Raw genomic sequence first — 115,849 nt, 5'->3', positions numbered from 1 at the left:
CTGACCTTCCTTTGAGCAGATTGAGTTTCTGGAGCATCACATTTGCGGGGTCAATTAAACGCTCAAAATGGCCAGAAAAAGAGAACTTTCATCTGAAACTCAACACTCTATTCTTGTTCTTAGAAATGAAGGCTATTTCACAAAAATTTTTGGGTGACCCCAAACTTTTGAACGGTAGTGTATATATACTGTAAAAAAAAATATATATATACATATATATATTGTAAAAATAACTTAGTGTAAGCTTTGTGTTATTGGTGACTATGTGCATATTATTAATTATTACAGGGGTAAAAAAACAACAGTAAAATGTAAAAAAAAAATAGCAAACTTACAAAATGTATTTAGAAAAAGCAGAAATGTTGACGCTAATAACTAATAATATACTTCTTCACATGTAAAACAAAGCTGACCTTGACCTTTGCTGTGAAATATATTTAATGTCTCTCTTTCTCTTTAAACCTTAAACCTACTCAGTGGCCTAGTGGTTAGAGTGTCTGCCCTGAGATTGGTAGGTTGTGAGTTCAAAACCTCGGCCGAGTCATACCAAAGATTATAAAAATGGGACCCATTACCTCCCTGCTTGGCACTCAGCATCAAGGGTTGGAATTGGGGGTTAAATCACCAAAAATGATTCCCAGGCGCGGCACCGCTGCTGCCCACTGCTCCCCTCACCTCCCAGGGGGTGATAAAGGGGATGGGTCAAATGCAGAGGACAAATTTCACCACATCTACAATCATTGGTACTTTAACTTTAACTTAAAAAAAAAAAAAAATGTTATTAACAAAATATAACAATTTCAAAATGGCCCCCATACACTTTGACTTTTCAGTCTGCAACCTTTGGTGGAGAAAGTTTGGAGTTATTAGTATGAAATTGTCAGTTTTTTTTTCTCATGACATCACACTTTCTGTTCTTTTTTTTTACATTCTTACTGTTGTTTTTTTATCCAAAAATATGCTGCGGACCAAGAAAACTTGAACTGCTGGTCACACTTTGGACCCCCCTCTATTAACATGTTTTTTGTATGGTCAGATAATTTTGATGTTTAAAAAACATGCATTTTTTTCTGTGAACATTGAAAGAGCAAATGTTTAGTAAGAAGGATAAAGTACTTTATTGATGCATTATTTCCAGGCATAAATCGATGAGGCGGGCCAGATCTTGACCACTGGCCATGGGTTTGACACTTGTGGCTTACACAGTTTGTTTACGTGGGGAAAATAAATCGATAGAAAATGGACGGATGGAAAATATAATAGTGTCCTGTAAATTCACTTTGTGAAATTATGGCAAAAAAACGTCACAAGTGTGTGATGTTTGACATCATTTATTTTGATTAGTTACAAAACATAAATAGATCAAATAGTTGATTTTGTACAATTTACAGAAGGTCAATCACCTGCAACATATTTTGTAATTTTAGGATTTGGTTGGTTCTCAGTCATGCCTTAAAGGAACTCACTTAACTGTTTGCATCCATTTGTAAGTTTAATAAAGCCCTAGGAGCCTTTTTTTTTTTAACGTATTAACAGAAATAAAGATCAATAGTCCTAAAACGAGTCAGGGAAGACTCAAAGAGGTATTAGAATATAAGTCCCGTGGAGACAAGCATGAGAACCAGTCACTTTTAGGTTCATAAAACCTTATTCATTATGGGCAGTGTAATATTTTACAATTTACCATCCCCCTTTGAGAATACAAAAATAGTCTTTTTTTTTTTTTTAGAGAACATTTTGGTAACACGACGGCTTCTCCAGATCATGAAACATGACAATGAAGCTGTTTTGTACAGCTTGTGGTCAACATGTTAGTATCAGACATGACAGCAAAGGATCTGACCTTCTAGAATGAAACACATACAGTAAACCATTGTTGTATAATACATGATGTCAAAAGTAAATATTTCTACTTGACCATTCGTGTTCCATGGAAGAAGTTTTTACTGCAAACATGTTGGCTAAATCACGGTATATCGCTGCTTACTGTAACGCAGAAGTCAAATAGATGGATGTTTTTAATCTTTTGCAGGTTTCATTCAGCACAGTTCATTTTTTGACAGTTTGCGGTCAAGTAAACATCAAATCATCACAATGTATGTTTACTTAACTGGAAGAAAAGAAAAAAAAAAAAAGTGTTTTTTTCATTGTTTCAATTGGTTGAGTTTTTGAAAGAGTTACGATCCAAAAATGTAATCTAACGTGAATCCGTCACACATATATGTATAGAAAAACCTCTTGTACACACGGAAAAAATGCAGAGATTTCAAAAGGCAATATGGGCACACCCGGTTCATAATAACTTGGCAGTTGTTTTTCACTCTATTCCTAAGCACAACACCACAAGTTACACAGAGAAGACAAATAGTTTGGTCGTAAGGGATGACTTAATCACATACGTGGGCTGTGTTATATACTAGTGATGTTTATCTATGGTTGTGGTTCATCAGTGGTGTCGACCGGCACGACATCAACTGTTTTAATATTTGGGGCTGCCTTATTTAGCCACAGTGAAGAGTTCAAATGCCTTTGTGCAGGCATACTTATTAGTGCAATTGCTGTAATCACACAACTCCCAACATAAAAACAACTAAATAAACATGTCATGCACACACTATTGATAGCATAACAAAGTAATGTTTGGATGTCTATATCAGGGATCCCCAACCTTTTTCCCATCAGGGACCGGTTTAATTTATGCCAGGGGTCACCAACCTTTTTGAAACCAAGAGTTACTTCTTGGGTACTGATTAATGCGAAGGGCTACCAGTTTGATACACACTTACATAAATGGCCAGAAATAGCCACATTGCTCCATTTACCTTTAACTCTGTTATTATTAATAATTAATGATATTTACACTTAATTGAACGGTTTAAAAGAGGAGAAAACACGAAAAAAATGACAATTACATTTTGAAACATAGTTTATCTTCAATTTCGACTCTTTAAAATTCAAAATTCAACCGAAAAAAAGAAGAGAACAACTAGCTAATTCGAATCTTTTTGAAAAAATAAAAAAAATAATTTATGGAACATCATTAGTAATTTTTCCTGGTTAAGATTAATTTTAGAATTTTGATGACATGTTTTACATAGGTTAAAATCCAATCTGCACTTTGTTAGAATATATAACAAATTGGACCAAGCTATATTTCTAACAAAGACAAATCATTATTTCTTCTAGATTTTCTAGAGCAAAAATTTTAAAAGAAATTCAAAAGACTTTGAAATACGATTTAAATTTGATTCTACAGATTTTCTAGATTTGCCAGAATAATTTTTTTGAATTTTAATTATAATAAGTTTGAAGAAATATTTCACAAATATTCTTCGTCAAAAAAAACAGAAGCTAATTAAAATGTATTTATTATTCTTTACAATAAAAACATTTTTTTTTACATTGATTTAAATTGTCAGGAAAGAAGAGGAAGGAATTTAAAAGGTAAAAAGGTATATGTGTTTAAAAATCCTAAAATCATTTTTAGGGTTGTATTTTTTCCTCTAAAATTGTCTTTCTGAAAGTTATAAGAAGCAAAGTAAAAAAAAATTATGAATTTATTTAAACAAGTGAAGACCAAGTCTTTAAAATATTTTCTTGGATTTTCAGATTCTATTTGAGTTTTGTCTCTCTTAGAATTAAAAATGTCGGGCAAAGCGAGACCAGCTTGCTAGTAAATAAATACAATTTAAAAAATAGAGGCAGCTCACTGGTAAGTGCTGCTATTTGAGCTATTTCTAGAACAGGCCAGCGGGCTACTCATCTGGTTCTAACGGGCTACCTGGTGCCCGCGGGCACCGCGTTGGTGACCCCTGGTTTATGCATTATTGTCACGGACCGGCAGATAAAAACAGCAAAAAAAGAGGACTAAAAATGTGCCTTTGGCTACCATCTGACACATTAACATTTTATATGTCCATTAATGTTCATTGACCCATGTACTATAACAAAGGAGTTGTAATATACATCTATTAATAAGCTTATTGGTGTGTTTAGTGGGACAGGCAAAAGTTAAGTTGGAGAAAATGCAGAAGTTTATAAATGAATTATTGTTTCTGTGCGGCCCAGTAGCAAATGCGCCACAAACTGGTACCGGTCCTCAGACCGGTTGTTGTGGACCAGTGGTCTATATCAGTGGTCCCCAACCACCGGGCCGCGGCCCGGTACCGGTCCATGTACCAATTGGTACCACTGGTCTATATCATTGATGCTATCAGTGACCATTAGTGGTACGCTGTCTGCATCTAGTGGTAAGCCAAAGAATCAATAAATATTAAAAAATAGTTTTTGTTTATTTTTTGACTACAAAAAAACTAAACTAATGTTACAGTGGCCAATGTTAAATATTCTTCTTAAATAATACGTCTGCCTTGTTTTCAAGAGTATTTAGGCCTACTACGCTACCGTATTTAATATTGGTCGTTATGGTGGTACTTGAAGAGCCAAGTGTTTTCTGCAGTGGTACTTGGTGAAAAATGTTTGAGAGCCACTGGTCCATACATTCAGTCCCTCCAGGATGTCGCAATCGTGCCGATTCACGCAAATTTAACAACTTCCCCGCACATTTTGGCAAATCAGCGCATTTATTCTCCAATCAAATTTGCCTCTGACCAGCACTAAAATGCACACATCAACTATCGGATCAAAACTTGCGTTGGTTTCTGGTGTAGACGAAGCAGGAACAACAAACAACGTATAACGAAATATCAACTCTGATTTGCTCCCGCGTTTCAGCAGTGTTGCCAACTCTTCAGTAAGGGAAACAGCTAATGGCTGTTTCCCCTAAAAGGCGCTAGTAATCGATAGATGACGTCACCACCTCATTTGCATAATACATTGCAATGGATGCTGTAGGAGAGAGAAATAACATCTTAGGAAAGACAAAAAAAAAATACTCAAAAAAACGCTAAGTATGATTAGAACCGCTAATGAACTTTAAATTAAGATCTATTTGTCCTGCATTGTTCAATATTTAAGTATTACATTTGACCAAAAAACTGTATTGTTGTGACATTCACGGACAAACTGAATCTATTAGCTGGCTTGCTTCTTGGCATGAAATAGTACTTTGTAGTGATTTAAAATCAGCGTATCAGTGAATAAACATTTACATCTCCTCTGTAGACCTAGGCGGAAAAAGCAGCAGCTTTGCATTTGAGTATTTTATTTGCAGTCTGGACGCGAAAAGGCATCGCGTGTGACCTTGGGGAACATGCTTTTTTAGCTCTACCAAAATATGATGAAGCGTATGTAGCACTTGCTGCAATGAGGTGGCGACTTGTCCAGCGTGTACCCCGCCTTCCGCCCGAATGCAGCTGAGATGGGCTCCAGGGACAAGCGGTAGAAAATGGATGGATGGATGTAGCACTTGCCTTCACTGTAACCAGGGGGGAAGACGAGGAATGACTGGTGTGTTGTTTCCTTTAATGTTAATAAGCTTACAATGTAATGTAGAGGTATAGTTGTAACAGTTTTCATAAACCCATGATACTATTTATAGTCACGGAAGAGAGTGGAAGGGCCGCAAAATATTTTCTTCTTCCTGGGGGGGCGTATCAGAAAATATTTGAGAAGCACTGGTCTAACTGCAGCTGGGACTGCTCCGCGAGGCGACTCTAAAACCTGACCGCCTGTAGGGGAGGGATTCACGGCAGCACCCGCTCCTCGTAGAGGGCATTAATTGTGGAGGGATGCATGCTTTCATGTCTCCAAAACATCCAAAAAAGTATGCTCAATTTGTCGCTTGAAGCTGTTTACAAAAAAAGTCACCCAGAGGATTTGGAAAGTCGCCAGATTTAGCCACAAAGGAGCCAAGTTGGCAACACTGCATATCAGATTCATTTCTGGTTCCTTGCAACGGCATTTAGCCTTCTGGGTAATGTAGTATATAAACGATAAGCAACACACCGGTGTTACTTACTAGTTTATATGTATTTATAAACATATATATATTTAACATTTATTTATCCAGGGTAAGACAAGAACAGATTCTCATTTGCAATGCTAACCTAGCAAACAGACAGCTTTTACATGACGGAGATGCTTAAGTGTGATGATAATCTCTCATCGTCTCTCATTTGTCAACAAAAATGATCGCGATAGATTGCTCTCAGCAGTTCACAAAAGGTTATAACATGTGGGGAACAAAAATGCATGTTTAAGCGTAAAGCATTTTGGGGGGGTTTTCAGCGTAAAACATACATGGAGAATGTCTACTTGTGAACGACAGAACAGACACAATACCATAGCCCTTTCTGGTGTTTTGTTCTATAACTATGACTAATATAATCAGTTATAAATATTTAAAACAGTACAGTAATTTGACAACAAGCTCTGAGGATGTGTTTTACTGTCTACTTTTAAGTATGTGTGGAATAAAGTGAGTAAAACATCAATACAGTATTTGTTTTCCAATCTTTTTTGCAACCCTGTGCTTTTTGAGGTTAAAGTTACAGGAACATTTACAGTATTGACAAAAATTTCATAAAAACACAAGTTGATTCATTGTTATTGGAAAAAAAAAAGGAGCTTGAAAACATTACAACTTTCTGAAAACGATGCCGCAAATTCATGCTTTTTAGGCCGTAACAATCACAAACAAAGATGGCGAATCCTGGATGGACTGAATAATAATGGTGAGCTAATAATTTTTTTCCTCCACTGTGATAAAACAAAGGTAAGGCAATTGAGATTAAAAATAACTTATTGAATACAAAAAGCAGCTATTAGCACCTAAAGTAACATTAATAATGGTGTTATTGGAAGTGTACTGAGATTGTTCTTTTGGGTTCATTCGAGCTGGAGAAATCCTTCATCTTATGTTTTGGGAGTTGAAATGAAGTAATCAGATAGTTGTTTTAATGCTTCTTCTTGGCCCGGTCGAAGCAGCTTGTGCTGTGTTCAAAAGATCCTCAATGAGCTTCATCAATACAAAAATAGTTTATGACTAACAGACAATTCATTAGGATACATGCTGATCAATTCCAATGATCATTATTAATTGCACTTTTTAAATTGATAGTCCTTTCACCACGAGCGCTGACAAATTGAAACAAACGGAGAAGATATGAACACATCGTCAAAGCTCCGGTCTGACGGTGATGTTCTGAAGAGCAAAAGTTTGTCGGGGGATATGTAGTACAAATACTCAGGCACACAGACACAAACACACAGTACATACATACGTTAAAGAACTTGTACATCTCAAGACCCACACGGACCATTATTCACAAAGCTCAGGTGCTGCGTTCAATGTCGCCTACATGCCAGAATCAATCATTTCTCACAAACATTCCCTGCATTTCGTCATCACCTTCTTCATGCCCACGCACGTCTAATACTTCTCTTGCGGCTTTGTATTTACCTCGAGATTAGTTTCATTTTTTTCCCAGAGGAAGAGCGGAGGTGGGGGGCGTTGGGTGATTTTTGGCACTGGAAGGTAGAGCAGCTTTAGAACAGGAAGATGAGGAGCAACAGGTCGACGATGAGGAGGAACAGGAGCAAAGTGCACCCCCACTGGCAACGCTGCTATCTGCGGGTGCGGCGGGACCACCTTCCGGCGGCACTGACGCGGCAGTGGGTGCCGGAGAAATGGACTTTTGGGAAGGCAGTGGCGGTTGGCTTTGAGGTGACGAGCTGGGCAGCTGTGTGGACTGTACGGGATGTTGCTGTACGTGCTGCAAGGTCGTCTGCTGATGGTGTGAACCTGCCTGCATCTGTGGCACTTGAGCCGTGTGCGTTTGCAGCGCTTCGGGAAAGATAGACAGGCTGCCCCCACCTGTGCTGTGGGGAGGGGCGGCCACCGGCAAGCTGGCAGCAGCCGGAGTGGCCTGTGGATTTAGTGGTACCGATGGAAACCAACCCGGAGGAGCCACCTGTACAGGAAAAGTGATATTTTTACTCTCTGCAGCAGCTGTAAAAAAAGTAATTCTTATATTATAGTTCATCATGAAAGTATTCACGGCGCATCACGTTTTCCATATTGTGTTATGTTACAGCCAGTGGTGTGCCGTCAGGGCCAGCAAGGCCTTCTCTGATGGCCTAACGCAGGGGTCGGCAACCCAAAATGTTGAAAGAGCCATATTGGACCAAAAACACAAAAACAAATCTGTCTGGAGCCGCAAAAAATTAAAAGCCATATTACATACAGATAGTGTGTCATGAGATATAAATTGAATTAAGATGACTTAAAGGAAACCAAATGACCTCAAATATAGCTACAAATGAGGCATAATGATGCAATATGTACATATAGCTAGCCTAAATAGCATGTTAGCATCGATTAGCTAGCCTTAATGCAGTGACCAAATATGTCTGAATAGCACTCCACACAAGTCAATAACATCAACAAAACTCACCTTTGTGCCTTCACGCACAACGTTAACAGTGTGGTGGACAAAATGAGACAGAAAAAGAAGTGGCATAAAACACGTCCTAGAAAGTCGGAGAAAGTTATACATTTAAACAAACTGCGGTGAGTTCAAGGACCGCCAAAATTAGTCGGACAAAACGGCGCTCGCCAAATACTCGAATCAGTGAGGCATGTTTAATATAAACAGTGTGCTTTATAACAATTAGGGAGGTTTGTGTCATGTTTGTCCTCCTACAGAAACCATATTAAAACAAAAAATATATTTTTTCCCCTCATCTTTTTCCATTTTTCATACATTTTTGAAAAAGCTCCAGAGAGCCACTAGGGCGGCGCTAAAGAGCCGCATGCGGCTCTAGAGCCGCGGGTTGCCGACCCCTGGCCTAACGTAACCAGAAATCATGATCATAATTGAAGATAAAAAAATGTTTTAATTTACTTTCTCTTAATATCTAAAATGATTCATATTATGCTCGTTCCAGTGCTGTTGTTTTTAGTTATAGTTTTTATCCAATCAGAATTCAGCTATCTTATGTTGCCATGCAGTACCAAATCTGCCAGAGGCCTTCAGAATCAACAATGCAGGCGTCTGTGCACTGTAAGTGAACGGGGACATACAGTTGATAGACCAGACCTGGGCATTCTGCGGCCCGCGGGCCGCATCCGGCCCTTTGTGCGTCCCTGTCCGGCCCGCGTGAGGCCAATTATAAATTACAAAATACATTTTAAAAAGTATCTATGTCGAGTGTGCAATACAACGGTGCTGCTTTTGTTTTGAAAATCGTTATTTGTATTACTTCCGTGTGGACGTATGCGTGTGCGTGATTGTGAGTGAATGTGAACAGCTGCAATTACAAAATAAAGTTGAAAAAACATCTATGTCGTGCGCGCAATACAACTGTGCTGCTTTTATTTTGAAAAGTATTATTTATGGGCGTGCGTCCGTGTGTAACCTGCGAGTGAAGGTGCACATGCAGCGACAAGTGATGCACGGTTTACACCCGAGACGCTAAAAAGAGAAAAGTTGATGAGGAATGCCGTGTTTTCAACAAGACATGAACTGCAAAGCAACGTTCCCTCTAAGGTGCGTGCCTGCGCAATTGCGCACTGCTCAAGCGTCCGCTGCGCGCAGCAAGTATATGCCGCGCACCAAATCAAATCCCATCTGAATTCTAAACAAAATAAACATATTTATTCTATGGAATTTTGCAATGCAACTTTGAGTGACAGTGACAACAAGCGGCCCTAAGTGTGTTCGTCAACACCGTTCAATTGAACACCGTTCAATTATTGTAACGTCTATCGAGATGCTTCGAGGACAGGAATTATATCGATCACTTTATTTAGCAAAACTGTTTATATTCGGACATAACCACACCAAAAACATGAGTAAAACAATTCTATCTCGAAAAACTAGTCATTTTCTGCCGTACAAACCAGGCCAAAACCAACTTGTCATCTGTCACCAACACGCATAGCACTAAACCACTGGTGCGTTTATGGCCACACAAAAAGTCGGACAACTCAAACACCACACAAAGTTACACTATGACTCCTCAGTCATACGTGTGCTTATTTTACTGTAATTTATTATTAATGTTAATTTATTTATATTAGTCATGGAATGCTGTTACACACACTATGTTGAAGTATTACTATTATTATTAATTATTATTATTATTATTATTTATCTTACGGTATATATCAAAAATAATATTGAGCAAAATGTAATTGAAATATTGTCGATGTGGCCCTCCAGCAGTGCTCGGGTAGCTCATGCGGCCCCCGGTAAAAATTAATTGCCCACCCCTGTGATAGACAGTTGCAATGGCTAATCAGATCACGAGTTGTTGTCAGTAAGGCCTTCTAGATGGCCTCACGATGAACATGACATTTACGCGTCCTGTGATTGGTTACTCATCGGGACCGTTAGCGGATGAATTTGCGAACACAGAGTTGAGAGACAGTTGCGATAGCCAATCAGATCACAAGTTGTTGACAGTGGCTGTTCTGTTACAACTAAAAGTTGTAAACTCTTGTTGTTAAAGTGTGTCATGCTTGTCATTTAATTAACATCGTTACATGTGTATTTGTCGCCATCGTGTGGTCAGGGCAGTTAATATGTCTTTGAGAAGTGTGTACTTTGAATCAAACTTTATTGACCGGAAGTTGCATAAGCCAAGCAGAGTACGGTATATGTTTTAATTGCTGATGCGTTTTAATTGATTTTTAAATGCGCCAGAAAATAACCCGTTTTGTATACTGTTGATGGGATTCATTGGACAGTAGGGTGTAAATGTGTTCCTGTATAGTATTTCTCCAGCAATGATCATGTGGTGACATCAATTATGGTATTTTGAGAGGCAATCATTGAAGTCGGACATCACTGAAGGCCTAGGTGGGAAACGCACGGCCCACCACTGGTTACAGCCTTATTCCAAAATGGATTACATACATTTTTGTTCTCAAAATCCTACAGAAAATACCCCATCATGACAATGTGAAAAGTTGATTCTCTTATTCTTTGCACAGTTTAATTTGACCCCGTGTTGAGTGTGAACTGCATGAGGCAATCTCCGTGTGTTGGATGCAAAACTTTAAAGGTGATCGATGATGATTTTAATCCACACTGTAAAAAAATTACTGTTAAAAAGTACGGAAAGCAGTTGCTAAATAGCTACAGTAAAATACCATAAAATCAAAAATAGTACAGTGGATTCCTGCAAACCAAGAAACAGTAGATAACCTACATTACTATGGTTATAATATGTAGGAAATACATTAATTTATTGTGAAAATAATGAAAAATTGTAAAATGCATTTGCAAATGATGTAATATCACAAGCATGCAAACACTCTAAAATTTAAGGTAATATTTTGTCTGAATTAAAGATTTTGCAGATTGTACATTTAAATCTATAGCAACGGAAGGACTGTTAACCCATCCCATCCATCCATTTTCTACCGCTTGTCCCTAACCATTTAGCAAAATCATACCTTAATTTCTACAGAAAGAAGAAGCTAAATATATGGTATTTTGTAGGGCTGCGAATCTTTGGGTGTCCCACGATTCGATTCAATATCGATTCTTGGGGTCACGATTCGATTCAAAATCGATTTTTTTCGATTCAACGCGATTCTCGATTCAAAAACGATATTTTCCCGATTCAAAGCGATTCTCTATTCATTCAATACATAGGATTTCAGCAGGATCTACCCCAGTCTGCTGACATGCAAGCAGAGTAGTAGATTTTTGTAAAAAGCTTTCATAATTGTAAAGGACAATGTTTTATCAACTGATTGTAATAATGTAAATTTGTTTTAACTATTAAATGAACCAAAAGTATGACTTTATTTATCTTTGTGAAAATATTGGACACAGTGTGTTGTCAAGCTTATGAGATGCGATGCAAGTGTAAGCCACTGTGACACTATTGTTCATTTATTTTTATTTTTATAAATGTCTAATGATAATGTCAATGAGGGATTTTTAATCACTGCTATGTTGAAATTGTAACTAATATTGATACTGTTGTTGATAATATTCATTTTTGTTTCACTACTTTTGGTTTGTTCTGTGTCGTGTTTGTGTCTCCTCTCAATTGCTCTGTTTATTGCAGTTCTGAGTGTTGCTGGGTCGGGTTTGGTTTTGGAATTGGATTGCATTGTTATGGTATTGCTGGGTATTGTTTTGTTGGATTGATTAATTAAAATTTTTTTAAAAAAAAAATAAAAAAAAAATATATATATATATATACCGTAATTTCCGGACTATAAGCCGCACCAGCTAAATTTAGGGGAAAATACAGATTGCTCCATATATAAGCCGCACCCGACTATAAGCCGCAGGGTTTTGATGTGTAATTACCGTAGTATATAGGGGTTCCTGCTACCACGGAGGGGATTGTCGGGACAGAGATGACTGTTTGGGAACGCAAAGCGTCCCATTTATTAACAATAAATCTTTCAATCATTCAATCAAACTTTCACATCTTTGACATGGCGAACAGCATTCGTGCAGAGTACAAATAACACAACGGTGCAAAGTAATACAAAGTGCTCGCCTGTACGTTATCAAAATAACCAGCCTACCGGTATATGAAAAGTCAGTCTTTAATCATTGTGTCATCGTCTTCCTCCTGCGTACTAAAACCACCGAAATCCTCTTCGTCGGTGTCGGAGAAGAACAGGCCGTAAATAAGCCGCACCCTTGTATAAGCCGCAGGGACCAGAAAGAGGGGAAAAAGTAGCGGCTTATAGTCCGGAAATTACGGTATATATAAATTCTTAAAAATCAATTTTTTAAAAATGAGAATCGATTCTGAATCGCACAACGTGAGAATTGCGATTCAAATTCGAATCAATTTTTTCCCACACCCCTAATATATACATATAAAAAAAAAAAAATATATATATATATATATATATATATATATATATATTTAGGAGCTATGTTGTCCGGAGGCTTTACGCCCCCTGGTAGGGTCTCCCAAGACAAACTGGTCCTAGGTGAGGGATCAGACAAAGAGCAGCTGAAAGACCTCCATGAAAAATAAAAACAAAGGACCTAGATTTCCCTCGCCCGGACGCGGGTCACCGGGGCCCCCCTCTGGAGCCAGGCCTGGAGGTGGGGCACGATGACGAGCGCCTGGTGGCCGGGCCTGTCCCGGCCGGGCACAGCTCGAAGAGGCAACGTGGGTCCCCCCTCCAATGGGCTCACCACCCATAGCAGGGGTCAATGTGAGCTGGGCGGCAGCCAAAAGCAGGGCACTTGGCGGTCCGATCCTCGGCTACAGAAGCTAGCTCTTGGGACGTGGAACGTCACCTCGCTGGGGGGGAAAGAGCCTGAGCTAGTGCGCGAGGTGGAGAAGTTCCGGCTAGATATAGTCGGACTCACTTCGACGCACAGCAAGGGCTCTGGAACCAGTTCTCTCGAGAGGGGCTGGACTCTCTTCCACTCTGGCGTTGCCGGCAGTGAGAGGCGACGGGCTGGGGTGGCAATTCTTGTTGCCCCCCCGGCTCAGAGCCTGCATGTTGGAGTTCAACCCGGTGGACTAGAGGGTAGCTTCCCTCCGCTTTCGGGTGGGGGAACGGGTCCTGACTGTGGTTTGCGCTTACGCGCCGAGCCACAGCTCAGAGTACCCACCCTTTTTGGATTCACTCGAGAGAGTACTTGAGAGTGCACCCCCGGGTGATTCCCTCGTTCTACTGGGGGACTTCAACGCTCATGTTGGCAGCGACAGTGAAACCTGGAGAGGCGTGATTGGGAAGAATGGCCGCCCGGATCTGAACCCGAGCGGTGTTTTGTTATTTGGACTTTTGTGTCCGTCACAGATTATCCATAACGAACACCATGTTCAAATATAAGGGTGTCCATATGTGCACTTGGCACCAGGACACCCTAGGCCGCAGTTCCATGATCGACTAAGTAGTTGTGTCATCGGATTTGCGGCCTCATGTTTTGGACACTCGGGTGAAGAGAGGGGCGGAGCTGTCTACCGATCACCACCTGGTGGTGAGTTGGCTGCGATGGTGGGGGAGGATGCTGGACAGACCTGGCAGGCCCAAACGCATTGTAAGGGTTTGCTGGGAACGTCTGGCAGAGTCTCCTGTCAGAGAGAGTTTCAATTCCCACCTCCGGAAGAACTTTGAACATGTCACGAGGGAGGTGCTGGACATTGAGTCCGAATGGACCATGTTCCGCGCCTCTATTGTCGAGGTGGCTGATTGGAGCTGTGGCCGCAAGGTAGTTGGTGCCTGTCGTGGCGGTAATCCTAGAACCCGTTGGTGGACACCGGCGGTGAGGAATGCCGTCAAGCTGAAGAAGGAGTCTTATCGGGTTCTTTTGGCTCATAGGACTCCTGAGGCAGCGGACAGGTACCGACAGGCCAAGCGGTGTGCGGCTTCAGCGGTCGCAGAGGCAAAAACTCGGACATGGGAAGAGTTCGGGGAAGCCATGGAAAACGACTTCCGGACGGCTTCGAAGTGATTCTGGACCACCATCCGCCGCCTCAGGAAGGGAAAGCAGTGCACTATCAACACCGTGTATGGTGAGGATGGTGTTCTGCTGACTTCGACTGCGGATGTTGTGGATCGGTGGAGGGAATACTTCGAAGACCTCCTCAATCCCACCAACACGTCTTCCTATGAGGGAGCAGTGCCTGGGGAATCTGTGGTGGGCTCTCCTATTTCTGGGGCTGAGGTTGCTGAGAAAGTTAAAAAGCTCCTCGGTGGCAAGGCCCAGGGGGTGGATGAGATCCGCCCGGAGTTCCTTAAGGCTCTGGATGCTGTGGGGATGTCTTGGTTGACAAGACTCTGCAGCATCGCGTGGACATCGGGGGCGGTACCTCTGGATTGGCAGACCGGGGTGGTGGTTCCTCTCTTTAAGAAGGGGAACCGGAGGGTGTGTTCCAACTATCGTGGGATCACACTCCTCAGCCTTCCCGGTAAGGTCTATTCAGGTGTACTGGAGAGGAGGCTACGCCGGATAGTCGAACCTCGGATTCAGGAGGTACAGTGTGGTTTTCGTCCTGGTTGTGGAACTGTGGACCAGCTCTATACTCTCGGCAGGGTCCTTGAGGGTGCATGGGAGTTTACCCAACCAGTCTACATGTGCTTTGTGGACTTGGAGAAGGCATTCGACCGTGTCCCTCGGGAAGTCCTGTGGGGAGTGCTCAGAGAGTATGGGGTATCGGACTGTCTGATTGTGGCGGTCCGCTCCCTGTATGATCAGTGTCAGAGCTTGGTCCGCATTGCCGGCAGTAAGTCGGACACGTCTCCAGTGAGGGTTGGACTCCGCCAAGGCTGCCCTTTGTCACCGATTCTGTTCATAACTTTTATGGACAGAATTTCTAGGCGCAGTCAGGGCGTTGAGGGGATCTGGTTTGGTGGCTGCAGGATTAGGTCTCTGCTTTTTGCAGATGATGTGGTCCCGATGGCTTCATCTGGCCAGGATCTTCAGCTCTCACTGGATCGGTTCGCAGCTGAGTGTGAAGCGACGGGGATGAGAATCAGCACCTCCAAGTCCGAGTCCATGGTTCTCGCCCGGAAAAGGGTGGAGTGCCATCTCCGGGTTGCGGAGGAGACCCTGCCCCAAGTGGAGGAGTTCAAATACCTCGGAGTCTTGTTCACGAGTGAGGGAAGAGTGGATCGTGAGATCGACAGGCGGATCGGTGCGGCGTCTTCAGTAATGCGGACACTGTATCGATCCGTTGTGGTGAAGAAGGAGCTGAGCCGGAAGGCAAAGCTCTCAATTTACCGGTCGATCTACGTTCCCATCCTCACCTATGGTCATGAGCTTTGGGTTATGACCGAAAGGACAAGATCACGGGTACAAGCGGCCGAAATGAGTTTCCTCCGCCGGGTGGCGGGGCTCTCCCTTAGAGATAGGGTGAGAAGCTCTGCCATCCGGGAGGGGCTCAAAGTAAAGCCGCTGCTCCTCCACATCGAGAGGAGCCAGATGAGGTGGTTCAGGCATCTGGTCAGGATGCCACCCGAACGCCTCCCTAGGGAAGTGTTTAGGGCACGTCCGACCGGTAGGAGGCCACGGGGAAGACCCAGGACACGTTGGGAAGACTATGTCTCCCGGCTGGCCTGGGAACGCCTCGGGATCCCCCGGGAAGAGCTGGACGAAGTGGCTGGAGAGAGGGAAGTCTGGGCTTCCCTGCTTAGGCTGCTGCCCCCGCGACCCAACCTCGGATAAGCGGAAGAAGATGGATGGATGGATATATATATATATATATTTATATATATATATACAAACATATATATATAAATATATATACATACATACATACATACATACATACATACATACATACATACATATATATATATATATATATATATATATATATATATATATATATATATATATATATATATATACATACATATATATATATATATATATATATATATATATATACATATATATATATATATATATATATATATATATATATATATATATATATATATATATATATATATATATATATATATATATATATATATATATATATATATACCGGATATATATATATATATATATATATATATATATATATATATATATATATATATATATATATATATATACTGTATATATATATATATATATATATATATATATATATATATATATATACTGTATATATATATATGAAGTGTCTTCATATATATGTTTATGATTGGTTATGAAGTGTTTTCGTATATATGTCTATTATTGGATATTAGTTTCTTCATATATACGTGTATAGTTGGTTATGAGGTGTCTTCGTATATATGTCTGATTGGTTTTGAGGTGTCTTCATATATATAAATATAAATATATATATATATATATATATATATATATATATATATATATATATATATATATATATATATATATATATATATATATATATATATATATATATATATATGTCTATAATTGGTTATGAGGTGTCTTCGTATATACGTCTATGATTGGGTATTATTTTCTTTGCATATATGTCTATAGTTTGTTATATGGTGTCTTCGTATATATGTCTATGATTGTATTAGTTTCTTCGTTTATATGTCTATAGTTGGTTATTAGTGTCTTCGTATATATGTCTATGATTGGTATTAGTTTCTTCGTTTATATGTCTCTAGTTGGTTATTAGTGTCTTCGTATATATGTCTATGATTGTATTAGTTTCTTCGTTTATATGTCTCTAGTTGGTTATTAGTGTCTTCGTATATATGTCTATGATTGTATTAGTTTCTTCGTTTATATGTCTCTAGTTGGTTATTAGTGTCTTTGTATATATGTCTATGATTGGTATTAGTTTCTCCGTATATATGTCCATAGTTGGTTATTAGTGTCTTCGTATATATGTCTATGATTGGTATTAGTTTCTCCGTATATATGTCCATAGTTGGTTATGAGGTGTCTTCGTACATATGTCTGATTGGTTATGAGGTGTCTACGTATATATATGTCTATAATTGGTTATGAGGTGTCTTCGTATATATGTCTGATTGGTTATTAGTTTATTCGTATATATGTCCATGGTTGGTTAATAGTGTCTTCGTATACAGTATATTTCTATGGTTGGTTAAGAGGTGTCTTTGTATATACAGTATGTCTATAGTTGACACCTACTTTGTAGTGCTTTTTATTAACCACCAATGTCAAGTGTGAATTTCATTTACTTTATTACTTTACATTGTTATTAAGTCTTTCAGAACTAAATGGCAGGTTTTCATGACTCCATTTTTTGGGGCAACAATGTTTTGTAAAACAGATATTTAAAAAGAGTCAATGACAATTAGAAGTGCATGATGGTGTCCGTTTGTGGTACCTCAATTGGCTGGGTCCAGCCTTCCAACTCTTGCACCTGCTGAATCTGCTTGATCTGATTGAGAGAAGGCTTGGACAGGGTTTGGCTAATCGTCTCCTTTGTCCAATTATCAACCAGTTTGTGCAGTTCGTCAGTGAATGTGCTTTTCCTTGTAGGGCTTGGATCTGGCAAACAAACAAATACAATCAGCTGTGTCCATTTTGGCCACACAGAGCCTTACTGAAGCATAATCATCCATCTATGTTCATGATAAAAGCATTGAAATAAAAATATATTTAACCTGGAACAAACTTAAACTGGTACCTCTTTTAGTAGACAGTGAGGAGCGATGCTCTAAACTAAAATGAGGGGGAATTCCACTCTGCTCGGAACTCGAAAAAATACTGGACTGTTGGAATCCTGGACAAGAAGTACAAATAATAATTACAAAACCAGAAGACAAGAACATAAAGATGAATGTAAAATTACTTTACCACCATAAGTGACTCCATTGTTGTCCATGTGAGAGTGAGGTCGGGGCCGCAATTTAGTTTTAGCCGGCCTCGGCCTACGAGGTGAGAGGACTGGGGGCGCTGTGGGAAGAGCAGGTGTACGAGACAGGCAAGCAGGCAGACTTTGCCTCTGATCTTTTTGGGAGCGCAGCTGTCTGCACAGTTCTTGGAGCTCTTGGTTCTGCTGGGCCTGAAGCGACACCACTTCCTTGATGTGCCTGGAGATGTCCAGAAATGAAATGCACATTGAAGGAATCTTTCACCTGAGTACAATCCTTTCATTAAATAACACTATTTTTTTGTCATCTTATATACTTCTTTCACACAACAGACAATTAAACGATTTAATGTGCAATTCATTAGGTTATGGTTTCATGTGAAGATATCAAAAGTCAAACACAAACCCTAATAAATCACACATTTCATCGTTTGTAGTGTAAAACGTGCATATTAAATGACAAAATAATACAAGAGTGTTTCCCACACATTCATTTATTTGTGGCGGCCTGCCACGAAAAAATTACGTCTGCCACAAATAAAAAAAATATTTGTATTCTTTTATTTTTTGTCCTGTCCAGCTTCTCAGGCAAATCATATAGTTGATGTAGATGCCCATATAGGCTGTTCAGATTTACTTTACAAAAGAGAAGTGTAGGATACTTCTCTTGTTGCCTTATTTGTATTTGACCACTACTGTTTTCTGTTTATTTGTTACTGACTGTGGCAGGACACCTCTGCCTCTGTTTCACTTTATGTTGCTGGTAAATAATATGGTTGTAGTAGTAGGCTAAATTATTTAGTATGCATTAATTAAAGAGGCAGAGCTTTAAGAGACATTTTAGCTTTTATATTTTATAAGATATATTTTTTGTAAGAACCACAATTAATAAATATAAATGATAAATAAATAAATGGGTTATACTTGTATAGCGTTTTTCTACCTTCAAGGTACTCAAAGCGCTTTGACAGTATTTCCACATTCACCCATTCACACACACATTCACACACTGATGGCGGGAGCTGCCATGCAAGGCGCTAACCAGCAGCCATCAGGAGCAAGGGTGAAGTGTCTTGCCCAAGGACACAACGGACGTGACTAGGATGGTAGAAGGTGGGGATTGAACCCCAGTAACCAGCAACACTCCGATTGCTGACACGGCCAATCTACCAACTTCGCCACGCCGTCCCTATATTTAAATATATTTCAGTGAATAACATATTGTTCAGATCTGTATATAAATATGTACATAAAGTGTTGTAATTATATTGTAAAATGGATGAATGGATGGACGTTTAAAACAAAACTGTTATTAATTAGTAAGTATACATTTTTTGATCTTTTTTAGAGAAAATCATATCATTGTAGTAAATTATGCAAATTACTCGATGATGTCATGTTGACCACGCCCATAGCCACGCCCCCACCGCCACAGGTATCTTGGTAGTTTATGGGAAACACTGTACAACATATATTTTATACACACTCATGCAAACTATTTGCACTGTTATACACATTCAAATCACTTTGGCCCCATTCCCATCAGTCCAACATTTGGTAGATTCTCTTTACAAGTTGTGGGGTTGCAACTTATCCCGCCTTTGGTTAATTTGTTTTTTGAAATGTAAATTTGTTTCATGTAATGTCAAAGTGTTTTGCACTTCCGGCCACCATACTTACTTCTTTCTAAGCTTGTGCAGTTCTCTTCTCAAGTTGTCATCCTCCAACTCACTTTCATCATTATCGTCCTCACTGCTGCCCACTGGGGAGTAGCTATGCTCATGACATCGAGAAAGATGGGCCGTCCTTGGAGTCCTCTTGCTCTCATCTTTGTCAGCATCCTTCGTCCGAGACCGCCTCCTCTCCCTGATCACGACAGGAGGCACTGGGGAGCTGTGACTCTGGTTGTCTTCCTCCTGGGTCTCAGCCTTTGTTACAGAGAAGCGTCCAACTTTTCTGCGGGTGCTGCCGTGGACTGCTGATGTTGCATCTTTTGGGGGAGAGGACTGAGGCACTAGGGTCACCTGTAGAAAGCAGACATATTAGCCGTGTGTTCCTTGTCCAGACTGTCACACATTAGTACTGTCATTCCTCGTACTTGAAATCGTCCTCTGCGTGACTGTGATGGATGTAGGGTCACCTCTTTCTCCTCTTTGACCGACTGACTGATGGATCGTCCCTCTAATAACAAGACGGGTGTAAACAAAAAGGGGCGACGGGGAGTCAGAGACACACGCACAGAAACATAAATATGCAGAACACACATAAAATGAGGCAAACATCCAGAAACCACACACAGAGAAAACAAGTCCATGAAAGACGACATACAATTGCACACGGACAAACATGGAACAGAAATATACATTTGTGTTAAAATCCATCCACCGAGAGATTTGCTTATGGGTTGCATGCAGTTTTGTTGCTTTAGTATATTTACAATTACCAAAAAGACTGTATTGTCAGTAAAATGTGCATTACCATAATGCATTATTAAAAGCAATACTATAAAACTAAAAACAGATTTGTCCACTAAACATGATCTAAAGTCTTACTCCAACCATCATCCCATCTCACTGTATGTGTAAGTGTAAACAGAAAACTATAAGAAACCAGTAGCAAGCCAACCAGAATATGCAGCCCCTAAAATAAGACATATAGGGATGTAACGATTACCGTTATGATAAACCGCAGTAAAATTCCTGACAGTTAGTATTATCCTTTCAAATTTAAATTATCGTGAACCCTTGATTGATTACCGCACTTGGAAAAACTTGGATGATAATTCCTAATTCCTGGAGAAACTGCTAGCGCGTTTGGACTTTATTAGTTTTCAAATTTTCTGTATCATTTCCTTTCCAGCACTTTTATTTTTGTTTTTTCACTTCCTATTTTCTTCCGTCAATTGTCTGAGCGCTGGCTCCCTCACCTGTCCCTGGTTGGCAATCAGGATGTTTTTTATGCCAGCCCTGTCCTCTGGACTGGGTAGATTGTTTTGCTTTGTAGCTTCACACGTTGCTTTGCATTTTTTTCTTCCTACGCCTCTTTGAGCTTCGTGCCCTTCCCTACTGCACGTCTTTGTTTTTGTCATTAAAACCATTTTTACCTGCCGTCTCTGCATCCTGGGGTTACGACCAACACAACACCAAGCCACAACATGATGAAACATGACTACAATATACATTAACGTCTTACAAACAGCACCCATTTTGCCTTTATCATTAAGAAGCACACTTAAACTGTAACAAATGAAAACACATGAAGATGAACATATTTAAACACTCAAACACTGTAAAAAAAATCAATAGATTTCACAACAAAAAAATGGTAGCTCAGTCACCGGAATTTTACCGTAAAATTAACAGAGATTTTTTTTCACCAAATGACTACTGTATATGGAAAAACTTGTTTTTACAGTGCATTATTTTGATTTGAAAAAGTGTACCACTGTTATCTTTACAGTTAAATTCTGGCAACTGCCAGTTTTAACTGTAAAATCTACTGACTTTTTTACTAACAGTAAATAAAATAGTTTTTAAGAAGCCCACACAATATCTTATGTTTTTTTTAGCCAATAAATGTATATTGTGCATTTTGCTTATGTATCTATTTTTAATACAGCTTGGCTAAAAGATTTCAGTGTGCAGATAAGTACTTTTTGAGCGCATTCAACAGTACTGTGATGATAATAACCTTGATTTGAAATATTCATATCGTTACATCCCTAGTTGACATGTATATAGGCAACAAAAATACATGCAGCATTGCAAAAATAAATAGCCTCATAAAAATGTAGCCTTAAGAAAAGCCATGCCATGTGCAACACAACTATTAGCCCAGAGTAGCATGCATTATATAGAATACATTTTGATCATACCCATAAGAGACATTTGCAGCATACAGTACAGCATGAAACAGCAGAGCTATGCTGTATATGCTGTGCATACAGCTTAGTAATTACGCATGGCTTGCGATGCATGGTGCTTTCTATACTGAGCCACTTGGCGGTGGTGAGCTGGGAGGGTAGCTGCTGGCAGTGCCTGTGGACTTGGGCCAGGGAGGGGTCATGTCAAATGAAGGGACATGTCCTGGCCACTGGCACAGCATGGAGGCAGATCAGCTTTGGGTAGCCAACCTCTTCCTATGCTCCCACACCCTCCTCTACAGTATTCTCCACTGACCTCGCTCTCACTTGGGTGAGTAACCCATGCAAAAGGAAAGACTGCCAAGAAAATTAAAATTGAGCACAAAAAAAAAAATGTACACAAGAATGTTGACGCTGATATTGAATTAGGATTATAAGCAGTAACAATATACAAAAAAGGTTATGTAGCTGTTGACATTTCACATAAACACTTCCTGAAAGTTAAGAAAGTTAATTTACTATGTTAAAATTAGGACTAGATATTAGATATTATACAATTGAAAACATCACAATCATTCCCATTCACTCACTCACGCTTTCTCTCACTCTCTCTCTCTCTCTCTCTCTCGCTAAAAATCCCTAAGAGGACGCTACCTTGCTGGACTCTGGGCTTCTTGAACAAGCTGGCGGAATGGCGCAGTTTGCATGCCCAGTTTTTGAATTTGCGAGTCCAGGATTTCTTGCTAACAGGATTTCTGATACTAGGACATGTCAGGTTTAGGCCAAAATATCCACCTCCTGCATTATGCTGCTGCGGTCCGAGCCCGAGGGGAATCGGTTGCTGACGGAGGGAGAGCTGCGATGCTTCTCCAGTGGTGCTGGTGTCAGAGTGTGGGGGAACAGCCTAAAACAGTTTTGACAATCATGGAGTATAAGAAAGATAGAGTTTAGACAAACAGTTGGCCGCATGGGTGGAAATATTTTAAATAGAAACAAATATTTTTTGCAGTTTTAAAGAACATAATTAAAGAAAATGGGTGGAAGTAAAATACATAATATAACTTGATCACATAGGGTATTTCCTCATATAGTGGCCAGAACTGGTTATTTACTTAGCTGCAGAGGACATCGGTTTTCTTTTGGAGTATCCCAGTTTTTGTTTGTTCAACAAAGACCGATTGTATGAAAACCAAGGCAATGTTTCTCATCAGAAGTTGACCAAATCCAATGAATCCATTCCAGACACTCCAGCATTTGAACACAAAACACATTTTATAGAGGATATTCATTAGGGGTGCAGAAAATTGTTTTGATTCACATTCAAATCGCAATTCTTATTTATTCCGACTCTAAATCGATTCATAATTTTCAAAAATGGATTTAAAAAAAGTATATTATTGTGTAATTTTTTTAAAGTGGACCTATGATGATTCTAATCTACATTTAAAACACTTCCTTGCGAAAAGAGGCATCCAAAACTGCGTGCAAGCTCACACCAAAATGCATTAACCTTATTATTTGACGCTTACCGTATTTTTCGGAGTATAAGTCGCACCGTAGTATAAGTCGCACCTGCTGAAAATGCATAATAAAGAAGGAAAAAAACATATAGGTTGCACTGGAGTATAAGTCGCATTTTTGGGGGAAATGTATTTGATAAAACCCAACATCAAGAATAGACATTTGAAAGGCAATTTAAAATAAATAAAGATTAGTGAACAACAGGCTGAATAAGTGTACGTTATATGAGGCATAAATAACCAACTGAGAACGTGCCTGGTATGTTAACGTAACATATTATGGTAAGAGTCATTCAAATAACTATAACATATAGAACATGCTATACATTTGCCAAACAATCTGTCACTCCTAATCGCTAAATCCCATGAAATCTTATACGTCTAGTCTCTTACGTGAATGAGCTAAATAATATTATTTGATATTTTATGGTAATGTGTTAATAATTTTACACATAAGTCGCTCCTGAGTATAAGTCGCACCCTCGGCCAAACTATGAAAAAAACTGCGACTTATAGTTCGAAAAATACGTTACTTAGCTGCAGAGGACATCGGTTTTCTTTTGGAGTACCCCAGTTTTTGTTTGTTCAACAAAGACCGATTGTACAAAAACCAAGGCAATGTTTCTCATCAGAAATTGAACAAATCCAATAAATCCGTTCCAGACACTCCAGCATTTGAACACAAAACACATTTTATAGGGAATATTTATTAGGGGTGCTGAATTTTTTTGGATTCACATCCAAATCGCAATTCTTATTTATTCCGACTTTAAATCGATTCATAATTTAAAAAAATAGATTAAAAAAATATAATTATTTTTTAAAGTGGACCAAAGATGATTCTAATCTACATTGAAAACTAGGGATGTCCGATAATGGCTTTTTGCCGATATCCAATATTCCGACATTGTCCAACTCTTTAATTACCGATACCGATATCAACCGATACTGATATATACAGTCGTGGAATTAACACATTATTATGCCTAATTTGGACAACCAGGTATGGTGAAGATAACGTCCTTTTTTAAAAAATGTATGAAATAAAATAAGATAAATAAATTAAAAACATTTTCTGGAATAAAAAATAAAGTAAAACAATATAAAAACAGTTACATAGAAACTAGTAATTAATGAAAATGAGTAAAATTAACTGTTAAAGGTTAGTACTATTAGTGGACCAGCAGCACGCACAATCATGTGTGCTTACGGACTGTATCCCTGCAGACTGTATTGATATATATTGATATATAATGTAGGAACCAGAATATTAATAACTGGGGGAGGGAGTTTTTTTGGGTTGGTGCACTAATTGTAAGTGTATCTTGTGTTTTTTATGTTGATTTAATAAAAAAAACTAAAAAAACCCCCCAAAAAACGATACCGATAATAAAAAAAAACACGATACCGTTAATTTCCATTCATCCATTTTCTACCGCTTATTCCCTTCGGGGTCGCGGGGGGCGCTGGAGCCTATCTCAGCTACAATCGGGCGGAAGGCAGGGTACACCCTGGACAAGTCGCCACCTCATCGCAGCCGTTAATTTCTGATATTACATTTTAAAGCATTTATCGGCCGATATTATCGGACATCTCTATTGAAAACACTTCTTTGCGAAAAGAGGCATCCAAAACTGCGTGCAAGCTCACACCAAAATGCATTAACCTTATCATTTGACACTTATATCTAACATTTATAAGCGAGAAAAGACCAAATTAATCATAGATTCCTTTTAAGAATACACTTTTAGAAAAATGTTTATTAGGCCATATGCAGGCTTACTCACTGCGGCTATACGTCATCAGTCAAGAGGAACTTTTGTAACCTGTAACCTGTTTGAAAGGTTTTATCATAATTTTCATACCAAAGAATACACTGGGAGAATCGGCTTGAATAGAGAAGAGTGTTAAATCGACAATTCAGAATCTAATTGTCACCCCAAGAATCAGGATGGAATCAGGAGTTGCCGTAAGATTCACATCCTTAAAAATTAAAGTTTTACATGCAGAAAACAATGCATTATTTATATTAATGACAAATTATCACTTTCACTTTCATTGAAGATTATTGTTGGCAAAGACGGCGAAGGAGGAGGGAACGAGAGAACAGACGCCACTTCCATACTTTGCTATGTGTTCTTAGTTGACTTTAATACTGATCCTCACCTTCTTCATCAAAGTGCTGGCCCTTGTGTTTAACCCAATGACGCTCGGACAACACGTGTGGCCACATGACTTAACTGTCTGTCACAACACATCACACTGTTGTGACTCTGCAGCACAAAGCAGTATGCTACAACTCACAACTTTATTTGGCCCCAAGGATGCTTTTTTTGCAGCTGTACCCCATTATAAAAATCACAAAGACTGAGTCACTACCACGTGGATGATTTGTTTGAGCAATTGATTTTGCTACATGATACGTGGGCAGATGGACTATTTTTTAAATATTTGGACGCATGATAATCGAGACAACATACAACAATTTTAGCAAGCTTTTGGTTTCTGTTACTGTATGTAAACACCTGCAATGCAACAACATAATTTCCCCATTGTAGGATAAATAAAAGTCTAATTATAATAATAATTACAACGTAGTTTCAAACTGGATAAATAGTAAGAACCTGAGGAAGACTGGACAAAGGTCAGCATCGGCATTGATGTACCGTATTTTTCGGACTATAAGTCGCTCCGGAGTATACGTCGGACCCGCCGAAAATGCACAATAAAGAAGGAAAAAAACATATATACGTCGCACTGGAGTCGCATTTTTGGGGGAATTTTATTTGATAAAATCCAACACCAAGAATAGACATTTGAAAGGCAATTTAAAATAAATAAAGAATAGTGAACAACAGGCTGAATAAGTGTACGTTATATGACACATAAATAACCAACTGAGAATGTGCCTGGTATGTTAACGTAACATATTATTGTAAGAGACATTCAAATAATTATAACACATAGAACATGCTATACGTTTACCAAACAATCTGTCACTCCTGATCGCTAAATCCGATGAAATCTTCTTCCTCGTTGTCGCTCCTGGTATGTCCTTTCTTTCTGCTGCTCAATTGCTGTTCTTTGCAGCATATTTCACCACGTCCAGCTTGTAATCTGCAGTATATGATTTCCTTTTCGGTGCCATTTTAGTTCAGCCCTTCTCAGTTTTTATAAGTTACCGCCAATGTTGATGTGATCTATTTTAATAGCTACGGCAGTAGCATATAGCATATAGCAGTTAGCATCCCATGACCCACAATGCACTTCTGCCATGACCCTCCCCCGCCGAATTCTTATTGGTTGACGTGTGAGTGACGATTGCTGACGTGTGTGTGACGATTGCTGCCATTTGCTTCGTCTCTTACGCGAATGAGATAAATAATATTATTTGATATTTTACGGTAATGTTTTAATAATTTCACACATAAGTCGTTTCGGAGTATATGTCGCACCCACGGCCAAACTATGAAAAAAACTGCGATTTATAATCCGAAAAATACGGTAAGTAAAGTAAAGTCAAGTAAAGGCAGGCCGCTATTTGAGGAAATACTTCAGATTTACTCAAACCCTGATTGGTGTTGGTCACTCACCAGGATGGTTGGTTCTCCTGGCACGGGAGGGCGCTGGGCCGCTGCAGAGACATCCTGACAGACAGGGGGAAAAGAGGTGGGGGGCAGTGTGTTGGTGGAGGTGTACAGGTGAGATGGGCCAGGTTGCTGCTCTGCTGAGTTGAGCACTTCTGAGGAGGCTTCCTCTGCTCCTCCACAACTCTCTGGCTCAGGGGTGGTGGAGGAAGAACGGGAGGTGGTGGAAGAGGTAGTGGAGGATGAGGACTGGGGAGACGTATCTGAGATAGAAGCTGGTTGGAGGAAAGATGATGGCAGCGGCTCAGATGACTCATCTCCACCTGCGGATGTGGAGGCAGCTGATGTTGATGCTGGGGCGGATGCAGCTACCCCGGCTTGAGCCGTCCCGCTGCTGTGCTCTTGATACAACAAGTTCCTCAGCTTTTCATCCAGCGTCTTTATCCGATTGTCACCAAATTCTATTTTAGGGGGACCTTCGCTGTCTGACTCAGCCACAGAAGACGGCTGAGCAGGGGACGGGCTGAGCGTGAGGGAGAGTGGAGGGAAAGAGGCTTCGGTAGATCCCAAATGAAGTGGTGGCAAAGAAGAGTCTGAGGAAGGGTGACCTGACACAGGGCAGCTGCCTGTGTCCTCTATGACGTTCGTCTCTTCAGTGGACACCTCTGACTCTGAGTGCTGTAAAGACAATTGTTTGGGAAGTGGATGTTGTTTATGAGGCATGTCTCTTACCACTTCCTGTTGCTCTGGGTTTTGTGTCTGACAGTGCTGTTGTGACACATGGGCAGGCATCGGGGTTTGTTGTAGAACATGCTGTTGCGCCATGTTGTTATTATTTTGTTGTGCCTGAAGAAACTGTTGACTCGCTGGCGGGGGCAACATTTGGCTTGGATCCGACATAAAGGCAGGGCTGCCCATGATCAGCTGTTGTTGCTGCTGTAGCATCATTTGCTGCTGCTGTATGTCTACTGTTTGCTGCATGTTTAATTGTTGCTGTTGTACAGGCACAGTAGCAGCTTGCTTTTGTATCTGACACTGCTGCAGCGCTTGTGGAGTACTCTGTGATGTTTGCTGATGCACTTTCTGAATTTGCTCTTGGTACAATTGATCTTGTATCTGCTGCTGTGGTGGTTTTGCCTGTAGATTATGCATGGCCTGTTGCCCCAGATGCAATGCTTGGGATTGTTGTTGTCCTACCACAGTCTGCTGTTGTACCGGTTCAAGCTGTGGGTTTTGTGCAGCTGATTTGGCTCCCGGTGCTTGTGTCTGCTGCAGATGCTCCAAATCAATGTGGCTTACTGTTACATCTGTCTGAATAGTAGAGGCTGGTAGAGGCCCAGCCATAGCAGCAGGGGGCATTGTGGGAAATGTGGTAATGTTGGTAGCACTAGATGTCGCTGTGGATAACGGAGTACTGAGCCTTTGGTCAGCAGAAGTTGAGGTGAGGATGGGCACCTCAAGACCACTTGAAATGTTTTGAGGGCTGGGGGGTTCAAGAGAGGAGGCTGGTGCAGAAATGCTTTGAGATACAGTTGCATAAGGAGTCTGCGTAGTAGTGGGGGCAATGGAGACAGCGGTTAAAGCAGTGGAGACGATGGGTAAAGTGGGGTAAGGAGGGGAGGACATCCCACAGGATTCTTGACTCTGGGATTCTTCATTTTCTACAAAGCAGAAAGAAACACACAAGTTAGTAAAAATATAGCATTTTTTAAATATAAAATATATTTTAATATATGTATATTTTCTTCCTGCATGCATTACTGTTATACAGGGTTTCTAAAGGTTTCAGCACATCTAATTTATTGCTTTTTAATGCCCTTTCTAATGCTACTTTTTTTTAAATGCCTGTGTATGTGTGTGTATATATATATATATATATATATATATATATATATATATATATATATATATATATATATATATATATATATATATATATACATACATATGTCTACATATATATATATACACACACATACATATGTGTATGTACTGTATATATATGTGTGTATGTATATATGTCATATATATACATACACACATAAATATACAGTACATACACATGTGTATGTACTGTATATATATGTGTGTATGTAAATATGTCATATATATACATACACACATAAATATACAGTACATACACATATGTATGTGTGTGTGTACACACACACACACACACACATATATATATATACAGTACATGTATGTATATATATATATATATATATATATATATATATATATATATATATATATATATATATATATATATATATATATATATATATATATATATATATATATATATATATATATTAGGGCTGTGAATCTTTGGGTGTCCCACGATTCGATTCAATATCGATTCTTGGGGTCACGATTCGATTCAAAATCGATTTTTTTTTCAATTCAACACGATTCTCGATTCAAAAACAATTTTTTCCCGATTCAAACGATTCTCTATTCATTCAATACATAGGATTTCAGCAGGATCTACCCCAGTCTGCTGACATGCAAGCAGGGTAGTAGATTTTTGTAAAAAGCTTTCATAATTTTAAAGGACAATGTTTTATCAACTGATTGCAATAATGTAAATTTGTTTTAACTATTAAATGAACCAAAAATATGACTTATTTTATCTTTGTGAAAATATTGGACACAGTGTGTTGTCAAGCTTATGAGATGTGATGCAAGTGTAAGCCACTGTGACACTATTGTTCATTGTTTTTATTTTTATAAATGTCTAATGATAATGTCAATGAGGGATTTTTAATCACTGCTATGTTGAAATTGTAACTAATATTGATAGTGTTGTTGATAATATTCATTTTTATTTCACTACTTTTGGTTTGTTCTGTGTCGTGTTTGTGTCTCCTCTCAATTGCTCTGTTTATTGCAGTTCTGAGTGTTGCTGGGTCGGGTTTGGTTTTGGATTGCATTATGGTATTGCTGTGTATTGTTTTGTTGGATTGATTAATAAAAATCTATTTTTTAAAAATGAGAATCGATTCTGAATCGCACAACGTGAGAATCGCGATTCGAATTCGAATCGATTTTTCCCACACCCCTAATATATATATATATATGGCGACTTGTCCAGGGTGTGACCCGCCTTCCGCCCAAATGCAGCTGAGATAGGCTCCAGCACCCCCCGCGACCCCAAGAGGGACAAGCAGTAGAAAATGGATGGGTGGATATATATATATCTGTGTGTGAGTGTGTGTGTGTGTGTGTGTGGTGCATATGTGCTTGTAAATGTGCAGTATGTGTATATGTATGTTTGTACAGTGAATGTGCTTGTGGATATATGTACCGTGAGTGTGTATGTATGTATGTATTGTATTTGTGTATGTATGTGGGAGCGTAGGTGCCTATGTATGTGCTTGAGTACCTCTGTGTGCGCGTATGTATGTATTAATGAATGAATATATGTATGTGTGTATAGATGTGCTCTGCTGTTTTTGAGAACATTCTTAAAAAAAGTTAGACAAAGATCATCTCTATGACAGCACTCCAGTGTTTTTAAGAATCTGCTGCAAAAATGTGAGTCTCACACACATTTTTTTGACCGGAAGTCACAGGCCACCAGTTGAATATCCCAAATGATGAAACAGAGGACCTAAAATGGAACTTTGAGGAACACCACTGGAATAAAAAACGAAGTTGAAGAAATGACTACTGACTGTATCTCAATTAAACAAGCGACAGCAACACCTTAGTTACATAAATCACATTACGAAAAAATATATAACTGTCAAAAAGGAAAGGACTCAAATGAGTGCCTTGAAGAACGCCTCAGTTATGTTAATCACAAATTTTGACCCGTGTTTTATGTTTGCTAGTAGGGCTGGGCGGTATACCGGTATTACGAATTATAACAGTATATTATAGAAAGAGGTATGTATTTAAAATAATACCGCAATACAGATATATGTAATCCTTCAATGTTTTGACGCGAAAATACTGTTTCGCCTCCTCTATGCACAGAGTGAGGCGGGGTAGGAGCCGCGCTCACTTGAGACAAACTCCAGTACGAGGAGTGTGTGAAGCATACCTGTCAACCTTCCTCTTGATGCCGGGAAATCACAAATTTTGACCCCTTTTGCGGGCGTCTTTCCAATCCAGTTTCCCCTGGATTTTACTCTCAAGGAAAAAATAAACCTCAGCAGTATTGTTGCCAGCGATGCAGTCTGTTTGACTCAAGCCACGGTAATACCCGGGGCAACACACGTTTATGACAGCAGCATGGCGAGTTGCAATTTACGTGATTCCATCAAATCAAGAACAAGAGAGATAGATGCACTTGAAAACGATGGAGAATACATTTCTGCCAAAATTTAAACTTTGTGTAAATAGATAAATGTTCCCAGTTGCAACGGTATGAAAAAAACTGATTTAAAAATGTCCTCCTAAGCCAAGGACTTTATTGGATATTTTGTTCTTTTGTGATTTTGTTATTAGCTGAGGCATTCAGCATAGCTAAAGAGTTGTTTTATTGAAGATTACACTTTACTGTTCTGATATTATTTTCAAGGCTTTTTAAATTTGTTATGTGCATCTATCTATGTACGAAACTTTAACATTAGGTTATACTTGTATAGCGCTTTTCTACCATTTTTTAAGGAACTCAAAGCGCTTTGACACTATTTCCACATTCACCCATTCACACACACATTCACACACTGATGGCGGGAGCTGCCATGCAAGGCGCTAACCAGGACCCATCAGGAGCAAGGGTGAAGTGTCTTGCTCAAGGACACAACGGACATGACTAGGATGGTAGAAGGTGGGGATTGAACCAGGAACCCTCAGGTTGCTGGCACAGCCACTCTCCCAACTGCGCCACGCCATCCCCTTACATACAGATACATTTCCAGAAATGTATCTCCTGAGGCCTTATCAGGACAAATAATATTCAATCCGAATATTTTCGCCTTTACCGTTCCATACAGCAGGGCTGCCCCGTGAGCCCATTGCTTTTGCTCCTGCCATTGAGCCTCTGTCAATAGCGCTTCGTACCAATCCGCGTATTACGAGCATATGTAGACACAATGAGCATGTGAATGTCTTTGACTATGCAAATTCACCTCCTTCTATAGGTCTCGGACATCTCTGTTTTGCTCCAGCTGCCTTATACTCTCCAAGCTTTTGGACACGTGTCTGGCTACAAACTGAACCTGGGTAAAAGTAAAATATTCTCTATAAATTCTGCTGGCAAGAAATATCCTCTGTACAATTTCCCTTTAAAATTGCCTCGCAAAGTTTCACATACTTGGGCGTCCAGGTCACACATACGCTTGCAGACCTTTATAAAGCCAACTTTGTTCCACGGTTGTCCAGAATCCGGGGAGATTTTGATCGCTGGTCCTTACTTAATTTATCTACAGTGGCTCGTGTCAACTCTGCTAAAATGAATGTACATCAGCCATTTACCTATTTGTTCCAGTATATACCACTTTTTCTCCCTCAATCCTTCTTTTGTAAATTAGATAGTCAGATTTTAGATTTCATTTGGAATAAAAAGATTCACAGGTTACGTAAGCAATATTTACAGAGACCCAAATTGTCGTGAGAATTAGCACTACCAAACTTTAGGTTTTACTAATGGGCCACCAACATTAGAATTCTTAAAAATTGGCTGCAATATCAAGCATTTGATTCCCCTCCGTTATGGCTGATTAAGGGGGCTAACTCAACTAAACCAGTATCTCTTAGGGCTCTGGTTCACTCTCCCCTCCACTCTTCTACTTTTACGAAAAATCCTCATTCAGAATTTGGGTTCAGTTTAAAGGCCTACTGAAACCCACTACTACCGACCACGCAGTCTGATAGTTTATAAATCAATGATGAAATCTTAACATTGCAACACATGCCAATACGGCCGGGTTAACTTAGAAAGTGCAATTTTAAATTTCCCGCTAAACTTCCGGTTGAAAACATACATGTATGATGACGTATGCGTGTGACGTCAATCATTGAAACGGAAGTATTCGGACACATTGAATCCAATACAAAAAAGCTCTGTTTTCATCTCAAAATTCCACAGTATTCTGGACATCTGTGTTGGTGAATCTTTTGCAATTTGTTTAATGAACAATGAAGACTGCAAAGAAGAAAGTTGTAGGTGGGATCGGTGTATTAGCGGCTGGCTGTAGCAACACAACCAGGAGGACTTTGACTTGGATAGCAGACACGCTAGCCACGGCTAGCCGCCGACCGCACGGATGATCGGGTGAAGTCCTTCGTCCTTCCGTCGATCGCTGGAACGCAGGTGAGCACGGGTGTTGATGAGCAGATAAGGGCTGGCTGGCGTAGGTGGATAGCTAATGTTTTTAGCATAGCTCTGTGAGGTCCCGTTGCTAAGTTAGCTTCAATGGCGTCGTTAGCAACAGCATTGTTAACCTTCACTCTCTAGTCAACACTTTTTTCGATATCTACAGATCCGCAGTTTTGTTTGTAATACTTTTCTTGGGTTTCCTAACTTACCAACTGACAGTTTTATATGCTTTTTTGACAATACTTCCGACTTTAAAAGGATCAATTACACGTATTTACAATTACATTTTTCATTTACGCCCTGAATCTCTGAAGTCAATTAAGTCACTTTGGTAGGGTGACTTAGGAGTGACCCTATCTGAGAAGAGCTGGACAGAGATTAAGTAGAGTTCATAAGTCTTCTGTTTGTGCAGGACACAGCCTTATTCAATGTAAGCTAATACATCGTACTTATTATACCAAAGTCTGGATGGCTAAGATATACGACGGAATATCGGTATTATGTGATCGGTGTCAGCAGTCTCCAGCTAACTTAATACACACGTTTTTAGCTTTGCCTGTTCCTGTGCAGTTACTGGACTGAAATCTGTAATACTTTGTCTTTGGTAATTGGCGAAAAGATCAAACCGAATCCTTGCAGCGCACTATTTGGGGTAGCCCCTCTGTCATCAATCGTAGTTTACTTATATAGCCCTTAATCACAATGTCTCAAAAGGCTCATCTTCTCTTGGCAAATCCAAAAAGTCCCAAAAAATCCAATCAACAAATGTCGTTGCTGTATGGCCTACATTTAAAATGACAATTTTTACATTATTCTTCCAATTCTAGATATAAAGTAACATGATAGTGATAGGTGAGCTCACCTTTATCTGTTCGAGAGGGTGGGAGTGTCCTTGATTCTGCATTGGGTGGCGTGGTGGCTGCTCCTTGGCTAGAGAGAGAGTCTCTGTGGCGAATGGTCTGGTTGATAAAGAAGCGCCAACGCCCCACCGGAGATGAATGTGGCTGTGAGTCAGCTGAGGAATCATGAACAGAAAAAAATACTACAGTTGTTTGTTATGTAGTTGTGTAGTTCTTTTTTAGACCGCAAACTAGCTCAACTCAAACAACAGCACTTCTGCAGGTTGCAATAAGCATATAATATAAAATGTTGCCTCAACTTCTTCAAGACTAAATTATTTAGCAATCATTCACACACAATCAACATATTTCCTAACTGTTTATTATGCCCACCATTATCCGTAGTGTCATATAATTGGGAAAAAAACCAATTATTATGAACTCACATGTAGAACTAGTGGGAGTGTTGACTTGCAATTGGTCAGAAGATCCAGTCTAACAGAGAAATAAAAGATTGTTAGGAATCAAGAATAGTGTCTAAAAGTGTGAACAAACATCTGATGATACAAGGAAATATGCAAATTCATACATGTGTTTGAAGAATGTCCTGGGCTTTTTCAACTATGGCTTTTAGCTCATTGACAAACGTCTCTTTTTCCACATCGAGGACAAAGACTTCCTCCACCTAAGGTCAAAATATCCCACAAGTTAAAACCAAATATTGTTTTTTATATGATATTACATGATATGTTTACCATATAATCTGCTATGTCCTCCGGTGCATCCCCCTCAATATCAAATTTAAATGTCACCATTTTGTTGCTATGAGTCTCCAACTGGCATTCCACCATATTGTCCCCGCTGCCTGACACCTATTTGAGTTTTGCGTAAACAAATGTATTGTTCAAAGTTTATTTTTGCTTGTAAGTATTGTTTGTTATTTTGTTGCTGTTCGTTCTCACCTGGAGCATAGTAAGTTGAAACTGATGTAAAATGTTGTCATGTCTCAGAGAAGAAGCCCGCCTTTGGGTCTTTACTTTTTCTAATTTGCCATTGGTCAAGTGCATAACAGCTTCGTCTCCATTTGTTGGCAAAGACCTGTGGGTGGCAAAAGTGGTTATTACACACTTCAGAAGTCACAGAGTAAGAGATATTCTCATTAAGATTTAGAGACATAGCTGATAAATCCTTGGGTTTGAACAAAGAAACAATTATAATTAGACATAGGTGTACTGTATATGCAGACATCACTTTAGGTTGATTCATGTTGAAGTTATCAGGGCAACTGTGCTATTTCTCATATTTTAAAAAAATTCCCAGTTTTCCAGACATTCGCAAATTTCCAGTAAATCCCCATTGACATGAATGGAATTTTTTTGCAAATTAAACAATTCCCAATTCCATTGCGAACGACTGAACGCCCTATGATAAAAATTCCCGCATTTCTCAATCAGATCGAACGGTTCCAAAGTCAAAATGTCCTTTGCTAATGTTAGTCACCTGCTACCATGCTAACTTAAATTTTTTTTTTTTTTGCAGCCGTACACCTCAGAGTCATATAGCTTGGTACCTAATATGTTAACTGTTAAAGTCTCAAAGATAGTCACACACACACTAGGTGTGATGAAATTATCCTCTGCATTTGACCCATCCCCATGTTCACCCCCTGGGAGGTGAGGGGAGCAGTGAGCAGCAGCGGTGGCCGTGCTCGGGAATCATTTGGTGATTTAACCCCCAATTCCAACCCTTGATGCTGAGTGCCAAGCAGGGAGGTAATGGGTCCCATTTTTATAGTCTTTGGTATGACTCGGCCGGGGTTTGAACTCACGTCCTTCCAGTCTCAGGACGGGCACTCTAACCACAAGGCCACTGAGCATGCTAATATTAATAGCATGTTGACAAGTTATATGACCAAGTTATTGTGAAATTAGTTAAAAGAGTTAGCATGCTATTTTAAACGAATTATAGTTAGCATGTGTCACGTACCAAGTTATATGACTCTGAGGTGTACGGCTTTAAAATTAGCTAAAAGAGTTAACATGCTATTTTACACAAATTATAGTTAGCATGAGTCACAAACCAAACAGCATGTGTCAAGTACCAAGTTATATGACTCTAAGGTGTACGCCTGCGAAATTAGATTAAAAAAAAAATCTAAAAAAGTTAGCATGACGCAGTGGACTAATATGAGCAAAAAGCATTTTAACTTTGAAACTGTTCGAATCATTTGAGAAATGTGGAAAATGTTGAACTCTGAAAAAAATCCCCTTCATTTCAAAGAGAATTTCCTGTGAAAAATATTCCTTAATGTTGTTGTTTTTATGCACGATGGACACATTGTGAGACACCTCTGAAATCAGACATACCCAATTGAGGAAGGATGTTCTGTATTTGACAGGTGTAGACATTCCTGAGGAAAACATTTATGTAATAAATACAAACACAAAAAAACACAGGAAAACTACCAACACAAACAACAATCATCAAAGGACACAAGTAAAGCTGTATAATCATTCTGGTGAAACAAATTACCGTAAATGAAAAATATATGGATGTTAAAAACAATTTTTTTCAAGGATGAAAAAATGTTAGTTTGAATCACAAATGTTTTCATATAATTACAAACCCCGTTTCCATATGAGTTGGGAAATTGTGTTGGATATGAATATAAACGGAATACAATGATTTGCAAATCCTTTCCAACCCATATTCAATTGAATGCACCACAAAGACAAGATATTTGATGTTCAAACTCATAAACTTTATTTTTATTTTTTTGCAAATAATAATTAACTTAGAATTTCATGGAAAGGGCATGTTCACCACTGTGATACATGGCCTTTCCTTTTAACAACACTCAGTAAACGTTTGGGAACTGAGGAGACACATTTTTTAAGCTTCTCAGGTGGAATTCTTTCCCATTCTTGCTTGATCTACAGCTTAAGTTGTTCAACAGTCCGGGGGTCTCCGTTGTGGTATTTTAGGCTTCATAATGCGCCACACATTTTCAATGGGAGACAGGTCTGGACTACAGGCAGGTCAGTCTAGTACCCGCACTCTTTTACTATGAAGCCACGTTGATGTAACACGTGGCTTGGCATTGTCTTGCTGAAATAAGCAGGGGCGTTCATGGTAACGTTGCTTGGATGGCAACATATGTTGCTCCAAAACCTGTGTGTACCTTTCAGCATTAATGGCACATTCACAGATGTGTAAGTTACCCATGTCTTGGGCACTAATACACCCCCATACCATCACAGACGCTGGCTTTTCAACTTTGCGCCTATAACAATCCAGATGGTTCTTTTCCTCTTTGGTCCGGAGGACACGACGTCCACAGTTTCCAAAAACAATTTGAAATGTGGACTCGTCAGACCACAGAACACTTTTCCACTTTGTATCAGTCCATCTTAGATGAGCTCAGGCCCAGCGAGGCCGATGGCGTTTCTGGGTGTTGTTGATAAACGGTTTTCGCCTTGCATAGGAGAGTTTTAACTTGCACTTACAGATGTATCGACCAACTGTAGTTAATGACAGTGGGTTTCTGAAGTGTTCCTGAGCCCATGTGGTGATATCCTTTACACACTGATGTCGCTTGTTGATGCAGTACAGCCTGAGAGATCGAAGGTCACGGGCTTAGCTGCTTACGTGCAGTGATTTCTCCAGATTCTCTGAACCCTTTGATGATATTACGGACCGTAGATGCTGAAATCCCTAAATTCCTTGCAATAGCTGGTTGAGAAAGGTTTTTCTTAAACTGTTCAACAATTTGCTCACGCATTTGTTTACAAAGTGGTGACCCTCGCCCCATCCTTGTTTGTGAATGACTGAGCATTTAATGGAATCTACTTTTATACCCAATCATGGCACCCACCTGTTCCCAATTTGCCTGTTCACCTGTGGGATGTTCCAAATAAGTGTTTGATGAGCATTCCTCAACTTTATCAGTATTTATTGCCACCTTTCCCAACTTCTTTGTCACATGTTGCTGGCATCAAATTCTAAAGTTAATGATTATTTGCACACAAAAAAAATGTTTATCAGTTTGAACATCAAATATGTTGTCTTTGTAGCATATTCAACTGAATATGGGTAGAAAATGATTTGCAAATCATTGTATTCCATTTGTATTTACATCGAACACAATTCCCCAACTCATATGGAAACTGGGTTTGTAGACTGATTGCTATTAAGTGAGCAAAAATAAAACTGCCTTTAAACCATACAGTTAACTTATTTACATTCATTCTTCCTGTACCTGAGAAATGCCCAGCAGGGAAAGGTCACGGTCTTGCAGCGAGGCTTGGGACAGTTTGGGGGCATGACAAATAAGCAGCTCTAGAGTGGCGGCAGGCAAAGGGGAGGTATGTAGAAAGTTGGCCTGCCCTGGTAAGGTGACCTGGGCTGCTGGTGCAGATGTTGGCAGCTCTGGCGCAGGGGTAGCAGCAGGATGGTGGAATGGTAGTGATGATGGGAGAGACGAGGTGTGAGAGGGGCTCAGGGGAATTTGGTGTGCAGGAAAGACAGCTTGAGGAAGAACAGGCTGTTCTGCAGCTGCGGTCTGCGTGTGTGAATCAGCCTGCGTTTGAATGCGTGTCTGTGTATGTGAGTGTGATTGGGCCTGAATGCTGGTTTGTGTGTGAGTGTGCGCTGGCAATGTGTGCTTGGCCTGGTGCTGAGGGGAAGGTACACTGCCTGTCACTCCACTGTTGGGTGGGATTCTGCTCTGTGAGTGATGATCGGCCACATTCCTCGGGGCTATCTGTGCGTCAGGATGGGTTTGTGGATGTGAAGCAGGCTGACATTGTTGTGCTGGCAGCTCAGTCTCTTCCCTGGGAATCAAAGCCTGACTGAGAGGACATGTTTGATGACCTGGGGCCAAAATGGGTTCCACTGGTAACTGGATTAGTGAAGGCAATTGTTGCTTTTGAGGTGATATGGTTGGTAGTTGTTGAGTTTGAGAAAGCATTAGTAACTGTGCCTGGGAGATTGGTTGAATTACGGAGTTTACCGTGTTACTTCCTAAAGGTTGCTGCTGGGCCACGACCACTGGATGTGACACTGGAATATTGACTGCTGTGGTAACAATGCTTGCAGGATCTACCATGGAATTGAGACTGGCTGTGTTGCTTCCAACATTTCTAGTTGAGCCAGGGGCCATAACCACCTGCTGATACTGCAGCACTGGCTGTTGCATAGCAATTGCCTGCTGTAAAAATGGTGGGGATTGGTTGGTGGACTGAGGGCCATACTGAGAGGTCAAGAGGGCTGCGGCAGTGTGACTTTGCATCTGGATATGGGGATGATTTTGAGTTTGTTGCTGAAGCTGAGCCTTCAATACTCCTGGTATTTGAACATTATGGTGAACAACATTCTCATGCTGTACATGACTAGCATTTGTTGCAGCTGGAAGTTGAAGAGCAGATATGATATGAGTGTCAGCAGTTGAGTTTTTGTTATCGTTGGCTTGTTGTGACTGGCTAACTACTGGCTGGGACGCCTGAGCCTGAATGAATGTCTGAGCAGACCCTTGATTCACATTAGAAGTCATTTCAGAATAACCAGTCTGAGGCTTTTGGGCTTGGATGACTACTTGGGCCTGCCCTTGGATAGTTCCATCTATAGGAGTGACATCAATCATGGTTTGCACTGCTTGAGTTGCAGATTGGCTTACAAACTGGACTGGTACCTGGATTCTGTTATGGGTACAAGCTTCACTTTGTCCTTGCTGGGAGAAGGTTTGAGCTGGAATCAGGACAGTAAAATGAGCGGGTTGTACAACCATGGGAACCGGGGCTTGGGAAGAAATAGGAGTTTGATGCTGAATGGTTTCAGCTCCAGTTGGGATATGAGGATTCACTGCAGCTGTAGTATCATGCTCAGGCTGAGCAGCTTGCACCTGCTCCTGCAGGGTCAGTGCAGCTTGCTGTTGTACCTGTTTCATTGTAGGAGGGGTATGGGGTATGAACTGAGTGTTGTTTAGTTGGGTGGTGCATGTCTGATATAAATCTGATTGTTTCACTGGTATTTGCTGTTCACTGCTATTTTGAGGAATCGGAGCAGCCTCTTGTTTTTCAATTTGATTAAGTTGAACAATGGCCGCATGGTGTTGTTGATGCTCTTGGATCTGTTTTTGTAATAGAACCTGTTGCTCTGGTAGAACATCTTGTTGCTGTTGCAGTCGAGCTTGTTGGTTGATTTGTTGCTGCATCTGCTGTATTTGGTGCTGTTGTAAGACAAGCTGTTGCTGCAAATGCTGTTGTATGAGAGCTTGCTGTTGAGCCTGCTGGGGCTGTTGATGCACCACAGTTTCTTGTTGTCTAGTTTGCTGTTGCATCAATGGATCTTCTCGTATTCCTGCCTGGTTTTGTTGATACACTGCTTTCTGCTGCTCTAAATGCTGTTGTAAAGGTGCATGTTGTGGCAGAGCTTGATGCTGCTGATGTTGTTGAATAAGAACTTGTTGCTGATCCAATAATTGGTTGTGTACAAGGGCTTGCTTCCGCTCTAGTTGCTGCTGTTGTAGTTGGGCTTGTTGCTGATCAAATGGCATGTAAGCTTGCTGCTGCTGCAAGTGTAGCAAACTCTGCTGTTCTTGCTGTTGGGTTTGTATGATGGCCTGCTCCCTAGTTTGTTGAGAATGTTGTCCTGGCTGTGGTAATGCCAAAACCTGCTGCTCCGTTCCTGCTAATGCCGCTTGCTCCTGTGAAGTTAGTGGAAGGGTCTGCTGTACAAAGACCTGCTGCAGAGGCTCATTTTGATGTTTGTGGACAGCAATAGCTGTCAGGCTCTGTTGACGCTGTCCTATTGGAGGCTGAGTGGCACTAACATGTTGCTCTGCCAAAGCAACCTGGATGTCCATCTGCTGCTGCTGAAGGCAGGATGTCTGGACCCCTATCTGTTGTTGAACGATAGTCTGCGGAGGGATCATGACAGGTTGTGTTTGCTGGGGTGCTGGCTGGCGAAAGATGTCAGTATGCTGCATGGGAGTGGCCTGGGGCTGCTGAATGGGGGGGACAATGGTCACTGCGAGCCCAGCAGGATCACTGAGGGACATGGATGAGGTGAGAACTTGTGGGCAAACGGGGGTAATGTATGACGGTGTAGGGGCCAACAACCCGAGAGGTGTGACAGATTGAAATGCTTCTGATGGGAATGTTTGTGACTGCTCAGTGATGTGACAGAAGGATGATTGTGTTGAAAGAAAGGGGGAAAAGAAAGTAGTAAAAATTAGGTAATAATAAGCTTTGCCACAACAATTAACACGTTTGTTATTACAGTACAGGGTTTCCCACTGTTCTTTTAAGTGGAGGTCATTCATTCAGCTTTAACATGAACAATAAAATGTTGGGAGCGTTTGACCTTTTTCATGTTTTAAATGTGTTTCAACCATTCTTTAAAAACATCATGGGCTATTTGGCTATAATGTAACAGCTCCACGAAATGTCCCGGGAGAAACCCTACACGGCATGCAGTCAGATAGACAGCGTCAGAGGATTATGAAAATGATTTGTGGTAGGGTAAATGGTAATTTGAAGTGGGACAAAATAAAAATGTTGTAGTAACAGTTTTGTTTTACAACTTTAAACTAGGGCTGTCAGGGAAAAACACATTAACGGCGGTAACTAATTTATCTAATCAATGATATTAATATTGAAATGGTAACTGGATAGCAAAAGTACTTTGCTGGAAGATACAACCATCCCATCTGTCGGAATCCCAGTGAAAGTAGATATTGTAAGTAACTGTTTATGTTTGTAGTTTGTATTTCTTGTTTAGCACTCACTTAACACTAATGCTACATGATGCTTAATGTTTCACTAGAGATGTATCTGCTTAGCACCCGTTCTAAAACTTGTAGCTCATCCTCTGTATATTCAGGATCAGAAAGATAAGGTTCTGGATCATCAGTTGTCCCAAAGTAGTCGTTGTTCGCTCTAACGACGTCTGCCATGATTAGTAGTAGTTGTTGTTGTTGTTGACGGAAGTAGCATTCATTGCTATGCGCTCTGTGAAATCAATGCACCCAGCAAATAATTTGCGGTAATGCTTAAAATGACCAAAATACTGTTAAGTATTACATGTTACCATGAATTTGCCTGCTACTCAATGGCGCCTGGAGTTTTTTTCTCACAATGCTTTACACGCGGCCAAGGGAAATCCCCATTATGTGGATTGTTATCCGCCTTGTGCTACTATCTTTTTTTTACTGTTTATAACTAACAAAAAAAATAGGGGGAATATTGGTTGAATTGCAGCAATTGTTTGTTAAAAATCTCTACTGTTTCCAAACAAAATAAGGAAAATAAATACAAATAACCACTGTACTCGCTGCAATCACATGCTAATATTGATGCCACCTCGGTTAAGGGACGTTCTTAGAATATAAACATTATATGACTGGGCCATGAAGGATAAAAAATGGTATGATGATGGCATTGTTGCATTTGTACAAAACACAATTAACTGTAATGTAGCATGTTATGGGCCCCATGTCAAAGCAGCTACCGCAACTGACTGCAAGTTAATAATATTTCTTCTTTCACCTGAAAATATTGCTGAGGTATACTTGGTGATACCTGTGGAACTATGGTGGTGGGCTGAAGAAACGTCTGACCAACAGATGGCCTTCCGCTTTGACCGATGGACATGCTGGCCAGACTGACACTGTGGCCAACGGGGACACTTGGAACACCTCCAACTTCACCAGATGGGACCCTCAGAGGATTTGTCAGTGTTCCTGTGCACTGAGGAGCAATAACATAGTAGATAATTACTGTAATTCAAACTTTTCTACCATTTATAATTGAACTGAAAACAAATGTTATACATACAGATGTAGTCATGGGCTGAGAAGTCTGAGCAAGGGCGAATGATTCCCCTGGCTGTGAGTTTGAATGTCCGCTAGCATAAGATTCACAGTTGGCAGACCGAATGCTCTCCCCTTCAGAGTAAAGTATCGTTAGAAAGTAAGAAAAATAAAAAATCTAGCACACAAAACAAAGTTGATAATTTACCTGGCAGGCATAGTGTCCCCCCCCTGACAACATTCTGCAGCCTGACATGATGGTTCAATTCAGATAGGTCCTCAGATTCCTCTGCACCACCTCCACCAGTCAGTACAGGTGTTGGCCCCATGGAAGACGGGCAGGATGGATTTGTACAGAATGTTAGAGTGGAGTCCCGTCTTTCTTCAAAGCCTTGGTGCTGTTGGAGCAGCTGCTGCTGTCGTCGCTCCCGTGACTTTTTTATTAGAGTCACTCTGTCTCGAATGGATTTCCCCACCACCTTGGCATCACTCTCATGGAAAAAGCCGGACTTTACCTGTGATAAGAGTTAGTGGGATAAAAATACTATAAAACAGGGATAATACATTAATTGTTTTGGGGGCCACATTTTCAAAAAGCTAAGGACCAGACTTCTCCCTTCACTATTAGACCTATTTTGAATATTCCGTTGAACCGGCATCCTCTACAGTAGAAATGTAATTTTGGTCTCTTTATTTTGTCAGTTAGAGGAGCGCTCTGCTATTTTTAGGGCATTCTGCAAAAAAGCTAGTCAAAGATAATGACAGCCTAGTTTTGTGTTTTTGAAGAATCCCCTGCAAAAATCTGAGCTTTTTTTTAAACTGACTTCACGGGCCCCATGTTAAATTGTCCAAATGGTGAAAAAGAGAGGACCTCAAATGGAACCTTGAGGAACACTACAGGTATCACAATACTATAATATATAAAGAGGTTGAACACGTGACTATTCACTTCATCTGAAGTAAACAAGCTACAGCAACACCTTAGTTACATAAATCACATTCCAAACAGCCAAAACAGGAGAGGACTTAAAGGGTGCCTTGAGGAGCACCTCGGTTATGTAAATCAAAAGTTTTTGGACCCCAGTGGTCTATGGCCTCATTCACACTGCAGGTCAATTCAGATTTTTTTGCCCATATGCGACCTGTATTGGATTTTGTCATGTCAGTGTGGACACTGCTATTCCGAAATAGTCATATCCGACCCAGGTCTCTGTGTATGTTGAAATAAATCGTATAAATATGTGATGCTTCCTAAATGTGAACACTGCGCACTCAGGTTGAATTCATAAAAACTGATAAGCGTCATAATTATTTGCCCAAATGGAGGGTTTCAAGATAAATAGTTGACAACGAAGAAGAAAACAGGTGAAAATAATATGTTATAGAAGCTCATTTGAATGTTCCACCGCTCCTGTCTCTGACTGCTCGCCCACAGACAAGCTCTTCAGGAAGACATCAAAGCAAAATATCCCGTAAAACTGGCAGTGCCAAAATACTTGTCCTCTTCCTTCTCAATCTTTTATGTGCAATAATTTGGTTCAGAAATGTTTTACTTTGATTGCACAAATGCCTTGAAATTGCCACAAATGCCCCAGTATTGAGACCGACTAGAATTGAAGCCATGTTTACTTGCGTAAACTCTGCAGTGCGTGCGGCGTCATGATGTCATGTCCGCATACAGGTCGGGTTGCATTCACATTAAAAATGGCATTTTTTTTTTTAATAATGTGAACTGCCACATAAAAAGATTGGATTTGAAAACAAATCCGAAATGGACATCAACTATGTTTGCTAGCAAGTTTAAAATGTCAATGCAAGGATCTGCCAATGTTTCTACAGGGGTCCAGGTTCCTCTTTACAACAGGAGCACTCTAGTGGCTTTAGGAATTTGCTGCAAAAATATTTGTCTCCAACGTTTTTAATTGAACTCGGGGGCCGGTATGGTGTCATTCCCGGGCCGGAATTCAAATTTGATCAGTTGAATAGCCCTGTTCTAAAAGTAGAATCTGGGTAGCAGGAAAGTACTTTGAAACAAATGATAAACGAGCTGTAGGATTTATTTTTCTACCATTTAAATATTGTCTCACCATCTCCAGAGCCACTTCCTCAGCGCTGTCGTTCTCCAGGTCATAGCTAAACTCGATGGCCTCATTGTCTTTGTGTTTCCCTTTCAGCTTTTTGGGCTCCTCGACCCAAATCCTAAGAGCCAAACACTCCTGGGTGCCTGTGTCTTCCTCTGCTAGCTCCACTCGGACACCCGTGTCCTCCCCAAAGAACGCGTGGTTTAGGAGGTCCCGGATGGAAAGTCTGTGTCAGGAAGCAGGATGTACAGGTAGTTAGTAAAGTATTGAAGGAATTTTGGGAGATGCCATCATACAATTAAAACCTGCTTACCTCTGACTCTTAGTCTGTCGAATACAACCTTCAATGATCTCTTTAATCTCAGGGTCATTCACTTTATCAAAGCTGGCTGGTTTTATACCCTGCAGAAACACACAGTTTCAAATAGTTGGGAGGCCTAAATAACATTCAGTAGCAATAGTTCCTTTTGGTCCTATATTTAAAGGGACTCACACTTGTGACTTTGCGATAAATCTGAGCAGCGTTTTGACACTCAGAGTACGGATATTCGGAGGTAGCCATCTCCAGCATGCACATCCCAAAGGCGTAGACGTCCACAGACTCGTCATAGTGTTCCTCGTACATCTCTGGAGCCATGAACTCTGGGGTTCCTTTAAAGCAGAAAGGTAAATACCGGTTCACCCCCATTACATTTGAATTTGTATTAATTATTAATTATTAATATATATATATATATATATATATATATATATATATATATATATATATATATATATATATATATATATATATATATATATATATATATAGAGCCCAGCAGGGGCCGTCAGCAGGTTTTACAATATTTACAGTGAGCAGCATCATTCTCCTTAGCTTAAATTGTCCATCAAGTAGTTTATGCTAAGTGCTGCCCACATACATTTTACAGTGACTATCAATACTAATTCACTACTGAGACCTGCTATAAAAATGAGTGCTGAATGCAATTCATATTTATTGTACTGAAGTAGCAACAACACGCATTGCTTTCAACACCCGTCAATTAAAAAAGCCTACCTATGACGCTCTTGGCGAATGAGGTCCTCATGAGGGTGGCAAGTCCCAGATCACCTATTTTTACAGACCCAGTGGGGCCTGTGATGAAGATGTTGTCACACTTGAGGTCTCTATGCACTATGGGAGGGGTTCTGGTGTGAAGGAAATGAAGGCCCTTCAAAATTTGCCGACACCAGCTTCTCAGGACTTTAGGCTTCATTACCTTGAAGCGCTTTAGGTAACTGTAGAAGGGGATAGTTGCATGAATATTGTTATATGAACAACAAATGAGCCATAATATATTTTGATGGAGAATATTCTCAGTCAAATGAGGATTTAGTTTCTAATGACACATTTAGGTTAAATGAATTTGATATAAATGAAAATATTCAGTTTTCATTTTTTAAAGTCCCAATACCATATCAACGTTAACAATACGGATATTTGAATGTGCATTTTACCAATTGAGAGGTTTTTTTTGCTGAAACTGCTACTATTAAGACTGTGGCAGGGCTAGAGCGATCTACGTTGAACATTATTCCGTGCAATAGACATAAAACATTCAGACAGAGATTAATATCAATTACTTGACTAAATTATTTCCACCAGCTAATGTCAATTAAATACATTTTGTAAAATACTAATCCCTTATCACACCACAGCAAACTAACAATACTGCCAATAATACCAGAATACTCTTACAGTATGTTGTGGCTGGTAATGGAATATTATTGTTTATTAGTGATGGTCAAGTTTAAAAGTGATGAAAATATCTTTCTGTATTACAAATGAGAACACATTAATAAAAAACATTAATTAATACTACATACGTTTTGAGGGTTCCTGAGGTCATGAGTTCCGTAACCAGTACAATGCACTTCTTGCCGCGGAATACAGACTCCCAGGAGTCATAAAAGCGCACAATGTTTGGGTGTTGGAGCCCCTTCAGCATCTCTGCTTCTTCCTTGAAGCGCTGCTGCTCAGCCTTGGTCAGCTTGCGGTCCTGAGATAGGAGAGACAGGAATTTTGAGATCATGATGCTGTGGCAGCAATGAAATAAAGTCCCATAAATATTTGCATTGATTTGTAATATCATGAATGCAGTATATACAAGACCACAGGTACTCGAGCCTAAGCCTTTCATTTGGACCGTGAAACATCACCCGAATAATCAAACAATAGTTTTATAAAAAAAATTGCTCATGAATGGAGGAATAACATGGTACGTGGTTGGATAGATCAATAAGTCTGGGTACCTTTACTATTGAATTTATAAAAATAATATTTAATTTGTATTATTGTAATTTTACTTATATTAAGTTTGTATTAATATGTTTTACAATATCTAGTGAGAAAAAATATGTCCCTTAGAAGAATAGAGTTAAGGATCCCTGGTTTCCATTCTCTTCATGGACACATCTACTATTGAAGACACCTTGATGAAAATGCCTCTAGGTGGCAGTAGCAATACAGTGTAGCACCAGTACTGAGACAACTCCCTGAGTTTTTTTTATTCCAACACATTTGTACTGCATCTGCCACACATCACCATTATGGCCAACAGAGGATGTGACAGAAATCTAATTTGTTCACATGAGCAGCATTCCGACAGGAACAGAAGCAACAACTGACCAGTCACTGTGAAACACACCTATAGATTGTTTTGTAACATTATTTTAATGATTCATATGTGCCCAGTGAAGATGCACTGACGCTCTGTTCATCGCTTCAAAGATTTCACACTGTCTTTTTATTTTTTAAAATTTTGTAATCAAATATGCACCTGAATGCCATTAAAGGCCAAGTCACTTTTCTGCATGTCAAGTAAGAACAAGGGAACTGTGGTAATTAATGCGAGCACGCAGTGATAGAACTATAATACTGATGCTCCAAGACTGCTGACAAACAAAGCATTTTACAATGGAGCAAATACTGACAGACTGGCGGCACTATTTTTAGACATGTCACAAACAAATGTTATTGACTGCTTACTCCACCACGAGTACAAAATACGCCTTCAGGTCTTTGGTCTTTTGACCTTTGTTGACCTTGTGACTTGGGAAACATGGACATAATTCCATGGCTCTGCTTTTATATCAAAATATGTAAGAGGCAGAAAATTGTGTCACAAACAGTCCTCGTCACAACACAGGCTTTCCACTGATCAATTCCATTGATTCCTTCTGTTTCACAAAGCGCCAATAAAACAATAAATGTAGAAAAGATGTCTGAACTGATTGTCCTATAGGTCTCTCTGTAACACTCAGGACATCTTTGCATCTCTTCCATTGCATGTTTAATTTTTTCCTTTGCTCTCAAGGCTTGTTCGCTGTCCTTTTCTGGAAGTACTGGGAGAGACAAGTTCTCCACCCCTCCCCTCGTAACAGCTAAGAAGCGTCAACAGAATGGCTGCTCTTCGTTGTACTATTATGGCTAAGAATAAGTCGCATGCAGGTGGCCCACCGTCACAAGTTCATTCCTGTGACGCCTCAGGAACTACCGTAATGTTTGTGTAAACGCAGCTGAATACATTTACTGCTGCCTGGTTTTCCCCCCTATTTAATCACACGTATATATCATTTCGTCAGCAGTACGCACTCCTGTTTGGGTGTCCATTTTTGTGCCGTAACAGTCAAAAGCTTATCCATGATTCCTACTGTCTAACACAGCCTGATTACTACATCAGCATCTACAGTATCGTGTCTCTCTTGCTTGGCATCACTCTGTATTTGAGTCTGCACAGTTCACACAGAGTTCACAATAGAATCCCTTCTGTCTAGATTGACTTGCATAAAAATCTTCTCCATAGGGACAATTAAGGGAACATACTCGTCAAGTGTATCATTAAACCAGGGAACCTTGTCAAATACAAACTCTGACCAAAACCCAGCAGAGGAACTGTTATACACAGCGACACTGCGTTGATACATGTTAACACCTGTGTTGCAACACTTCATACATCAAAATCCTCATATGAAAATGATCATTCTCTTTCAAGGTCCCTATGAAATCTTTTTCCAAGTTCGGTTAAATTTTTTCCTATATTCCGTTTTAAGTTTTTAAATTCCATTTTATACCTTTTACACTTATTGTGCCACCAGAGTGTGTGCTTTTTAAATAATAAATACAACTTTATAAAATGTCCCTTCATCAACTGCAAAAATCCTGATATTTGGTGAAGCAATACATCAATGGACATTTTTTTCTGCATTTAAAACACTTGTGGTCTATAACATGGTGCTCTGGTCAAAATTATGCATAAAATATGTTTTACAGATCACCTTCAAGCCGCTTTTTCTCTTCTGAATGCACCGTTTTGTGGGCCGTCTTATTTACAGTATGAACCTAAGCCCTCCTCCAGGCCAAGCTCATTTCGACTGCGTCTCCACCCGGTCAACCATGTTGTAGTTTTTAGCGCTTCCATATCAAGTCTACTGGCAGATATAAGTTCGTACTATACGCTATACTTTTTATTAGAAATGGCAACAGCCGAGGATTTTTAGCACGCATGTGCATGTACGAGCCAGTGTACCCCACAACAAGAGAATAGAGTCTATGGATATTCACATTCATACAGGTCATTGTATTCTCAGGGTATTCAATCGATCTCAATTGAACAATTGGGTTTGTCTTAAGAGAAGAATCACCTCTCATCCAAGTAGGCTTCATCAGTTCATGCTCATATACTTGGATTGGTCAGATCTAGTCTTAGACTCAGACTCAGACTAGATCTAAACAATCTACTAAATCTATGAGAATGAACTGATGAAGCCTACCGGTACTTGAATTTATGAAGGTATCAATGAGTGCTTTCAGTACAAGAGCCCTATTCTACCGTTTTTGTACACGCTTGAAGTTACGCAGGGTTTTCTTATTCATATTCTCCCATGCGCGACCATGCAACAGGCCCACAATGTGTAAGTGAGGCACAAGTGCGTAAATTGTGAATAAAGGCGGGCTCATTAAAAATGAAGCGGACTTTGCCGTGATGCCTTTTTTGGCTGAGTGAAAATCATAAAACATGGAGTTTTCTTAATAATTGTGCATGAATGTCTTTGATATGAGGGGTCCTGCGGGATCTGGGTATACTGTATTAGCTATAACACTAGCAACTGTTTGCTTTGTCACCTGTAACACAAAAGCTAAAATAACAATGCTTTTTTTCAGATATCTTAGCGTACACTAATGTACACATTGAATTGGTTTTAGCATCTTTAATGTACAAAACTAATTCACATTCTTTCATCTTTAAGTATTTGGCCATCGGTGTGAAACATTTGGACACCCCTAGACTAGTCAAGGCACAGTCTTAAATTAACGAATCAAAATTAGATTAACTAGATTAAAGAAACGTATGATTGTACTTAAGTACCTGTAAACACAATTATTCAATAGTTTGACAGCCTTACTTGTGTATATCAACAAATTTTGTGTTTTCGACGGCAACATTGTTAAATTAAGGACACTTGTTACCTATGTCTAGCTTGTGTGCTATTGGGTGCTTAGCTGTTGTGTAGCTGTTAGCTCCTTGAAGCCTTGCACAAACGCTCTGCAAGACTGCTTGTATCGGACCGCTTATAACGCAGATACAAACAAATACTTGTTTTTATGTTGATATCAACCAAATATCAATATCGAATTGGGACAACTCTATTAAGTAGACTAATAAAATATCAGACATATATTAAGCATGTGTCTAACAAGTCCAATGGATGCTGGTCAGAATAGGTCAGTGCTTGGGCACTGAAACATCTATTTTGGAAGACATTGTATAAGGATCAGATGTCAGCAGACCAAAGGATACTTGTTGCTCTGTGTTTACATTGATATGGATTTGAAGAAAAGCTGTGCATTAGCAATAGTAAGATGATTATGGCAATTACAAAGAAAAGGAGCTTATTTTACGATTAATGTATTTGTCTGCCTGCATTGTGCAAGTAAGCATCCAGCGTTTTGTAATCAGAGGTGGCGGGTGGTTGGGATTAGATTACAGTAAACAACAACAGCTCACAGTAACAAGATAGATACCTGGAAAAGGGCCGGCCCACATGCCGGATTAGAACACCCGGCCAGTGGGCCAAGGTTACTAACTACAGCATTTGAACTCAGCATATAGGGCCAACATATTAAGTGGCTTCTTCCCTGACCCATGGTATCATACCCCTACAATCTGCTTTAGTGAATGGCATTCTTACTATCACTGTACTTTCATACTTGCCAACCTTGAGACCTCCGAATTCAGGAGATTGGGGGTGGGGGAGTATATTTATAGCTAGAATTCACTGAAATTAAAGTATTTGTTATATTTATTTATATATATATACAGGTATATATATATATATATATATATATATATATATATATATATATACTGTATATATAGTACAGTAAACAGTAATGAAAACACAGTTGTTCTACTAACTGTACTGTATTTGCTGCTTACTTTAAAAACAAAAAAACACTTACCTTTCACTATTTGAGTAGCTTTTGTTCTGCCATTTGAGTACTGGCGAACGATCTCTGAATCCGGGAACATATCCTTCACGGATTTGTTGAAAACATCCGCAAATGAGAATGGGATGTTGCTTGCAAGGTGGCCCATAGTACTGCGTTGCCGCCGACTTGTGCTTCTCTGACCGTTCATGAGTGACTATATCCATTCGGCCACCGTGTTATGGGTTATAGATAAATTTATGGATAACGGAGACATATATAATAGTCTCCTTTTCAGGGGAGAGGACGCTAAACGCAGCGCCTTTAAGGCACGCCCCCAATATTGTTTGTCCGGCTGGAAATTGCCGTAGTTTTGAAGCAATGCATGATGGGAATCCGGATGTTGTGTGCCGGCAGGAATAAACACACGCTGAGAAATAGTTCCATGCCTGCCTACTTTATGGGTTATAGATAAACCTACGGATAACGGAGACATATATAATAGTCTCCTTTTCAGGTGAGAGACGACGCTAAAGGCAGTGCCTTTAAGGCACGCCCCCAATATAGTTGTCAGGCTGGAAATTGGGAGATTTTCGGGAGAATGGTTGTCCCGGGAGATTTTCGGGAGAGGCACTGAAAATTCGGGAGAGTTGGCAAGTATGGTACTTTGCAACATTTATATAATCACAAACAAGGTGTGCAACTAATATATTAGTGAATATAGTAGTTATGGTAGTTAGGGCACCATGTCTGCAACCATGTCTGAAATATGTCCGTTTTCACTGTATTATAGTGACAGAAAGATACATGACATATGTGTATTTATTTAACATACTGTATATTTTTCAACAGCGCTAAGTGAAATAAAAATTGTTTTTCCATTATTCAAAAAGTTGTGGTTATCAAATGTTTTAGGAGCAATTGCAATAGTTTGCTGCACTGTGTGCGTGCAGCACTTTTTTAGAACGGGACAACATTTCTGCGTTGAAAGAAAATCACAGATAACTAGAATCAGTCATGCCCGCCCTGGGCTGGAAGCGGTTTATTTTATTTGGTTGTTTTTTTGTTTTTTTTTACATTGGAGCAGGTAAAAATAAGATAAGTACTCAAAACAAAGGCAAGTTGACTAGGATGATAGCAGAGTTGACATGTTAGTTAAAGTATAAAAACGGGACAAAAAAGGTGACGGAAACAAAATCCAATTATATTTAATTTTGTCTTGTCAAAGGTTGGCACAAATTCGGAAAATATCCTATCACAGCTCTTTAATGGCGTACATTAAAAGAGGGTTGAGGGTTAGTTATGATGAGAGCCAATCAGATGCTTTTCCTTTGCTAGATGAGGAAGTCATCGCCAAAACCAAAATGTGTGGCTTTAACATGTTCCACAATCCACATCGTAATGTGTGTAAACCTGGAAGATCAATCAATCAATCAATCTTTATTTATATAGCCCTAAATCACAAGTGTCTCAAAGGGCTGTACAAGCCACAACGACATCCTCGGTACAGAGCCCACATAAAGTGAAGAGGACACATTAAATTTTTACTGAAGCCATCAGCAGGCGAGTCATCGATCGAGACATCGACACAACTGTAAGTCAAACCTATTATTTGCTACTATCGGTGTTGTGGCAAAAACTGATTCCGTGCCAAAAATGTATTCCCACCGCTGCGCGGCGGCATCGAGTTCGTATAACGCTTTCGGGCTGTCTGTCCACAACTGATTACCATATGTAAGACAAACACTGGTTATTGTAAGGATATGTGTTTGAAAATGTTTAAGCCTTTATCATATCTAATAAATGACAGAGTTGGCCATTTCTATAGTATTATGGAGTTTGTAAAGGACTGTTATTGATCCGATGTTGATGTGCTATGACCTCTTTCTTGTTTAAAAGCTACATACAACAATAACTCCTCTTTGTTCATGCACATAACCAATATTAATCAAGTGTTTGGATGTATTCATTCAAGAGAGTTATACATATGATAATGAAGTACATTAGTGATGGGTCCGGCAACACCGATGCATCGGCGCATGCGTCGAGCTCATAGAGCGATACCCTGTGTCGGTGCGCGTATCGCTTTTAGAAAGTCACGTGACCGCTCATGAGCTGTTCTGGTCACGTGACCGCTCATGAACTGTATCGCACTGACGCCTGCGCGCCAAACTGTGTTTATTAGGAAGCGGCGCAATGCGTGTTGTTGACGAACATTGTTAGGGCCGCTTGTTGTCACTGTCACTCAAAGTTGCATTTCAAAATTACACAGAATAAATGTGTTTATTTTGTTTAGAATTCAGATGGGTTTGATTTGGTGCGCGGCATATATTGGCTGTGCGGCGCACGGTGTGCGCGGAGGACGCTTAAGCACTGCGCAATTGCGCAGGCGCGCATCTAGAGGGAACGTTGCTCACAGGGCACAGAGGAGGCGTCAGTGCGATACAGTTTGCGTATCGGTCACGTGACCAAAGCAGCTCACGATCGGTCACGTGACTTTCTAAAAGGGGTACTTGCACCGACACAGGGTTTCGCTCTATGAGCTCGACGCATGCGCCGATGCATTTGTGTTGCCGGACCCATCACTACTGTTACTAGAGAACGTACAGTAATGACGGCGTGGCGAAGTTGGTAGAGTGGCCGTGCCAGCAATCGGAGGGTTGCTGGTTACTGGGGTTCAATCCCCACCTTCTACCATCCTAGTCACGATACATGTTCACATTATTTGACTGTATCTAAAAAAGATACAAATATATTTTTATTTAAATGAAGATATGAAATAATCCTAAATGAAATACAATGACTTGGTTTATATTATTTTATATACTAGGTCATCAAATCAGTGTCAGTTGAGTCGGTCCATAGGTTGCCTGTAGGGATTTTTAATGTCCAGCAGATGTCAGTATTTAGTGACACAGTATCGACACAGTATCAATACAGTTTTGCAATGTGTCGAAACGCTTCATGAGGCCTCATCAACCCATCACTAAAGTACATACTGTACCGTGTACGTGTTAAAGTACTATGGCGTCACATTAGTGCCAAAAATCCAAGCGCATAAAAACTGTTATCGCGCGCTGATTCTCCACTTCGTGCGCGCGCGCGACACCCTTTTACGCGCTTGGTGCCTTTGTGCGCGCGCGCGGCGCCTTTGTGCGCGCGCGCGGTACCCTTCTGCGCGCGCGCCGTCTCGGTCTGTGCGCTGTCATGTTTCATTTTGGCACTATAGGGGCGGGTATGCTTAGACCGCCCCTTCTTTCATATGAGCCAATCAGAAGTATAGCAGGGCGGGTCATCGTCAATATGTATCAAGATTTACGGAGGAAGAAGTGGATGAAAAAAATGTTGGCTGAAAAAGAGGTAAGTTATTGAACTGGTTTGGAGTGATTGTAAGGGTACTATTACTAATAATAATAATAATACATTTTTATTTATAAAGCACTTTTCATACATTTAAAATGCAGCTCAAAGTGCTTTACATAGTTAAAAACAAAATGAGAAATAACACCCACACCCCATGAAGACAGTCAAACATGTACATAAAAATAAACAAACAACAACAACAACAATAATAACAACACAATGACAATAGCCAATCACAGGAACCCTCTGGACGTGGAGATCCAGAGGGCTCTTTGAGGAAACACTAGATGATAAAATAAATGGATTAAAAATAATTAAAATACATATCAGGTAAGAGTCCAAAAATAATATGAAATAAGATAAGATATAATCAAACATAAAAATAAACTACAATATGAAAAACTATAAAATAAAATAAAATACAATAAAAACTGAAATGTAAATATAATAAGACCATATAAAAATAGGCTAAGATATGATAAAACATAAAAATAAGCTAAGATACGATAAAACATAAAAATAACTAATACTAATAGAATAATCCTGCACATTGGGCCTAATATTTGTGTAGTAAAGTGGTTTTTGAATTCGAGCAATGTAATCTGAAAGATGTTTAAAATAACAACAATTAATGTTAATATTTTTAAAACAATATACTTCTCATAACATGAGTATCTGTGTGCATGAGAGAGTGTAAAGAAAAGCATTGCTATAGTTTCACTTCATCTGCCTTTTTTTACAACCTACTTGAAGTTGTATTTTTCTTTTTTTTTTTCCTTCTTTTTTTTTTCAAAGCCAATCAGAAAGAAGGGGCGGGTCTAAGCATGCCCGCCCCCAAAGTGCCAAAATGAAACATGACAGCGCACAGACCGAGACGGCGCGCGCGCAGAAAGGCACCGCGCGCGCGTACAAAGGCACCACGCGCGCGCAAAGTGGAGAATCAGCGCGCGATAACAGTTTTTATGCGCTTGGATTTTTGGCACTAATGTGACGCCATAAAGTACCCTTTAAAAAGCTGAAATCTACCCCAAACAACATCTTAGTGATTCAAAATAATATTTTGATATTGACACATCTCATCTGTGCATCTTCTAAGGTTATTCTAGTAATGTATGCACTTATGAGATGTGTCAACATCAAAATATTACTTTAAATCACTTTTTGGCAACCAAGAATACATTGATTTAATGAATACATCCAAACACTTCATTAATATGTATTATGTGCATGAAAAAATAATAGTTAACATTTTATGTAGCTTTTAAACAAGAAATAGGATTTAGTGTCGGCGCTACAGCAGTCCTTTACAATTAAAACCATAGAAATCGCCACCTCTCTAAGTTTTTGGACACAATAAAGGCTTAAATAATTTCAAACACATATCTTTACGAAACTACAAATATACTGTGAAGTAATCAGTTGAGGACAGACAAAGCCCCAACATTGCAGCTGTAACAAGCATGCATCCTTTTTTGGCAGAGCCCCCCCTGAAAAAAATGTATGAACCCCTTAAAAAAATTTGCAGCCGGGTCTGACTAGAATATGTAATTCTGGTCGGAATTGCGGATGAATGCCATATGTGCCGTACGCACAAGCCACCAATATGCTTGAGTGGAACTGAAATGTTTGAATGGTGAGGAGGAGTGGAGTGTGTGGATGTTGGAATGGTTTGAATCGGATGAGAAATGTGGGATATAAAGAGGTCTGTATATTTCCCATTTATTTTTCACTGGGTTCAGTGTCAGTTCATTTATTTATATAGCACATTTAAAAACAACCCCAGTTGTTGACCAAAGTGCTGTACAGACATCAGAAAAGGGGCACATAGTGTCACATTTACACTATGTAAAAGTTCCTTGTAATTCTTGGTAATCAAGGACATTGTAGAATCAAGAAAGACTTTGGCTTGAATGTCTAGGATGTTTGGGGTGTGGGGATGGTGGAACGGTTCAAAACGGATATATGAAATGTTGGAGTTGTGCAAATTCGAAAATTGCACAACTTTTCAATTGAAAATTTAATTTTTTTCAAACCTGGAATTCCAGGTAAAAGATGAAATTTTGGTAGTTAGCCGAACGTTTTGATACCTGAGCGGTTCCGATTGGATGAAAACTGGGGGTGCTGAAAGACTGAAAAAACCCCAGAAAAAATTACGGCATTAAAAGAATAATGATAATAAATTGATGAATTTGTGGTGTAGAACAACATGTGTGAATGCTTGGGCATTCACACAATTACTAAAGGTATTTTTTAAAATTAAAATCATCTTTCTTCAGACCAAGTAACTGGCAAGAATGCATATGCTTCAACTTGCTGAGCTGATTGGCCTTTAATTGACAATACGTTTGTTTAAAAATCGTTCAAGTTTTGTAGCCTTCCAAGTTTCCTTTTACTCTCTGGAACCATATGTCTGCAGTGTTGGTTTAACTGTCACCAGTAGCAACAGCAACATAATTCTCATTGATAATTTGCTTGCCCGAAGCCATCAAATGTGTCTGGTCAGCCTGCGTCGATCCATCTCATCTATCTGTAAAAAAATTGTGCACTTTTTTCATTCTAAATTTAGACTCATCAATACTATTGTGTGCCATTTTATGACCTTCCCACATGGTCTTTGGTGACCTGAATCAACCGATTCGACTCCTCTCAGTAGCTTTCTATTACTGATATTTTCCCTCTAAAGTGATAAAGAGCAGGGTGTCGCTCATTCTTGAATGCATGCAGTATGAAGCCTTTAGATAACATTTGTGTCAGAGCATTGTTTTGACAGCACGGGGTACAGATTACACTATTGCAAAACTAATCCACAACCTAATAGCCTTAAAGGGGCCTTTAGTGCCTTAGTCCTGTAACAGTGCTACTCTTATTAGTACACAGCTGAGTTGAGCTTGTCCAGTCTGGGACAACCGGGTTGAACCAGTCTGGTCTCTGCTTCCCCTGTTCTGCTGTCTGTGCAGAGTTTTTGTTCCAGCCTGACAGGCCCCCACTGTAATTAACACCATGGATCACCTCACATGTTCACTCACACAGACAAATAACATTGGGGATGAGAAAGTGAAAGAGATCGGCTGCTAGACACATACAGGGGCATATGTGGGCATAGTGTGCACACACAACTGTCATACAAAATACATCCACAGAGGAAGCCAGACAGGAAAATACATATGACTGAAGTGCAAGGGAATTTTATGGCTGTGCTTTTGGGTGTGGAATTCCCAGTGAGTGAGAAAATAAACAAAAGCAATGGTGTCTGCATTGGGAGCTTTAATTTCCCACTCTTTCATGCTGCGTTTGGACAGCTAATCCCCCGGCTTCCCTGTCTTTGTAGACATAGAAGATGAGCAAGGTGCTCCCATAGGACATGGCAGATGAGAAACTATCCTGTTTTTATAAATGGACTTCTTGAAGCATCAAGATGTGTCGTTAGTCATTATCAGATGTAACAGTGTCACTCACATTCTTTCAAATGTCACTGCACTGAAACTGCAAATGACTTAGATAATCAGGACTACATGGAATGGCTCATGTGACCAGAATGAATGTGCCACTCGATCCAACTATACTAAGCCTTGGTGTGCATGTGTGTGTGTGTGCATTATTGTCCTCTATGCATATGGTTGCTTAGTATGAGCTAGACAACTGCTCTCTGGGAGGGATGCCATAGTAATCCTCTATTTGGCTCATCAGTCTCCCACTCTGTCTCTATGCTTTCTCACACGCAGAGTCTTCGCCTCTTTCATCACTGTTGTGTCTCACACTCTCCATGTCTTTTATCGCAGACAACATACTCCCACTAGTGGAGAAAAATACATGCAGCTGGACAGTGATAGATCAGAATATATACTGTAGAATTCAGTTTCTAATGACTTTCATGGTAGAGGAATTGATGACCTCAAGTTAAACAGTAAACATTGAACTATTAAACAACTAACCACTGCATTAACTGTCTAACATTTCATTTTCTGCATTTATTTCAGTATTATTATCAACAAGACTACAAATATAAAGTAGTGTTTCCCATTCAATTGTTAATTTGAGGCAACCCGCAACGGGTAAATTCAGAACACCACAAATTGATTTGGCGAGACCTGTTAAGAAATCACCAATTTTATGCACACCTATTCTTATTATGATAATGATTCTATTTCTTATTTTGAAATATTTGCCTTTGAAAGTGTCACTTCCGCTTACAGTTTTGCATATGTGGACCCAGTGCCATAGCTATATTGCAGTCTTGTGAGAAACACTGAGTAAGGCGTTGGTGATATGCAATATATATTTCACAGCCTCTTGCGATAACAATATATCAGGGCTGCAGGGATTAGTCGACAAAATCGACGTCCACCCGTTCATCATCCATTTTCTACCACTTGTCCCTCTCGGGGTCACAGGATTATAAAAATAGATCAACAAAGATTTGTTATTGTCGACTAGACACTTAATACAATTTTAATTGATAGACTACCAGCCACGTTCTAGTGTACACTTTAATTCATTTAGGTAAACAATTGCAGCTAAATACCAGTACTGAAAAAAAAACCTAAATGTCATGTTTACAGGACATGTTGTTGGTTGTTTTATTTTTCACTGTGGTTATTTACTTTGTGGAATAAAGTAAAATGATTGGTTTCTCAGTAAATTATGTTCCTTTTGTTAAAATAGAATTTACCATTAAAAGAATTTAAAAATAAGTTTAAATCCATTTGCGGGCTCAATGTCAATCTCAAACGTGCACAGCATATCAGAAGCAATAATCATTTGACTAGTCGAATAATAGAACAAATAATCGCTGATTTTTCGGCAATCAAAATAATCTTTGGTTGCAGCCCTACAATATATGTTAGAAAACATTATTTGCCGTTATGAATGATGATAGAACCATTTCTAAAGACGTAGGTTACAAAGTATCTTCCATTGACTGCTAAGGTATGCAGTAAGGTAGTCAATCATTCCATTTTTATTATTCTCTTTCTAGAATATGTATTTATCCATCCATCCATTTTCTACCGCTTGTCCCTTTTGGGGTTGCGGGGGGTGTTGGAGCCTATCTCAGCTGCATTTCTCAGCTTGCAATTTCCATGTTCATGGCTGGTTAGTCTCCTCCAGAAGCATATAGGCAAACGTAGATATGTTTTAAAGAACATGGTAATTTTTTTTTTTTTAACTAACATGTTAACTGCATATTACACTTCTACTGTAATTGATAGGAGCACTGATCAACATTATTGCTATGATATTCTTCTTAATGATGGGGCAGGCGGGAGCAAGGAATAAGTTTGCTGTTAATTCATATGAAGTACATTGATTCATTCCTGATCTGCGTTTGCCATGTGTCCATGCTTAGCTATTCCTCTTCCTCCAGTAAAAATGATAATTGTAAGAAATGCAGTTTATTTGCCGCTTTAGAGGTGATGATTAGTAACTTGGAGCAGCTTTGTACTGTACTTTAACCATGCTATCTAAAAAAAGTAGCTATTTCTGTGATAATGTTACATTACACTGATGATGCGTTGTAGTTTACTGCAGCTTGTCACTCTCAATTTTGTGAGACACAGCTAGGTTGCGTCATCAATAAACCATTATGGCGATATGGTGATGGAAATAGAATATCTATCGTAGACCAAATTTTTATAATTTCTATCGTATACCTTGCAATCCTACACTGAATATACAATTAAGAAGCAATTACTCTTTTACTATGAATTTCAGTGTTTCCCAAGTATTTATGTATTTGTGGCTGGCGTACAATAGATAGTGTAGTATCGTGGGGTATGCCTTGTAACTTCGCCTTAGGGATTCACACAAGTAGCTTTTGTTCAGATTTAAAGATGAAAATATCTTTACATAAACCTAGCAGGAACATATTTGTGACAGGTAGCTGAGTCAGTATATCAAAAAAGCATGTGTTTCTGAGGGGGCAAACTGTACAAAAAGATATCATGTGATAGCAACAGGAGGATTATGTCCAACCCAAACACATGACCGACTTGTCTCACACAAAGCCAACAGTCAAATCAGAGGGTATATTACAACACTGCTTTCTTTTGTAGTTTCCATTCTCCATCACAAGAACGTTTCACACGACATGTTGTATTAAACTCCATGTTTTCTATTACGCTCTAACAGTCTACTTTTATTTCCATTCCTTTTCCATCTCATGAATTATTACAATACACAAGCGGCAATGACGTGCCTTAAATATAATACTATGCTAATATAATATTTGACAGATCCAATTAAAAAAAACAGAGTGAATCCATCCCTTACATTTCTGAAGTTACAGTGCCACTGATGCACCAGCAAAGACCCTCAGGATGTTGGACTGAAATCCTGCTGATTGTTTTACGATGACCTGTACTAACACAGCAATGAGAGCCCACGGTTTTATAATTTATAACAGTCCAAGAAAAGACAGTGCCGCTCATTCTTTTCACCCTGAAGTGCAGTCTCAGAGGATGAATAACAGACAAAACTGTAGGGAAGAATGTAATTCTACACAATTAAAAAGGAATGATGGGATTAGCACTCCAAAGCACGTTAAAGATGGTATCAGATGTGATGTGCTTTGTACCAGCACAAAACAAAGTCATCAAAAGGAGACTACAGTGGCACCTAAACTTACAAGTAATTTGAGATACGTGTTGTCTCTCGGCATTTTAGTATGCTTTACTACTTGAGTTACAACCCTAGTCCGCTCCTGGTTGAAGTAGTAAAAGGCTGTGCTGTTTGAGCAACAAAGAGTTAATGGTATATTGTTACACCTTGCTGTCCCTTCCATTATAAAATAAGTTGATGAGCGCATTTGAGCGCCGCTCAGAGAACGACACAATCCTGCCCGCCAACCATTGGAACTGAAAAAGTTACAGTAGTGCAAAGGAGGACAACCAAAGCATCTCCACCGTTGCATGGTGAATCCACATCATACAAACTGTAACCACCACAAACTTCCAAACGGCTGATATTTATCGAAAACAATATTGATAAGCTGGAGATGCTGTGTTTGATGTGTTTCATTTCCTTCTGTTTACTACTTAATCAACAAACTGGCGGGTCGAGCATTACCTTTGGTACACAGACATAGATAGCGCTTGTTGTCAACTTTGACATCACTGGTCTCACTTAAATATCAGATTCTCAGTGTGTCTTTCTTTATTTCACAAAATGCAACGTTCCGTATAACTGGCTCAATCTCTGTGCCTTGTTGTCTTTTTTGGCAACATTTAAACAACCTTTCAACTCCACAACAGACGTCACTTCCCATCTTTGTCCCGGAAGTTCCACCCCCCAGTCAAGTCATTGGCTATAGAACCCGTAGGCGTCTGTGACGACACCGACTTGACTTGACTGGAGGAAAATAAATATATTTGACATGTGACATGTGTTTGGCTTTTTATTTTATTTAACATCTTTGAGGATATATGTTGTGTTTTAAAAATTAGAAAATACTGGAAGCATGTCACTCTTATAGAATGTGCTTTTTTAAATATTTGAAGATGAATGGCTGTTCTCATTTATTAGGTTACTGCTATTCTCATGGCATTTGACTGATCAGTTGTCTTAGAAGACGTTGGACCTCTCAGCTGAGTCTAAGTCTAGTCTAAGCGCCTGGTGCCAAGGTCCTAACTATTAATCCTTTAACATGAAGAAGAGTGTACGCACAGGAAGGAAGGCTTATTATGTTATTTTGTGGTGTGAAAAAGAAAGTGTCCATCAACAAATGTTAACCATAGAATCGAACCGTTCAAACACCGTATTAAATGTTATTGAATCGTTCATACACTAAATCGAATCGCATTGAATCGTTCCATTTGATAAATCAATCGTTTTTGAATCGCATCGTAACCCATGTATCGAAATGCAAATCGGATCGTCCATCACAAAGATATTTACAACTCTAGAAATGACTATAACCAAGCTATTGTAAGACCTTACACAGAGGAACTACTTTCCTGGCGCCGTGACACACAAAATAAGACATTTGAAAGGCAATTTAAAATAAATAAAGAATAGTGAACAACAGGCTGAATAAGTGTACGTTATACGACGCATAAATAACCAACTGAGAACGTGCCTGGTATGTTAACGTAACATATTATGGTAAGAGTCATTCAAATAACTATAACTTATAGAACATGCTATACGTTTACCAAACAATCTGTCACTCCTAATCGCTAAATCCGATAAAATGTTATATGTCTAGTCTCTTACGTGAATGAGCTAAATAATATTATTTGATATTTTACAGTAATGTGTTAATAATTTCACACATAAGTCGCTCCTGAGTATAAGTCACACCCCAGGCCAAACTATGAAAAAAACTGCGACTTATAGTCCGAAAAATACGGTAGTACTTAACCTAAAACTAATTTGTTAATACGACGCAAAAACATATATTCTGGTCAAGTACGGTCACAATGTGACTTTACTTAGATTTTTCAAGAGATGTTTTCAGTTTGCGTGCTTTTTTAAAAGTAAGTTAACTATTGGATTTTTCAGTGATAAATGTAAACATCTGCACTTCTACTACATAATCCGCAGCGTGGCTCGGGTAGTAGATCGGCTGCGCAAGCAACTTGAGGGTTCCTGGTTCGATCCCAGCTTTTGCCATCCTAGTCCCGTCCGATGTGTCTTTGGGCAAGACACTTCACCCTTGCTCTTGATGGGTCATTGTCAGCGCCTTGCATGGCAGCTCGCTCCATCAGTGTGTGAATATGAGTATGAATGGGTGAATGTGGAAATAGTGTCAAAGCGCTTTGAGTACCTTGAAGGCAGAAAAGCGCTATACAAGTATAATCCATAATTTCCCTGTTGTGGGATAAATAAAGGTAAGTCCTATCGTATCCTTTCCTACCACTGTATTTGACATTATAGTAGTGTGAAAACAAGAATTTACTGTACCTGAAGCTCACACCAAGCCACCTCTACCCAGGTCTCGGTGTCCAGGCCTTTGTACACAGTCTTGAAGGCTCCTCTGCCCAGTTCAATGTCAAACTTGAGGAACCTGCCTCCAGGAGAAGTGGCCACAGCCTTCATCTCGGCCTCCTCCTCCAGCTCACGGTCCCTCTCCTTCCCCTTTAAGTTGGGTGAGGAAGGAGGCCCCCCCCTGCCAAGCTCCTGGCCGCTGGGGCAGGATGGATTGTGGCCCAGGGCAGCGCAAGACACAGCCCCTTGCTGCGGGACATTAGTTGTGAAGACAGGGTCAAAGGAGCGCAGTTCCAGGTGGGGTGCGCTGTGGGGGGCTTCTGGCAGAACCACCTCATCCTCCTCCTCACAGATCTCAACACTCTTCCTAAAGAAGCGCTTCTCCCTCCTAAGACATTTCTGACCTGTGTCAACTGGCAGAGTGGGCGTTGAGAAGAAGACAGCTTTGACTGGGGCCACCATGCTCTCCTTACGAGTATCGTCTCCTCCTCCTCCTGCTCCATCTTTTCCTCCTGTCATTCTCTTCTCCTGAGGCCGGGATGGGAGGAAATCCGAGGGAGTGCTGTGTGTCCTGTCCCTCTGCCTGTTGGAACGACCCTCCTGGTCCAGGTCCTCCTCCCTCTGTCCATCTGGTTTCTCAGACGATTCCTCTGTGCCCGTGGGCTCTCCTGGATCTGTAGCCATGGAGAATGTCTTTTTTCACTCCTCCTAGACCTCCTCCACACCTTTTCTTCTCTGTCAGCCTCCGTCTCTCTCTCTTTGTTCACACTCGTTCCAGTGATCCTGGTCAGCCAGACGTCTTTCTTTCTGTCCTCCAGGTGTTTTATGAAGGTCAGCTGCAGGTCCAATTAGTGACCTTCTCCTACTTTCCTTTCTTTATTCTCAACACATTATGATTCCACATAAAACGAACTAAACCACAGGAGAAGAGCTTATGTTCGCCCTTTCTTTTGCAGCATCCTCTACATCTTCATCACAATCCATTTGATACCATCACGAAGCCAAATAAACAGCACGCATTCAAGACCTTATTAACACAGTAAAGCAGCAGTCTTTTCACACGCCTGCCGGGAGAGCCTCACTTCTTTTGGTCCCAACTGCTGAGTGAATATCTTCAAGAGAAGCCTGCAAGACAAAAGCAACACAATTCAGATATTTAGAGGCAAGAATGACGGTCTGTAATCATGCTGTAGCCTCATACCAACTCTTTCAATAAGCAAGTGGGAGAATGACGCACACACATAAATACAAACCCTTGTCTGTCAATTGCATTTCACATACATACATAATATACAGTATATTAATCTGGTTCATCAATGTTACTTGCAAACAACATAACACCAGTAGTCAACTTTCATGCCTTATAAAGGAACATCACTTTTTTTGGATGTTTGCCTATTGTTCACAATCATTATGAAAGATATGAAGACAAATAGATGTTTTTTTTAATACATTCAAACTTGTAAATAAACGTAAATAGAAGTCCGCTTACAATGGAGACAATGGAAAGTCCTCTATTCCGTCCATAAAACCCAATTAATAACCATCCAAAAATGGCCAACTATACTACATTTACTGTACATTTTGTGACTTGAATATTAACCAAGTTTTAGTGATATTGGTATTATAAGCGCTAAAGTAGACAAACTATATATAGCGGCACCGTGATCACTAACTTGTGTGGCTATGCTGACACCATCGACTGGTGAGGTGCTTCCTCACCTCAGTGCTCGTGAAAGTTTATTCTAATCTAGATCACAAATCATGCCTCTCATAGTAGAAGAACAAGGACGTGTTCCGACAAGTTGGTACACTTTGACAGGCAATTAAGACCCGGAAATGGCAAGAAAGACACAAAAAGACGCTAGGTCCCCCCCTTTCCTCGCGAGGATTATGAGTCATTCTGCGTCTAAACTGGAATATTGCAAGATTCTATCAGTCGGCATCCTAATGGCAGCAGACATTGTACAGTAAGTGATGTTTTATTTTATTTATTTATTATTGTTGGCTCTCATGACGTCTGCAGTGAGTAATAATCACTGATGATGTTGGGTGGGTGGGGGGGGAAGCAAACGTTTTTTAAATGAATGCGCTGCGTATGCTTAAAATGAGCGAAATAGGTAAATATTAAATGTTATTATATGTGCCTGTAACTACATTACATATATACATACAGCATGTTTATAAAACCTAAATGGAGTTGTTTGGATATTTTTTGAGGGTTTCTTAGGCAGAATAAAGCGACTCCCGTAGGCTCCGTTGTAAGCAGGCTTTTGATCGCATTTATTTACTATTTAGAATTCATAAAAAAAGAAAAACAAAAGTGTTCTTGTTACATAAACATTGTGAATTATTCCAAAAATGTGCAGTTCTCCTTTGAGTAGTATGCTGTGTAATCTTATTGTTGACTGACATTTAAAACCTGCTTGCGTGCTAGTGTTTACATGAGTGTACATTGTCATGACAGATGTCAATAGCTGCAAACTGTGAACGCATCTCTCATTAATACAAATGTGTACTGATTAGGACAAAGGGAGGTTACATATGTAATGCTGAAACAAAATGTTTAACTGTACATCAATAACTTGCTTTAACTTTTCCTATGTTTGAAATTAAATGTATTGAATAAAGACAATCATTAGGATTGGACACGATCATATGACAACTTAGTGTTAATTAGCAGCAAGAAACTGCTGTTAGTAAAACCTATCCTGACTATTAAATATGGATGACGAACTATGGACTAGTTCAGTATGAATAATTCATATGCAATGGGACCGACAAAGTGTACTGAAAGTGTAATGGTTGTGTGATTATATGGCGCTTTAGACTAGCCTCTTAGAGCTGCAGGAGAAACTAAACACGGATGGCATCCTGTGACATCGCAAACCACCAACAATGAGCAATGTTCAGAGCTCCCTAACAACCAATAATTGTTCCTGATAGTTTTTAAGTTGGACCTACAACTACCTTGGATTTTTTGTAAATACATATCAATTATGAAAATTCTATGTAAAAAAATGATATACAAAGACTGTAGACATATGTTTTACTCTGAAGTCACATTGTGGTCAAAATTGGGCTCTCATCACTACCAGCAGTTGCGAAAGAAAAATAACTTGACATGTTGAAGACAATGCTATTCAAGTCTGGGACTAGATATTCGGTAACGACCAAACAATTGTTTCAAAACAACCAACCAATGTTAAAAATACACTACCTGTCCAAAAACAACATTCCCTTACTGAAAACAAACGTAGGGATGATGTTTGATAAGAAATTATCGAGTTTGAGCCTATTATCGAATCCTCTTATCGAACCGATTCCTTATTGATTCTCTTATCGAGTCCAGATAGGTTGTTGTATATGGAAAAAAACACACAATACTTGGTTTAACAAAAGCTCACTTTTATTATATAAGAAAAAAATCTAATCTAATAAATAAATAAATATTGACTGTTACCCCCCTAAAAAAATAAAAAAAAATAAAAAAGTATTGACTGTTACCTAAAGTATATTAAGTGGGATTTTTCAGAAAAACAAATATATACAGTAACACAAAAACAATCTGTCGCTGTGATCACTATAAGTGTATAAATAATAATATAGTGTTAAATAAAATCAGTCCCTTGGGCACAAAACTGAAAATAATACAGCTCTCCAAAAAGTGCACTTCGTCTGCTATTGGAACATACTAACTACAGCTATTACTCAGGAAAAGGCTCAACAGGACTCAGCTGGACCTGCAGAACTTGCTGACACGGAGCCTGGCCTTGCTGACCAAGGACTGACAGCAGTGTCCGCGTCACTTGCTGTTGAGAGACTGTCTAGACCTAAGAGACATGTTCAGCCACCTAAGAGGCTGATTGAAAGTTGTTAAGAACTCTTAGTTTTTCTCGAGTTGTTTAAAAAAAAAGAAAAAAAAAAGGGTTGACATAACTGTTTGTTATGATGCTTTGACATTTTTGCACTTTATTTCTTTATTGAAAGACAATTCTATGAAGAGAAAAGTTGTTTGCAAATGTGGTTACAATGCTAAAAAATGAAAAGTTAAAGCTAAAAAAAGAAATACACTTTATTGAGTTAACATTATTTCTTTATAGGGGGAAAGATGTGATGTTATGAGCTAGGGAATATAACAACTACACTACCCAGCATATAACGGGAGTGACGAGCATGCGCGGTAGCCCCGAAAAGTGTTGTTGCATGTCGTCACCCGGCAGCTAAGAATGAAGTTATGAGCACGCTGTGAAAGTAAACGTCAAGAACTCAGCCAACACGCCTCGTCTGCAATATTTCTAATTAGACAGACAACACATATACAGTGTGATTTTGTTTTGTTTACAAGGAAAGTACAGTATATGTATGTGCTGCGGTTGCTTTAAGAACGTTGCGACAGCTGCCGTTAAGGAGGTGCGTTGCTAGCCTGGTTGCTATGTTTCCGGTTGGTCGTAAAAGTGTTCGTCATGTGTTTGTACCCTGCTCAAATCTCTCAGTAAAGTTATTCATTGGATTATACCTTTTGTTTTGAACTTTATTACACCTTGGAGCGCTTTTTCCGGTCCATTTTTTTCCTGCTTTCGCTATCTGCGCCTAATGACTGAGCTACGTGACGTCATTTCTTGTGATGTCCCACGGAGCATTTCTTGTCGGGACGGGATTCGTTCCCAGGGTTTCGAATAAAGAACCAACTCTTTTTCTTTACTAGAGTGGTCTAGATAATGGGTACCGGTTCTCAAAAAGGGATTTGAGTCCGAGGACTCGGTTCTTTTCTTATCGAACAACCGGGAAAACCGGTTTCGAGCATCATCCCTAAACAAACGTCTTTATTATATATTTTTTTCCATTTTGTGCTTTTAATTGAATGTTGTGCTTGTCTATGTTTTATAAACTACACATACAGTATGGCCTCAGTCTGCTTTGCAAGCAATGGATCATCTTGGTTGGCACTTGCTGGCTTTGTAGTTCAATGTGAGTGTGGTAATGTCTTCCGCTTCGATCACATAGGTAGGTCCTTTCAGGACACCAGATTACAAAATGCCCTTGATGGGACAAAGCCTCAAATGAGATTCATCGTCAAAACCATTTATTTCAATTTAATTTGCTCTTGCTAATTTTTGTACCACCCATGTGTGGCCTGAGTCAATATTCACACTCGATAATAGAAGCGTGACCTCCTGGAGAGCAACATGTTAATGCACGCTGTACAAATGCAATGTGGCTGTCAGCGAGTGTATTGACGCAGTAAGTGGAAAGTAAAGAGACTAGAGAGCATAGTCTGGGCCAGTTTATTAACTCACGTGTACTTCTCAACACATATTACTTTACGACCAAACATGTGGGTCATGCGCTATGAGGCACCCCTGTATCAGGTTCCAGAAGTTTGAGGCCATGAAGCATCTACAAGGGTCACATTCATATCTGTCATTTAAATACACGGTTGGCCTCCAGAAGGGAACAGTAAATCCAAACTTTTTCGCCAATGAAAGACCAAAGCCTTCAGCACTTTGCATCTCTCTTCAAAGCAAACAGAGGTAAATTGCAAGCTATTAGCTGTCAATCAAATGCCAAAAACAATGAGGACCAGATGCCTTAAGGATTCAGAAGAGCAAGGAGGACTTCCAGTTCTGTGACATTCCACGACATAGACGCATGCTCCTATATTTAGCTTGAAACAGGTGGCCTGTCAAAACTTGCTGAAAAATGTTTGCACAATGCAACAAAACATATCGATGAGTTTGAGATCACACACACTTTAGCCGACAAGAGTAACACATTACATGATCTAGGTTTTGTTAAAACTGCTAATTAAATAATAACTTCACTCCAATGTGCATGATGGGTAGAGAAAACATTTTGCATACAAGGTTTTGTCTTTTCTCAAACATAACTTTATTGGCAGCACATGGAGGAGGTGCACAGTGTGAGAGAACTCTGATGAGGTGTGCAAAATGTCATCATAAATTATTCTCATTTGTTTATTAAATGTATTACAGTTCAGTAGTTGACCTTTTTCGATTATTAAGTTGTTGTGATCACAACAGATAATCACCAAGGGGTACTATTTTTCATTGCCAATGGTGTAATTTTTTTGTGCCTGTTGTTCATGTTATGTGGAGAGTAAAACTGTTGAGGTCTTTCTTATTCAACTTCTGCCTCACCAATAACATAATCTCCACATTAGTGAGTCTTTGACATGAGTGATATCGAACGACAACAGCAGCGGGACTTGCACCATTCATTTCAGCACAAACTTCTCCACAACGTTCGAGTTGAGTAACTTTATGCAGAACAAATTTCGCCTGTGCTTTTAGCACATTTAAGTTAGTCCCAACTGAGAGGTATTACACAGGATGTGAAAAAGTATTTCCACATAGTGACTGTACTGCATGCCTCGACGGCGGCCAGAGCAATGATGCTTGGAGAATCCTCTGACAACTTGTATAACACACTTGGGTAACTATACAGTGTTCCCTCAATTATCACGGGAGTTACATTCCAGACACCAACCATCCCCCGTCGTAGGTGAATTTACGCAAAGTAGGTACGCTATTTATTTTATGAATTTTAGAAACATTTTAAGCATGTTAAGTGTTAATAAACACTGAGGGCTTGATTTACTAAGATCCAATCACCACGCGCTAGACAGCATGTGCATAATAGCGTGTACTACGAGTGGGCATGTTGCGTGTGAGCTATTAACAATGCGTGTACAATTGAAAAGTGGTGCACATCGCTCTATTTAAATGATGATTTTGCGTGCACACTGGTCTTTTACCAAAGAGACGATCATTTTCTGCATATTTATGTTATCATTCTCCGACCTGTGTGCGATGTGTTGAACCAGCAGCACACGTCTATAATCTGAATCGCAATCTAGGCAACACTGACACCTAATTCTGTGCGCGAGGCTGTGGATCGCATCACCAGCACATTTGTGTCTAACTACAACTATGAAAATACCCATCCATCCATCCATTTTCTACCACTTGTCCCTTTTGGGGTCGCGAGGGGTGCTGGAGCCTATCTCAGCTGCCTTCGAGCGGTAGGTGGGGTACACCCTGGACAATTCGCCACCTCATTCCATTGTTTAGATGGAGACAGGTGTGGACAATATGGGAGACAGACGCACTTGTCCCTACACTAAAAGTATACAGCGAAGGATGATTTGATGTTGCTTTCATTTTCTCAATACAACGTCCATCAGCTGCTGTGACTGAGAGTTAATGAGGTGAGGGAACATGCAGATGGCGATGTGTCGTGAACGTTGTCACAACTTGTTTATAAAGTATTTAGTTTGTTTACTATTTAGTTTGTTTACTGGGATGCTCACTACTCCTTCATTTAACTGCAAACTGTATCAGTGTTCAAATAACATCAATACTAGTTCAAATGTTTTGTCATCTCATCGAATTGAACGCAGGCTGTGAAGATTTTGTATTCCTTGGCCAAACTGTTGCACTGAACTACAAGGAGGTGTTGTTGGAGAAGAACAAAGCTTGTTTATTAGACTTCATCTTCATTAGCCAAACTGCTTTGAGTTTTATATTAATATCAAAAAGTAAACGGCATGTTTTTTTTTTCATGTCACAAAGGTGTTACTTCAAAAAACATTCATGTGACACAGCATTTTGTTAATGTTTTATTGTGTATAGTTAATTCCTATATGACATATTTCTGCTCAAACTCTTAATGGTGTTACCATTTAGTGGTCAATTGTACGGAATATGTACTTCACTGTGCAACCTACTAATACAAGTCTCAATCAATCAATCAATCAATCAATCTGTCCCGATACAGCATCTACATATTAATGTACATAACGTAAAAACATAAATAAATAAATATAAAAAATACCTCCCTCTATCAAAATGTAAAAATAGAGACAAAGGTGTCATTCAATGACATAAAGCTGACAAATTGATATTAATAATTAATAAAAAACTGTTTATATATTTATCTATACTGTATATACACACACACACACACACACACACACACACACACACACACACACACACACACACACACACACACACACACACACACACACACACAAACACACATATATATATATATATATATATATGATGACGAGGCATTTGGCTACCTTAAGAGAGTCATAGTTACTCCCGCCGTTTACCCGTGCTTCAATGAATTTCTTCACTTTGACATTCAGAGCACTGGAAATAAAAACTATGGACCCAGATTTCCCTCGCCCGGACGCGGGTCACCGGGGCCCCCCTCTGGAGCCAGGCCCGGAGTTGGGGCACGATGGCGAGCGCCTGGTGGCCGGGACTGTCCCCATGGGGCCCGGCCGGGCACAGCCTGAAGAGGCAACGTGGGTTCCCCCTCCAATGGGCTCACCACCCATAGCAGGGGTCATAGAGGTCGGGTGCGATGTGAGCTGGGCGGCAGCCGAAGGCAGGGCACTTGGCGGTCCGATCCTCGGCTACAGAAGCTAGCTCTTGGGACGTGGAATGTCACCTCGCTGGGGGGGAAGGAGCCTGAGCTAGTGCGCGAGGTGGAGAAGTTCCGACTAGACATAGTCGGACTCACTTCGACGCACAGCAAGGGCTCTGGAACCAGTTCTCTCGAGAGGGGCTGGACTCTCTTCTACTCTGGCATTGCCGGCAGTGAGAGGCGACGGGCTGGGGTGGCAATTCTTGTTGCCCCCCGGCTCAGAGCCTGCATGTTGGAGTTCAACCCGGTGGACGAGAGGGTAGCTTCCCTCCGCCTTCGGGTGGAGGAACGGGTCCCGACTGTGGTTTGCGCTTACGCGCCAAACCGCAGCTCAGAGTACCCACCCTTTTTGGATTCACTCGAGGGAGTACTTGAGAGTGCTCCCCCGGGTGATTCCCTCGTTCTACTGGGGGACTTCAACGCTCATGTTGGCAGCGACAGTGAAACCTGGAGAGGCGTGATTGGGAAGAATGGCTGCCCGGATCTGAACCCGAGCGGTGTTTTGGTATTGGACTTTTGTGCCTGTCACAGATTGTCCATAACGAACACCATGTTCAAATATAAGGGTGTCCATATGTGCACTTGGCACCAGGACACCCTAGGCCGCAGTTCCATGATCGACTTTGTAGTTGTGTCGTCGGATTTGCGGCCTCATGTTTTGGACACTCGGGTGAAGAGAGGGGCGGAGCTTTCTACCGATCACCACCTGGTGGTGAGTTGGCTGCGATGGTGGGGGAGGATGCCGGACAGACCTGGCAGGCCCAAACGCATTGTGAGGGTTTGCTGGGAACGTCTCGCAGGGTCTCCTGTGAGAGAGAGTTTCAATTCCCACCTCCGGAAGAACTTTGAACATGTCACGAGGGAGGTGCTGGACATTGAGTCCGAATGGACCATGTTCCGCACCTCTATTGTCGAGGCGGCTTATTGGAGCTGTGGCCGCAAGGTAGTTGGTGCCTGTCGTGGCGGTAATCCTAGAACCCGTTGGTGGACACCGGCGTTGAGGGATGCCGTCAAGCTGAAGAAGGAGTCCTATCGGGTTCTTTTGGCTCATAGGACTCCTGAGGCAGCGGACAGGTACCGACGGGCCGAGCGGTGTGCGGCTTCAGCGGTCGCGGAGGCAAAAACTCGGACATGGGAGGAGTTCGGGGAAGCCATGGAAAACGACTTCCGGACGGCTTCGAAGCGATTCTGGACCACCATCCGCCGCCTCAGGAAGGGGAAGCAGTGCACTATCAACACCGTGTACGGTGAGGATGGTGTTCTGCTGACCTCGACTGCGGATGTTGTGGATCGGTGGAGGGAATACGTCGAAGACCTCCTCAATCCCACCAACACGTCTTCCTATGAGGAAGCAGTGCCTGGGGAATCTGTGGTGGGCTCTCCTATTTCTGGGGCTGAGGTTGCTGAGGTAGTTAAAAAGCTCCTCGGTGGCAAGGCCCCGGGGGTGGATGAGATCCGCACGGAGTTCCTTAAGGCTCTGGATGCTGTGGGGCTGTCTTGGTTGACAAGACTCTGCAGCATCGCGTGGACATCGGGGGCGGTACCTCTGGATTGGCAGACCGGGGTGGTGGTTCCTCTCTTTAAGAAGGGGAACCGGAGGGTGTGTTCTAACTATCGTGGGATCACACTCCTCAGCCTTCCCGGTAAGGTCTATTCAGGTGTGCTGGAGAGGAGGCTACGCCGGATAGTCGAACCTCGGATTCAGGAGGAACAGTGTGGTTTTCGTCCTGGTCGTGGAACTGTGGACCAGCTCTATACTCTCGGCAGGGTCCTTGAGGGTACATGGGAGTTTGCCCAACCAGTCTACATGTGTTTTGTGGACTTGGAGAAGGCATTCGACCGTGTCCCTCGGAAAGTCCTGTGGGGAGTGCTCAGAGAGTATGGGGTATCGGACTGTCTGATTGTGGCGGTCCGCTCCCTGTATGATCAGTGCCAGAGTTTGGTCCGCATTGCCGGCAGTAAGCCGGACACGTTTCCAGTGAGGGTTGGACTCCGCCAAGGCTGCCCTTTGTCACCGATTCTGTTCATAACTTTTATGGACAGAATTTCTAGGCGCAGTCAAGGCGTTGAGGGGATCTGGTTTGGTGGCTGCAGGATTAGGTCTCTGCTTTTTGCAGATGATGTGGTCCTGATGGCTTCATCTGGCCAGGATCTTCAGCTCTCGCTGGATCGGTTCGCAGCTGAGTGTGAAGCGACTGGGATGAGAATCAGCAACTCCAAGTCCGAATCCATGGTTCTCGCCCGGAAAAGGGTGGAGTGCCATCTCCGGGTTGCGGAGGAGACCCTGCCCCAAGTGGAGGAGTTCAAGTACCTCGGAGTCTTGTTCACGAGTGAGGGAAGAGTGGATCGTGAGATCGACAGGCGGATCGGTGCGGCGTCTTCAGTAATGCGGACGCTGTATCGATCCGTTGTGGTGAAGAAGGAGCTGAGCCGGAAGGCAAAGCTCTCAATTTACCGGTCGATCTACGTTCCCATCCTCACCTATGGTCATGAGCTTTAGGTTATGACCGAAAGGACAAGATCACGGGTACAAGCGGCCGAAATGAGTTTCCTTCGCTGGGTGGCGGGGCTCTCCCTTAGAGATAGGGTGAGAAGCTCTGCCATCCGGGGGGAGCTCAAAGGAAAGCCGCTGCTCCTCCACATCGAGAGGAGCCAGATGAGGTGGTTCGGGCATCTGGTCAGGATGCCACCCGAACGCCTCCCTAGGGAGGTGTTTAGGGCACGTCCGACCGGTAGGAGGCCACGGGGAAGACCCAGGACACGTTGGGAAGACTATGTCTCCCTGCTGGCCTGGGAACGCCTCGGGATCCCCCGGGAGGAGCTGGACGAAGTGGCTGGGGAGAGGGAAGTCTGGGCTTCCCTGCTTAAGCTGCTGCCCCCGCGACCCGACCTCGGATAAGCGGAAGAAGATGGATGGATGGATGGATATATATATAAATATATATATAAATATATATATATATATATATATATATATATATATATATATATATATATATATATATATATATATATATATATATATATATATATATATATATATCCAGCCATCCATTTTCTACCACTTGTCCCTTTTGGGGTCGCGGGGGGTCGCTGGAGCCTATCTCAGCTACAATCGGGCAGAAGGCGGGGTACACCCTGGACAAGTCGCCATCTCATCACAGGGCCAACACAGATAGACAGACAACATTCACACTCACATTCACACACTAGGGCCAATTGAGTGTTGCCAATCAACTTATCCCCAGGTGCATGTTTTTGGAGGTGGGAAGAAGCCGGAATACCCGGAGGGAACCCACGCAGTCATATATATATATATATATATATATATATATATATATATATATATATATATATATATATATATATATATATATATATATATATATATATATATATATATATATATATATATATATATATATATATATATATATATATATATATATATATAACATATATATATATATATAAATATATATATAAATATATATATATATATATATATATATATATATATATATATATATATATATATATATATATACAGTATATGCATATATATATATATATATATATACAGTATATGCATATATATATATATACAGTATATGCATATATATATATATATATATATATATATATATATATATATATATATATATATATATATATATATATATATATATATATATATATATATATATATATATATATATATATATATATATATATGCATGCTTTGGAGCCCCTGCCTCGAAAGAAAATAATGTTTGCCTTGGTGCCCTTCCATTTTGCCTTGGTGCCCTAAAATATTAGCCCTCCTTTAGGGCAACACTTGCCTTGACCTTAAAAAGTTAAAATTTGAGGCCTGTTAATCATATTATATTATACACATTTGAATATGGTGTACAAGTCCATTCATGTCAGCAATTAACTTCAAATGTAAAACTAATATGTGATATTAACTAATTAAATAGCCTTTATTATTATTTTGATGATATTGGCGTACACTTTTTAAAACCCCACATTTTCTGAGATTTTCAATTCAAGGTTTTCATAAACTGTAAGCCACAATCATCAACATTATAACAAATGCTTGACTTATCTCACTTTGCATGTAATAAGTTAATATCACATGTTATTAAATGTTACATTCTTGTGTAAATTGCAAATGATTTATTTTGTTGAATTCTACAGCAGAATATTTAATTACTATATTTATTTTCTTAAAAGTACCTTTTTGTCTTCTATCCTACATGTGTGACCTCACTGTAGGCTTTCAAAGGTCATGTTTCCTCTCAACTCAACAAAATTGAGGATAATCCACTTTTTTCCCCAAATATGAATCGATAGGAGAACCGTTAAGGAACCGAATTGTTAAACAGAATCGAAAATGGAATTGGAACCGGAAAAATCTTATCAATTTCCATCCCTCGCCATGGAGAAAAACTCAAACACCGAGCCAACAGTACAATACCCAAAAGGCATTTTGTGTCAGTTGTTGGGACACACTTTGGAGAAACTAAGGATGACGTTGAAAAAAAGTAGTTGATTGTGCGATAATGGTCCATTAACTCAATAGAGGTTGAAGGTTCAATTAATCATGATTTTTGCTATAATCACGAAGTACTAACATATGGTGCGTGTCGTTATTGCAAATGTCACGCACAAATTGCACACTAACTATTTGGTGCTGTTCGAAATTCACTATGCTCTTCCTGAATGACAGCTTGTTGTGTGGGTGCAAACAGGATGGGGGACGACAACAAGGTTGACAACAACAATTGATAACGAAGGGAGCTGCCCTTTAAACAAGAGCTTATTGCCCATGTCCCCCGGGTGAGGAGTTCCCATGAAAGCCACATACCGGACAGCGTTATCACAGTACAATACATCAAACACATTTAACCTAATCAGTCTTACACACCCGTCCAGACTCATTTCAGCACTTGCACACGCACGCTGAACATACACTAGCAGGCGAGAACATTCATGTTTTCAACTGTATCGTCCCTATTAGCATTGCCATGGAGTTATATTTGTTTATAAGTAAGCATTAAAAATCTGTACTTAAAGGCCTACTGAAATGTTTTTTTTTATTTAAACGGGGATAGCAGATCCATTTTATGTGTCATACTTGATCATTTCGCGATATTGCCATATTTTTGCTGAAAGGATTTAGTAGAGAACATCGACGATAAAGTTCGCAACTTTTGGTCGCTGATAAAAAAAGCCTTGCCTGTACCGTAAGTAGCGTGACGTCGCAGGTTGAAAGGCTCCTCACATTTCCCCATTGTTTACACCAGCAGCGAGAGCGATTCGGACCGAGAAAGCGACGATTACCCCATTAATTTGAGCGAGGATGAAAGATTTGTGGATGAGGAACGTGAGAGTGAAGGACTAGAGTGCAGTGCAGGACGTACCTTTTTTCACTCTGATCGTAACTTAGGTACAAGGGCTCATTGGATTCCACACTCTCTCCTTTTTCTATTGTGGATCACGGATTTGTATTTTAAACCACCTCTTGAAAATGAGAGTCGAGAACGCGAAATGGACATTCACAGTGACTTTTATTTCCACGACAATACATCGGTGAAGCACTTTAGCTACGGAGCTAACGTGATAGCATCGTGCTTGAATGCAGATAGAAACTAAATAAATAAGCCCCTGACTGGAAGGATAGACAGCAGATCAACAATACTACTATCAGGAGACACCGAACCAAACACTGGACCTGTAACTACACGGTTAATGCTGTGCCGCCTGTCGAAGCCTAGCAAGGCTGTTGCTAACGACGCCATTGAAGCTAACTTAGCTACGGGACCTCGTCAGAGCTATGATAAAAACATTATCTCCCCACCTACGCCAGCCCTCATCTGCTCATCAACACCCGTGCTCACCTGCGTTCTAGCGATCGATGGCGCGACGAAGGACTTCACCCGATCATCGATGCGGTCGGCGGCTAGCGTCGGATAGCGCGTCTGCTATCCTCAAAGTCCTCCTGGTTGTGTTGCTGCAGCCAGCCGCTAATACACCGATCGCACCTACAACTTTCTTCTTTGCAGTCTTCATTGTTCATTAAACAAATTGCAAAAGATTCACTAACACAGATGTCCAGAATACCGTGGAGTTTTGCGATGAAAACAGAGTGGTTTGTATTGAGATACAATGTGTCCGAATACTTCCGTTTCAACCACTGACGTCACGCGCAAACGTCATCATACATAGACGTTTTCAACCGGAAGTTTCGCTGGAAATTTAAAATTGCACTTTATAAGTTAACCCGGCCGTATTGGCATGTGTTGCAATGTTATGATTTCATCATTGATATATAAACTATCAGACTGGTTGGTCGGTAGTAGTGGGTTTCAGCAGGCCTTTAAGACCTGTTCTGTGACTGATAAAAGTATTACCCCACACTCTTTCTTATGCACATTATGATATAACTATGCCTAACCCAGGGGTCGGTAACCTAAAAAGTTGAAAGAGCCATATTGGACCAAAAATAAATTTAAAAAATCTGTCTGGAGCCGCAAAAAATGAAAAGCCTTATATAAGTGTTATAATAAAGACAACACATGATGTAAGTGTCTATTTTAGCTATATCAACCTACTATCAAAAGGCTGACGCATATCTTCATTGACAGAAATGTTGTATTTTAATTTTTAATCTTCACATTTTTGAAATGTCGTAGAATTTCTGACCTTTTGACCTATATTTCTTGTCAATTAAGAATGTCTGCTCATTTTCAATTCTCTTCTATTTTGTGCCATTGAATGGACCAGTTGTGGGACAAAGGTGAATATGGAGTTATCCCAACCTGTCTACAGAATGTTTAGAATTTCCAAATATGACTAAGAGATACAAGGTTGTTTTGGAACAGACAAAACCAAAACAAAACAATCATGACGCACTAGATAAAAAACAGTGACGCACAAGAGACATATAAAAAATGGCAGAAGACCGGAACTCGACAGTGATTTTGGCTTGTGTGTGTCTTGTTTGCTCTGGAGTACATGTGGTCTGTCTGCACGGCCAACTCAATTCAACCTGCACTTCTGATAATAGGTAAATACATTTGTTGTACTAAACTACTTTTGTTGCCTGCTTAAGCTCCGGACAATCCACTACACAAATTGGCGTCACGAACAGGAAGAAGCATCCTCTGTCGTTGTTGGCAGAGGATGCTTCTTTCTGCAAGTGCATCAGAATTAGCCAGAGTTGGACAAAGATAAATTTAAGGCAAGGTTTGCTAACTGGTGTGACATTTGGCCCATATAAAATTGATACGTCTGTGAAAGTGTGAGACACCTGTCTATGTGGAAACTGCAGCGGTCCCTAGTCCTTGTGACTCAGCGTGTAAAAAAGCCTCATATTAGGTGATCATTCAGTGACTCCGGTAAAGGAGATCAACTGAGCCAAGTTGTCACGAATCTGTTTAATGGCTGCAGAATAGACAGGTGGCGTCTCGGGCTCCATATGGTAGAGCTTTGGTGAAACTTGGTGAAACTTGGTGAAACTGTATGGACTGACCAGACACGATGTCTGTAGGGTTGTTGGGTGATTCCTAGTGGTCCTATGGCGCCTTAGAGGCCAGTGATCCGTGTTGGTCAGTTTGATAACGCAGGTGCTGCTCCAATGAAACGGGTTAATCGCCGTTGTATGAGCAATGATGGAACCTGGTTTTTGTGATATGAGACGGCCGATTCCACAAAAGCACGCGTTCATTAGTTGTTTATATTTGTCCGGACATGGGGTGGTATTGTAATTTATAAATGTGTGTGTATAATGATGAATGCTGAAATGTGTGTGTATTGAGTGAGTCAGTTTATGTTGGTACATTTAGATATATGCATAATTTAATAACTTTTGTGTAGCACCTGGTTTCTTATCTGGTTTAATTCCTCCCCTTCCTTTTTTTTTTTTCTCACCCCTCCTCCCTTCACGCTTTTTCTCACAGCCCCGCTATCTGTAAAAGTTGGGAAATTGTCTAAAATGTGTGTGCTTGTGAGAAAGTAGACACAGTCTATGTACAGAAAACATATGAGTGAATGATCTATCCATTTAATTATCTTATTCCGCTCTCGGAGGTTGGATCGCGGGGGCAGCAGCAGGGAAGTCCAGAATACCCTCCTTAAACTTGACTATTTGTCCATCTAAGAGTGAATGATAAATGTTGTTCTTATTATTAAGGTTCTGATATGATACAGCTGTGCTTCTGGATGAGAAAAATAGTTGACTGTTGCATTTATTTTTAACTGTGCTGGTGATTGTAACTGTGTGACACTGTGGTTTGCAAGAAGGCTCTCGCTTTTTTGGGGAAAGATGTGTGTGCATGTGACTCAGTAAGAAAAAAAAAAAAAAAAAAAGAGGCCCTGCTGGAAGACATTTTAAGATAAGGGATGTGTGCGTGTGACGAGGCTGTGTGAGTGACAGCTGCGTGAGGCGTGGGCCGAAGAGGTGTGACACTGTTAGCATAGCATTGAGCTAGGATAGCATTGAGCTAGGATAGCATTGAGCTAGGTTAGCATTGAGTTAGCATAGCATTGGATTAGTTTAGCATTGAGCTAGGTTTAAAGAATAAATTAATAAAAAACTATATATAAATATATCTAGTGGACAGCTGTACTCAATCTGAAGAGAAGGCTGACAGGTTGGTTTTGATAATAGGAAAAATAAAATATACTGTATATGAATAAATAAACATTTAAATATCAATACATACATTTGGACTGGGACATTGAAGCATTGTTAAATTCATTAGTCATTAATTATGTGTGTAATATACTGTATTGAACAGCCTTGTTGCTTATCTGATCCATCCAGTTCCTGTGTGGAAGTTGAGACAAACACGCACGCACGCACATCATAGATTAGAACACATTGTAGCTTTGAATTAATAATGATATAGCAAACACATTAAATAAAATTGAATTAAATTTAATAAAGGTAAAATGATTATTTAATTATATTGACATTTTAATTATTTCAAGAATAATCACGATGAAGTAAAATTTTAATTTATATTCTAAAACTTCTAAAAAAACATCTGTGCAAACTGTGAAACATGTAGTCTGAAGAAGTACAGATAAGAGTCGCCAACACTCAGCGCCTTAGTCAAAACAAAACGTAGAGAAGCGTTAAACAAATTCTAATCAGAAGGAAGACAGACCAAAAAATGAGAACTTAAGTAAACGGACAGCAAGTAAACCAGAAATAATAATGTAAATAAATAACAAAGAAAGCTAATTTCTATGTGACATTGGTGCATGTAGAATTACAAGTAGAGAATAAAACAAAATGGAAACAACTGTCTGCAAGATAAGCATGACATCATGAATTGTGCTCGGGTTGACAATAGATAGATAGATGAACAGATAACACGTTATTGATTCCTTCAGGAGAGTTCCCTCAGGAAGAAGAAGTAAAAAGTAAACAGTAACTAATAAGGGTATAAATGGAAACAAAATAGGAAAATATTACAAGGAGAATAAAAATAGAACAGTAAAATAAGAGAAACTAGGCATTAACGACCATGATATAAAAAAGTATTGCACTGTTATTGTTTTGCCTTCCCTGTCATCCTAGCCCCCCCAAAGAGGAGTTGTACAGTCTAATGATGTATGAGACAAAGGATTTTTTATATGCTAAACCAGTAGTTCTCAAAGGAGGGTATGGTGTTTCCGCCCGGACAAAAAGGGGGGGTACCTGAGATTTTAAATATTTTAAAATAGCGACAATTCAAAATCCTTTATAAATATAATTATAGAAGAATAATTCTTCAACAAAATAAATATTTAGAATTAAGTTCACGAGCCCAGATGGATCTCTATTACAATATCCAAAGAAGGTTGATGATTGATTATATGTATAGAAATCTTTATTATAATTTAATCACTTGTTTAATTTTTAAAACGTTTTAGTTATTCTTATTTTTATTTTTTTGTCCAAATAAGTCAAGTAAGACCACAACAAATGAGCAATATGGTGCACTGTTATACAATTTAATAAATCAGAAAATGATGACATTATGCTGTATTTTATTTCTTTATTTTACTGGGAAAAAAGGTTGAAAACCACTGCCCTAAATCAAATCTAAAGCTAAAATTATTTTATAAGACTGATTATTTTGGATTATTGTGTTTGTATTGTGAGAGAAGGAGAGAGGGTGAATTAGGTTTATTGATTAACATTTAATGGGATAGTTAAGACTGTGATTTTAAAACGTGATATGCAAAATTGAACTAACCGAGAGGATATGAAAACGATGGGTGTACATGTTTTGAGTTCCAAATTCTGGAGGAAAAAACCTCAACAAAACGTAAAACCATACAGACGGACTTGGGTGGTAGTCACGGAATTGTCCTAGGTCAAGCTAGGGTGGAAACTGTTATGCAGCCGGGGGACTGCCAACTTCTCTGAACAAGACAAGCTCCAAAGTTGTAGCCAGAACATGCTCACAAAAAATACAGGTGTGACAGAGGACGCCCACAGCAGGACGAACAGCAGGATACAAACAGACTCCTGCTGGACATAAGTGTCAACGGACAATGTTCAACACAATCTTTGAAGCATTCCTTTGTGGTCAACCTGCACACACCTTGTAATGACCTGCTTACGAACTGTGCCCTGACAATTCAATACCGCACAGAAGGAACTTCCTGATGTTGCCTGACAGCACGACATCAGCTGACAACTACTGGGGACGCCTCCCAGGAACGAGTGGAGGACGGGGACTGCTCCAACTGTCCTAGCACTGGCTGACTGAGGTGCGTCCGTGTGCCCTGCCACCCAAACCGCCAAAGTGTATGATCACCAATTAGACGACTCATAATAGGAGCCTTTTGACTCTTATATATGGTGGGACTCAAGGTATGGCCGCTCATGTGAACTATCCTTACAACAATTAGCATGGTATAAGATGGACAACTAATGACCCACATTGTTCCTTTGCTCTCTGTCCTGCCTACGAAACCAAAAATTTAGGTCAAATGATAAAACAGGGCGTAGCTGCCGCTAATTGAACCGATACGCAAATACCACATTTTCAATTATTTCGGTTGTCTGTTAAAAACATAGCTATGGGCTGCAATTTGGACATTCCTGCTGTAGGCTACAAGGAGCTAGCAGCTACACAACAGCTGAGCTAAAATAACATTTAAGCATATAAAATATTTATAGTTGCTTATTACATACACAAAGTCGCAGAGAGACAGAAGTCTGTAGAAAGTATTCAGTAACAAACGTGTCCGCATTATTACACTTTCTACCACAGGAAACATACTGAACAAATACAGCAGTTACTGTCAGACTCTAATCCGGATTACCTTGTCTATCAGAGACATGGTTAAAACCCACAACACCTTTCGTTCTAATTAATGTCCCGGGGTACAACATTACAGAAAAAACAGATCGAGTGACAAAGGGGGGAGGAATTATGATTTATGAAAGGGAAAACATTAAAAGTAGATCAATTTGAGTATGTTAAAATTTAAATTACATTTTCCTCAGAAATGTATTTCAAGGTAATTGTAGTATACCGACCGACCACAGCTAAAGACATTTTTCTCGATTCATTTTCAGACATCCTCAAACAGCATAGTATGAAAGAAGTAACGTCATGGGGGACGTTAATCTGGACTGGTTAAATAAGACGCGTAGAAAGAAACTTAAGGATATTATAAACGGCTTCTACAATGATACAAAGTGTCATGTCTGTGATTATGTTTTGTTTCATTGTGCGCGCCTTTTGTTTTCCTAGTCAAGTTTTTTACCTCCGCTGTGAGCGCCTTTTGTTTATACCCTTTTGAGCCTTTTGAGTTTAAATATTAAAACATGTCCTCACCTGCACGTCATGTCCAGTTAAGTTGCTTTGCACCACGGAAAAACAATCCACGCCAAGGACCAAGTCGTGACACAAAGGATAAGCAGCCCTACTAGAATTACAATTGGATGACAAAATTCAAAGAGATCATCTGTAAATACACTAATACAAAACCAGAAAGAAGAGTGCTAAAATAAAAATACCTTGGATTAATAAAACAATTTGGATTCTAATAAAGACATCGGGACTCAGCTCTCAAAAGAGCAATTAAAATAGGTCTAAATACAGATCGTATGATTTTAAAAGTTTGGAGGAACAAAGTTACAATGTTTATGCGGAAGTCTAAGGCTGACTTTCACTTATAATTAATCAAAGCTGCAAAAGGGAACATTAGAAAGTTATGGAAAACCAGATACAAACTTACAGAAAGAGAGCAAACAAGAAACAACACTATAACATTAAATATCAATGGCGCTACTATCGCAGACAGTCTGGACATAAGTAATAATTTTAATGAACATTTCATCCAGTCTGTACAAACCCTGAATAAAAAGTCCCTCAAAATCAGTGCAAATAATTGTCATTTATTCAGGACGGACTAATTTTAGAATTAACAAATGAAACAAAGTTAAACAAAATCTTCGCTGCATTATCAGACTCACGATCTAGAGATATATATATGGGTTGGACACTATCTTCCTAAAAACATATAAGGATTGTATTATTGCTCGTATAACAACGATTGATAAATAAATTAATAACGGAAAACACTTTCCCTACCATGTCGAGAAACTGCTACTATGATTAAATCCATAAAGCAGGAAATAAAGAAGACCAGAACATGTACAGACCAATTAGCCTTCTCCACGTTATTGATTGATTGATTGATTGAGACTTTTATTAGTAGGTTGCACAGTGAAGTACATATTCCGTACAATTGACCACCAAATGGTAACACCCGAATAAGTTTTTCAACTTGTTTAAGTCGGGGTCCACTTAAATTGATTCATGATACAGATATATACTATCTTAACAATAGGAATAGAAAATTTGAAGTTAAAAGGTGGCTTTGGAGCAATCAAGGCTGCTCACACGGTCACTAAGAGGGGCATTATGTTGACACATCAATTTAATGAGTATTATATTTATCCATGAGGGCATTTTTGTTGTAGATTGTGAGGTATGGTTGTTAAAATCTTGGTTGTTGTTACGAATGATGACAGAGGTGAACAAGAGCATGTATGGTCTTTGTGTGATGATGTAAATAAGGTGTGGTTGTATTGTATATTAAGAATGTGTCCATGAAGGGGCATTTTATGACTTTCCTAAATTTGATTACATGCTACAGTATGATTATTTTTTTTAAATTAATTATTGATTATTATGAATGTATATATTTATTATGATTAATTAGTGTCATAATTGTATTGCTTGATTTTTGGATCCCTTTAATTTAGGTAGCTAGGGACTGCAGATGGAAAGTAGCTATTTAGATATAATCTGGTACAGAACATATCTGTTTCTGAACTTAATGTTTCTGTGCATTGTCCCATCATAGATAGACTAAATTAAACACAACTATTTAGTGAATTATTGAGGCCACAATAATTCACTAGGTGTTGTAAAATATCAAAGTACTATTGCAAAAGCGAACAGTGACCTCAAACATGACCTGTCCTCCGCCTCTGTTCTTGCTGCGCTTGACTATCAGCTGTCTTTTCTTTTTCTTGGATGTTTCTGAAACTACTAATACTACTACTACTATTACTATTACTATTACTACGACTAACACTGTCCCTGTGAGAGGGACAGAGGGGGGAGGTGAGTTTGGATTGGGTCAAGTTTGAGCGTGTTGAGGTTTTATTTAATCAATATGATAGGATAAAGGAACGTAATGATTTAGATTGACAATTGCAGTGGTTGGCGGAAGCAACCCCAACCTCAAAGGAGGGTGCCAATTCAGTAAATAAATGTTTTGTGAATGATCTAATATCCCGACATGGTTTCCCCAAAAAGATTAGGTCAAACAACGGCACCTATTTTAAGAAAACAGGTTATCGTCTTCAGTCACAAGATCAGCACTTCTCAGGACCAGCAGCTTCCTAGGAAGGCGGAAAGACCATGAGACCAAAATGGTATGTTTGCAAAATGTAGAATTTGTGTGCCAGTTCCTCTGTGCAGATTTGAGGATGAAAGCAGCCACTCCAGATTCCCTTGCACTCGCTAAGAGGGGCACGGTCAAAGCCGATCCAGGACCAACACCCGATACCTGACTGGAAGGAACCGAGAGGAGAGACAACACCTTGCCAGCGATGACGAGAACGACTAAGGTTGCCAGCCAATATGTGTCCGTCGGGACTCCAGCAGCTGTGGAAAGAAGTGTCGGGAGTGCCGAAGCAGCGAGGAGGCCTGGAACCAAGCCGAGGGCCTGGACCAAAGCCCCACGCCCCGTACTCTGCCCCAGCCTTCCCCAAAGACCCCACAGCTCCAACTTTTTCTCAGTGTTTCCCCAATTTCGGCCAGCACGGACATGCCATTGCACAGTCTGCCCAATGGACTGAACCACACCCCAAGAAGAGACAGAGACAGACTGTTTGAGTGGATCTCTTTCTTCACCAAGGCAGCCAAAAGCCCAACGAGGTGTCGGCAGGCCACCAGCCTGAGGCACCACCGAGCCATCTATACGAGCACTAATCGAACATGGACTCATACGAAATTCAGTTGTGTGTTCAAAATCAATTGGTAATTAACAATATTGGTAACTACATTCATTGCAAATGCCGGAAAAAATATTTTTGCAAATGTCCTTCAGTCATAAGTCTATATACATTCATCTATTTATGTTCAATGATGTTCATGATCAAAGTATTTGTTATTCCTTTACTAAATCAAAGGGTAGGCCACTAATTGTGTCCTGTGAGATGGTTTTACTGCAGGCTGGTAACAGCGATCGCTCTGAAGGAGGGTCGTAGACGGAATTTTTGCCTCGTATAAAAACATTGAGGTTTTTGCCTCTTATCTGTGGTAGAGATTTAACTTAGTGGTCTACATCAGAAATTGTTTTGGTCCAGGGTCTTAGGACCCTGGAAGGAGGGTATGTCGTAGAATTTCTGACCTTTTGACCTATATTTCTTGTCTATTAAGAATGTCTGCTCATTTTCAATTCTCTTCTATTTTGTGCCATTGAATGGACCAGTTGTGGGACAAAGGTGAATATGGAATTATGCCGACCTGTCTACAGAATGTTTAGAATTTCCCAATATGACTAAGAGATACAAGGTTGTTTTGGAACAGACAAAACCAAAACAAAACAATCATGACGCACTAGATAAAAAACAGTGACGCACAAGAGACATATAAAAAATGGCAGAAGACCGGAACTCGACAGTGATTTTGGCTTGTGTGTGTCTTGTTTGCTCTGGAGTACATGTGGTCTGTCTGCACGGCCAACTCAATTCAACCTGCACTTCTGATAATAGGTAAATAAATTTGTTGTACTAAACTACTTTTGTTGCCTGCTTAAGCTTCGGACAATCCACTACAGAAACATTGGAAATCATTAGTAAAATGGAGGCTTCTCACCGGATGAGATAAGTTCTGGAAATTACTGGCTTAGAATGGCCAACTGTATAGATGTGTGTGTCCAAGTTAAAGAAAACGGCAGGCTGTCTTCTTCTAATGGATTTATTACAATTTTTGCGAGCTGGGTAACATTTGCTGTGGTGTGGAACAACATGGCACACAAACAACACAGAAATGCAGCCAATATTAAATACAGATAATGTGTCATGAGACATGCAAATATAAATTAAATACACAGAGGACATAAGTAAAGGAAATGAAACAAGCTGAAATATACCTACAAATGAGGCATAATGATGCAATATGTACATACAGCTAGCCTATTTAGCATGTTAGCACTGATTAGCTTGCAGTCATGGATTGACCAAATATGCCTGTAAAGCACTGCAGCAAATCAATCAAATCAACAAAGCTCACCTTTGTGCATTCACGCACAGCATAAAACGTTTGGTGGACAAAATGAGACAAAGAAGGAGTGGGATAAAACATGTCTTTCTGTGGCAGCATCAAAGATAGTTGTACATGTCAACGAACTACGATAAAATTAGTAGGACAAAACGGTGCTTGCCAAATACGCTCATCAGTGAAGCATGTATAACATAAACAGTGGGATTTCTAACAATTAGGAAGGTTTGTGTCATGTTTATTCTCCTACAGAAAATATATTAAAATAAAAAATATATTTTTTTCTTCATCTTTTTTCATTTTCACACATCTCTGAAAGAGGTCCAGGGAGCCACAGGTAATACAAAGCACACGCTACCTTTTTCTTTTAATCACATTCACGGGAGCCCGCATTCTCGTTGTCTCTCCTTCGACAAATGGACAAAGTTTTTCGCTAAGTAGAATCACAGCTGACCTGGACATTGGAAAGTTCTCTTGCCGTCTGAGAAGTGTTGTATCCCAAATAGCTGCAATCGCTTTCTCTTAAGGTATTCATGTGTGATTTCTACAAGCGTCTGTACATGTAGAAGGAGAAACACGGGCATGTCTGGATGCCTCGCCTCCATATTTCCAGTGGTTAGCTTCGAGTTACGAAACCGCTTTATTATGAAGCTGGCTGTGGCGCGTTCTTTCTGACGTCACTTCGTCTCCGAACTCAGTTTGTAAACGATCAATGAGTCCATACAAAGCTAAGAGCCGGAGATTCAAGAAACACACAGTGCACTTACCCTTGTAAGAAATTGTCCGAGGAGGGGGACCTTAGACAATAGTTTAGTGTGGCTGAAACGGGGCTTAGGCTAAATAATTATTCATTTAAGGGGTTATCCGGCTTAGTGTAGACATAGCCTCAAAAAATGTGCGTCAGATTTACCACCCGTTCGAGCACCCACTTGCAGAAATGTAGATCGGCGCCTATGTATGGAGTGGAAAAAATGTCACAAGAAAGAGCAAATTCCAAACGGCTTGTTTAGAAAAAGTACAAAGGAAGGCAAGATTGTTTAATTAATTACACCGCTATGTCTCCAAGGTTTGATTTCAAATTTTCTGGACTTATGCTGGTCCCCAATACACAACAGCAGGTACCAATAGGAAATAACATTTTGTTTTGCATAATAGGGCCCTTTTAAGTCAGGCTATGAGAAAACACAAAAAAGGTAAGGTAAAGTATTGTTTTCATCTAATCTTGGCATGTGCGTAATACCATTGACATGCCACATGCAGTGACATAAGTGCTGCTTTTTTATGCAGCGTCTGAATCGATCGAAGAATGTGCTGGTGTATATTTTGACCGGGTCAACCGGGTCTGGAAATAAAAAGTGGCTGAGACTTTAAGACATATATTTAAAAAGTCTACATTTTCAAAATATAATTATAATACTGGAGAGTGTGGTCTCATTTGCACTCACAATGGAACATATTGCAGACAGACTTAAAAACTGATTATAAAAAGGACTGCCGAGCAAGATTTAAACAAAATATACACCAAAGCATATCCAATACGTATTATGTCGATGACAAGCAAATGTTTTAAATATTGATTAAAATCATATATGTCCCCTTTAAACATAGGTTTCACAGTTATTACAGTAATTCATTTTAATAATTTCCTATGAGGGTGGGGGGGAAGCAGCTGAAAGGGATATTGTTGCAAATTATTATGTAAAAAAACGCAAATGCCGGTTGTAATCCTTGGCGAGCAAAGGGGCTGTTGCACTATTCCTCCGACCACCTGTAGATGCATAATTTGTTGATACATTCAGCCAAAATCACATCGCATTAGAGAGTGCATTGGTGTGAAAATACAGAAGACGGAACTATTTGAGAAATCAGTCTAATTTAGTGCATGTTAACGTAGTGATTGTGACACCTTTGCCTGAAAAATGTGATTACTATTCTCAAAAGCGTTCGAAGACAACATTTGTGTTCATAGGGTTGTAGACGAAGCAACGATGCCACCATAGACGCCACTAATCATCTTGACAATGTAAAGATAAAAAGCGCATTGGAAAGCCTGCAATTCTTAATCCTCTATTTCATCGCACATTAAATCCATGAACACAAACTGCTGCTAGAAAATTAAGCATGCAGACAAAAGAAAAGCCAGGGTGCTGTTTGTGTTTGGTCGCACAGGGGACACGTAGAGGGATGAAAAGAGTGGATAAAAAGTGGCGAGGGGCACAGGAAGGTACAGTCATTGGATAGCAGAGTTTGAAGGCGGGAGGGAGGAGGGCAACCAGCAGAGAGGGCTGGGAAAATGTGTGTGTGTGTGTGAATAAGAACAAGAGAGCGATCAAGAGAGGGGGGGGACACAGACAAAAGAGGGCTGGAGGGATTTAGTCTGATAAAATATGTGCCAGTGTTGAATGTGCAAGTGAAAGCAGCCAGTATGGCCGAATGTCTGCAACAACAATAGCAGCTACAGTTGTGAGAAGAGAGGACAGGGGGAGGGGGCAGGGGAGGTGACCCTTAACCTTTAGCTGCAACTCTGATAGTAAAAGAATGGTGATACAAATCAAACAATTTAAAGATGTTATACCTACAGTTTAAGCACAATAACAAAATAAAAAATAAACTTACACAAACAACCCTAAATGTTAAATACTTTCATAGATATCCACTTTCTAAAAAATGAGTGCATGTTTTGGCGTAAGCCTTCTAAATAGACAACTCTGTTTCCTTGGTAATGTAAGAAGATTCGGCCCCTTGTAATAATAACACAATGTGTAATCTTGCTGTTAACAAGCCTATGGAGGACGTTTGTGCTGATCACATTTGCATAGGAATGTTGTATACTGTATGTAGCTGTGTTTCCATTGTTTCCACTTCATTACAAACTTGTGATTTACATTGCTGAGGCGTTCCTCAAGGCACCCCCTTTGAGTCTTCTCTTTTTCGGCAGTCATACATTTTTTTCGTAATGGAACAAAAGTGTTTTGTTGTAGCTTGTTTACTTCAGATGCAGTCAGTAGTCATTCAGTGTTTCCCACAGATTGCCAAGATAATTGTGGCGGTTGGGCTGTGGCTAGGGGTGTGGTGGGGTGTGGACAGGGCAGTGTCATTACGACATCATCATATAATTTGCATAATCAGCGATGATGCATGTATTTTCTTTAAAATGCAAAAGCAATGTTATATATGTATAAAAACCTGTGTAATTAGTATTGGCAGACATTTTTTTCTCATATCTTGTTGCTGCTTATTTTATTACTACAATGTAACATAGGCTGTAATTTGTACACCCGTGGTATACTGACATATATTATTCTGCCCTTCCTGAATGTTGGAATTTAGTTTGCCAAATTTAAATATAAAGTATTTTACATTAGAGATTAAACAGCTACTTGAAGTTGTTCATTGATAAGCTCCACAATGAAGTTACTGTAAATATAAGGCAAGTACATTTGTGTAGGAATCATGTTAAATCAACAATAATTTTTGTTCAACAGTTTGGGGTTCCCCAAGGCTCAATTTTAGGTCCCATTCTTTTTCATCTTTATATGCTGCCTTTTGGGGACATCATTAAGAGACACAGCATCAGTTTCCACAGTTACACTGATGAGTCACAGCTGTACATTGCTGTGCCTTCTGATGACACAGGACCAATAGATACCCCTTTTAACTGCATTTTAGACATACAGTCATGGATGGCGGTGAATTTCCTACAGCTCAACCACAACAAAACATAGGTTTTAGATATAGGTCCTAAAGGCCAAAGGGAGAAACCTTTACTAAAATTACAAGGATTTAAACCAACACAATCTATAAAAAAAAAATCTGGGCGTGACTTTGACTGCGAGCTGACACATAAAAATATTTCAAAATACGTTTTTATCATCTTAAGAAAATAGCCAAAGACAGACCATTTCTCTCTCAGTAGGGCTGGACAATGAGTCAAATTTAGATTTCGATTATAGCTTCTCATAATAATAAAAATACAGTAATAAAAAAAAAAAGGATTAATGGGCCGCGCAACGTGCATGCAAATTCCGGAGCTTGTAACGATGAAACAGATGAGGAGCGAATGAGTGAAAAAAAGAGCATGTCTACTAGAAATTTGGGATCTCACCATGGTTACTACTTTTGACACAGTGCTAATATACCTAATCAATAATCACTAAACTCAACAAAAAATGTATAGGCATATGATTTCCGCGTTTTCGTAAACACGGACAGAGTCACATAAATGGCCAATAAAACTGAGTCCGTTGTTAAACGCAGAATATCAGCAAAATTGACATAAATGTAAGTGAAATGTTGTCATTGTGAGGATATGAAACATTTGTTTCGGAAAATAATGTGTCCGGTAGCGCTCATTTATCTCCGACACACTCAGCCGCCCCATCCTGAACTAAACAATGTCTAGACGGCCCCTTGAAACAGCGAATAAACTACGAAGATAAAGCTAGAAAGAACAATCTATACACCCACAACACATCTCATCTGCTGGTGTTGTGAACGACATCATGGATGTAACATCAATGTACAAACAGCAGTTACAACTTCATCACATCTTTTTTTAATAGCTTCAAATTGTCTCTTTAATCCTCGTCAAGCTGAGAACAACAGCACAAATCACTTCCCCCCTTCGAAACTATAGAGCGGTGCGCTACGTCCGGTCTGACTGTGCTAACAAAATAAAGGTTTCAATAAAGTACCTTACACAAGCATAGTATACTTAAAGGGGAACTGCACTTTTTTTTGGAATTTGGAATCGTTCACAATCATAAAATACATTACAATGGATGGATTTTTTTTTAATGCATTCTAAATATTAGGTAACCGTAAATAAAAGTCTGCTTTGCAGCGTAGCCAATGGGAGATCCACTATTTCGCCCATAAAATCCAAAAAATAACCATTTAAAAATCCACCAACAATACTCCATCTACCTTTCGTGACTTCAATATTAACCAAGTATGAGTGATATTGTTATTATAAGCACTAACACAGACAAACTATTTATAGCGGAGTCGTGATCACTTCCCGTGTGCCTATGTTTACATTATCGAGTGGTCTGCTGCCGTCTCGCTTCTCTGCTCCCTGACCCGAAACTGGCTAGGATGACACGAAAAGAAGCTTGGTCCCCCCTGCCGCCCCACCCTGTTTCTTCGTGAAGATGATGAGACATTATTCACCTAAATGGTAATATATGAACATCCCAGCATTCGGTATCCTAATGACAGCGGACCTTGCACAGTAAGTGATGTTTTATTATGTTTGTTGGATCTCGTACAGTCTGCAGAGAGTAATAATCAGTGATGAAGGAAAAGAAAAAAGCATTTTTGAAATGAATGCGCCGCGTATACTTAAAATGAGCAAAATACGTAAATATTAAATGTTATCATAAATGTGCCCGTTACTACATAGCATATATACTTACATCATGTATATAAAACCTTACTGGAGGTGTTTGGGATATTTAAAAAAAAATATAGGCTCCATTGTGCGGCTCCCATAGGCTCCATTGTAAGCAGACTTTTGATCGCATTTATTTAATATTTAGAATGCAAAAAAATAATAACATGCACCGTCATGTCTTTAATAATGATCGTGAACGATAGGCAAAATTACAAAAAAGGTGCAGTTTCCCTTTTTACGCACTTATTGATACATTTACACAATGTTTATGCTTTGACCCAAAACACTGGTCAAAATTGTCCAAAGATGTATTTGCACCAATAAATTTGAGGATTTTTGCATTTACCTAATATTTTATAAAATTGTATTTAAAGCAAAATGCACACACTCTACGGTGGTAAAAATAACTCTAATAGGTAAAAAACGGATTTAAAAACAATTAAAACAGAATAACTGAATTGTATTGTTTTTATATTGTTGTCTGTTGTTATTTAAATGTATTGTTATTTCTATTTTTATTTTTTTACTTGTTTATTTGCTACAAATTGATATCCGTGTTTTTAAAACTATATTTAAATTTGAGTTTTGGTCATACAATAAATACTCATGTTTTTGAATTAATTAATAATTATGATTGCAATATCAATCAAAATAATTGTTATTATTATTTATATGTATGTATATATGCACACGTTTCATACTATTTTTAAGATGCTGTTAATATTTTAGTTATGCTCCAGTGTTGACACCTAAAAGGTGGCAATACAATTATACAGGATGAAGGTTGGCTCTAATGATGGACCAGCTCATTGACAGGCTCACGAAAATTAGCAAAATTATACAAACATTTACCAAATGAAATTTCAACAGAAGAAAATTTACATTAAACTGCAAGTGTATTTCTACTTACAGGCATATAGTATGTTCACCAAACTCTGTAGAAACAATTACTGACTGCTAACGTTGTACTCTTCAACGAGTCTTTTGCTTTGTGACTGCCGACTAACTATGAAAGGAAGCCTGTCGCTCAAACCTCAAGCTCTTAGTTTGAAAACAAATGACATATAGTCAATCTATAGTAGAAAACAATTGCAGGAAATGGAAGCACATATAGTACCTTGAAGGTGAAGTTTTACTTAATGTATCGCAAAATCTTAGAAAAAATAAATTAAAAAAAGTTTGTTATTTTTTATTTCTTATTTTTACTTGTGGCGGCCTTGAATTTAATTTTGGCGGCAAATTAATATATAGGAAACACTGGTAATTTGTTCAACTCCCTTAGTTATTCTAGTAGTGTTCCTGAATGTTCCTTCTTAGTATCTCAATTTTTCATTATTTGTGCTAGTCAACCAAGCCCACGAGTTTGGTTAAAAAAAATTGTGAGACTCACATTTTTGCAGAAGGTCCTTAAAAAAGCAGAGTGCTCCCCCTGTAACTGTGACACAACAAACACACCACAAACAAATGTCTACTGTAGAGGACGCTGGTTCTCTAGAATATACAAAAAAAGACAATAGTGAAGGGAGAAGTCCAGCCCCTCCATCCTTAGCTTTCTGGAAATGTGGACCCCAAACAATTTTAGGTGATCCACATGGACAGATTGGTATCCTTCACTGCCAACAACGCTGGCTTACCTGAGATTGATATGTGGGGAGAAACTAGCAAACAACAAATTTTACTTTGAAAGACATTTTCAAAATAAGCACTCAGCATCTTCTGAAACAGTAATTTGTGTAAAAGTAGGACTACACTGTACATGCATAATGCACTTCTGTAATCCAAAGAGGTTCTGTAATCCAAAGAGGTTCAAAAGTCTTCAAAAAAAATTAAGCAATTTGTTATTCTTATAGCCAGACCTGTGTGTTTACTTCTGTTGCCTTCCTCAGAGGTTGTCACGTGATGTTTGGTACGGAAGTCAACACACAGGTCTGTCTATAAGAATAACAAATTGCACATTGCACTTCTGTATGTTGTTGTACCAGGTAAAATGATTTAAACTTTTAGAAGTTTTTAAACTGTGAGATTTTTAACAGTTGCAGACTACTTTTCTTCATACTACAAATTGTTGCACAACACCAACGTGTTCTGCATTGTTAAAATGTTTTAAGTTTACTTCCTTCAGACACACCCCCTTTAATACACTTCAAGGAGGTTGATTGACTCAGGGGACAGATGGGTGGGGTTAGAAAATAATGTACTTTTAAGAAGCATATACAACTCAAACAGCCAGCAACTCAGCAAGAAGATATGCTGTAGGTAGTTTTTTTTTTTTAAAGGGGCCCTATCATGAAAAAACTACTTTTCTTACCTATTGGTACCTGCAGTTGTCCCGAAAATTTGAAATCAAAGCGTGGAGGCATTGCAGAAGGTATTTATAAAACAATCTCACCTTCCTATCTACTTCCTCCACACGGTGCGTTTGGAATATGCACAATGTGGTGATGTCACTAATTGGGAACATCGTCAGCGTATTATCTATATATGGTATAAATGTACCCAAACTGCCTTGCACGCATCAGTCATGTTTAGTCTATGCACGCGCATCTGTAGTTTAGACCAGTGTTTTTCAACCACTGTGCCGCGGCACACTAGTGTGCCGTGAGATACAGTCTGGTGTGCCGTGGGAGATGATCTAAATTCACCTATTTGGGTTAAAAATATATGCAAACCAGTAATTATAGTCTGCAAATTATGTGTTGTTGTTGAGTATCGGTGCGGTCTAAAGCTCGGCAGAGTAACCGTGTAATACTCTTCCATATCAGTAGGTGGCAGACGGTAGCTAATTGCTTTGTAGATGTCGGAAACAGCGGTAGGCAGTGTGCAGGTAAAAAGGTGTCTAATGCTTAAACCAAAAATAAACAAAAGGTGAGTGCCCCTAAGAAAAGGCATTGAAGCTTAGGGAAGGCTATGCAGAACAAAACTAAAACTGAACTGGCTACAAAGTAAACAAAAACAGAATGCTGGACGACAGCAAAGAAAGTAGATGCGGGAAATATCGCTCAAAGGAAGACAAAGAGGAAAAGCCACCAAAATAGGAGCGCAAGACAAGAACTAAAACACTACACACAGGAAAACAGCAAACAACTCAAAATAAGTCACAACGTGATGTGACAGGTCGTGACAGTACACCTACTTTGAGACAAGAGCTTTATTGATGCATGCTTGGTTATGGTTTAAAGTCATGTCCAACAATTGCGACAACTACTTTTTACTGTCAACTGAGTTTTGTTTTTTAGTGATTTCTACTGGTGGTGTGCCTCCAGATTTTTTCAACGCAAAAAATGTGCCTTGGCTCAAAAATGGTTGAAAAACACTGGTTTACACCAGTGGTCACCAACCTTTTTGTAGCTGCGGACCGGTCAACGGGGATGTTTGTATTTTTTTTTTTTTGTCATAAAGAAATACAATCATGTGTGCTTACGGACTGTATCCCTGCAGACTGTATTGATCTATATTGATATATAATGTAGGAACCAGAAATATGAATAACAGAAAGAAACAACCCTTTTGTGCGAATGAGTGTAAATGGGGGAGGGAGGTTTTTTGGGTTGGTGCACTAATTGTAAGTGTATCTTGTGTTTTTTATGTTGATTTAATAAAAAAATGTAAAAAAAATATATATATATATATATATATATATATATATATATATATATATATATATATATATATATATATATATATATATATATATATATATATATATATATATATATATATATATATATATATATTTTTAAATTTTTATTTATTTCTTGTGCGGCCTGGTACCAATCGATCTACGGACCGGTACCGGGCCGTGGTCTGGTGGTTGGGGACCACTGGTTTAGACAACAAGATGCCAAGATTCAACTCAAAGAACGAGAATGCTGTTATTGGTTATATTAGCCAACATAGGTCAATATTCAAACCTCCAGTCTCATCTAGAGAAGTAAGAAGTGCCGGGCTAAGTTTTTTCTTTGCAGCAATGTACCTTCAACTGTAAAGAAGTTGCCTTGAGTGTGTGCCAAGAGTCTTGCTTCACCCACAAACTTTCACAAAAAGACTACTTTTAATGACGGGCTCGGTGACTACTATCCATGGCAATGGAAGAGACAATGAAGCGGTAAGTAACTGCGATTAGTTAGAAATTTGTAGGTATGGGAATCGAAAACCGGTTCTTTTTCAGAACTAGGTTGCCAGTGTATCAATTCCTTGGAATCGCTTGCTATCTTTTCAAACGGTTCCTTTCACGATTGTTCCTGGTGGGGATGACGTCATTACGCAACGTGCGTAGTGATGTCAGATGGCAGTGCCCAGGCAGAACAAACACTATCATTTTACAAGAAAAGATTGCAGTAATGCTACTTGTAATAAGGCTGCTATTTCATGAAGAGGAGGCCATACGAGCATAATGCTGAAACATTTAAAGTCACGTTTTTGAACCACTCCGATCTAATCCCAGCAGCAGAAACGCTAGCACGTCATCTGACTACAAAAGGTACTAACACTGCCTATCATGTTAGCGCTATTTTTTGTTAAACTAATATGAATGCCTCTGATTCGGACTGGCTTCGAGGTGGGCAGCCCCAGTATGTCTGCCGCTGAACGAATGTCACAGAGCAGCGACTAAATTAGTGGTCAAAAATTTGCATTTTCGGTAGGTAAATGTCAAAGAAAAGTTTCATGTTTTCTTGCAACCAGATTTAATCTTAATCATTATATTATACAGGTGAAATGTATAAAATTAGAATATGGTGTAAAAGTCCATTCATGTCAACAATTAACTTCAAATGTGAAACTAATCTGTGATATTAACTCATTACATGCAAGGTGAGCTATGTCAAGACTTTATGTGTTATAATTGTGATCATCATTATTTACAGTTTGGAAACCTACATTTTCTGAGATTTTCAATTCAAGGTTTTCATAAACTGTAAACCATAACCATTAAAATGATAACCAGAGGTGTGGACTCGAGTCACATGACTTGGACTCGAGTCATGAATTTGATGACTTTAGACTCGACTTGACAACATTTAAAGAGACTTGTAACTCGACTTAGACTTTAACATCAATGACTTGTGACTTCACTTGGACTTGAGCCTTTTGACTTGACAAGACTTGCTACTTTCCCCAAAAGCCAAAGATTAAAAAGTTATTCAGGAGCGCTCCGTATCTTTCATTGTGTACGTGTGTGTCTGTCAGCGTGTGTGCTGCCTGTCAGTACAACATCCAATCAAATTAGATCCACGTTGTTTTCATCCCACAGCATTCATCCAATCAAATTGCAGGACAACCAACAAAGAAGAGCTGTCAAACAACGCGCCAGTGAGGATAAATTATGCCAAAGATAGTTTCGTTAGGCTATTAAAACTACGAGTTGGTCAACAAAAAACGAATTGCAGTATGCAAAACATGCGGTTCGAAGATTACAGACGGAGACGCAACAACTTCCAACTTCGTTCGACATTTGAAGTTGCACAAAGAATAGTAAGTTTTGAATGTAAGCTAATGTTTATTGGCTAAGTAACGTAACTTTTATTTGCTGTGTAGTTAAATCAGTGAGGCTGTAAACTCACTGCTAACGTCATAACCATAGACATCTTATAAGTAGACGCAGCATCGACCGCTATTGCCTACTGCCGCTGACGAGACGCGGAGCCGCCATCTTGGAGTGGTGATCCGCTCCACTCAGTGCAATTAATTTGGCAGGAGCAATGAATTGTCAGCGCATTTAGTTAATCTTACCTCACTGAATACCACTGATTTTCACGCGTTTTTTTGTCATACGTGTAGCTATGATAAAGGACACATGTTTTGGCATGTTTTATTATTCATAGTTTCCTTAACAGTAATATAATATTCTTATATGCTATAAGTGACCAGACGTCCGAGATCAAAACTGGGAATATAATCCCAGAGAAGGGGGAAAAAAACGGTCAGCTATTTTTAAGTTCAAGAAACAATATGATTAGGATATATATACATGCGTATATCCTACATAAACAATGTACTAATACATTAGATATCTATATATCTTAGGGACCTATAGACTGTATCTCTGTTGCTGCAGCAGCAGAGAATGTATTCTGTCTTGACACTTTGTATTGATATTTTACATTCTTCCCTTAAATGATAATGTTTACAGTGATTGTTTTATATGTATTTTTTATGTATGTCGCTTTGGATAAAAGTGTCTGCCAAATACTTAAACATAAACATATATAAACACCTGAAAGTCTTTTATCAGCTAAAACCACCAATCTGTTTCACTGGATTCAGAATAAAACCAAATTCTGTCTTACCCAACAATGTTAGTATTTGAATATTGTTACTTGAAGACTTATTCCTGGTTACAATTATACTGTTGAGAAAGTATTGTCTTTTACTTTGCCTAAAATGAGAATGCATCATAATCAGTGGCGGCTGGTGAATTTTGTTTTAGGTGGGGCTGAAAGTTTGTAAACCAAACCCATGTAGGGGGGTCATCCTCCCCCAGAAGATTTGTTTGTGATTTTCACATACACATATTGAAGATCTTTGCTCCTTCTCAACTCTGTGGTAATAGTCTTTTCACAAAATACAACCAATAGTACGTTAATGTTAAATCTTATTTGTGAAAAGTAATCCCCCAATTCCTATTTTCAACAGTCCGCTCATTTGAGCAAGAAAACGCTGAACACCAGCTTTGTTTTCTACCTGTCAACTGTCAGTTTAGGCTGCTCGCCGGCTCCTCATCACCACTTCAAGATGGCGGCCGAATTTCTCGCGTCACAGCAGCCAATGATGTGTCTACTTATAAGATGTCTATGGTTATAACGTCATTGCAAACACGGCAATCTGTTGCGTCCACTGCAGTTTGCTACCTTATTCATATTTTTTGTCAAATTATTTTTTTTAAGCAGGGTTGCATGAGGTACCTATACATAACGTTATGTTAGTCAATGTATCACACACAGTAACGTAACGTTAGACGGCGGTCAGCAGCACCGTGTATTTTAGCCACCTACAAAAAGACAAAAATAGTCAAATAAAGGTCAGTTAAAATGTATACTATATTAAGAATATGTGTACATATTGCATAGGGCCCTGACATCTAAAAAGTACAACTTTGTTCATTGTTATGTTCATGAATTTGTTATGTTTTTCATGTGTACACACACATCAACACACATACAGTATGAGATGAGATCAATGAGATAAGGTAAGAACAGGTTAGAAACTGCTGTGGAACTAGTTACAATGCAATATGCCATGGAAATACAATGTTAACACTTTTGTGCAAATAAGTACAGTTGCACTTGTTTTTTCAAATGTCTTTATTCTGTAAAGGAATTAGTTAAATGTTTAAAATGACTGGTTAATAGTGCTATTATGAAGTGCCATGCTTGGGATCGCTTCAAAACGGCGTTCCTAAAGATACTAAATGACATGGCTCCCGTGAAAACAGTCAGGATCAAAGCCCGCTCGGAACCATGGATGAATCCGGACCTATTAGCTGCCATTAAAGACAGAGACAGAAAATACTCTGAATACCAAAAATGTAAAACAGAAGTAGATAAACAACCCAATAACATCAACCTCAAATTACTCCTTTCAACTCTCAAAAAGCAGTGCAATAAATTAAGAAATAAGTCAACCAACCTGACTAAATCCTTTAAAAAAATTACATTAACGACAAAATAGAGGAAAACACAAATAAGCCACGTGAGCTCTGGAAAATTCTCAACAACCAGCTTCCTGGTTGCAGCCAGAAACTTAAAACAAGACTCACCAACATCAGCATCAAGGAGGGTGACTCCCTCATTACAGACAAAATGGAGGTAGCTAGCAGACTTAACATCTTTTTCACCAGCATAGCCGCAACTCTTGTCAACAAGCTGTCCCACCACTCTGGTCGCTTTGGTGTAGAACACATTAAAGCCTTCTACAGAAAGCTAGGAGTATCCAACGATGATTTCAAATTAGAAATGGTCACAGCTGATGAGGTGTTTAAAAAATTGAGCGCGCTCCACCCTAACAAGGCCACCGGCCTTGATAAAAGTCCCTCCAGATTCCTCAGGGACTCTGCCTCCATCATTGCCCCGATTATCACGCACATAATAAACCTATCAATTACACAAGGCCAAGTACCAAAAGATTTTAAGATAGCAAGAGTAACTCCCCTCTTTAAAAAATGAAGCAAATTGGAACCTGGCAACTACCAACCTGTTTCTATTCTCAGCTCCATTTCGAAAGTAATGGAGAAAATAGTTTATGAACAGGTCGATAGTTACCTTGCCACTAATAAACTCATGTACAAATTCCAATCCGGCTTCAGAACTAACCACTCCACTGACACATGTCTTCTCTATCTGACCGACCACATCAAACATGAGGTGGACGCGGGCAAATACTGCGGCATGGTCATGCTGGACCTTCAGAAGGCCTTTGACACCGTTAACCACGCTATACTGTTGGATAAGTTCAGAGCAATCGGATTTAACAAAACCTCATGGAGCTGGATGCAATCTTACTTGGAGGGGAGGGAGCAGGTGGTAGAGGTGAACGGCACCGTGTCCCCCCCCCTCTCGGTGAGCTGTGGAGTCCCCCAAGGCAGTATATTGGGACCTTTACTGTTCCTAATATACATAAATTACATGTCATCGGCATGCGACTGTGAATTGTTTTTGTTTGCGGATGACTCTGCCCTGCTGGTATCCGGCAAGGACAAGTCACATGTGGAGAAAATCCTCAGTGCTGAGCTGTGAAGAACTTGCACCTGGCTCGCTGACAACAAGCTATCCATGCACTTGGGTAAAACAGAATCCATCCTGTTTGGGTCCCACATCAACCTTAAGAAAGTCAATGACTTCACCATAAAAGTGGGTGACATTGTTATCACCAGGAAATATGATGTCACCTACCTAGGTTCCATTCTAGGGGCTAACCTTTCCTGTGATAAAATGGCAACCAAGGTAATCAGAAAGGTTAACCAACGAACGAGATTTCTCTACAGAATCTCCTCTCTGGTCAACAAAAGCACCTTGAGGATTCTGGCGGGAACTCTCGTTCAACCCTTTTTCGATTACGCATGAACCTCCTGGTACCCTAGCACCTCCAAAACCCTCAAATCTAAACTCCAAACATCTCAGAACAAGCTAGTCAGGTTACTTCTAGACCCCAGATCCCACCTCACTCCTACCCACTTCTCTAAAGTGGGCTGGCTCAAGGTGGAGGACAGAGTTAAACAACTTGCACTGAGCCTAGTCTATAAAATCCACTACACCTCCCTGATACCGAAGTACATGTCAAACTACTTCCTTAACGTAAATGACCGCCATAACCACAACACCAGGGGGAGCTCCACTAACCACGTTAAACCCAGATTCCGAACTAATAAAGGTCTTAACTCATTCTCTTTCTATGCCACATCAATGTGGAATGCGCTCCCAACAGGTATAAAAGAGAGGGCATCTCTATCCTCCTTCAAAACCGCACTAAAAGTTCACCTCCAGGCAGCTACAACACTAAACTAACACCATCCCCGGATTGCCAATAATCAAATGTAAACAATCAAATGCAGATACTTTTTCTTATGCCTTCTGATCTCTCTCTCTCTCTCTCTCTCTCGCTCTCTTTCTCTCTCTCTCTCTCTCTATATGTCCACTACTTGCTGTCCATATCCTACCCCCCACCCCCTCCACACCCCTGATTGTAAATAATGTAAATAATTCAATGTGATTATCTTGTGTGATGACTGTATTATGATGATAGTATATATGATAGTATATATCTGTATCATGAATCAATTTAAGTGGACCCCGACTTAAACAAGTTGAAAAACTTATTCGGGTGTTACCATTTAGTGGTCAATTGTACGGAATATGTACTTTACTGTGCAACCTACTAATAAAAGCCTCAATCAATCAATCAATCAATCAATCATGTCAGCACTATTTTTTTTCCTGCAATTTCAAATGCACTTGTTTTAATAAATAAATACAGCGTTTTAAAAGCATACACAATCTGTGTAAATACATAAGTCTGTGGTTAAAAGGACTTGAAAGGACTCAAAACTCAAAATGCAGGACTTGGGACTTGACTTGAGACTTTCCAGTCTTGACTTTGGACTTGATTCGGGACTTGCCTGTCTTGACTCGGGACTTGACTCGGGACTTGAGGGCAAATACTTGAGAATTACTTATGACTTGCAAAACAATGACTTGGTCCCACTTCTGATGATAACCAACAAAGGCTTGACATATCTGACTTTGCGTGTAGTACGTTAATATCACATGTTACTAAATACTAAATACTTTAAGCAAATAATTACTAAATACTAAAATACCAAAAGGCCCTCCGCGTGCTTTGACTTTTCAGTGGCCCATGGTGGAAAAGTTTGGAAACTTTTAAATAAGGGCTGTCAAACGGTTAAATTATTTAATCGCGATTAATTGCATTTTGTTCACAGTTAACTCAAAATTAATTGCGATAATCGCAGATAGATATATTTTTTCATCATTAATAATTGTACCCTAGACATTGCTGCTTGTCAATGTTATAAACGTCTCTATTACTTAATAAAATGTAATAATATGCCTGCTAATCATTCTGTAATTAAGGACTCCACCAAAACATATTATAAAATAATTTACACAATATTTTAGCCTGCCAGAAAAATCCTTCCCACCCCCATATTCCTAAATTAATGTACTAGCATTTCTTTAGGTGCAAATATCACAGAATAACATTACAAAGCATCTCTGACAAAGCATGATCGTAATGTGAGACATTTTTATTTTGTTAATGTCAGGGTTTCCCTTAAATTGCTAAAATACCTGTGTGGGTGGGGGCGTAGTCGATATGACGCTGTTGCATGAGTTGCTATGATGCATATATTCTTTAAAAAGGCAAACAAATGTGAATATACTTTTTTTTTTTTTTTAAATTTGCTATTATTAAGTATAGTATTAACATATATATTTTTTCTTACATAACATCATTGAATTCTATTTTTAAATTGTTGCTGCTTATTGTACAATGTACTTTGTTAAGAATGTTTTTTTTTTTTGTTTTTTTTTTTCAGAGATTTCACCAAACTGTCATTTTTTTTACAGAAAAAGTGACGAGCAACAAATCTAGCATCTATTTTTGGTGTTATTGGCGACTTAGGAGACTCTGTTTAGATTCTGTCGCACCATGTCTGTGACAAAGTGTGAGTTGCAGAGAGCCTGACGTAACTCTTGCTTCGCTTTGCTGGGAGTCTTTCTGTGTCATCCAGTGTCATCTTTAATTGTGAAGATCGCTTTCCGCGGGTACATCTCGAATATATTTAAGTATGTCCACAATGCGAAGAAGAGGCCTCAGCTCCAGACCACCCAGTGCGTATGTTTGGTGTTAATGTGTATGTTAGTGTGTTATGGTGGTCATTTTGCCCATGGTCTGTGAACACACGAAAATGAGGCTATGTAAACAAATGTCGCGGTACATTTTTGAAGGTGGATTATTGTGCATTGTGTATTGTTCTAATGTGTGACAAGAATGTGTTGATAGACAAGTCTATAAGTAACTATGCCTCCTTCACTAATTTTAGCAGTTTTAAATGAATAACAACTAAAAATCTCAAATCGATTGGCTGACAAATCACAATTTGTTTTTTTCTCAATATCAGCCCTCTGTCGATTTTGAGCACATAAACTACATCACACGTGACACACACATATTTAGCTAAGGGACGGTGTGGCTCGGGTGGTAGAGCGGCCGTGCCAGCAACTTGAGGCTTCAAGGTTCGATCCCCAGCTTACGCCATCCTAGTCACGTCCGTTGTGTCCTTGAGCAAGACACGTCACCCTTGCTCCTGATGGGTCATGGTTAGGGCCTTGCATGGCAGCTCCTACCATCAGTGTGTGTGAATGGGTGAATGTGGAAATAGTGCCAAAGCGCTTTGAGTACCTTGAAGGTAGAAAAGCACTATACAAGTATAATCCATTTAGCATTTATTAACATTAGCTGTAATGTAATGTATATTCCATAGTAACAAAAACATGACTGCAAATTGTTAGTTGCGTCTCTGGGACTATGTTTGTGTGTGTGCACGCGCTCCGGACGTGTACATTTGTGCAAGACAGTGGTGAGTGACGTCAGACCTTTTTTTACTTGGGCAGACAAGCAATTTTTATGTAATATAAATAATAATTGTGAAAAAAAAAAGGCATTTAAAAAATGCATATGTTCTGTTAAACCACTATTAGTAACATAAGCTAGTGTGGTGGTGCTCTTTATATTAATTTGTTTGTAACATGTAACTTTAAGTAAGCTGCAAAGAGTCACGTTTAAGCAGTCCTTCTAAAATAGTGGGGCAAGCCCCCATGGGAACTTTATTTTTTTTCCGTACTAGAATATGATGTATAGCGCATGGCTTCACTGTGACTACGGTGGAAGATGAGAAAAAAACGGTGTGTTGTTTTCTTTATTGTTAATAAGGATACGATATTATGCAGAGGTGTACTTATAACAATTTTATAAATTTTTTTAACTATTAATAATCGAGAGTTGGAGAGTGGGGCAACACAACATATTTTCTTCTTCCTATGGGGGCGTAATAGAAAATAACTGAGAAGCACTGCTTTAAAGGAACATTTAGCCATGAATGACTGGAGCTGCTTAAAGGCCTACTGAAACCCACTACTACTGACCACGCAGTCTGATAGTTTATATATCAATGATGAAATCTTAACATTGCAACACATGCCAATACGGCCGGGTTAACTTATAAAGTGCAATTTTAAATTTCCCGCTAAACTTCCGGTTGGAAACGTCTATGTATGATGACGTATGCGCGTGACGTCACGACGGCAACGGAAGTATTCGTACCCAATGTGTCACCATACAAACTGCTCTGTTTTCATCGAACAATTCTACAGTATTCTGGACATCTGTGTTGGTGAATCTTTTGCAATTTGTTTAATGGACAATGGAGACTGCAAATAAGAAAGTTGTAGGTGCGATCGGTGTATTAGCAGCGGACTACAGCAAAACAATGAGGAGGTTGTGTTGTGTTTCAGTTGGATACAAGACGCACTACCGTGAGTACAGCTTTGGCTTCCAAACATTTGATCGCTTGCCTGTACGTGCGTGCCGCTATGTGCATGTCACGTACGTAACTTTGGGTAAATATATGTTTCTTGCCGACTCTGATGGCGGCCGGGGTGTCGTCGAAAGCCACCGCCGCTCCGTAGTTAGCTTCAATTGTTAAGCTTCGCCAAGCTGGAAATTATTAACCGTGTATTTACATGTTCATGGTTTAATAGTATTGTTGATCTTCTGTCTATCCTTCCAGTCAGGATTTTTTAAAATTTTGTTTCTATCTGCATTTGAGCCTGATGCTATCACGTTAGCTACGTAGCTAAGTTAGTTAGCTTCAATTGTTAAGCTTCGCCAAGCTGGAAATTATTAACCGTGTATTTACATGTTCATGGTTTAATAGTATTGTTGATCTTCTGTCTATCCTTCCAGTCAGGGATTTATTTATTTTGTTTCTATCTGCATTTGAGCCAGATGCTATCACGTTAGCTCAGTAGCTAAAGAGCTTCGCTGATGTATTGTCGTGGAGATAAAAGTCACTGTGAATGTCCATTTCGCGTTCTCGACTCTCATTTTCAAGAGGATATAGTATCCGAGGTGGTTTAAAATACAAATCCGTGATCCACAATAGAAAAAGGAGAGTGTGTGGAATCCAATGAACCCTTGTACCTAAGTTATGGTCAGAGCGAAAAAAGATACACCCTGCCTCTCTAGTTCTTCACTCTAACGTTCCTCATCCACAAATCTTTCATCCTCGCTCAAATTAATGGGGTAATCGTCGCTTTCTCGGTCCGAATCTCTCTCGCTCCATTGTAAACAACGGGGAATTGTGAGGAATCCTTCCTCCTGTGACGTCACGCTACTTCCGGTATAGGCAAGGCTTTTTTTTAATGAGCGACCAAAAGTTGCGAACTTTATCGTCGTTGTTCTATACTAAATCCTTTCAGCAAAAATATGGCAATATCGCGAAATGATCAAGTATGACACATAGAATGGATCTGCTATCCCCGTTTAAATAAAAACATTTCATTTCAGTAGGCCTTTAATAGTCTTGCAGTTGTTGAAAAAAACCTGCGTAAAATATTTGAGGAAAAAGTCTGCTGAGTGATGGAAAACTTTGACATTTCTTCTGTTACTCAGGCAAGCTACTGCAAACTTGCAACATAATTTCTAGGCATTATTAATGCAGCACTTGAATGTATTGGGCATTTTGCCCACATTCAGCATTATTCCACCAGAGAGGCTTAGTGGCGTAAGAAGCACCAAGAGGTCAAGGGTAACGTGGGCCCAGTGTGAATAAAAAGAGTATTTCTGAAATTACATATCTACTCTTTTAATAGAAAGTAAAAGAGTAGCAGACAGACTTTATTGTCCTTCAACCAGTCGACAGCGCTGGCGTCTGATTGAGTGACACTTTTACAGCGCACAGTGTTACGCACGCTGAGGACAACCCCTAGCATTACACAAATGAGCTGACTAGATGCTTCAACCACACTACAACGGAAACAACCAAGTAAATGAAAAGCCATTAGTCACATAACGTACACCCTCCTGCAGCGCAGAGGTTGCATGAGTCACTTTAAGAGCAGCAACATCTCCACAAATATCCAGGACTGGACACTAAATTCAAACACACACTGATTGTTTCTCTTTGCATTAGGCCAAAAACACAACAAGGACTTTTGTCCAATCCAGGTCAGGCATGGGCGAGAGTGGAGTGTAGGTAGCACACACAGCGTACTGTTCACTGAGAGAGAGAGACAACCAGTGTTATCTAACCCCGCTTTGTGTTCCATTTCAGTCCCCTCAGCAATAACAATCATGGCGCACTATAAAGGATCCAGGTGAGAGTCTCCTTAATGAGGCACTGATCAATTACAAGCAGTTAAGCTCTCACGTGTCTATCATTTTAGTATATTTTCACCAATTTGGAGATTTCGGCCAGTGCCGGAGTCATAGCAGAGGTGGGACAGCGCCTGTGTGTAAAGTAGTTCTGAAATGCCAGGCAGGGGTTCAAGTTTAACACCCAATTGTATTCTTTACAAGGTCGGCCGCCCCTAGGGTCATGGGTGAGCTGGAGCCTATCCCAACTGGCTTTGGGTCAGAGGCAAGGTACACCCTGGACCGGTCACATATAGACAAAGATTTGCGGGCTTAAGTTATCGATTATTTTTATAATCAAGTAATCTATCGATTAGTATGTAAAAACACTTTAGCAGGGATGTTCAAGTTGTTTTCATTAAGGGCCACATCATACTTATGGCTGCCCTCAGAGGGCCGCTTGTACAGTATCAGTGAATACAGTCGTGCCTCCTTCATTGCTGTTAATTGGTTCCAGACATGACCACGATTAATGAGTTTCCGCAAAGTACAACCATTAATTCTAAATCCAATATTTTCATAGCTAAAATATTATTTTTTAAATGCTTATGACCTTGTAGATACATCTTTCGACATAATGAGAGCCCTCTAGCCTTATAGGCCCTGTTTACACTGCACACCATATCGGATTTTTTTTGCCAGTCGAAACGCTCCAAAGTGCTTTAAATCTCATCTTTTGGCATCAGATTCAGGCCACATCAGGAGGTAGTCCTCATCTGATTGGAATCTGATCTTTTCAAATGTGACTTCAGCCTAAACGCAATGCGACCTGAATGTGACAAGAATGTGACATTTTCGTCAGTTTTGGGCAAGCTGCGTCATTCGTGTGCGCTGGAAAGACGCAGTCGACAGCGGAAGTGGATATTTCATCAAAACATCCATGGGCTACTAAACCCCTCCCCTTCCTCCTTCCAAGACGTGCTTGCACGTATAAGAACATCCATGATTGGTTGGTTGTTTACTATGATGAGTCACGATTGGTTAGGGACAGGCCAATCAGAGGCAAAATAGGGCGGGTCATCGAACCAGGAAGGGAAATCACAAAGTGCCTGCCTGCAAATGTATTTTTTTATCTGAGTTTGATACATTTTGTATTATTTGCACAGCTATGTAATTTATTTTACGTAGAAATACTATTTTTCTATTTTATTTATGTTATGTAATTCTATACTACTTAAACAGTTTATTTTCTGTGCTGTTAATACCCATCTTGACTAACTGGGTTAATAAAAGTGTCACTGACTGTTTACAGTACAGTTGTCATTCACTTCAATTTCACTGAATATCGCTCAAAAATGAATATCATTATATGTATACTCTCACCGAAAAATATATCAAGATATATATCAAATATCGAGTTTAAGTAAAAATATATCGAGGTATACTTTTTCGTTCATGTCGCCCAGCCCTAACATAACCATAAAAAAAGTAACGGCTTATAGTCCGAAATTTACGGTAGTTTAACTGCACCTAACCTATTTTTAGAAAAAACAATACACTTCCACTGCTTTGCCGATGATTTACAAATATAGGGCAGCACGGTGGAACAGGGGTTAGTGCATGTGCCTCACAATACGAAGGTCCTGAGTAGGGCTGTAACTAACGATTAATTTGATAATCGATTAATCTGTCGATTATTACTCAGATTAATCGATTAATAATCGGATAAAAGAGACAAACTACATTTCTATACTTTCCAGTATTTTATTGAAAAAAAACAGCATACCGGCACCATACTTATTTTGATTATTGTTTCTCAGCTATTTGTACATGTTGCAGTTTAAAATAAAAGTTTATAAAAAAATAAATATAAAATAAATACAAAAAATTGCCTCTGCGCATGTGCATAGCATAGATCCAACGAATCGATGACTAAATTAATCGCCAACTATTTTTATAATCGATTTTAATCGATTTAATCGATTAGTTGTTGCAGCCCTAGTCCTGAGTAGTCCTTAGTTCAATCCCGGGCTCGGGATCTTTGTGCGTGGAGTTGGCATGTTCTCCCCGTGACTGCGTGGGTTCCCTCCGGGTACTCCGGCTTCCTACCACCTCCAAAGACATGCACCTGGGGATAGATTGATTGGCAACACTAAATTGGCCCTCGTGTGTGAATGTGAGTGTGAATGTTGTCTGTCTGTCTGTGTTGGCCCTGTGATGAGATGGAAACTTGTCCGCCCCGCGACCCCAAACAAGGGACAAAAGCGGTAGAAAATGGATGGAAATATACAAGAATATATAAAAGAAGTCCAAGCAGGGACGGCAGGAAGCTTTTTAAAATTGAACAAAAGCAAGACAGAGATTGTTGTATTTAGTGATCCGAACATTTAAAATGGTTTTAACAGTGAAATTGGCCCACTTGCCTTATTCTCTCACCCTTTTGTGAGAAACAGGCAGTACAGAATGCAGCAGCCCGCTTGCTAACAGACCAAACGATGGGAGCACATAACCCCTCTGCTCACGGCTCTCCATTGGCTTCCAACTCATTTAAGGATCGATTTTAAAATGCTGTGTTTAGTTTTTAAATGCTAACATGGACTTGCCCCATCTTACCTCAGAGCATTGAGGTCTGCAAACAAACTGCTCCTGTCTGTCCCACGCTCCAGACTCAGCACCAGAGGGCACAGAGCCTTTTCTGTAGCTGCCCCTAAATCATGGAACAATCTACCTCTGCACATTAGAGTTGCTCAAACATCTGAGCGATTTACAACCCTGCAAAAAATGTATTTATTTACTCAAGCATTTCACAAACAACACCTTGGTTTTATAATGTTTTACCTCCACAGTTTTCTGCTGTTATTTTATTACTGTTTATTCTACTATTCACTGTTTTATTGTTTTTATAGCTTTTATTGTCTTATGTGCCCTGTGCAGCACTTTGTAAGCTTTTTAAATTTGCTATATAAATAAAGCTTGACTTGACCAACACAGAAGCCACCTGTAATTTTGTGCTGCTCTCATATTTGATTACAATAAAGCATTCTATTCTAAACTTTATTTTTGGTCACTTAACTGACTGAGCTGCAACTGTAATGGTGTATCTCCGTACACAGTGTGGAGCCGCTCCTACAAGTTAATAATCACTTCCATTGCAGAAAATAAACAATTTCATTTCTTAATATCTTCTCCTATTAAGTAGCATTATAATGATGAATGATAAATGGGTTATACTTGTATAGCGCTTTTCTACCTTCAATGTACTCAAAGCGCTTTGACAGTATTTCCACATTTATCCATTCACTCACAGATTCACACACTGATGGCGGGAGCTGCCATGCAAGGCGCTAACCAGCAGCCATCAGGAGCAAGGGTGAAGTGTCTTGCCCAAGGACACAACGGACGTGACTAGGATGGTAGAAGGTGGGGATTGAACCCCAGTAACCAGCAACCCTCCGATTGGCACGGCCACTCTACCAACTTCGCCACGCCGCGAAGTATGAGGCTAAACATGTTACACACAGATTAAGAGCAAGCCAAGTGCAGGCATGCTAATCGCTATAATAGCTTGGAACAACAAAATAAATAAGTGCTTTAAGAAGTTTTTTTTAATTTTTAAAACCTTGGAATTTGTTAATTTTCAGGCCATCCAGAAGGAGCTTTTCTCACCGGTAACCAGTTTTGAAAAAGTTTCATTATAACTGCTATACCAAACAATGTATTGCGAGAATCGGTTTGAATCGAATCGTCACCTCAGGAATCGGAATCAGATTGAATATTCCCACCCCTAGTGTAGAAGTTGTTAAACTATGTAACTAAAACAAAAAAAAGTATCATCTGACCCAGACATACATACTAATGGAGAAAGAATGCAAATTGCCAGCCAAAATAAATATCTTGGGTTAATAATGGATTCAGAGCTTTCCTTTAATGCCCATATTGGCAAATTGTGTAAAATAATCAAGTTTAATCTCGCAAATTTCCACGCAATTCGAAATGAAATGTCAACTGAAGCTGCAAAATTGTATTTGCATTCGATGATTTTCAGTCACTTCAACTATTGCCTTACCAGCTGGTCTCAGGCTGGTCAGAGTTAAAAATAAAAACCCATTGGAAATCTTGTACAAACAAGCAATTAAAGTTATGGATAAAAAACTTAGGCACTATCATCACTGTGCCATTCTCAAAAAAATACAGTATTTTAAATTGGGACAGTCTTCACACATTTGCAGACTTAAAAGTGACCTATAAAGTACTGCATGAATTGGCTCTAGATCCTCTGGCAGAGTTCATCAGCCAAAGAAACAGCCGTGAGCGTGTCCCTCGAGGCTCTGTCAGAGGTGACTGTTATATTCCTCTGCGCAGGAGCACTTTCAGTAAGTCGGCCTGGTCAGTAAGGAGTGCAAACGTGTGGAACTCAGTACCTGAGAAGGTTAAACTGGTCACAACATACAAGGCCTTCACAATTTTTTTTTTTATAAATGTGGCTTATCAACGCCTACAGCTGCCACCACTAAAAGATGAGCCTGTTTTGATGCTATGACAAATGTTATGTTGTGATGTTGTATCTTATATTTTATTATATCATATATGTATTGTGTGCTTCTTTTCTTTTTCTTTGAAATTGTAATTTTACTCCCTTTTTTACATCATGGCCAGGGGACTACAGATGAAAACTAGCCTTCTGGCTAATTCTGGCTTTTTTAACCATGTGTAGTCGTGTGTTTTTATGAAATTGCATTGTCCCCTTTGAAATAAACTAATCTAGGGCTGCAACAACTAATCGATTAAATCGATTAAAATCGATTATAAAAATAGTTGGCGATTAATTTAGTCATCGATTTGTTGGATCTATGCTATGCGCATGCGCAGAGGCTACTTATTATTATTTTTTTTTTATAAACCTTTATTTTTAAACTGCAACATTTACAAACAGCTGAGAAACAATAATCAAAATAAGTATGGTGCCAGTATGCTGTTTTTTTCCAATAAAATACTGGAAAGGATAGAAATGTAGTTTGTCTCTTTTATCCGATTATTAATCGATTATTCGAAGTAATAATCGACAGATTAATCGATGATCAAATTAGTTGTTAGTTGCAGCCCTAAACTAATCTTAATCTTAATCGATAGCACTCACTATAAATAAATGGGGGGGGGGAAGACAGTTATTGCATGTGATCGGTATTGGCCGATCTCATTCATGGATGATCGCTATCGGAATCGGCAGCATAAATCCCTGATCGGAACATCCTGAAAATGGTATATGTCAATTGAAGTGGCTTACTTGTTACCCGCTCTGGAACTTTATGGATGATTGAGCTGGCTGAGATTAGAGTTGACTTGAGTGGCTCAGCAGCTGTCAGCCTTTTTTAGTCAAGGGAGCGCCTACAGTACAACTGGAGCCCATGTTATTTTCCAGTCTGCAGCAGGAATAATAATATACAGTAATATTATAATGCTTGTCCATGCAGGCATGGTGTAGTGCAGAAATGAGCTGTATTAGCCTGCATGAATGTGCCAAAATGAACAGGCACCTCCTGGCCTTTCATGCCCAGGGCAAATGACTCCACATTGCGTGCTTGTCTGCACTTGCTGTGTTTCTTTCCCAATAGTAAGTAGCCATAAGAAGGGATAGAAAGCTAATAGGCTCGCAGTGCTGCAAAAACACAGAGCAGGTGCTTCTGTTGGAGAGGAGGGGAAGGCATTCCAACCTAATTAAAGAGTGAATTCAAAGCAGAAACTTCACTCACCCGAATGTAACATCTCGTCAGCTCCTATGGCGGCTTTCTTTTTTAAAAATGGAGCACAAATACAGTACTATTCCTCGTCACCTACAAAATATACTGCATTTTTTTTTTTTTTAGAAAAAGCGTTATAAAAATGTCGTTAGGTCCTATATCCTCACTGCGGTTGCTGAGGGTTTAAGAATCCCGAGAGGAGTCGTCGAGGCTCGGTGACCGACGTTCGCGGAGCTCCTCTGGTAGTCCGCGTCTTCACACGATGCCGTCGTTTGTTGCCCTTGTCCACCGACCGCCCGGTAATTTCACTCAGCTTATTTACAAAGTAGGACTTCTTCTTGCGAGAGGAGAGAGCAGCTTCTCAGCGCACACTTGCCACAGGGATCATCGTCATCGTCATCTTCATCACCAGTTACAGCCTGACAAAAAAAAAACCAAAACCCTAACAGTTCGTCTCTGCCGCCGTTAGGGGGCGGCAGAGACGAACGTATTGTAACCAATCAACGACAGCGCTGCTCCAACGCTGCGTTCAGGTGCTCACCCTTGCGATAGGTTTTTGCTGCATTTTAACCCTATAATAGTCAATGGTAATTTAATGAAGAAAGTGGATAACTAACGAAATATTTACTGAGAATTCAAGTAAAAATTCCGGGCTTGGAAAAAATTACCACCTTGACCCAAATATAAGACAACCCACATTTTCAAGTCCATATTTTTAAAAACATGTTTAGAATATCAGTTTAATCGAATTTTATTACTCATATTTCTTAGCTGCCTGACAGTAGTTTGATGACTCTGCTTCAAATTGTATTATGTCATATGAAGCATCATACAATAACTCCACCTTTGTTTGCTAAAGGTGCGTTCATACTTGTTTGGAGCGGTAGTCTTGATCAAATATGGATTTAGAAAATGTCTACCCTAATAAAAGAATAATTAAAAATGAAAATGTCTGATCAGTTAAAACAAGTGATTCCATGTTGACTTTTTAAGTTCACGCACTTAAAAAATATATAAACTGTTCATAGTTTTATGGTATGTTTATTGTAAAAGAGACAGGTAATGTAAAAAAAATAAAACAAATAAAAAAAAACATTAAATAAATTCATAAATTAGATTAGATTTCCATCCCATCCATTTTCTTCCACTTATCCGAGGTTGGGTCACGGGGGCAGCAGCCTAAGCAGAGAAGCCCAGACTTCCCTCTCCCCAGCCACTTCGTCCAGCTCCTCCTGGGGGATCCCGAGGCGTTCCAAGGCCAGCCGTGAGACATAGTCTTCCCAACGTGTCCTGGGTCTTCCCCGTGGCCTCCTGCCGGTCAGACGTGCCCTAAACACCTGCCTAGGGAGGCGTTCGGGTGGCATCCTGAGCAGATGCTCGAACCACCTCATCTGGTTCCTCTCGATGTGGATTATATTTGATTGAGGAAAATAAGTACTCAATCCCAATTGAAAATGTGGCTTTATTCACAATGCTTGAGAGTTTGTAGGCGATCAAAATTTCACTCAAACTAGTACATTTGCAACCTTTATTTCAAACCGTTTTTGTTGATATCATGTCTTTCTCTGTTCAAATGTATTGATATTTCACTCAACAATGGAATCAAATAATTGTGCCCTCATAATTGCCACACAAACAATCTAACTAAAATGAAA

General features: G+C 39.7%; 1 protein-coding gene across 6 annotated transcripts; it reads right to left on the bottom strand.

Moving 5' to 3' along the window:
• Positions 1–1,300: 1,300 nt before the first annotated feature.
• Positions 1,301–114,627, bottom strand: wnk3 (WNK lysine deficient protein kinase 3). Of its 6 annotated transcripts, none has more exons than XM_062053045.1 (25): positions 114,207–114,627; positions 63,892–65,040; positions 47,028–47,200; positions 46,219–46,439; positions 45,655–45,812; positions 45,475–45,563; positions 45,168–45,387; positions 43,289–43,595; positions 43,106–43,215; positions 42,818–43,018; positions 38,530–41,436; positions 36,638–36,681; positions 35,234–35,369; positions 35,027–35,143; positions 34,861–34,956; positions 34,718–34,766; positions 34,295–34,447; positions 27,165–28,819; positions 22,706–22,955; positions 20,288–20,370; positions 19,870–20,213; positions 18,174–18,409; positions 18,004–18,099; positions 17,701–17,864; positions 1,301–7,874 (listed from the first exon to the last, which is right to left on the bottom strand). In XM_062053045.1, the coding sequence occupies exons 2-25, from the start codon at positions 64,597–64,599 to the stop codon at positions 7,377–7,379; spliced, it is 9,015 nt and encodes a 3,004-aa protein (XP_061909029.1). In that variant the 5' UTR covers positions 64,600–65,040; positions 114,207–114,627; the 3' UTR covers positions 1,301–7,376. The 6 variants fall into 6 exon arrangements, with proteins under 6 accessions (XP_061909029.1, XP_061909030.1, XP_061909032.1 ...); XM_062053046.1 differs by having other exon boundaries at positions 18,177–18,409; XM_062053048.1 differs by having other exon boundaries at positions 22,847–22,955.
• Between the last annotated feature and the right edge of the window lie 1,222 nt (positions 114,628–115,849).

Source organism: Entelurus aequoreus, linkage group LG07 (genome assembly GCF_033978785.1).
Source record: "Entelurus aequoreus isolate RoL-2023_Sb linkage group LG07, RoL_Eaeq_v1.1, whole genome shotgun sequence".
Lineage (NCBI taxonomy): Eukaryota > Metazoa > Chordata > Actinopteri > Syngnathiformes > Syngnathidae > Entelurus > Entelurus aequoreus.
Note: the sequence above shows the minus strand (reverse complement) of the source record. Positions and strands in the feature narration are given on the sequence as shown.

Bases quoted from the DNA above. Each gene is read 5' to 3' on its own strand.
- wnk3 (XM_062053045.1), bottom strand. From the start codon at position 64,599: ATGGCTACAGATCCAGGAGAGCCCACGGGCACAGAGGAATCGTCTGAG. The intron at 35,144-35,233 runs GTGAGAACGAAC...AAACTCAAATAG, and splicing joins TTCAACTTACTATGCTCCAG to GTGTCAGGCAGCGGGGACAA. The intron at 34,767-34,860 runs GTATGAATTTGC...TTTCTCTGTTAG, and splicing joins AGGACATTCTTCAAACACAT to ACTGGATCTTCTGACCAATT.